General features: G+C 39.2%; 3 protein-coding genes and 1 non-coding gene across 7 annotated transcripts in view; 2 read left to right on the top strand and 2 right to left on the bottom strand.

Moving 5' to 3' along the window:
* Positions 1 to 1,287: 1,287 nt before the first annotated feature.
* HAL (histidine ammonia-lyase) lies at positions 1,288 to 30,861 on the bottom strand. Of its 2 annotated transcripts, none has more exons than XM_070755884.1 (20): positions 30,512 to 30,861; positions 28,407 to 28,467; positions 28,160 to 28,196; positions 26,590 to 26,664; positions 26,436 to 26,508; positions 25,341 to 25,407; positions 25,094 to 25,131; positions 24,890 to 25,015; positions 22,898 to 23,037; positions 20,022 to 20,069; positions 18,514 to 18,661; positions 16,989 to 17,084; positions 11,906 to 11,964; positions 10,829 to 10,909; positions 9,993 to 10,058; positions 9,227 to 9,392; positions 7,665 to 7,799; positions 3,204 to 3,312; positions 3,023 to 3,092; positions 1,288 to 2,070 (listed from the first exon to the last, which is right to left on the bottom strand). In XM_070755884.1, the coding sequence occupies exons 1-20, from the start codon at positions 30,756 to 30,758 to the stop codon at positions 1,897 to 1,899; spliced, it is 2,016 nt and encodes a 671-aa protein (XP_070611985.1). In that variant the 5' UTR covers positions 30,759 to 30,861; the 3' UTR covers positions 1,288 to 1,896. The 2 variants fall into 2 exon arrangements, with proteins under 2 accessions (XP_070611985.1, XP_070611986.1); XM_070755885.1 differs by having other exon boundaries at positions 28,160 to 28,190; positions 30,512 to 30,856.
* Positions 30,862 to 35,468: 4,607 nt separating this feature from the next.
* On the bottom strand, positions 35,469 to 65,263 carry LTA4H (leukotriene A4 hydrolase). Its single transcript, XM_070755859.1, has 19 exons — positions 65,022 to 65,263; positions 62,978 to 63,108; positions 59,575 to 59,695; positions 57,302 to 57,370; positions 52,693 to 52,797; positions 52,499 to 52,551; positions 51,914 to 51,986; positions 51,664 to 51,804; positions 51,075 to 51,098; positions 49,678 to 49,748; positions 49,483 to 49,594; positions 45,634 to 45,778; positions 45,449 to 45,552; positions 44,689 to 44,759; positions 44,107 to 44,161; positions 43,339 to 43,434; positions 40,687 to 40,769; positions 37,805 to 37,909; positions 35,469 to 35,991 (listed from the first exon to the last, which is right to left on the bottom strand). The coding sequence occupies exons 1-19, from the start codon at positions 65,172 to 65,174 to the stop codon at positions 35,871 to 35,873; spliced, it is 1,833 nt and encodes a 610-aa protein (XP_070611960.1). The 5' UTR covers positions 65,175 to 65,263; the 3' UTR covers positions 35,469 to 35,870.
* Positions 65,264 to 65,475: 212 nt separating this feature from the next.
* TRNAD-GUC (transfer RNA aspartic acid (anticodon GUC)) lies at positions 65,476 to 65,547 on the top strand. The gene has a single exon. It is a non-coding gene; the product is annotated as a tRNA-Asp (tRNA).
* A 28,417-nt stretch (positions 65,548 to 93,964) lies between these two features.
* Positions 93,965 to 144,179, top strand: part of ELK3 (ETS transcription factor ELK3) — a 54,826-nt gene continuing 4,611 nt past the window's right edge. The window contains exons 1-5 of one of the 3 annotated variants that reach the window (XM_070755862.1): positions 94,001 to 94,458; positions 116,607 to 116,846; positions 123,375 to 123,583; positions 126,230 to 127,027; positions 137,933 to 138,055. In XM_070755862.1, coding sequence (XP_070611963.1) covers positions 123,377 to 123,583; positions 126,230 to 127,027; positions 137,933 to 138,055 — 1,128 coding nt within the window. In that variant the 5' untranslated portion in view covers positions 94,001 to 94,458; positions 116,607 to 116,846; positions 123,375 to 123,376. Of the gene's footprint in view, positions 94,459 to 116,606; positions 116,847 to 123,374; positions 123,584 to 126,229; positions 127,028 to 137,932; positions 138,056 to 144,179 lie in introns of all 3 variants that reach the window. The other 2 variants (XM_070755863.1, XM_070755861.1) reach the window with 2 other exon arrangements.

A 144,179-nucleotide genomic window follows, 5' to 3' on the forward strand; every position in this document is an offset into this window, starting at 1 on the left:
ACTCAATTAGTGTTACTGCTGCTACTCCTCTCTTAAAGTCATGTCAGTCTATCATCCATGGAGGGAAAAACACAGTGACTGGATAGAAAGCAACATGTTTGCAGAATGTAGGCAAATTCTAAATCTTCCACAGCATTGTAAGAGTGATCACCAAAATATCACATTGAGACTTGTACAGTGGTACCTCGAGATACGAGTTTAATTTGTTCCGGACCTGGGCTCTTAAGTCGAGCAGCTCTTATCTCGAACGACTTTTCCCCATAGGAATTAATGTAAATAATTTTAATTGGTTCCAGCCCTCAAAAAACTCACAAAGTTAGTCTAAATTATGCAGAAAGACATGTTTTTAATGAAGAAATGTACATGTACATATAAATGAATAATGAAGTTTCTTTCACTTAACTTGTAAACTTTCTTAAACTTTTAAATTTACATATGTTCAACTTCTCTGCCACCCAATCCTGTAGGACAGAGGTCCCCAACCCTTTTTGCACCAGGGACCGGCTTTAAGCGATCAAGAGAGGAATGGGTGAATGAATGGACGGAGGGTGGGAAGGAAGGAAGGAAAGAGGGAAGGGACAGGAACAGAGGAAGGAAGCAAGGAAACTTATGAAAGGGGAGAGTAAGAGAGGAATGAGTGAAGGGAGGGAGGGAGGGAAGAAGGTGGGAAGGAGAAAGAAAAGAAGAAATAGAGGAAGGGAAGGTAAAAGAGAAAGAAAAAGAGCAAGAAAGAAAGAAAGAAAGAAAGAAAGAAAGGGGGAAGGGACAGGAACAGAGGAAGGAAGGAAGGAAACTTATGAAAGGGGAGAGTAAGAGAGGAATGAGTGAAAGGAGGGAGGGAGGGAAGAAGGTGGGAAGGAGAAAGAAAAGAAGAAATAGAGGAAGGGAAGGTAAAAGAGAGAAAGAAAAAGAGCAAGAAAGAAAGCTGCAAGCACCCCCCCGAGCCCCCCAGGCCGGCTGCAACCTTTTAAAACACGCGCGCCGCTTCGCAGCTGTCTCCTGAAGCCAAACGCGGAAGTTAGCGTTTGGCTTCAGGAGACAGCTCCTTGGCGCTTGTATCTCGAATTTGGGCTTGTAAGTAGAACAAAAATATCTCTCCCCTCCCAGCTCTTATCTCGAGTTGCTCTTAAGTAGAGCAGCTCTTATGTCGGGGTTCCACTGTATAAGAAAAGATGGAAAACAGTGCTTCTGGATTACATCAGTAAAATCCAAAGTCAGCTTGCTTTAGCTTTGTTAACTAGGGATGGGAGGAAAGCTATATCATGCAAAGAAGTCAATCAACAGCTATTTATTTATTTGTTTGTTTGTTTATTTGTTCATTTATTTATCAAACCTTTTTTTCAGAATGGAGGTAAAAGGATATGTACAAATACTTAGTCTTATAAAACTTTTAAGATGTGGCGCATAGCCTTCAAACTTGGCTTTACTACCAAATTACAGTACATTTTACTATACTTCTACAATCTCTCTCATTGTTTCTGCATGCTATGCACAGTTCTAGCGCTGAATTAATTAGGTATAAAATATGAATTTAGTTTTCATTTCTGAAAAGATTTAAAAATGAATTTCATTAAAAATTGTAACATTAAATGTTACATGAATATCTTAAAATACTGGAACAGTTCATTCATATCAATTTTCGCTTGACATTGATTTTATTAACTTTGCCATGAAATGTAATTTCTGCACAGGATTACATTCCAGTCCCAGTCCCATATCCATTTATTTTGTAATAAAGTAAATCTATATATTCTCTTTTTCAATTTGTGAAATAGTAAAATTATTTCATCAACTTTTCTATCGTGATTTTTGGTTTTGGAAATACCCCCCCCCCCAATACCGTTTAGAATAAACTACAGAAATTTTATGACACATACAACAATCATATGAAATACTTTAGGTCTGATAGCTGTCACTATCATCCTGTTCATCAGAATCACTGTGGTGATGGTGGTGACAAGAAGTACTTTTACTGGCTGATAGAGAAAATGCAGTTGGGGAAATGGGTCTGGATTCTGGAATATGTTCCCTTCTGTATTTCTCAATGTATGGTTCAGCTACTTCCCAAACCTAGATATAAAAAAATTAAAAAGGGAGTTAGAAGAAAAGGCAAATATAGGAACATATGTCAAAATAACTAATAAACAGGAGACATGCTAAAATTAGGAACAGGCAACTAATGCCCTATAAGTCTTTTGGCAAACAGATATTTGCTACTGGATATAAAGCTAAGGCTTATGAGGTCTGAAGTTCAGACTACAATATTTAGAAGGCAAGCTTTTGAAATCATTTGTTTGTTTGTTTTTTGTTCATTTGTTCTGATTTTATTAATGTAACTGATTGAAGCCAGTTTGCTGACATCACTAATACAAGATCCTCCCAATTTTTTTCTTTTAAAAAAAATCCTCCCAATATTTTTCTTTTTTTATTCTGAAATTCTGTATCTCTGCTTACTACCTTGTTTAGTAACTAGGGAAGAAATACTTCCTTTTCTGCCCACATTTTACAGATTCTATTTTTGCAGTACCAAGTTTGAATATTTGTTTTTATCGGCTTGCTAATTATTTTCTCCAATTATTTCTCATTTGGTTTTGCTTGTTTCTGACATTAGTTGACCTGGAAACTTCTGACAATGGAAAACCTAAGTATATTTGAAATAAATATGCAATTATCTTTTCACAGTAGTAGCTATAACCCTGATTCAACCTTGCTTCTACTGACTGGGAATTCTGAGAGTTATAGTCCTAACACATCTGAAGAGTATCATTAAGTATTGAACATTTCATTGTTAACTTTTAAAATATTTTTCATATTTATTTATTCATGTAATTTATTTGACTTCTATGCTGCCCAATCCCTCGGGACTTAGGGTGGCTTACAACAATAATAATACAATACAATATTAAAAAGTCAAAAATTAAATAGTAAAAAACAGTAAATACTAAATCTAGTAAGGAATGATGAGCAATTGCTAGGAATACAAAATTATATGCACTGGTGTATATGCATAGCAACTACTTACCTTCTGATCTACAAGCAATCGCTGAGTTGCTTCGATATCTGGGGACATAAAACGATCTTTCATCCAAGGCCTGAAAAAAGTCAAATAAATATCCTAAATTTAGTCCTGCTAGTAAGATTCTGTTAATATTTGGCCGATGTTCCCAAAAGCTATAACCCATGGGAATAATTGTTTGATATACCTGACAACAGACCGCACAAGGTCATAGACTTTCTCCAATGGGGTTGTAGTCCTGAGGGGGCGTAGAAACTCAATGCCCTGACAGGCTGCAAGCAGTTCTATAGCCAGCACTAGTGAATACAAGCAATAGAAAAATGCTTGGTTAGGTCAATATTTGGACTCACAGACTCCAGGATGTGACTGAGAGTGGAGTTCTGAAGGAAATATGCACATGTTTTGTCATTTGCCAATACGTGCAAGAGGTTGATCTGTAGGTCAAGGAGAAAGTAAAAGTCAAATTTGGACAGTATATTTATTAGGCCAATTCAAATTAACATGCATGAACAAACATTAGGTAAAACTATAAACAACAAAGGCAAGCGCCATAGTCGTAATATTGGTAAATGATGTGCTCATCTTTATGCTGATCATAAACCACATACAATGATTTAATAATATCCAATACCATTAAGAATGCATCTGTACCAAGCTATTCATAATATAGAAATGGCAAAAAAAGATACCTACAGATGATGATGATTATTATCATTATCATTAATATTAATGATGATGATGATGATGATGATAATAATAATAATAATAATAATAATAATAATAATAATCATCATCATCATCATCTGTAGGTATCTTTTTTTGCCATTTCTATATTATGAATAGCTTGGTACAGATGCATCCTTAATGGTATTGGATATTATTAAATCATTGTATGTGGTTTATGACCAGCATAAAGATAAGCACATCATTTACCAATATTATGACTATGGCGCTTGCCTTTGTTGTTTATAGTTTTACCTAATACCCAATTAATAATAATAATAATAATAATAATAATAATAATAATAATAATAATGAATTTTTTTTTAAAAGGGTAGGTCAACTTTTTCACTTGAGCTTAGCCTCTAATGAAGTATACTATGACAACCTATGCAAGATCAGTAAAAATAAAAACATATTTTTGATTTGATATATTTCTCAATCTTAAACCTTATACATTAGTGCTGGAGCACCAATTATAAAGATGAGACAAGGCCAGCTCCGCTGGTATGGACATGTCTTGAGAGCAGCATCTTTCACCATTGCCAAAACTGCTTACCAAATAGAAGTCAACCTTGCAGGTGTCCAAAATAGGGATGGCAAGACACCATCAACAAAGACATGCAAGCTTCAGGCCTACGCTCTGGAAAAGCAGCTGACTGAACAAAGTGGCGTTCAATGATCCGAAAAGCATACCCTGAACTTGTGGGAATAGGCTAGGAAGAAGAAGAAGAAGCTGTCTGAAGGAGCCTAAATATGCCTATCAGAATAGCTCTATATTTTAAAAAGTCTTGCTGTGTCACATACTGTAGCTGCTAAGTTCTCCCATCTCTCCTCAAGCTCATTAGAAATGTTAAAGAATTTAGCCACAGATGTTTCTGGAAACAAAGGCTAATTTTTAATTTCAGCAGATTCATGGCAAAATGGATGCCAGCGTGAACAAAGTCTCACTGATATTCATGCTTCCAAGCCTGACTCACTGTTGAAAATGTTTGAAGTTATCAGGAATCTTTGCTTTTCTTAGCTTTGTAGCACACAGTTCACAGTCATAGCAGCCATGGGTTCACCTGAGGGACTGAATCTCTTTGTAGTATTTCCTGAAGCAGCTGTAAAAAGAGCCTGCTGTAAATATGTGGGACTGTGATAGGCAGGTCTTGGACCTGTGTGTGTACATATATATCAGTAATGGGTTTAAAATCTTTTACTACTGGTGCACGTTTCTGTCCCAGGCAGGTAGGCAAAGCCTCCCACCGCCATCGCTATCAGTTCTTACAACCAGGCCGAACCGGAGCAACCCACCACTGATATACATGTTAGTTATACATTTAACAATTAATCAGAAAAAAGAATTAGAAGAGAAAAATTACAAACTACTGTACTAAGAAGATCAAATATTTAGGAATTTGGTGAACGCCAAGATGCTCCTCAATAAAAGATGATAATTATATAAAACTATTTCAACAAATAGAGAAAGATTTGGAAAATTGGAAGGCATAATTATCACTATTCAAAAGAATAGCAACTATCAAAATGAATATTTTACCTAAATTACTCTATTTATTCCAAGCAATTCCTATAAAATTAGATTAAAGGGTTTTAAAAAACAGATTTAAATAAAATAACTACATTTGTTTGGTAAGGTAAAAAGGTGCAGATAAAGCCATTTTCACTTCAGGAGAGCAGAAGTAGAGGTGGCTTTGGACTCCCGGCGAGGGAGTTCTATTATAAAGTAGCAATACTGGTATGAATTAGAGATTGGGTAAACTTAAAAAATAGAAGAATCCTAACACTAGAAGGACATGACCTGCAAAAGGATTGACATGTGTTCTTGTGGGATAAAGGGAAAAAACCACATTCACATTTCTATAGACACAAAATAAGATATTTGTTGATAGAAAATTTGGGAAAACTTTAGGAACAAACATTACATGAAGATTCCAGGATGGTTCTCCACCATGGAAGCAGTGATGGGCTCCTACGGGAACAGTCAGGAACACAGTTCCGGCAGCAAAATTTTGAGCTCCACCCAAGAGCACCCAATTTGCACTGAAAGATGTTGAAACAAACTGCATAAGCCACGCCCACAGTGTGGTAGTAAAAAGTTTAGCCCATCACTGCATGGAAGCAATGATTTACCCCAATACATTGGAAATTGCTAGAACATATAGATACAAGGAAATTCTGGATTCCCAGGGAAAACTTAAAGATAATCAAGAGCTAAAAGAACAAGGAATATATATTGATTGGTGGCCATATTTACAAGTACAATCCAGATACAATCCAGAACTTGAAACAATTATACAAACTTTTGGTAGGTCCAGAAGGAAAATTAATATCTAAAATAAACCCATGATTGCCTGGGCTAAGAATTTTGGATACAATATAGAACTGGAAGATTGGGGGAAAAATTGGAACAAAAATTACAGAATTACTAAATCCGTGGCCTATAGGTAAAATCACCCACTACATTGGCTAAGATGTACTCAAATTTAAACCCCAAATGCTGAAAATGCAAACAGGGACAAGATACCTTCTTTTATTCATGGTGGTTATGCCCTGAAGTTAAAAGGTATTGCAATAATTTACAAGATTGATTGCAAGACATAATCAAATGTCAAATAGAATTTAAACACAAACTTTTCTTCATAAAGATAGGGCAAAGTACAACAGAAAAGTAAAGTACTCGATGCTACATATAATAACGGCTGCAAGGATTGCCTTTGCGCAATACTGGAAAAAAGATGGTAGCCCACCAGAGGATCTAGTGATTCAAAAAACATTTGAATGTGCAGAGATGGATAAACTCACATTAGAATTAAAGGATAAAGATGATTCAGAATACTATGCAGTATGGGAGGTTTGGTACGAATGGATAGACAATAGACATAGGAATTAAAAATGAGTTAGATTGTAAATAGAAGGTATTTAATGTACTTATTATTGATTTCAATTGTGTTCTGCCGGGCTCAATGGCACGAGCCCCCAATTAAGTGCAAAGGTATGAATTCAGACATGCACACTTGAAAAGTCAAGAACACGGTTTATATCAGAAATAAAAGAAAAGCAAAACACCCTTTTTGCAGTCAAAGGGCACACTTTCAAAACAACAGACTTGAAGGCAGTGAAAAGCAATAAACAAACACAAAGCAATTAGCAAGCAGCTGTGAAAACGTCACAGCTACCCTTCTTCAACCATTGGCAACTCACACACTTGACTATGGTTTAGTTTCAAAGTCCTGGGGTCGATGCAAAGAGAGTCCTTGAGACGAAAGCCACTTCCTCTTTCTCCGAACAGATAATCTTCCACACTCAGAGGCCGGCACACTGCCCATTTAACAGCAGCCCTAATTAGTTGAACCACACCCAACCACAGGTGAACCCTCTTATCTCTTGTAATACCTATGTAGCTGCTCTTTTCTAGTGATTGCCCTGCGCCTGCATACCTCAATGAATGTCTCTTCATCCGATCCCAGTGAGGATAATGATGATGAACTACCCCGTAATGGGCTGTCTGCCAGGCCCCCCTCTGAGGATCCCAGTTCACATTCACTTCCTGTGTCAGACGCTTCGCTGTCAGCAGCAGACGGCAGTAACACTGGCCTCTGACACTGCGAAGATTCACCCACATCCACCCCCACAGTCCTTGGGGCAGGAGCTGACCCAGAGCCAACCACAACAAATTGTATCTACAATGTCACAGACTTGTTAATTATATGATAGAGCTGTGCAAAGAAAGATGGTGTAATAAAAATAAATTTTAAAAAATAGGAATCAAAGTGATTCACCCATTCCTATCTCTAATGATGCCACTGATTATCTCGGAATCCTGCTTTTGTTCAGCCTCATAGGAATCTAACACACAAATGTACCTCATTTAGCCTTTCTATGATGCCCTGTCCCTTCCTAAGAGGTTGCTACTTAGCTTTACCTTGTTCCACATGTTCAATGACTTTCAGCGCTTTTCTTGCAGCCCATCCTCCCATGGATACATGGTCCTCTGTGGCAGCACTGGTTGAAAGAGAGTCCACAGAAGAAGGGTGGCACAAAGCTTTGTTCTCTGAAACTAAAAAGCCAGAAGAAATAAAAAGCAAATAATAATGGAAATAACATCCCATTGTAAAGAACAGTCAGACATGAAAGATCTTTGTAATGATAGTACTCTTCCTGTCAACGACTACTTCAGCTTCAACCACAACAATAAACGAGCACGCAATACATACAAACTCAAAGTAAACCGCTCCAAACATGACTGTAGAAAATACTTTAGTATCCAAGTAGTTAATGCCTGGTACTCACTACCTAAACATAGAAAAATAGAAGATTGACGGCAGAAAAAGACCTCATGGTCCATCTAGTCTGCTCTGATACTATTTCTTGTATTTTATCTTAGGATGGATATATGTTTATCCCAGGCGTGTTTAAATTCACTGTGTTCACTTTAAATTCACTAAATTCACTTTAAACTAACTCTATAGTTTCGTCACCAAATCCCCAAAACCTTACCCTTAGACTGTTGACCTCTCCTGATTCCTAAAAGGCCAGTAAGGGGCGTGCATAAGTGCATCAGTGTGCCTACCATCCCTGTCCTAATGTTTCCCTCTTATTAGTACCCACATCATGCATATAAACAGTGTTATATCTTTGTATACTACCAATAGGTGCTTGAATGAATGAATGAATGAATAAATAAATAAATAAATATTGTCTCTGAAACTTTGGACACTGGTAAAATTCTACATTTTAATGTATCCTAAAGTGAACAGAAGCCAATACTAAGTAAAAATACTAAATGGTTTCTAAATGTTTCCCATAGCTACTTAAAATCTTTCTATTTCTGCTTTCAGAATGCTTTAATTCTTCTTCTCTCAGAACTCTTCTAGCTTAGAGATATTGCCAGATCTCCCTGCATGCACTATATACTTGAATTCTCCATACAGATTTCAATAATGTTCACTGAGTGTATTATTTCAACTACCTACTCAATATTTCCTATGCTCACAAAGGCTGAAATGAAGACACAGTGCTATAATATTCTGCATATATATCTAGGAATAAGAATAGAATAGAATAGAATAGAATAGAATAGAATTTTATTGCCCAAGTGTGATTGGACACACAAGGAATTTGTCTTGGTGCATATGCTCTCACCATACATAAAAGCAAAATATAGATTTGTCAAGAATCATGTGGTACAACATCTAATGATTGTTAGTGTGTTTTCATGGAGTGAATGGTAATGAATGTTTTTAATAATATTAGAACTTTTAGCATTTTAAATTATGTTAATTGGATCTAGATGTATTGTTCTGTTTTCTTTAATATGTTGTGAGCTGCCCCAAGTCCTCGGAGAGGAGCGGCATACAAATCGAATAAATAAATAAACCACCTATGATAAAACAGAGAGGATGCACTGTTACCAATACTCCCAATTTCAGGTGAGAAGTTCATATCTTCCCAAGTCCTCAAATGCCTGTGAACCTAAGTACTCACCCAAGGCAGCTGCTGTGCAATGTGCAATCATAAAGCCAGAATTTAGGCCTCCTTCTGTAACCAAAAATGGTGGTAATTCACTGAGTGATGGGTTACAGAGACGTTCAATTCTCCTTTCACTAATTGCAGCAAGTTCATGGACACCAATTGCAAGGTAGTCTAAAGCCTGCAAGTTAAATAGTTTTAGATAGGAATTGTATGCCTCTTCCCACCCACTCCAATTCCAATACAGTGGTACCTCTACTTAAGAATGCCTCTACTTAAGAACTTTTCTAGATAAGAACCGGGTGTTCAATTTTTTTTTTGCCTCCTCTTAAGAACCATATTCTACCTAAGAACCTGAGCCTGGAAAAATTTCCCAGGAAATTTGAGAATGGCACAAAGATCTGGCCAGTTTCCTGCCACTCCCCCTTTAATCCCGGCTATCTTGGGCTTTTCTGGGCTGCCAGAGGAGCCTTTCGGTGGTGCTTAAGGAGGCTTTGGCAGTCCAGAGTGAACAAAGCATTTTCCTTTCTCCCTTCGCTCTGGGCAGCGACTGTCCTCCTCCTCTTCCTCCTCCTCCTCCCACCCAAATTCCGAGCTTTTATTTCTTTCCTAATGGGTTTGCATGCATTATTTGCTTTTACATTGATTCCTGTGGGAAAAATTGCTTCTATTTACAAACTTTTCTACTTAAGAATCTGGTCACAGAATGAATTAAGTTCTTAAGTAGAGGTACCACTGTATTAATAAATACATGTTACAGAAAGAAATTTTAGACACCTACCTTGGCTGGATATTCACCATGGAAATTTCCTCCAGAAATTGTCTCCTTCCGGTCAGCAAAAACCATCTTTACCAAAAAAATTAAGAATTAACATGACAAATTTAAAAATAACTAACACCTTTGATCAGCTTAAACTCCACATTTTAATGTATTGATTTGTTTACTTATTTCATGATACAGGTGGGACTTAGCAAATCATTTTTAAAGTGATTTGAGTGGGAGACTAAGTGATGGGGTACCAAAATTTTTACTACCACACTGTGGGTGTGGCTTATGCAAGACCCTCTGCATTTTCTTTCAACATCTTTCAGTGCAAATTGGGTGCTCTGGGGTGGAGCTCCGAATTTTGCTGCTGGAACTGTGTTCCTGACTGTTCCCGTAGGAGTTGAAGATTGGTTGCTAAATATAGTAAGAGAGTTATAATAATGGAACTAAAAATGAAGGAGCATAAATGGAATATTTAGTAAATGGTTCAGTTCTGAGCAAGTCAGATCAGGATACATGATGTTACCTTAAATGTTTCGTGTATTACTATTAATGTAGGAAGACAGTGCATGCTATGTAGCTTCTTGTTAGGAATAACCTGTCTGTCTGTCTGTCTGTCTGTCTGTCTGTCTGTCTGTCTGTCTGTCTGTCTGTCTGTCTGTCTGTCTATCTATCTATCTATCTATCTATCTATCACCTATCACCTATCTAATCTCATCTCATCTCATCTCATCTCACCCAACCCAAACCAACCCAAACTTCTATCATTTTATCTGTCTCACAATCCAAGTTCACTTCTTGTAATAGAATTCTTAAAAGGGGGGAAATATTTTAAAAAGAAATAAGGATACAGGATTGTCTGTTGCACTATTGATCTCTGTGGTAATTATGTTCTTTACAAAGGCAATTGTGTCATTCACAACACCATGAACCTACAAGAAAAAGATAGATTTAGTTATTTTTTGGTAAACTCTTATGGTAAACCCTTTCCATCTTTATTGATCAAACACAACGTTAGTTTCATAATAATGCCTGAGATTGTTTAGACAATAGAAAGTATGCAACTTATATTTATAGCATACTTTACATGATTTAAGTCAGATTGATGTTTGGTTGGATCACAAGTGTGGGTGGAACATATGGAGTTAAGGAAAAGTATATATTGTATTAACTCAATAAATAATAAACAAAGCCTGCAAAATATACCTGTGCACATTTCCTATTCAATGTCCTACATGTGTTTAATAAATTTAACTATAATTATAGTGCATGCAGCAATGCTTAATTTGTTGTAAATGTAGTAAATGCACAGGTGACAAATTTACACTATTGTTAAATTATTGTCTAGAATTATTCACCAATCGTTGAATTTTTATTCTTTGAAATAGGAGTTCCATATAGATTCTTCTTCTGTAAGAAATATAATTTCTGATGGGAAAACAATATCCAATCAGAATCACCTTTGAAGTTTAGACTAGATACTGTAACTTGTTCAGACTGTGAATTTTTTTGAGGCTCACATGCTGAAGTAAATCTCTTTTGAGTAAAGATTGAGTGAAATTTTCCTGAGAACAATTTGAAAATGATCTCCTGCTGTCTTCTTCATCAAAGAAGTCATTTTCTGAAATTAGCCTGCAGCCCTGGGATTTCCTGTTGATTTCCAATCCACGTGTTTGCCTACTTACCATAATTTTTCTGACTTCAATCAAAATTGAGTGGATGCTGCCACTTAGCTAGATGCAGGTGGCACTACATATTTACAAGTGCCATTCTTAAGTACAATTTTCGAAGTTAATATTTTTTTTGTTAATGTCATCAGTTTTATTTGTGAATTGCACTTGCTTATAAAACTAACCTTGGTTAACTTGGAAAGTATAATAAGATCCTGACTACATACTGTATATAGGAAGTAATTTCTGAAGCTTTACCTGAGGGCAACAACGTAATGTGTATGCATCTTGCACTCTATCACAAAATCTATGTGATTCTATAAAAGAAACAAAGCAAATAATGTTTGTTTTAGAAGAACTGCATTCTTGTGAAATCTTCACAATGCTGTATTAAAATACAGGATTTTCATTGAAATATTTTGTAAATGAGTTATGTGGCAGCTGTTTTCATTTCTGTAGCCCTGGATTCACATAGCAATACTTACAAATATACTGCTCAAAAAAATAAAGGGAACACTCAACACATCCTAGATCTGAATCAATCAAATATTCTCACTGAATATTTCATTTGCACAACTATTCCATTTCCACAATAGCATGTGAAATTGATTGTCAATCAGTGTTGCTTCCTAAGTGGACAGTTTGATTTCACAGAAGTTTGAATTACTTGGAGTTACATTCTGTTGTTTAAGTGTTTCCTTTAATTTTTGAGCAGTGTATATTAAATTTTAGTGCCAGTAATATTTTATTATTTTACAATGAAATATGTATGTCATTTGTTTACAGGTACATTCTACATTCAAACTTATTTTATGCTGTAACATGTTTAATGAATTCTAAATACAGTAGTATCTCGTGATACGAACCCCTCGTCATACGAACTTTTCGAGATACGAACCCGGGGTTTAAGATTTCTTTGTCTCATCTTACAAACCCTTTCCATCTTACAAACCTGAGCCCAGGTCCATGGGCTCTCTTACTGTGTGTGCGCTTTCTCACTGCCGCAAGGATTCCCCTGCCTTGTTACTGCCAGCGCTGGGATATCTCATTCTCTTCCCACCCCTGCTGGGAATTCCCCACCGGGATTCCCCATCTCCCAACTGCCAGCTGAAGCACCTGGGATTTTCCCTTGGCTTTCCAGCGGCTAGTTGAAATACCCCCCTTCCTCCTCCTCCTTCCTGGCAAAGCACTTGGGGGGAATGTCAGGCTCCGGGTCCAGAGTCGCTGCTCCTGCCCCCCCCAAGCCAAATCAGCAACTCTTGGCTTCCAAAAGCCCGAAGCCAGGATGCCTCCCCCCACCCCTCCCACCCAGCACTGGCTTTCTAACCCGGCAAAGAGGAACCTGCCTCCTGGGGACACGAAAGGTTTGGGAGGGGGGGAGTGGCCCCTGGGTCCAGAGTCACTCCCCCTGCCCCCCCAAGCCAAATCTGCTCTGGGATCCCTTCTCCGTTCCTGGATATATGGGTGGATGGGTGTATGTGTGTGCGGATGGATGGATGGATGGATGATTGATTATCTATCTATCATCTACTGTATCTATCTATCCATCCACCCACCCACCCATCCATCCATCCATCCATCCATCCATCCATCATCCTTCTATCCGACCTTGGCTGTCCTAGAAACATAAAGCAAGGTGGGGGTGGGATAAGAAGTGCAAGTCGGCTGTCCCAGAAACATAAGGAATGGGTATGTGTGGAGGAAGGGATGTGAGTGGGGTGGGGAGGGGGGCAACTAGAGAGGGAAGTGACAGGGGAGTTTCTCCCCTCTGGAGGGCCAGGGTGTATGGGGTGCATGCTCCTCCTTACCATCTCAGAGTCCCTTTTTTTTCAAGCCTTAAAGTTTTGGATTTGTTTCATTCACCTCACTTCACCTCACCTTCTTCCGGCAGCGACTCTACTCATCCTCTTCTTCCACCTTCTCCTCCTCCTCCCACCAAAATTTCTGAGCTTTTATTTCTTCCCTAATGTGGAAGCAAGAGGGGCAGTGGTGGCAGGGGGACGAAGAAGTGGCGAGTGGGGAAAGTGGCAGAAGAGTCCCAGTAGAGATAAGAATGAAAAAATACAGTTCAGTTCAGTACACAACGTTAACAAAAACTTAATTTATTAACTTTTAAGTAACTAAGTTTAGTTAAGTCAGACCTGACAACTTGCTGGAGGACTAGGTGCTTGAGCTTGTTGGAGGACTAAGTGCTTGAGAGGTTGGATTATCCTCACTTTCATCAAGCCTACATCTTTTTTCTTGTAGGGAGCCTTTAACAAAAAACCTATCGAGAGTAGTTTGTTTACTTCTCCCCCTCAAAATCTTTCTAAAGTGCATAAGGCAGGTGTCATTGAAAAGGTCTGCTGCACGAACTGTTGCAATTTTTCCGGATATTTCATTTCAACAAAGCTGCGCAACTTCTCCCACATCGACAGCATTTCTTTAATATCCCTTGTGGGTATTTCCTCCTCCTCCTCAGCTGTTTCTTCCTCCAAAGCTTTCAAAACCTCCAACTGCTGCTGCTGCTGTAGCTCCTTCAATTCCTCTGTTGTCAGCTCCTCACTATGTCCCTCTGCGAGGACCTCGGTGTCATCTTCATTAACCTCCAGGCCCATGGATTTTCCCAGGGACACAATTTCTTCAATGATGATGGGTTCAGCCTCCTCCAACCTCTCGGACATTCTGTTGGACACTGATCCAGGCCACAGTTGTTTCCAGGCAGAGGTCAGGGTCCTCCTGGAAACCTCCTGCCAGGAGGTTTCAATGAGACTGATGCAGATGGCAATGTTGTAATGGTCCTTCCAGAACTCTCGAAGGGTGAGGTTGGTGCTTTCCGTCACCTTGAAGCACCTTTTGAATAGATGCTTCGTGTATATTTTTAAAAAAAACTTGCAATCACCTGCTGGTCCATGGGCTGGAGGAAAGGCGTGGTGTTGGGTGGCAAGAAAAGCACATGTACAAAATTGAATTCCTCGAGAATGTCCTCTACGAGGTTTGGTGGATGGGCGGGAGCGTTGTCCAAGAGAAGAAGGGCCTTGAGGGGCAAGTCATTGTCCTGCAGAAACGTCTTGACAGTGGGGCCAAACACCAGGTTGACCCACTGCACAAAAATATTCCTGGTGACCCAGGCCTTTGAGTTTGACCACCACAGCACCGGAAGGGTTTCCTTGGTCAACCTGTGTGCCTTAAATGCTCGAGGGGTTTCAGAGTGGTAGACAAGGAGAGGCTTCACCTTACAGTCCCCACTGGCATTGGCGCATAAGGCAAGGGTCAGCCTATCCTTCATAGGCTTGTGCCCAGGCATCTTCCTCTCCTCTGCTGTGATGAAGGTCCTCCTTGGCATTTTTTTCCAGAAGAAGCCTGTTTCATCACAGTTGAAAATTTGCTGCAAGACGTAGCCTTCTGCATAAATGAGTTCTGCAAATGTCACTACAAATTCTTTTGCAGCTTTAGCATCTGAACTCGCAGCCTCACCAGGCCTCACAACAGAGTGGATGCCAGTCCTCATCTTAAATCTTTCAAACCAGCCCCAACTTGCCTTGAAAGACCCTTCATCTTCTGATGTCCCAGGCATATCCTTCACCAAATCTTCATATATGACTAGAGCCTTTTCTCTAATCATTCCCTCACTCACCGAATCTCCTGCAAGCTGTTTATCTTGCAGCCATATCAGCAGGAGCTTCTCCATCTCATCGTTAACATCAGAACGAAGATGAGACATTACTGACACTCCGTTGGCTGGTTTTGAAGCCATCAGAACCTCCTTCTGCTTCAAAATGGTGGCAATTGTGCTTTTGTTCTGGCCATATTCCTTTGCCAGGTCCACCACACGCATGCCTTCCCCATACTTCTTGATTATTTCAAGCTTCATTTCTATACTCATTGCTTCCTTCTTCTGTTTACCCTCACTGCTTTTTACAGGAATCTTTTTAGGAGACATGGCTGAGATTGCTTTGGATGGTTTTTTTAAACAGTTCTAACACAAACAACAAACTCAGGGACCACAGGAAAATTCTGGACACAGAATGAGAAAATAAACTGACCAGCTCAGAGAAAGTCACCTGACCTACTCACAGAAGGTCACTGGGGGCCTGGTTGCTAGGAAGAAAATTGGGTGGGAGGAGGAGGAGGTGGAAAAATACTGTAGGAGGGCAATCAATGCTAAAACTTTAAGGCTTAAAAATAAAAGAGAGCGAATCAGAGGTGGGGAGGAGGAGCAGACCCCTCCCATACAGCCAGCTTTCAAGAGGGGAGAACCTCCCCCATGGCTTGGAACTGGATGGGTGGGCATTGGATTTGGTATTGTGTACTGTACTGTTTTTTATTAATGTTGTGAGCCGCCCCGAGTTTGCGGAGAGGGGTGGCATATAAATCCAATAAACCTAAACCTAAACCTTCCCTCTCTCTCTCTGCCTCCCTCCCCACCCCGCTGTCTTTTCTTCTTATACACCCCCCTTTCCTTCTGTTTCTAGGGCCGCCCACCCCCCAACCTTTCATTAGAAGAGACCCACATCTGCAATCACCTGCGAGTGGTGTTGGTGGTTTGTGAGGCATTTGTGATTATGTACTGTATAAGTTACGGGAGAGCAGGCGGGCTCCATTCAAGGCAGCTGGGAACGGAGAAGGGATCCCGGCTTTGGGCTTCCTGAGCAGAGGCTCAGAGAAGCCCAGAGCTGCTGATTCGGCTGGGGGGGGGGCAGGGGGAGCGACTCCGGACCCAGGGGCCGCCCCCCTCCCTCCCTCCAAGCCTTTCGTGTCCCCAGGAGGCAGGTTCCTCTTTGCCGGGATAGAAAGCCGGCGCTGGGTGAGAGGGGCGGGGGGAGGCGTCCTGGCTTCAGGCTTTAAGAAGCCCAGAGCTGCTGTTTCGACTTAGGGGGGGCAGGGGGAGCGGTTCCCGACCCAGAGGCCACCCCCCTTCCCTCCCAAGCCTTTCGTGTCCCTAGGAGGCAGGTTCCTCTTTGTCGGGATCGATTCAAGCTGGCGCTGGGTGGGAGGGGCGGGGAGAGGCGTCCTGGCTTTGGGCTTTAAGAAGCCCAGAGCTGCTGTTTCGGCTTGGGGGAGGCAGGGGGAGCGAATCTGGACCCAGGGGCCTGCCCCCCCTACGCTTTGTCGAGGAAAACTCAGATTCAAAACCGAAGACCCAGCGGTGTCCGAAGACGTCTCCATGGTCACATGGCCGGCATGACTAAGTGCCAAAGGTGCACAGAACACTGTTACCTTCCCACCAAAGGTGGTCCCTATTTTTTTACTTGCATTTTTACACACTTTTGAACTGCTAGGTTGGCAGAAGCTGGGATAAGTAATGGGAGCTCACTCCATTACGCGGCACTAGGGATTCAGACCGCCAATGATTACTCACCTGCTATTTCAGAAGGATGGTGATCAGAGTCTAAAAGGGACCTGAATCGAAAAGCTACCTCAATCTGCCCTGGATGTGGTCGCAGTGCATGAATATCTGATTTAAAGGAAGGATAAAGAGATAAAATATTTTCAGAAAATAAATGAAAGAGGATTGAAATTTGATCAAATTGACTTATGGGCACCTTGGAAAATTGAGAAAAACATGGAAATTATGGGGAAAACGTCGCTATTCTAGGTCTCACAGGGCTTTTCTCAGGATTCTGTGGCATTTCTTTCTTTGTTTAACAACCCATGGATTCATTTAATGACTGAATGGGGAGAGCAGGGATGGAGTGGTCATAAGGCAATCCCTTAATGACCGTCATGTCTTCTGGCCATAATGGGTAGCATCAGTATAGCAAGAATGTCAGTGGACTAAGTTATGACTTATATTAAAAAAAAGATATTTAGAATTTTTGGAGACATCATAAGTGTAATGCATCTTTAAAACACATGGTTTACAATGCCCCGTACTTACCATGTTTTAGGAGAAAGTAATGGGTTATATTAACATGATTGTATGACAAAAGCTAAACTCAGAGGATAATCAATGAGATCTAAAGCTGATAGTGCAAATGAATTCTCTCTGCCCTTAGATAAAACACAGAAAATAGTACAAGGGCAGACTAGATGGACCAATGATGTCTTTTTCTGCCATCAATCTTCTATGTTTCTTACTGCTGCAACATTGTAAATATAAATGTATGGCCTCTTCTACTCAATGGATTGAAGACTTCATTATATTTGCTACATATAAACTGACAAACATAAAGTTTAATTGGGCAAATAAATATCAGATTCCTTTATACACAATACAGTAGGTTAAGAAATAGTCATATAAATGTATCAGGAATATATATACAGTGATACCTTGTCTTACAAACTTAATTGGTTCTGGGACGAGGTTCTTAAGGTGAAAAGTTGGTAAGATGAAACAATGTTTCCCATAGGAACCAATGGAAAAGCGATTAATGCGTGCAAGCCCAAAATTCACCCCTTTTGCCAGCCGAAGCGCCCGTTTTTGTGCTGCTGGGATTCCCCTGAGGCTCCCCTCCATGGGAAACCCCACCTCCGGACTTCCGTGTTTTTGCAATGCTGCAGGGGAATCCCAGCAGGGGTATCCCAGCAGTGCAAAAACAGGTGCTTCGCTGGCAACGGAAGTCCGGAGGCGGGGCATCCCAGCGGCGGCAGTGGGTTTGTAAGGTGAAAATAGTTTGTAAGAAGAGGCAAAAAAATCTTAAACCCCGGGTTTGTATCTCTAAACTTTTGTATGACGAGGCGTTTGTAAGATGAGGTATCACTGTATATAAATATATATACATTTTGAATAATATTTGCATTATACATACACACACATACACACACACACACACTTATATATAGCGCGTATGTGATTTTTTTTGTCGAGTCATCCATACTAGTCTCCTTTTTCATTATCAGCAAAAATAGGTTACACACACACACACACGTAACATAATAGCAACCTGTATCAAAGGCTTTTGTGGTTCCCTTGAGAACCTCCAGTGTGAGGGCAGCCACAATGTCAGCTTGTCTAGCAATCGCATTGGCCCTTTCAACTGCTTCACATCCCAGAGAAGTTATCATTTGTGTTCCATTGATAAGAGCTAGACCCTTCAAAAACAAACAAACACTAAGGGTAATATTCAGTGAATCTTTCTGTTCAAAGACATGTGTATAGATAGATGGGGAATCTTGAGAGTAAAACGAGGGTTTGTGCATGCCCTTCCTATATTTTCCTGGCTCAAACAACACAAAATGTTTCCTCTTGTGCTTCAGCAAAAAGCAATCTCAGGAAACAGTCTGGGTGGGGAAAGAAGCTACTTCCTTCACTCCAACATTTGTTCAACTTGAAATTACTTTTCTGGCAGTCATATCTCATGGTTGGCTACAATTCTACAATCCTAGAAGTCCTGTCAGCTATAAAACTCCATGAAGACACGAAGCTTCAGTCTGAATCTTTTGAGTGTTTCACATATAATTAATTTAAGCTTTTCTGTGTCTATGCAGACAAGCAGTAAATATAAAGCACTCAAGTGTGTTCCATTCATCTATATAAGGAAAACTTTCACTATATAAAACAGAATTCAATTAATCCTGTGCTGAGTAGGGACCCGCATTCCAACCACAGCTTAATTAAGAATATGTAAAAGGAACTTATGTTGATCTTGGGCATAAGGAAGGTATGAATGAGCTATAAAGGGAGGAAAAGACTGTGTCCTAAAAAATAAGAAAAGTGGGAGAAAGAAACTGTTTCCCTATACGCAAGTCAATATTATCTATCTATCTATCTATCTATCTATCTATCTATCTATCTATCTATCTATCTATCTATCTATCTATCTATCTATCTATCTCCCTCCCTCCCTATCATCTACCAACCTACCTACCTACCTATCTATCCATCCATCCACATGCGTATACATATACATCCCCATAGCCACACCCACATATCCCACATCCTCTACTAATGTCATCAGAATATTAAAATCCCCATTGAAGATTAATACTCTGATGACGTTAGTAGAGGACTAATGAAAGCTTAGTAATTTTAGTAGTTTTTAATAAATTTTAAACATTCCAGAGATTGTAATGGCTGTTGCCTCTTCATTTATAAATACGTATACATACGTATGTATGTATGTATGTATGTATGTATGTGTGTGTGTGTGTATGCATGTATTTATAAATGAACAGGCAACAGCCATTACGATCTCTGGAACGTTTAAAATTATGATTTCTTAAAACTATTCAGTGCTGAATTTATGTATCTAAATCAGTGTTTCCCAACCTTGCCCACTTGAAGATATCCTTCAACTCCCAGAATTCCCCAGCCAGCGAATGCTGGCTTAGGAATTCTGGGAATTGAAGCCCAGATACCTTCAAGTGACCAAGGTTGAGAAACACTGATCTAAATAATAAATTATCTGCAATCGAAACTGTGGTATTGAGAAACAAACATGCATTTTATTACCTCCTTTGGCTTCAAAGTAATTGATTTGAGTCCATGAGCTTCCAGTACCTATAAAGCAGTACCAAGAATTCTTATTAAATGAGAAAAGCTTTTCAAATGAATTGAAGTTCTCTACTTCCAAATATTTTGAAGTACCTAGAAGCTGTACAGTCTAGAGCAAAAATGAGGAAATGGCCTTAACTTCACATTGAAGTTGAACTTTCAATTGAACTGTTGTTTTAAATTTCTAGATTTTTGTTTCCTTTTATTGGGCTTTTTTTTAACTGTATAACACTATTTAACACATTTGTACTGTACGAAATGGGAGGTTGCCCACACCAGGTTCAACATTTTTCTTCAAGCTGCCTTAATTTAGTGAACTGCTTCTCCTTAGGCCGTGGTTTTTAATTGTGTTCGCTTCAACACAAACACGCATGTTCCCAGGACCAGGAACCTTGAAATATTAATGTTTGCAGTTACACAGACACTTTTATTCATATTCAAGCAAGCTAGAGTACAGATAATCCTTGACGTAGGACATAATCAGAACCAGAATTTTGGTTTAATTGTTGTGCATATAAAGTAGTCATTCACCACATGGCTGGATCAATTTTGGACCATTTTATGGTAGTTAAGAGAATCATGCAGTTAAGTGAATTCATTCTGCTAAATGGACATTTTGTGCTGGAAACTGGCAGAAATCAGGAAAAAATGCAATTTGTTTGTTTGTTTTATTTGTATGCCGCCCAACTCCCTAAGAACTCATGGGATTACAGTCCCATGACTGTGCAATGGGTCAACCACTCATAAGTGTGAGCACATCCCCAAGTGCCTAAAATTCTATCATGTGACTACAGGGGGGGAAAAATATTTTACAACAGACCTTAAAGAATCCTTTCTGAACTTTGAATGGTTGTTAAAACACCAGTCATAAAGTGAGGACTACCTGTTAAATCCTTTATATTGTAGATATTACTCAGAACAGGCATTTTAATAATTTGGAAGAACCGGGCTGGCTTATGCAACGTCTCTTATATCTCACTTTATTAGACCCATAGTGGTGCAGTGGTTAGAGTGCATTACTGCAGGTTATCTGCTGATCACCAGCTGCCAGCAGTTTGGCAAGTTGAATCTCACCAGACTCAAGGTTGACTCATCCTTCCGAAATGGGTAAAATGCAGGGGTGGTTCCTCCCAGTTCGGACTGGTTTGCCTGAACCAGTAGCAACCTACTAGTGACATAACAATAACATCACCAAACCAGATTGATCAATTCCGATCTGTGGGCACTGCCATCTTTTTTTGAATTTTTTTTGAATATTTAAAAAAAAAATCTTCTCTGAGCATGCACAAAAACCGAGTTCTGGCACTGTGCATGCAATAACCATCTTTTTTCGGCTTTGTTCTTTTTTTCAAATTTTTTGTTATTGCACTTGCGTGCATTGGAACCCATCCCTGGTAAAATGAGGACTCAGGTTGTTGGGGGCAATATGCTGACTCTGTAAACCTCTTAAAGAGGGCTGTAAAAGCACTCTGAAGTGGTATATAAGTCTAAGTGTTATTGCTATGGCTATTGCTATTCAGGTTAGAGATCTAATTAGATTATCTGATGGAATAATACAAAACAGTATGGTTTTAAATATACAGTGATACCTTGTCTTACAAACTTAATTGGTTCCGAGAGGAGGTTCGTAAGGCAAAAAGTTCGTAAGATGAAACAATGTTTCCCGTAGGAAACAATGTAAAAGCGATTAATGCGTGCAAGCAAAAAAAAATAAATCGCAAAAACGGCACTCCGCTGGCCGCCGCCGCCTGGCTGTCACCTTTTGAAAAAGCCAGGAGGGAGGTTCGGGAGAACACCAAGAAGCCCCCTGACTGTTTCAAAAGGTGAAAAAAAATGATGTTACAAAGAAAATCAATGGGGGAAAAAATCTTAATATTGTTTTAAAGCAGGAGTCTCCAGCCCTGGATCAACACCAAACCACAGCATCCAGCAACTGGTCCATGGAAACAAGTGAAGTGAGAAAAAGCCAGCACACAAAGCCACACCCCCTCTGGCCCATGGCAAAACCTCTCTCCAGAGAACTGGTCCCTGGTGCCCAAAAGGTTGGAGGCCACTACTTTGAAGGCTACAAATATATTATGTTAGATATATATTATGAAGATGATCGTCAGTATGAAGTAATGATTAAAGGCACAAAGCTAAAAACCAGAAGACAGAATTCAAGGCCTGCCTTAGCCATGAAGCCAGCTTGATAATTTTGACCAATCATTTGCTCTCAAGCCACTTCTGAAAAACTAAGAAAACTATATTTCTCCAGGAGAGTGCTAGGAGTCAAAATGGAGGTACATATGAATTCAAGTACCGGTACTTAATCTATTTTCTGTCCTAGGAACAACCTTCCCACAGGCCATGGACAGTAATGGTTAATTAAAATCTATCACATATGGTGAAATGTCCAGGCTGAGAAAAGCTTTCTTAAAATCTTGGAGTCAAAATTGATTCATCTTCATGGCCATCCCTTAGGCATTCATGAATGCAACAGAAAAGGTAAGAAGCATTTAAAATGACCTTGCAGAGATGATGAATTTAATATCATTTATATATCTTTACTTCCAGCCTGCTTGTTTCAGTGTCATGCTTGATGGTGAGACCTGAGTTCATGGAGTCTTATCTGTGGTCTATAGGTGTAATAAAGATATTTCCCAAATATATCCTTTGGGTTTTTCCTTAGAAGCAACATATTTGCCTTTGGTTTTTTTTTTAAAGAAGATATAGAACCAGGATATTTTACATTTTAAGACATTGCTGCAAAAGTTTGAAAATAACCTCCTTCCCTTTTAAGGGACCTTCCCATCCCCATGGGTACCATTTATATTAGAAAGTATCTCTCTTACATATTTTGCATCAGCCCATCCACTCTTTGGGGACCACATCTTTCCTTCACCAATGAGTCCCAGGGCAAGATGGGAAAGAGGCGCTAAGTCTCCACTGGCCCCAACAGTCCCTTGCTCTGGAATGTAAGGCAGGCAGGATGCTATGGAGGAAAATTATTTTCATTAGAGCTTCTCTTTGTAATACAGCATTTTGTCTCATCATCTTTAGCAGAGTACTTTAATGATAGTTCCCACTGAGCAGGAAGGCAAACCAAAATCACCCGGTTTTCTTTCACTATTCACTACCACCATCCTAGGTTACCAGGGTGTCCACCATACAGGGGTCATAAATAAGTCAAGGTGGCAACATATATATATATATTAAAAAAACAAGTGGAACTTAGCCATCTCAACTTATTTATTTATTTTTATTTATTTTGTCCAATACAAAATACATATTGAAGAGGATAGACATGAAGTATTATATAAGAAAAGATATAAAAGTAGAGGAGAAGATATATGAAAGGAAGAAAAGATATATGATATATGAGATAAGGAGAGACAATTGGACAGGGGACGAAAGGCAGGCTAGTGCACTTATGTACGGCCCTTACTGACCTCTTAGGAACCTGGAGAGGTCAATCGTGGATAGTCTAAGGGAGAAATGTTGGGGGTTAGGGGTTGACACTACTGAGTCCGGACCGGTAATGAGTTCCACGCTTCGACAACTTGATTGCTAAAGTCATATTTTTTACAGTCAAGCTTGGAGCGATTAACATTAAGTTTGAATTTGTTGCGTGCTCTTGTGTTGTTGTGGTTGAAGCTGAAGTAGTCATTGACAGGCAGGACGTTGCAGCATATGATTTGATTTGCAGCATATGATATGATTTGCAGCCTATGATTTGAATCATATGACGTTGCAGCATATGATTACACAGCAAGATTTTAAATCTTGCTGTGTAATCAACCCCACCTAAGTCTCCCAAAGCACCTCAAGTGCCACTATTTCCTGTCTTCCCCACAATTCATCAGTAAACCCAATAAAAAGTTAATTGTTATTTTGGTGAGAGGAACATGTTTACATGCATTTTTCTGGTGGAAGATGGAAGGGGGGGGGGCTGTTTGTGTTTTTAAAGTGCTGAAAAGGAGAGCCATAAAGGAGAGCCATAATGACCGAATATATAATAATAGCTATTATTATATTTCCTTTTAGCAAAAGATACTAAATGCCACTACATCGTGGTGATCTTGGCTGGCTGGCTGGCTGGCTGGGAAATGAAACTTCTGCTAGAAAACAGCCAAGCTTCAAGAAACAAACAATTGAAGCCTGTGCTCCATGTATTCTCTACTAGAAATATGTGGTTATCATTATGTTAGAGCATTATAAGATATAAGTAATATTGATGTTGGCAAACATGGCTCAACTCAAGCATTCTATTGTTTTATTCAAAGTGCAATCCATTGCTTTAAAGACAAAGAAAAGAAAGATTGTGTTCTCTTTTTCATAGGAGATTCTTTGCTCATTAGTAGGAACTTTACTTTCTTCCAAAGGATAACCATTGTACAGTGTTCCCTCGATTTTCGCGGGGGATGCGTTCCGAGACCGCCCGCGAAAGTCAAATTTCCGCGAAGTAGAGATGCGGAAGTAAATACACCATTTTTGGCTATAAACAGTATCCCAAGCCTTCCCTTAACACTTTAAACCCCTAAATTACAATTTCCCATTCCCTTAGCAACCATTTAGATTATTACTCACCATGTTTATTTATTAAAGTTTATTTAAAAAATGTTTTTTAAAGGCAGACAAAAGTTTGGCAATGACATATGACGTCATCGGGCGGGAAAAACCGTGGTATGGGGGGAAAAACCACGAACTATTTTTTAATTAATATTTTTGAAAAACCGTGGTATAGACGTTCCGCGAAGTTTGAACCCGCGAAAATAGAGGGAACACTGTATTTGAAATACTGAAGCCTGGGGATAAAAAAATTAGGAAAATACTTATCATGTTACCATTAAATGCTTCAATGACTTGCTGTAGAGTTTCTAATGAAAGTCCACTGTATCCTTTGGCTAGGACATTTATCCTCAGAGCTAAGAGCATACGGCATCTCTCTGGAATCAAAGGCTTCCCAACCCCTGAAATGAAAAAGTTCATTTTAAGATTATCAGGATGAAAAGAGGTCATGAAATAATTAGAAATGAATCCTCCATTACCTGCAGAATGTGACCGGACCAAGTTCACTTGCAGCTCCCTCAGAGAGAAAAGAGAAGAAAATAGTCAGTTCAAACTATATTATGAAATTAGATTTAATGCAAAAAAGTTTTTAAAAAACAAATAAAACAATGGAAATTATTTCACTACATTAAAAATAGCTTTGGCTCAGGCTGACCATTAGAAATTGTCTATATTTTCTACAGTTTTTTTTTTTACAGAGTTTAGAATGAAATAAAAGTGACATACTGTAGCTTACTGTTTGGAATAACAGTCCGTGCAAACTTCCCAAAACCTGTTGTGATTCCATAGACAACTGAAAGAAACAAATACTTTATATTTTTTATTATTATTATTACCAGTATTTCATTTCAAGAAAGAGGCTTAGATTGTCATATTTACTGTGATCACTTTTCAAGTAGGGTTGTATAGGGCCCTGCAATCCAGGGCCATCTCAATCTACCATTTATAAAATTGTATGTGATAGTGACAGCAATAAATGAAGAAAAAAGTGTGAATGCTGGGGTCACTACTATCACTATTGTTCATTGCAGCTACCTGCTTTCTTCCTCTCAAAATGCTTTATAACCAGAACAATTCCCTTAGGCCTGTGCATATTTATCCTTTGGCTGAATCATGCAGCACACATATTAGACCATCTGAAAAGATGAAATCACGGATGAAACACTATCTTCATGCTACTTATCATACCAGTGAGTTATTGTATTGATGGTCATGGCAGCTGCATTCCCATTTTCTAACTTTCATTCTACGCCAATGACTGCAACATAATTCATTGATTATAATACATTTTTATTGTTTTATATTAAGGATATGTTTTCTCTTTTTCTACAGAAAGTGGCATTTATTCCCAATTGAATGTATTTCGCATCAGGGCACCAGATCATAGGTGGTATTCAGCAGGTTCTGACCAGTTCTGGAGAACCGGAAGTGGAAATTTTGAGTAGTTCGTAGAACCAGTAAATACCACTTCTGACTGGCCCTGCCCCCATCTATTCTCTGCCTCCCGAGTCAAAGCTGATTGGGAGGAAATGGGGATTTTGCAGTATCCTTCCCCTGCTACACCTACCAACCCATGTCATGTCCACCAACCCACACCCACAGAACCGGTAGTAAAATTTTTGAATCCCACCACTGCAGCAGATGCAAATTCAGTTCTATTTCTATTACTATATTGCTATGATTTTGCTTGTTTTAGAACAAGATTGGTTAGGGGATTTTGTTTGCTCTCAAGTTCTAGGAACACAAAGTAAGAAACAGAAAAAGAAAAATATTGGCCTGAGCTCCCAGAAAATCATTTTATAAAATGAAAGCAATGGTTACCTCTTTGTTCACTTATAATACTTTCAATAACATCTCTGGATTTTTTGACTCTAATTTCAGCTTCAGGAGTAAGCTGGAAAAAAAAGTTATTACTTATTTTGCGTTTTAAATGTGGGTAAAGGACAAAAATATCAAAATCTCTCCAGATATTTACCTTGATTTTATACAGCCCCTTTCCTAAATTGACCAAATCTTCTGTTGTCAAACTATTTCCATCTAAATAAAGATACTGAACGAAAGAACTGTGTTAGAGAGAATAACATGGCATCCATAATGAGAACCAACTGTAATCTGTGGGGTTATTGCTAATTCTTGTACACACTCAAAGGCATTGAAGTGAAACAAGCAGAGTTTCTCTTTCATTTTTATTTCTTTAATTTTGATATTTTCTTCTTCCTGGAGGATGACACCACATTTTGTAAGAAAAGAATAAAAACAATCTGAAACTGAGCCATTGTACTAGTAGAAACTATTTTCATGTCATTAAAAAAATGTTACATTCAAAAGGCAGGGTTTTAGACTATTAAACTCTTAGATTGCAATGCTTTTTCCCAGCATCATTTTTAGAACTGTACAATCAACCAATTTACTAGACTTGATAATATTAGGAATGTAGCTTCTTCTGTTCATTCAGAAATACCAGTAATTCCCACTGTTTTTGGTTGACCAGAACCTAGATGTGCACACAGAAGTGTGTCATACTGTTGTGGTGGTAATTTATTACTGGAACACCAACGTTTTTAGAACAGTATTGGAAAATTAAGAAAACAAGGAAGGCTGCATATTTATAGCTTATAGTTTATTAGATTTGTAAGCTGCCTCTCTCCAAAGACTCATCATCTAAATCATCTAAAAGAAGAAAAAACAAGCATTGGGAGAGAACAGGGAAGCAAACACATTTGGATTTATATTCCAAATTACTGTAACATATATTATGAAGCAGACTTTAATTTCAGGTCCCCTTAGTGCAGTAATGGCGAACCTTTCTTCGTTCTTGTGCCAAAAGGGGAGAGCCTTTGGAATTATGCCCACACCCATAATTCCATGCATGGGCCCCCAGCATGTGCGTGTAATCCCCCTGTTCCCAACATGCAATGACACACATATTTTTCACTCTCCCAGTCCCTAGGCTTTATAGCCTTTCTAGGAGCCTGAAGAGAGCAAAAATGACCTTCCCCATCACTGAGAGGCCCTCCAGAGGCCAGAAATGGCCCATCTCAAGTTGGGAAATGGGCCATTTCTAGCCTCTGGAAAGCCTCCGGGTGTGTGTGTGTTGGAGAAGGGTGTTTTCACTCTCCCCAGGCTCCTAGAAAGTCTCTGAAGCTTGAGGAGAGAAAAAAAAGGAACTTCCGGTTCAACCGGAAGTCGGCAAATGGAATGTTTCTGGCCTCTGCATGACCTCTGGGATGGTGGGGAAGGCTCTTTTCATCCTCCCCAGGCTCCTTAAAAGGGTCTGGTATTGAGGAGAGCAAAAATGGGCCTTCCCCACTTCATCCAGAGGCTGGAAACAGCCTGAAAATCAGCCTCCCAAAAGGCCCAAAAATCAGCTCTTGAGCTTGCGTGCCCACCAATACTGCTCTGTGTGCCACTTGTGGCATGCATGCCATAGGTTCACGGCACTAAAATATGGCCATTCTGGCTGTGATGCTGTTAATTTGATCACATGTGGACATTAAATTGCTGAAGGCTATGCTAACTTTTCATAAGCCACTATTCCTCCATACCTGTTCCGGTTCTCTATATCTGTTTTTGTATCTATATCTGAAAGAACATATAAGGAAAACAAACATGGCAAGCTGGTGGTTCACATTTAAGTAAATTTCAGAGCATTTATTTTACTTTTGTTCATTTAAACTTCTTTTAGGCTACTGTTATCAGCAACAGAAAGAGTACAATTATGCACTGAACTAAATCTTTTCAACCTTGGAATCTTTTAAAAAATATAAATCTGAGAGATTTTTCAAAGGATACAAGTAAACAGCTTCTGGTTGAGACGGAATAAAATCTGGGGACATTACATCTCCTTGTATCACTGGAGGAAAAAGTTTATTAATCATAAATACACAATTTTCTGCATTTCTATGTCCAGGTAAGTTATACCTTAGTTATCTTTCTTTGCTAAGAAATATATTCTGCATATTCAGAATCAGGCACACTAAGTTCACTGGGAATTGTGTGGCATGTAATCTTCAATGTAAATTTTCATCTTCATCATCATCATCCATTTGAATAATCCAAACCTTATTACGCCATTTCCCCTTATCTCTTTATATTTTCTTTTTTCTTGATCCCCTTATTTATTTAAAAGATTTGTATGGCCATCCATTTTAGAACATCACTTTGAGCAGGTTGCAACAACTAAATAAAAAAACAGTAAAAAAAGCCCAGCCAATTCACAATTTCCCATATCTACCCCAGAAGAACCTGGGGGGAAAACAGCTCTCTATGCTATTTTTATAGCAAACAGACATATACAACAATTGTATCAGATATATTTCTTATTGCACATACCTTTCTCATAGAGGTGAGGATGGGCATTATGGAAAAAGCAGTCTAATTTATATTGTTAACAATAAATACAGAAGGCCAATGTGAAAGCATAAGCCTCAAAACCAAACCCCTGTATCAAAAACTGATTATCAAAAGCTTGATACGGTAGCTAAAATAGTGAGGAATGATAAAGGACAAACAGCACAGGGACAAAATCTGGGATGTTATGTTGAATGTGACATCAAAACCCCCAGTTTAGTTCAAATATATTTTCCTTCAGATCATGAATAAGGAAAATACATGGTTTGCATACCCCTTCTAAAAATGCTTTAAAGATACAGTGATCCCTCGTTTTTCGCGGTGGATGCGTTCCAAGACCGCCAGCGAAAAATGATTTTCTGCAAAGTAGAGGAAAGATATTTTTGTATGTACTTAACGAGTAATTCAGCTGCGAGAGCTATTGTGGGATTACCTAGGTTTTCCCATGTCTCTCCAACACTCCGTGGCCTGCACTGGCTGCCGATCAGTTTCCGGTCACAATTCAAAGTGTTGATAATGACCTATAAAGCCCTACATGGCATCAGACCAGAATACCTCCGAGACTGTCTTTTGCCGCACGAATCCCAGCGGCCCATAAGGTCCCACAGAGTTGGCTTTCTCCGGGTCCTGTCGACTAAACCAGTGTTTCCCAACCTTGGCAACTTGAAGATATTTGGACTTCAACTCCCAGAATTCCCCAGCCAGTGAATGCTGGCTGGGGAATTCTGGGAGTTGAAGTCCAAATATCTTCAAGTTGCCAAGGTTGGGAAACACTGGACTAAACAATATCGTCTGGTGGGCCCCAGAGGAAGAGCCTTCTCTGTTGCGGCCCCGGCCCTCTGGAATCAACTCTCTCCAGAGATCAGAACTGCCCCCACCCTCCTTGTCTTTTGTAAATTGCTTAAGACCCACCTATATCGCCAGGTATGGGGGAATTGAGACATCTCCCCCAGGCTTATATAGTTTTATGTATGGTATGCTTGTGCTGTATGTTTTTCAAATAATGGGATTTTAGATACTGTATTTTCTTTTAAATATTAGATTTGTTCATTGTACACTGTTTTATTATTGTTGTGAGCCGCCCCGAGTCTGAGGAGAGGGGCAGCATACAAATCTAATAAATAAATAAATAAAACCCTCCTTGTATTATTAACAACCCACCGCTACTGACCACTGAAAGAGACCGGCTTCTCTCAGCTACCGCGCGGGCTGAAGAAAGCCACCACCGCAGTTCTCTCTCTCTCTCTCACACACACACAAACCATCCCTGCCCCGGCGTTCTTTTCCTTTTGAAAAAACCCGTGAAGCAGTGAATCCGCGAAAGATCAACCGCGAAGTAGCGAGGGATTACTGTATTTGAAAGTAATTCAGACTAAAATACCATACATTTAAAGATAAACATGCTCCTGATGCTGCCTTCTCAGGAGACCAGACTATATTACTTCCTGACATCTTTTCCCTTTTTGACCATTTCAATTTATGAAATATATCATTTCTCTTTGATGCACACAAGATATTTTCAGACCTGTAATGTGTAGTTTGCTTACCAACTTCCACAAATTCATTGTCCTCTAGGACATCCTCCAAGGCATCGTCGTGGTCCAGCAATCCAAGTCCTTTGCAGCATCGTACATAGAATGCTACTTCTTCCACTGAAGCAAACCCTCCATTGTCAGGCTTGTTTTTGACATAACGCCTCAGAGCTTCTTTTCCCAGCCATTGCACTGTGTTTGTCCCAGTTTGACAAGGGACAGTGAGCCATTCGCCTCGGACATGCACCGTGTACCTTGGCATGCCTGACTTCAATTCAGGGTTGTCCTGCTACTAGAGAGCTTCAGTTTAAGGCTAAGCACCTCTCTGATCTACATTCTGCAGCACAAACCACCTGACTGGCTTCTACTGTCCCAATCAGGAGACTAAAAAGCCACCCACCCACCCGGAGGTTCCTGGGTTCTGCAAACAAATCAACATATGTACATAACCAAGTAACTGATAAAAGAAAAAAGAGAAAGTCTTTGTAAATTAAATTAGCTGTACTGTTTCATTTTTGTTCTTGTAAGAACTACTTCCTAAACTCAAGTGGTTCCAAACATTTGACTCAGATAATGATCTGAATTCAAACTTTTTCCTGGTGAATTTGATTTTCTATTAATTAAAACATCCCATGTGAATTTAAAAATATTACCCACGCATCCACTTTCAAAGTTTTACCTACTTGAATAGCTAACGTTGCTAATGTCTTCAGATGTATTCAATCTCAAAAAGCTCTGAGATAATACTTATTACAAAAATATACTCAATGAAGGGCTAACAAATTTTTTACTACCACACTGTGAACGTGGCTTATGCAGGACGCCCTGCATTTTCTTTCAACATCTTTCACTGCAAATTGGATACTCTGGGGTGGAGAGCTCCATTTTCGCTATCCCGCTGCATTCCCCCTATGCGGGCAGCAGCCCACCCCTGAATACACTGCTCAAAAAAAATAATTTCCCTTTTAATTGTATTCATTTATATTACTATAAACAACTTAACTATTTTTAAACAATGATATACACTGCTCAAAAAAAAATAAAGGGAACACTTAAACAACAGTCTCAAAATGGGTGAACAGTGCAGTCAGGCAGTGGGGAAAGCAAGTAGGATGCTTGGCTGCATAGCTAGAGGTATAACAAGCAGGAAGAGGGACATTGTGATCCCGCTATATAGAGTGCTGGTGAGACCACATTTGGAATACTGTGTTCAGTTCTGGAGACCTCACCTACAAAAAGATATTGACAAAATTGAACGGGTCCAAAGATGGGCTACAAGAATGGTGGAAGGTCTTAAGCATAAAACGTATCAGGAAAGACTTAATGAACTCAATCTGTATAGTCTGGAGGACAGAAGGAAAAGGGGGGACATGATTGAAACATTTAAATATGTTCAAGGGTTAAATAAGGTCTAGGAGGGAAGTGTTTTTAATAGGAAAGTGAACACAAGAACAACGGGACACAATCTGAAGTTAGTTGGGGGAAAGATCAAATGCAACATGAGAAAATATTATTTTACTGAAAGAGTAGTAGATCCTTGGAACAAACTACCAGCAGACATGGTAGATAAATCCACAGTAACTGAATTTAAACATGCCTGGGATAAACATATATCCATCCTAAGATAAAATACAGAAAATAGTATAAGTGCAGACTAGATCAGCGTTTCCCAACCGGTGTGCCGCGGCACACTAGTGTGCCACGAGACATGGCCAGGTGTGCCGCCAAGCTCCAGCTGGGCGGGGCGCTGCCGGTACTTCCGTCCTGGGGCTCCCGCTCGCAGCTGTCCCCCGGCTCCTGCTCGATGCCGCGGTTTTCGGCGCTCTCCTGCTGGGCCCCAAAGAAGGAAGGCAGGAAGAAGGAGAGCTCCATTCTTCGTGCCTTTTTCCCGCCTTCCTTCTTTGGGGCCCAGCAGGAGAGCGCCGAAAACCGCGACATCGAGCAGGAGCCGGTTGACAGCTGCGAGCGGGAGCCCCAGGACGGAAGTACCGGCAGCGCCCCGCCCAGCTGGAGCTCCTCTGGCGTCGACGGCAAGTGTCCTTTGTGGCCCGGCGGGAGGGCACTGGCGATGGGAGCGGGGTGGTGGTGGCCGCAGCGGCCGCAGGCAGTCGCGGGGAGATGGCGGCGGCGAGAGGGAGCGCTCTCTCTCTCTCTCAGCTGACTGCAAGCGGGAGCCCTGACGGTGGTGGTTGGACGTGCTGCTAGACGTCGTACATGCTGGCGCTGCGGGCCTGGCATATACGGTGTCCAGCAGCACGTCCAGCTGCCGCCGTCAGGGCTCCCGCTTGCAGTCAGCTGAGAGAGAGAGAGAGAAAGAAAGAGAGACATATAAGAGAGGCAGAGAGAGAAAGAGAGACATAGCAAGAGAGGCAGAGAAAGAGAGACAGAGCAAGAAAGAGAGGCAGAGAAAGAGAGATAGAGAAAGAGAGAAAGAGAGACATAGCAAGAGAGGCAGAGAGAGAGAAAAAGAAAGAGAGACATAGCAAGAGAAAAAGAGACTTAGCAAGAGAGGCACAGAGAGAGAGAGAAAGACAAAGAAAGAGAGACATAGCAAGAGAGACAGAGAGAGAGAAAGAAAGAGAGAGAGATAGCAAGAGAGGCAAAGAGAAAGAGACATATAGCAAGAAAGTGAAAGAGAGAGAGCAAGAGAGAGAGAAAAAAGCAAGAGATAGCAAGAGAGACAGAGAGAGAGAGAGAGCAAGGGAGAGAGAAAGACATAGAGGAAGGGAAGGAGGGAGAGAGAAAGAGAGCAAAAAAGAGAGGAAGAAAGAAAGAGGGATGGAGAGAGAGAAAGAAGGGAAGGAAGGAAAAGAGAGAAAGAGGGAGAAATAGAGCGAAAGGAAGAGAGGGTTTTTTTGTCCAAACTTTTCTTTAGCCTGCCCCCCCCCCTTTCAGTGTTCCCCAGGATTTTGAAAATATGAATAATGTGCCGCGGCTCAAAAAAGGTTGGGAAACACTGGACTAGATGGACCATGAGGTATTTTTCTTCCGTCAGACTTCTATGTTTCTAACAGAATATAACTCCAAGTAAATCAAACTTCTGTGAAATGAAACTGTCCACTTAGAAAGCATCACTGATTGGCAATCAATTTCACATGCTGTTGTGCACATTCAACTTTGTACAGAACAAAGTATGCAATGAGAATATTTTATTCAGTCAGATCTAGGATGTTATTTGAGTGTTCCCTTTATTTATATGTCTGATATTAAGTATATTCAAGTAAAGCACATATACAAAACCCAAGTTATTTAGATGACGGACCTCTTCCTTTTTTGTTATGCAAAGAACCCTAAGTTTTAGTCTCTAGCATGTACCATTAAAAACAAATTGGGTTCAGAGTTGCTTGGAATTCCGATTGCACCAAGCAGAACAAACATTACTCAACTCAGCCATATTTTTGTGTACAGTACTACAAAATGACATTCTTTTGGGGTGTTGATAAAAGGAAGCAATAATGCGAACTTCTGGCTTGATCTTCATCTCTTCTGTTCTTCTGCCAGGAATATACAAACCTTTAAGGCACTTAAATATATGACTATGCCTTCTGCTAGGTATATACAAACCTTTAAGACACTTAACCCATCTAGGCACTTTATTCCCCCTTCTTTGTGTTGATCATCAAATGCAACAGCAAAATCTCATGTTATGTTGGTAATAAAAAATGTATGCATGCACAATCACAAGCCAATAGTTTTGTATAAATAAATTAGTCCACCTTCCCAAATTCACTACCATTCTATAGATGAAGTCATTCTGAAATGAGCTTAGAATTAGGAGTTAGAGTTAACTACAATTAAGTTGTAGTTTTCTGTATGGGTACATTTTGAAATAATATAAAAGATTACCCTAATGACAAAATCAGTATCGATCATAAAATAACTAGGGTAAAGCAACAACCTTTAGACTTCAGCCCAAACAGAAGTCATATGTATAGTAGGCCTATTAGTATTAATCATTAATCCAAATGTGAATATACAATCTTTAACTAATATCTGTTACAGATTTCTCTGGTGTATTATTTCACATTGAAATGCAGCTCGGATTAGAAAAAAAACCCCATAAAAGAATAAATATGGCTATGGGGAAACAGATTGAAATTTCACTATAGTACATGGAAACTACAATTCTTTATACATGCAATACAGTCTTATGGATTTATTTGGAAATGGCACAGGAGGGATCACTATTAATTTCCTGTTAGCTCTGTTTTATCTTTCTTCCATCACTGCAGGAAATAACACACTTTTTTGTCTAGGCAAAATTCAGCATGTTTCTAAAAAAAAACAACTCATCACCTTCCATAAGCAATAGGGAGAAACAACAAAGGATGACAGCTATAAATCTTCGAAAATTAAAATATGGTTGAAAAAATATTTTAAAACATTAGAGAATTGTGGCTGCATCTCAAGTGTCACAAAAGACCAATATATATCTGTACTCTCTCTCTCTCTCTCTGTGTGTGTATACGTGCATGAGTGTATCTAGCCCTCTGCTAATCTGCTTAGGTTGAATAGAAATAGGAAGCACATACAAACAATCTGTCTCCTATCATTTCAACCTAAAAAGAACTAGAAGAGGGCATGCTCTGAGACTCTTGTCAAAACCATGATATTTTGTTAGACCCTGCAATTATGGCTTTCCAGCAGTACAGGTAGTCCTCAACTTACGACCACAATTGAGCCCAAATTTTTTGTTATTGAGTGAGACATTTGTTGAGTGAGTTTTGCCTCATTTTATGAGCTCTCTTGACACAGTTGTCAAGTGAATCAATGCAGTTGTTAAATTAGTAACAAGGCTGTTAATTTAATCTGGCTTCCCCATTTACTTTGCTTGTCAGGAGGTGGCAAAGGTGATGACAGGACCTCAGGATACTACAACTGTAAAAAAATATAAAACTAGTTGTCAAGCATCTGAATTGTGATCACGTGAAAGCTAGACCGACATTGTTAAAGAAAGAATATAAATCAGAGATTGTTTTATATGTTCATTGTTTATTTCACTCTTCTGATTAAATCAATGATTATGTTATTAAGTATACCAACATAAAGGATACAAGGACTCAAAAAGCTAATGTTAATACAGTTTCAATAAAGTCCACGAGTACTTATATTTGTTGTGGTAAAAGTACAATTGGTGTAGCAAACTAGAAAAATATAAGGATTTTTTCCCCCTTGGTTTTGCAGAAAGTGTATGGAGCAGAAGTGCAAAGCTTTAGAAAATGTAGAAAGGGATTCTTTGTTCCAGGTTCAGAACACAATGTAAAGTAAGAAAGCAAATGAGATCTACCATGATTTTATTTGTATTTTTTTGTCAAAAGGGTGGAAAATAGCAAAATTTTCTTATACAAGGTCAGCACCATGAACTCTGCAGAAGTTAGGCTGTTAGGCCCAGGTCTTTGGATACCAACATTGCAGTCACTGGATGCATAGATATTTTGTGCTGCTGGAAGGCACTGGTGGCTTGGTCGCGTGATTTTTCAAATTTATAGAGATCCCTATAAAAAATTCCACATAACAAAAAAAAAAATGTTTTAGCACTTTTGCTTTCATTATCAGTACAGTGTTCCATATAATTAAAACTAGAGTGCAAACTAAGTAGGATCATATAGTTTATCTACTCCATTTGGAGTATATTCAGAGTTTTGAGAAACATGCTACATGATAAATAGGAGCAGATTTGCATGGAATCTGTTTGGAACTTACTTAGTTACATCCTTGTCTAATGTGGAGAATTTATATTATTTATGTAAAATATGTATATACATCTGCTATTGTAAAAATCCCAAAGTGGAGTGATAGGTAAAACAAAACAAGGTCTCAGCTAGTCTAATCATGTAATTAAATCAAAATCATATTTTCAAAATGTCTCATTATATATATAAATTGCTCTGACTGTTAAGAGTGCTTGCTTCAATCAAATGTGATCATCAATATGTTTAATCTCCAGTTACAGAATTATTTTAAAAAGTCAAAATTTCACAGCCAAATTTAAGAATATTTAAGTTCTCCTATATCAGTAATGGCGAACTTATGGCATGGGTGCCACAGGTGGCACACAGAGCCATATCTGCTAGCTCATGAGCTGTTGCCCCAGCCCAGCTTCAACATACATGTGTGTGCCATCCAGCTGATTTTTGGCTCACATAGAGGTTCTGGGAGGGCATTTTAGGCTTCCAGAGAGCCTCCGGGGGAATGGAGAGGGCGTTTTTACCTCCTTCCGCTTCATGGAAGCCTTTGGAGCGTGGGGAGGGTGAAACATGAGCCTACTGGGCCCACCAGAAGTTGGGAAACAGGATATTTCTGGCCTCCAGAGGGCCTCGGGAGGGGGGGGAAGGTGTCTTCACCCTCCCATGGTATTGAATTATGGGTGTGGGCACTCACGCATGCGCGATAGTGCACATGCACGCTCTTTCGGCACCTGAGGAAAAAAAGGTTCGCCATCACTGTCCTTTATAATGGGCGTCAAACTTGCAGGGTCACATTGGCATTCCGTAATATTTTGTGACATTTTCCCCATTTGTGGAGTTGGGGTGGGCGTGGTCTGCATGTGTTGCATCTGGCCCATTGGCCGCCAATTTGACACCCCTGTCCATTTGATCTTATAAAATCTGCTATTCTTTAGAATGTATTAATGATTTTAGTTTTAAAATGACATTATAAAACAGCAATGTCAGCTTTATAAAAAAGGTTGCTAACTCTTGCTCCATCAACATCCAGGTTGTGAAATTTGTATTGCTTGGCATATGAAAAGAAATAGACTAAACAGCAGCTATTAAAAATTGCATATTAAGATAGTTCATAAGGGATATATATATATATTCGCATTATAATTCTGATACAGTGTTCCCTCGATTTCCGCGGGGGATGCGTTCCGAGACCGCCCGCGAAAGTTGAATTTCCGTGAAGTAGAGATGCGGAAGTAAATACACTATTTTTGGCTATGAACAGTATCACAAGCCTTCCCTTAACACTTTAAACCCCTAAATTGCAATTTCCCATTCCCTTAGCAACAATTTAGATTACAGTATTACCCACCATGTTTCTTTATTAAAGTTTATTTTAAAAAAATTATTAAAGGTGGACGAAAGTTTGGTGATGACATATGACGTCATCGTGCAGGAAAAACCATTATATGGGGGGGGAAATGCAAAGTATTTTTTTAATTAATATTTTTGAAAAACCGTGGTATAGACATTTCGCGAAGTTCGAACCCGCGAAAATCGAGGGAACACTGTACTGGTGATTTTGAAAAAGTCAAAAATGTCATTTAAGTCAATGATCATGAAAACATTTTGACATTTGTCTTACTTGAATAATGGGCGAGTAAATTTCATGCGGCCTTGTTCAGTAGCCATCTTTAGAGCTAGAGGGATGGCATCTTCCCACTTTGCTTGAATGCAGAGGCGGAGCCATCTGAAAGGTAGCAAGATGAAGTTCATTTCCCTTTTTATTGTATTCATTTATATTACTATAAACAACTTAACCATTTTTAAACACTTATATATAAATCCTTTTTATATATAATTAATAATAATGCAGATTCTACAATATGCTATTCCTAAACAATATGCTATTCTTGAGCCTAAGGAGAAGGGCGGTATAAAAAAATTGAATTAAATAAACAAACAAACAAATAAATTGAACCACTACGCAAACTTAGCGCCGCCGCCCGGCTGTCACCTTCGCAGAAGAGCCGCGGAGCTGTCAGCCGGTCGGGAGGCTCAAACGGAGGTGGGGAATCCCAATAGGGAATTCCAGGGGCAGAGCTTTGACGTCACGAAGACGTCCTTCCTGGAGTCCACGTTTCGGCCAGCCAGGGTGATCCAACAGAAAAAACATATTATATATATTGGGTTTCTTCCTGTGTAGGATTTAGAGATTTCTGGCAACATTTCGACGAGGTCCCACTCGTCATCTTCAGGCTAGTGCTTCTGTCCTTGTTCTAGGGCGAACAGAACAAGGACAGAAGCACCAGCCTGAAGATGACGAGTGAGACCTCGTCGAAACGTTGCCAGAAATCACTGAATCCTACACGGGAAGAAACCCGAATATGCCAAGACCTTCATACCTGTACCTGTGAAAATCTATGAAAACATATTATATATACATATATATATACACACACACACAGATATTCAGTTACAAAAATTTAATTGGCACACAAGAAAAGCTTTAAAAATGATAATTTGCTCCTAGCGGTAAGGTTTAAGCAAGATGCATAAGCAATCTTGGCAAGATATTCCTTACACAGACATATTTTTAAATGTTTTATCCCCTAAAGTTTTATAACACACTAGACATATGCTTTTAACTTCTCCCTGGGCTTTCTTAAACACACACACACCGTCAATTTGCTTTATTCTACAACAGGGGTATCAAACTCATGTCATGGCAGCATCACATAACGTATCGGACTTTCCCCACCTTTGCTAAACCAGGCATGGGCATGGCTAGCAGGCAACACATCTGGCCTGTGGGCCAGGATTTTGACAGCCCTGTTCTACAACATCCATCAAATCAACATATTGATAGTGTTTTTCAGTGCTTCATGAACAACTAAACTAATATGTAAGACTCTTGCACATAACATATAGACCAGTGATGGCAAACCTTTTTTCCTCAGGTGCTGAAAGAGCATGGGCCTGCGCTACGCACATGTGCGAGTGCCCCTAATTCAATGCTTGAGGAGGGCGAAAAGCTTCCCCGCCCCCTGGAGGTCCTCTGGAGGCTGGAAATAGCCTGTTTCCCAACTTCTGGTAGCCCCAGTAGCCTCATGTTTTGCCCTGCCCAGGCTCCAAAGGCTTCCTGGGTGCCAGGGAAGGGTAAAAACGCCCTCCCCATCCCCCTGGAGGCTCTCTGGAAGCCGAAAACGCCCTCCAAGGGCCTCTGTGCGAGCCAAAAATCAGCTGGTCAGCACACACAAGCTGGAGCTGAGCTAGGGCAATGGCTCGCGTTTGAGAAGATATGGCTCCATGTACCACCTGTGCCACCCGTGCCATAGGTTCGCCATCACTGATATAGATAATGAATAATCAAACTGACAAATCAAAATTTAGAATTTTAAAAACTTGCAGCACCCTCTACAGCAGTGTTTTTCAACCAGTGTGCCGTGGCACACTAGTGTGCCGCGAGACATGGTCAGGTGTGCTGCGAAGCTCAGCAAGAGAGAGAGAGAAAGAAAGCAAGACAGAGAGAAAGAAAGCAAGAGAGAGAGAAAGAGAGAGAAAGAAAGCAAGAGAGAGAGAAAGAAAGCAAGAGAGAGAGAAAGAAAGCAAGAGAGAGAGAAAGAGAGAGAGAAAGAAAGCAAGAGAGAAAGAGAGAGAAAGAAAGCAGGAGAGAGAAAGAGAGGCAGGGAAGGAGGGAGAGATAGAAAGAGAGCAAAAAGAGAGGAAGGAAGGAAGAAAGAGGGATGGACAGAGAGGGGAAGGAAGGGAGAGAAAGAGGGAGAGAAATAGAGCGAAAGGGAGGGAGAGAGATAATTTTTTTGTCCAAACGTATTTTATCCCCCCCACTCCCCCCCCCCCCGCTCAATGTGCCCCATAATTTTGCATATGTAAAAAATGTGCCGCAGCTCAAAAACGGTTGAAAATCACTGCTCTACAGATTAGACAATTTTCATTCTAGGCTTAACAAATTTAGGTGAGTGACTGTCAAGCCCATAGATCATTGCCCTTCCCTTTCCTCCCATTTGGAATGTTCATTCTTATCTCTTTAAACCCCATGTTGCTTGCTGAAGACCAAAATAGGAAATTGTGGTTGAATTGTGGCCAATTTATAAATAACTTTTAAATTTGAAAACAAGAGACTGGAAACAAAGCACTGAAGTCAGTACATGAGGATGAAACAAAGAAAAAATATATTAATCCTGATGTAATGATGACTTATTTAACTATAAGCTTAATAGTCTAGTTAACAATGTTTGTTGGGATCAAAGTAAGCATATTAAATCTGCAAAACATTTCTAACTAAGCAGATATAATTCATCATTTAAAGGAGCCTAAGTACAAAACAAAACAAAAGTATCATTTTCCAACTTCCCAGATGTGATGCTCTCATTCTTGAACAGCTACTTACTTTTAGATATTTGTTTCCATGTCTAATTTGATCTCCATCATGAGAGATTTAGGTCTACGTGCAATGGGACTAAGTAGAAAAAATGATTTGCAACTATTTCTATATTTGCAACGAACCTGAATCTGATTTCGGAATTGTTTGTTGCATTGAAGTCATAGATTTCCTGCATTCGACTCACATGGCTCACTGGAAGAGGATTCTATGAATTTTGAAATGGGATGTACGCATGAGAAAGGGAAGGACAGACAAGGAGGAAAAGGAAATGGAGAAAAAACCCACAATAATATATATTTAGTTCTAAGTAACAATGACAGTTTCTAAGCCGTTCTAAGCAGAATTTTTAAGGAAATTCACTCATTCTGTTGTAGAAAAGTGCAGTTCACAGCAGATAATGATATTATTACACAACTTTTGCCTTTGGTCTATATTCATTAAATAGAAATAATAAAGTTAAGTTACCAATTTCTAGCATTGTTTCTTTTGGCGTCCAATCTATTTTCCTCAGTCTTGCTTGTTCTGATAGTTACCAACATACCCAGAGCCCTTTCTAAACTAACATCTATATTAAAAAAACGTTGGTTAATTTGTAATGTAAGTCCTTGCCTTATGCTTACACAAATAAGGAAGAAGGAAACAAATGAAACAATTTAACGAAAAGCTTCCCTGAGCTGATCATTCCCCATGTTTGTGAATGAAAAGAATAATACTTTTCTCACTATTTATACATTGGCATAATGCAAAAAATAACATTATGCAACTGCATCTTATATGCCAGTTGCACCTGTTCCTGAACCAGGGGCTCTACTTATATATCACAATACATTAAGCCATTAAAGCGATGACAAATGTATGAGTACGGTATACATTTGTCATCGCTTTAATGGCTTAATGTATTGTGATATATAAGGAATTGCCCTTGAAGAGCATCCAGGAGTTGCAGCTGGTGTAGAATGTATTGGCATGGGTTGTCATCAAACAGAACACTTTACTCCTCAGCCCCACGAACAGCATTGGTTCCATGTCAGTGATGAAATCTAAAAGTTTTCTATGGGTGTGGCTTGGTGGTCATGTGACTGGGTGGTCATGGCTTGGTGGTCATGGTCATGTGACCAGGTGAACTCAAAAACCAATGTTCACACTTAAAAAACACAAAAGCAACACAACTGAGTCTCACACACACAATGCAAAAGCAGCTGACTTCACACAAAGTGGCTCCTGCAACAAGCAGAAAGCTCACTGACTGAGAACTCAAAAATGAACTCACACTTTGCACACAAAAAAAATAGAAAAACTAGACAAATGACTCACACACAATACTAAAGCACACAAAATTATCCCTGCAACAAGCAGGAACCTCACAGAGCCACAAAGAGCTCGAAAAACAACTTTCACACTCTACGTAAAGCGTAAATGCAGAAGCGGGTGGAATTCACACGAAACAGCCCTTTCAACAAAGCAGAAACCTCACAGTCACAGTTCCAGAGAATAGGTAGTTTTTAAAAAATGCTTTAAAAAGTATTTTTTTTTTTTAAAAAAGGTTCCTTCTCTACCGTTTGCCAAACAGCTGAGAATTGGGACTTTAAAAAAAAAAACTTTTAAAAGCATTTTTTTACTATCAGATCTGTGGAATAGGTAGTAAAATGCTTTTTTAAAAGGTTTAAAAAGGTTTTAAAAAGCTGTGACAACCAGTTGTGCCACTGGATCATATCCTTCAGGATTGGGTGGCATAGAAGTCGAATAAATAATAATAAACATGTAAAACTTTTTTCTTTTTACTTTTTAAAAGCATTTTTACTACCGGTTCGGATAACTGGAAGTATTTGTTACTAATGGTTTGGGCAAACTGACCAGAACTGGTAGCATTTCATCCCTGTTCAGGACCCAATTTAAGGTACTGGTTATGACTCTTAAAGGCCTAAATTGGCCCTGACCCTCCCAGCCTTTAGGAAGACCTGAAGACATGAACTGAAGTAGAATGAATTCTGCTGATCATGATTTTCTGTTGTTTTTTTTTAATTGATTGTGCATAAATTATGTTTGTATACAGGTAATCCTCAACTTATGACCACAATTGAGCCTCAATTTTTTGTTGTTCAGTGAGAAATTTGTTAAATCTATTTTACGACTTTTCTTGTCTTATTTGTTAAGTGAATCGCTGCAGTTCTTAAATTAGTAATACAGTTGTTAAGTGAATTTGGCTTCCCTCATTGACTTTGTTTGTCAGAAAGTTGCAAAAGGGAACTCTGGGACACTGCAACCATCATAAATGTGAGTCATTGGTCAAGCATCTGAATGTAAATCATGTGACCATGAGGATGCTGCAACAGCCATAAGTATGATGAAAAATTGTCACAAGTTCCTTTTGTTGGTGCCATTGTAACTTCAAACGATCCCTAAATGAATATGTTGTAAGTCAAGGACTACCTGTATGAGTTTTTATCTTTTTGCCTAGTTGTGACTTTTCCCAGAATCATTTAGACGAGATGGGTAGCCGAACAATTTGAATAAACATTCAATTTTCCAAATTAATGAAACCAGAGGTCTCCAACATTGGCAACTTTATGACTTGTGAACTTCAACTCCCAGAATTCCTCATGCTGGCTGAAGAATTATGGGAGTTGAAGTCCACGAGTTGTAAAGTTGCCAAGATTGGAGACCCTTTGTCTAAACCACTAGGTTCATGCCATATTCCTTGGAAAAAAACCTTCTTTTCAATGTCTCGCTGAACACACATACGTTTAAATGACAAATGACTGGCAACCACTTACCTCCAACAGCAGGAGTACAAGGAACTCAATTAGTTGGTGAGAAGATAGATCTTTTATATCAGCTGAGCTGAAAGAACCAAGATCACTTTCAGTGGCCTAAAGGAAGCCAAATTGAGAAGAAATGTGAAACACACAAAAGCAGGGATATACAAAGGAGCTCATAGTTTCTAAAATACCAGAATCTACATTCAGAAGGATTTCATTTATCAAACCTCACTTTGGTAAATAAGGATCAGACACCAAGGACTTCAGTTTTCTTTAAAGACAAGAAATGTTTTTCTCTGACATACTTACAGAGTTATAAAGATAACAAACATTTTAAAAAAACATATGCAAAGGCAAGATTAGAACATACTTCCTACTGAATGTGTAACATATTCCAATTGCCATAAGGAAAATTAAAGCCTTACTTCCACATAATTATGAACAACTTTAAATCATAGCATTATGGCAAGCACTTATTTCTATTAAGTGAATTCATGCAATATCTCTCACACTCATACTATCCCCCCCAAAAAATACAGAAAGAAATAATGTTCAAAACAATCTAAAACAGCAGTTAATGAAACAATATTTCAATATAAATTTATTTGTTTATTATTAATTAGATTTCTATGCTGCCCTTCTCGAGGTGACTCAGGGTAGGTTGTCAACAATCTTGTATTAAATTCTGCACTATGCTATGTGGAAGTCAATGCAAAATGGAACACTAAGATAACACTGGACCAACATATAAAACCTTTTTTGTATAAGAAGTCATTAACTCACTTTGATCCATCTTTGGCTCAAGGCGACACAAGCATTTGATAATGTAGTGTCATATCTAATGATGGGGAAAAAAGAACAGGATTTGTTTACAAATGTAAAAGTATGTATGTGCATGTTCATCCGCCTGAAATTACATGTTTATTTTTGACATATGCCTAATGCTACACATGCATTGAGCAGTGTATGTAATATAAAGAACTTCACTTATAATATGTAGAATTTTAAAAAAATAATTCCAAAATATTTTATAGCTATTTAGATATAGATACTTGATTTTTGAATAATATTGGCAATATTGATTTTTAATACATTTTTTATTTTTCTACAAAACTATTCTATATGTACCATATGTACCAACTATTCTATGTGTACCATTGGATCATGTAAAAAATAATGTGTCCTATATTCTTCTAGTAATCAACTAAATGCTCATGTTAGCATAACAAACAAAAGATCCAAAGCAGATAATGTGGGTTTTTAAAAAAATCAAACATCTTTATTAAGCAATAGCTTTAAAAATAAAACTAAAAGCTCTGACTATAAATAAGAAAATGGGGAGAACCTCTAGAGGAAAACTCTTACTCAGGTTTTACTGGTGGCATACCAGGAGTATGCATCCATGCATTCCAGTCAACTTTGTTAAGAACATTAACCTAGGAAAAAAATGACATCACGTTAGCCAAAATGTTGGCAGTGAACCAAAATTGCTTTTAAACTCATATCAATTTCTTACAATGTAACATACCCCACTTTTTTTAAAAAAAGTCACCAAAGCAAATTAAATGTAGTTGAATATGTAAGAAATCATCAAGTCTCCAGATTCCAAGATATAGATTTTACTCATAATGAATAGAATACAATTTAGTCATTAGCAATTAAAGCATGGGTTGACTTTGCTGGATGCAGGCCGGGATAAATATTTAAATAATGTGTTTTATACCTATTTCTTCAAAAGTAATACTATTCTGATCCCAAGCCATATAATCCTGAATAGTATGTGAATTAAAATTATTGTGCCGCTTTTCTTTATCATTTTACATTCCCATGATAGAATCCTCATAATGGCATATTTTGCTTCAACATATTTGTCGGGTAGTTTGAGCCCCTTTGAAGAAATTAGCCTTTGTTTTAATCAATTCATGACCTATATTTATATTACTAAAATTCTCATGTCTGTAACTTTTAAGTGGGGGAAATGGGGCATCTTACAAATTGGATAAATAAATAAAAAGCAAAGTGGTTTATTGAAAGGATTGTGTATAAAAAAGTTTGATTTCATTCCATTCCATTCTTTTAGTTTGAATTGTAAGTAAAATCTTGAATTATAAGAATAGCACCTAACCTTATCCTTGAAATAGGAGTAGAGGAAATTCTTCCAGTCTTCAGTCACTATACTCTTGTATGCAAACTGTTGGACGTATGCTCTCAAAAACCCAATGAAGACATCTGTGACAATATGACATATATCAATCAATAGTAGAATGTCTAGGTTAAAGAAAGTAATGCAGTTTTAAAATAAATTAATACCTGGTCCACCAAGCAGCTGCTCCAGATGAAGCAATAAAGCAAAGCCTTTCTCATATGGAACAGAAGAATAGGCAACATCGGGGTCTACTTCCTTCAAATTAGGGATCAAATTAGTCACTTCATTTGTGCTTCCAAGGTTATTAATCTAGAAAACAGTTATGAAAATCAAGATTTTCTTAGCAGCACACTTTACACAACTACTCTGCAAGCTGCTTCGACTACCTGTATGGTTTTGGGTGGGATTCTTCTTTTTCAAAAGTATATTTATTTTGTTTTATCATAGAAGATAAAATACAAAACAGAAAAACAAAATAAATGCCTATGTCCAGCATTAACAACAAAAAAACAATACCAGTGTACCAAAAAGGAGAAAAGGAGATCCAAATACAGTAATACCTCATGATACGAACTTAATTGGTGCAAGGAGGAGGTTCGTAAGACGAAAGGTTCGTAAGACGAAACATTGTTTCCCATAGGAAACAATGTAAACTCAATTAATCCGTGCAACCAAAAAACCCCCGCAAAAAACCGGCTTTCGGCGACTGCTGGGAAGCCGCGCAGCTGTTTTAAAAGGTGACAGCCGGCCTGGGGGGCTTCCCAGCACCCCCCCGAACCTGGGTTCGGGGTTCGGGGGGTGCTGGCAAGCCCCCCAGGCCAGCTGCGACCTTTTAAAACACCCGCGCCGCTTCCCAACTGTCTCCTGAAGCTGAACGCTAAAGCCGAACTTCCGCGTTCGGCTTCGGGAGACAGCTGGGAAGCGGCGCGGGTGTTTTAAAAGGTCGCAGCCGGCCTGGGGGGCTTGCCAGCACCCCCCTGAACCCCGGTTCGGGGGGGGGGGTGCTGGCAAGCTCCCCAGGCCGGCTGCGACTTTTAAAACACCCGTGCCGCTTCCCAGCTGTCTCCCGAAGCCGAACACGGAAGTTCGGCTTTAGCAACCACATGAAATCAGCATAGCACACAAGACAACTCAAGGTCTTCAAAATATCCTAAGCAACCCAAATGACCCAACAACCCAGAAGAAAAAAACAGGAATCATGAACATACATTGTAAGGACTGCAACACTATGTAGGACAAATAGCCAGAAGACTGGCAGAACGCATCCATGATCACTAACTAGCTGTCAGAAGACTTAATGAAGATTCTTTAATTTCACAACATAGAGAGATTTAACCATAGTTTCAATTAGGAAAATGGGACCATCCTAAGACCTAGCCAGGTCCAAAAACATCAGAAGCACTCTGACAAATCAGCCATCAATAGATACAAACATTCACAACATCTATGGACTATGCAAGAGAGACTGTCACCCAAGCACCTCTTCTACCCCAGCAATCAGCACCCAGAACAGTATAGATCACAGGTGTCAAACTTGTGGCATTACATTGCCGTCGCATGACATTTTTGCCCTTTGTGGAACTAGGGTGGGCATGGCCGGTGCGGGACTCATCCGGTACATGGACCGCCAGTTTGACACCCCTGGCATATATTAACTCCAAGGTTAACATCAGACCAATAGTCAAGCAAACAATACCCCAATCAAGAAATTGCCAAAGAAGCCAACAGCAACCAGTCCAACAAAAGAATCCCTAAGACTACCCCCACCAACACTGATAGGCAATCCACCAGAATATAAACCAACAGCAAACTGCATTGATGAGGTTACCTAGCTTTGTTATTGAAATTTCTGCAAGAAAACAAGCAAACTCAGCACCAAGGACCTTGTTTTTTCAACCCTGAGCTGCAAATATTCTCCTTTATTAAGGAGTACTGTGTTATATTTGGTTGCCCTGGGTTATTTATAAAGCACTAAAGACAGGATAAAAATATAATAAACAAACAAATAAAATAAAACAAAACAAAAATTTCTCTTCTGGCATCTGCAAAGTCCCTGAAGACATGGCTGTGCCACCACACTTAAGGATCAAGTAGAAGTGATAAGACTCTTCAATGGTTTTACTGAATCAAATGTATTGCTTGGATATACCTACTGATTGTGACTGTTTTGTGTCTGAATTTCTGCCAATAGTTTTTAATATAGTTGTATGCTGTTTTTATTTGCATTTTTATTGTTCTTGCTATCGTTTTAACTGTTGTGAGCTGCCTGGGGTGGCATATGTGAAATGAGCAACTATAATAATTGAATAAGGTCTATCAATCAATCAGGTTCTTTCCTGGGTCATGAAGCTTTGGGCACTGTAATGTCTATCCTGCCCATATCTAGATCAGACATAGAGCAATTTTTAAAGAGAGAGAAAACTTGTACAAGCTCAAAATGTCCTAACTAAAATAATTTTAGATTTTGTTCCTCAAAATACACTTCCTTTTTATTGCATTGACATCTGGTTCTTTTCCCCAATTCAAGTTAAAATGGTCCTGTGGTTAGCAATAAAACCTCAAATAATGCAAGAAAATCTTGAAAGCTTTCCTGCCTAACGTAAGGAAGTTTTCTGAATTACTCCACACATCTTTGTCTTGTTTAAAAATTCTGTTTGATAAAGAATTCTTTAACTTCTTTTATATTCTTCTTATGCTATTGCTTAATGGATTTAATTTAATTTATGTCTTTCTTTCTCATTTTCAATATACTGAAAATGGCAAGGAGGGGGCAATATAGCAAACATTTCCAAAAATTAAAAGTCAGTTTAGGTAGAGACTATGGTTTTGTTTATTGAAGTCAGATGTACTTGGTTTAAAAAATATATATTTAACACTTAAAATCATTCTTTAATACAGTAGTCCTTAACTTATGACCACAACTGAGCCCAAATTTATGCTGCTAAGTGAGATGTTTGTTAAATGAGTTCTGCCCCATTTTACGACCTTTCTTGCCACAGCTTTAAAAGTGAATCTCTGCAGTTGTTAAGTTAGGGTTAACTTAATAACTGGATCAACATTTGGAATACTGTGTTCAGTTCTGGAGACCTCACCAAAAAAAGATATTGATAAAGCTGAACGGGTCCAAAGACGGGCTACAAAAATGGGGGAAGGTCTTAAGCATAAAACTTATCAGGAAAGACTTAATGAACTTAATCTGTATAGTCTGGAGGACAGAAGGGAAAGCAGGGACATGATCGAAACATTTAAATACGTTAAAGGGTTAAATAAGGTTCAGGAGGGAAGTGTTTTTAATAGGAAAGTGAACACAAGAACAAGGGGACACAATCTGAAGTTAGTTGGGGGAAAGATCAAAAGCAACATGAGAAAATATTATTTTACTGAAAGAGTAGTAGATCCTTGGAACAAACTTCCAGCAGACGTGGTTGATAAATCCACAGTAACTGAATTTAAACATGCCTGGGATAAACATATATCCATCCTAAGATAAAATACAGAAAATAGTATAAGAGTAGATTAAATGGATCATGAGGTCTTTTTCTGCCGTCAGACTTCTATGTTTCTATGATATTTAATATCATTGCACATTACCTTCAGGTTACCTGGAAGATTCATATGAGGCAGTATTGCAGGCCTTTTATAAGGTGCTAAAGACTTATTTTTTCCCACAGACACCAGGTTAGGTGTTCCTGCTGTTGTATTGATAGATGTACTCGGGGTGGGCTGCTGCCCGGATGGGGTAGCGAAAATGAAGCTCTACCCTAGAGTATCCAATTTGCACTGAAAGATGTTGAAAGAAAATGCAGGGCATCTTGCATAAGCCACGCCCACAGTGGTAGTAAAAATTTTGGTAGTCTTTCACTGCATGTACTGAATTCCCCCTAGATGCTTAGGGAGTTTAAACTGGTTTTAAATGGATTTGCATTATTTATTCGATTATTTGTCAGCTGTTTCACATGTCAAGGGAATAATGTTGTACATTTAAATATTCCATAAACAAATAATTCACTTACTGTGTTTTGTAACTCTCGCCAGCCTCCTAGAGCCTGAAAGTGCCTGAATTGTTCTCCAAAGAGCCGACCACCAATTCTGCGTTCTAGATAAACTGTATGCCCCTCGTTTAGCCTAGAATATGAAGCAGATAAATGAGTATTTCTCTTGATAGATCCTTAAAACAAAAATTCTTCAAGCATTTGAATTTCACCTACCAAAAGTGTTCCCAAGTCTTGTTTGTTACCAAATTCCCTGTCCAGCTATGAGAAATTTCATGGGCAATAACCTGAAATGTATAAAAATGTATTGTGGCTTCTTTAACTCATATAGGAGCAAAATCACGTTTTGTTTTACTGGTTGACGTCTACAGCACTGAGTACATGAAGGAGAATGCCATCAAACGGATGCAGCCAGAAGATGGAGGACTTATGTTTTTCCAATGCCCATACAATCTCCTAAATCAGTGATTTTCAACCTTTTTTGAGCCGCGGCACATTTTTTACATTTACGAAACCCTGGGGCACATTGAGCGGGGTGAGGGTGGGGGGCTAAAAAAAGTTTGGAAAAATTCTCTCTCTCTCTCTTCCTCCCTTTTGCTATATTTCTCTCTCCCTCTTTCTCTCCCTTCCTCTTTCTTTCTCTCTCTCCATCCCTTTCTTTCTCTTTCTTCCTTCCTCTCTTTTTTGCTCTTTTTCTCTCTCCCTCCCTCCCTCCCTCCCTCTATGTCTTTCTCTCTCTCTCCTTCCCTCCCTCCCTCTCTCTCTCTCTCTTGCTTTCTTTCTCTTGCTCTCTCTTGCTTTCTCTTGTTCTCTTTCTCTCTTTCTTTCTCTCTCTCTTGTTCTCTTTCTCTCTCTCTCGCTCTTTCACTCTCTTGCTTTCTTTTTCTTTCTCTCTCTCTTGCTTTCCTTCTCTCTCTGAGCTTCACGGCACACCTGGCCATGTCTCACGGCACACTAGTGTGCCACGGCACACTGGTTGAAAAACACTGTCCTAAATGTACTTCAGTTTTAAATTTCTATATGAAATTCTACAGAATACAAACTTTTACTATTTTTCTTATTAATATGTATTGAATCTTTTAAAACTAAATAGGAAATAATGTCTATTAACTGAAGCCATTTACCATATTTTTCAGACTATAAGACGTACCAGAGCATAAGACGCACCTTAGTTTTGGAGGAAGAAAATAAGAGAAAAGCTGATTGGTAGGTGATCAGCCTCCTGGAATACTGTACTTCCAAAAGCTGTTCCCAGAGGTGAACTTTAGCAACAGGTTCGTTGATTGTGAGCTCTCCGCCTTGATTTTTCCATCCTCTGAAACCTCCATTTCAGATATTTTTTTCAGTTTCTGAATCCTCCATTTTGGAGACTTTTTTTTCAGTTCTGAAACATCCGTTTCAGAGGATTTTTTAGCCCCTGAAACCTCTGTTTGAGAGGCTGGGCACAGCTACATTCGGTGTATAAGACGCACCTAAATTTTCACCCTCTTTCATGGAGGGAAAAAGGTGCATCTTATACTCCAAAAAATATGGTATGTAAGATTTGAGTAATTCATTTACATTTCATAGTGTAATGTATCTTCATAAATGAGTAAATTTAGATTTATACTTACACTGGATAATGATCTGTCACCAGCCTGCACAAAATAAGAACAAAAAAAAGGCTAATAAAGTCTCTAAATTAATATTAGACAATGTCTTACAATATTATGGTCTAATTTGGACAGAAAATAGTTTACAGGTAGTCCCCGACTTTCATCAGTTCATTTAGTGACTGTTCAAAGTGGTAACAGCACAGAAAAAAGTGAGACGACCATTTTGCACATTTGCAATCATCGCAGAATCCCCATGGTCACATGATCAAAATCCAGATTCTTGGCAACTGATTCATATTTATGATGATTGCAGTGTCCTATAATCATGTGACACCACCCTTCCTTGTGATCAGAGTCAATGGAGAAGCCAATTGCAGTGATTTATTTAACACCCATGGCAACAAAGGCTGCAAAATTGGGCAAAGCTCACTTAACAAATGTCTCAGTTAGCAACATAAATTTGGGGTTAATTGTGGTTGTAAGTAGCTACCTGTATAAGGACATATCAAAAGACAAAATACTATGAAAATGTCACAAATGAAATGGGGCCAAACTGATTCAGCATTTTTCTTCTAGGAGATAAAATCCATAATAAAGTCAAACTTACCAATAAAGTAGGAGTTACAAAAGTGAGGCAGGGATTCTCCATACCACCATATGGAAATGATGGGGGCAACACCAGCAAGTCATATTGACCCCAGACATAAGGACCTGCCAGATCTTCTGCTATTTTCAGCATGGCTTCAGCCTGAAACAAGAATGAGCAAACTTCAGTGTTTAACGTTTGAACATGTTTATACAGAAGACAAATAAATACAGAAGCATATATAGCTGTTATCATTATGCAAGTGACTCACCTCACCAAATTCGTAAGCTGCTTTGTCCACCAGTTCCTTTTCAGCCCACACCAAAGTTCTAGGACCAATGACTCTGTAGAACAAAATTCAATTAGATACATGAAGACTACTGTTTAGATTTCATTACCATGCAAGGCAGTATAAGTTAAATTGTATTAACTAGAGGAAATTAGTTGCAGTGAATAGCACTGAAATGCAACAGTTGCTAGGTAATTGTTTCAGTTATTTTTGTTCTTAGTACAGTTTCTTGACTAATCTTCCACTTATACACTGATCACCATGGAAAGAACCAGCATATGCCTCGCTTTCTCCGTCACCTCCTGCCTTTGGGCATTTAGATGCCTCTTACCAGCCGACAGCATTGACAGTTCCCTGCTACTATTTGCAATGAGAAAATGAAATCTGATTTTTCCCATTCCCCTGACCAGGTGGCTGGTAGGTACGGGTTCATTGCCTGAGGTGTGTCCAGCTGAGCAATCAGGCAGCCCTTTCCCAGTGATCAAGAGCCATAAACAGCAATTGAGGATGAGGATGTTTAAATCGCCTCCATCCCATTTAACCAGAATTCAACTATATTGCCCTCACCTGCTTTCCAAGGCGCCAACTACTAACGCAACCAGATAACTGGGTATTGGAACCTAACAGAAAGGAAGGAAGGAAGGAAGGAAGTTCTTAGAAAATAAAAACATAATTACAAACAAAATTATATGTTTGACAGCTTAAATTTTGCTGAAGAAAAGTCATCCTTGTGATACAATATATCATGTGAATGCTCTTACATTTTGAATGAAACGGAATATCTTCCTACTTTGGTCTTCTGGATCAAGCAAGTCTCCATCTCTCTTGGCACTCATAAGAGCCACCAGCTCACTTGGAACAGATAACTAGTTAAACACAAAACATATCTGTAATTTCTGTCCAATATGATACTTTTCCTTTTAATTAAAATGCTAATTCTGCAACAATGCAAGTCAGAAATGTCTGTTATGTGTTATGTATACGCTCCCCTCTCCTTTTATATACTTCCCTCTATGTCTTGCTATGTTTTCAGCTTTGATTCTACTGTGCTACATCCTCCAGCAAAATTAGATATAAATATGTACAGTACCTCAATTATATAAGCTTATAGTAAATTTTTCATTACCTAGCATTTAACAAGAAAAATAAGTGCACAACTTTAACTCAAATAAATTAAGTGTAACCATTACAAAAAACAAAGAGGTGTTCAAGCAGACACATCCTAAAAATGTATATTTCATGCACTTAGAATGTACAAATAAAGGCTTGACATATGAACAGCTCCTTTATACAAGGGTAAGTCGTGGCCAATCGTGGTTCCCTCATACAATAAAACCTATACCAGGGGTCAGCAGCCTTAAACACTCAACAAGCCATTTGGACCCATTTCCCACAGAAAAGAAAACCCCAGGAGCCACAAAACTCTTTTGACATATAAAATTGAAAATAAGACTGCGTATATCATTTTTTGCCTTTATGCTATTATTAAAAAAACTATGGTGTGTTTGTATTTCTGAAATCAATGAACTGCTACAGATAAATCAAATTTTATTTCTGCATGCAACAAAAACATTTTGAACTCTAAAAAAAAGATGGGTTGAAAAGCTCTATAAATCACATGTAGAAGGCATCGCACATTGGCACTTGTGACACGGGTTACAGACCCCAGACCTATACTATATATATACATATTTAGGGGTAGAATATTTTGCCAAATGGGTAGAAATATGTCCATTGTAGCAAAAGTAGCAAGAAAACAGTGGTATGTATGTATATATGTATGTATGTATGTATGTATGTATGTATGTATGTATGTATGTATGTATGTATTGGATGTATACCTTCTCTGAGGACAATTTGCAATTACAGAGAGTGCTGAGGAAAACAAATTTTCTGTATTTATAGTAGCCTGGTTTCAGACTTGGTCATCTGCTGGGATTATCTGCCTGTCTGTCATCTATTTTCATTTTTAGTAATTGTCCATTTCCTTCACACCCTTTGTGGATGTTCTCAGAAAGGATTCAGAGAAAGAAACCCAATGACTCTCGTCTTTCAGGATTTCTTAATGGCTTTCAATAATGTTAACCATGGTATTCTGAAAAGTTTGCATGGTCTGAGAGTTGGATTATGCAATAGCAGTTCTGCTTTCTGTTTAAAAGATGTTTCAGTCAATGGTGGTAAAAGGAGAAGGTTGGGTCCTTCATCCATCTGTTATAGAGGGCTCCAGGGCCTGTTTCACCTATACCATTTAACAACTACACCAATAAGCTAGATTTGAGATGCAGTATCATTCATATGCTGAGGATATCCGGCTGTACTCTCCTCATTGAACTAGAGGCAAATGTAGTAGATGTCCTTATGCATGAAGGCTGCTAGGGTCAGGATAGAGAAAAACAGTCTCAAATTCAAGTCAATTAAACAGAGTGATGACTAATTGAGAAATCTGCTGATTATAGCACTACCATTTATAATTCCCAGGCGTACAATCTGAGGATCCTTTCTGACCAGAACTAGGAGAGACCTTTGATCAGCTTTGGCTGATACTTCAGACATTACAATATATGGAACAGGACACTCTGATAGTTATCACCTATGTATCATATCTAAGGTAGTTCAAACTCCCCCAGTTTCTAGTCTGATAACCACTATACCAAACAGGCTTTTAGCTCCTTATTACATTACTGTAATCTGCTCTGCATAGGTTGCCTTTGAAGACCACCTGGAAACTTCAGTTGTTTCAGCAGTTTGTGTGCTTACTGGCCAATCCCAGTACTTTGCTCTATTGTTGAGTTGTACTGGTTGTGAAACTCAAGTGCTAATTGCCATCTATAAACCCTGGGGTCTGATGAATGTTAATACATTATTACATATATTTCAAAAAAAACTTTAATCAGAAGGTGCAAACATGACAATGTGTAACACTGGGCTTTCAACTGTTAGAGAGCTGAATAACTTAAGTGATTTTTAAGTTGTCTTGTTGATATAAAGATTTGTTAACTGTTTGGCATATTTATGTGTGAATTTTGTTACTTGTCAAATAAATAAGAAATTACTTTTCTTCTTTTGTCCCTACACATACGCTCAACAAACATTCATGCAAAATGAAAGCAATACTGCATCTAATTATGTTTTAATTTTCTTTAAAACTCACTTTTCAGACTTAGGTAAATTATCTAAAAAGTAGTTTTTCTTCATATGAACCAATTAGCTATCAGTAATTACAACAGGGAAATTTAAATCAGGATTTTCTGACATGCAGTTTTGATGAGAAAATGTTTGGTATGTGCCACTTTAAAGCTTAACTCTTTAAAGCTATAGAACACTGGAAATTTCTAACTCCAATAACGTACAGGGCCAAAATATGTGATATTTTCATAAAAGTAATTATTTACATATTTTGCAATGCAGCCAACAGGATAATTTAAAGAACATATATATGTTGTAAATTATTATTATTATTATTATTATTATTATTATTATTATTGTTGTTGTTGTTGTTGTTGTTGTTATTATTTATCAGATGTGTATTTCGCCCCTCTCCGTAGACTCGGGGTGGCTAACAACAATAAGACAATATAAAGAAATCTAATATTTAAGTGAATTTAAAAACTCTAATTTAAGAAACCAATCATACATACAGACATACCATGCATAAATTTTATAAGCCTAGGGGGAAGGAAAAATCTCAATTCCCCCATGCCTGATGACAGAGGTGGGTTTTAAGGAGCTTACGAAAGGCAAGGAGGGTGGGGGCAACTCTGATATCTGGGGGGAGTTGGTTCCAGAGGTTCGGGGCCGCCACAGAGAAGGCTCTTCCCCTGGGTCCTGCCAAACGACATTGTTTAGTCGACGGGACCTGGAGAAGGCCAACTCTGTGAGACCTAACTGGTCGCTGGGATTTGTGCGGGAGAAGGCGGTTCCGGAGATATTATGTGCTAGTCTCCGTTTTTTATGTGGAAATATAATAACAGCATTACATTACATTATACCATTTAATGCCCCTGCACTTTTTAGTTCCTTCCTCTTCTAAGCAATTTTAGTTCCTTCCTCTTCTAAGCTCTTATCATAACTTTTTTTTTAATGTTTGTGGTTGATTTGTTCATTCCGTATACCAAAATACTGTCTTCTAGCACAGTGTTTCCCAACCTTGGCAACTTGAAGATATTTGGTCTTCAACTCCCAGAATTCCCCACCCAGCAAATGCTGGCTGGGGAATTCTGGGAGTTGGAGTCCAGATATCTCCAAGTTACCAAGATTGGGAAACACTGTTCTAGCAAACGTGGGTCTAAACCATTTCTCAATCTCAGCATCTTTAAGACTTTAGCTCCCAGAACCTTCCCAGCCAGCCCTTTAACATGGGTGAAATGGGTCCTTAAGATCTTAAATTTGCCAAGAATGAGAAACATTGGGCTTAACGATATAAATAATGTACACCAAAGTAACTATCTAGACCTTACAAACAGATGGTCAACATTTGGTACCTGCCAAAACTAACAGAGACCATTTGAATATTTTCACTGTTTAACTATTTCTTTCCTCAAAGAAGTCTGGCAGAATCTATGCAATTTCGAAGCATACCTTATACCACTTCTGTTGGGCCAACCTAGCACAAAAGGAAGGCATTACTGCAATTATTCCCCAAGACTAGAGTCTTGGGGAATAATTTAATAAAAGATGTTTCGGGGTATGCAGGAATATGAATGTAGCATCCATTTGCAAGTTTAAAACGTTTAAAGCGATGTCTTTATTTGGGACCATACAGCTGATCTCTGCAGCTGCCATGTAATCCAGGAAAAAGATCTGGATGCTTCAAAGAGCTACTGTTTCACAACTGTTTCTCCAAGGCAGTGTTTCCCAACCTTGGCAAATTGATGATATCTGGACTTCAACTCCCAGAATTCCTCAGCCAGCATTTGCTGGCTGGGGAATTCTGGGAATTGAAGTCCAAATCAAGTTGAAGTCCAAATCAAGTTGCCAAGGTTGGGAAACACTGCTCTCCAAGGTACCCTTTTAGCACTAACCCCGAAGCACTGAACAGCCTAGTTCCAAGATGGCAAACCTATGGTACGCGTGTCAGTGGCAGCACACTGCACCATCTCTGATGGCACATGAGCCATCGCCCCAATTCAGCTCCTCTGCACATGTGTGTGCCTCCCATCAGGCAGCTGGCCTTTGGGGCTCTGCCGCGCATCCACAAGGTCTGTGAGTGGGTGCCATGCGTACATGCAGGGCAAAGTGTGTGTGTGTGCATGCACATGCACATGCGTGGGATGCATGAGCATGCCACACATGCATGGGGTATAGGGCGCACGGAGGAAGTGAATGCACACTTGTTCCGGAAAAGGTAGCCATCACTAACCCAGTACTTACCTCCGCATAATATGTTAACTTCACAGCGGGGGTATCTTGGCAGGGAAGAAGAGCTCTGCAATGAGTAGCCTAATGAAGGGAAAAGGTCATTTATTAGTTCTTGTATAGATAGTGCAGCAAACCACTAAGGGTATGGCTAATAGTACAGGCAGTCTTTGGGTTACAACTATTCAGCAACTTACGACAGTGCCAAATGAATGATATTTGCAATAAGTCCTTGCAGTTCCAGTGGGCGTGGCATCCTTACTGTCACATGACAATTTACAAAATTCCCTGCTGACTTCTCATAAGCAAAGTGAATGGAGAAGCTGGCATACTTTATTCTTTATAGCCCATTTTTCTGTATTTTTTGATAGTAGGTATATTTGAGTTTTTGTTCCTTTTGGTTTATTTTTCTTATTTTAAAAAATTATACCTACATATAACTTTATATTTAAAATACCGTGTTTCCCCGATAGTAAGGCAGTGTCTTACTATCTTTTTACCCCCAAAAGCCCCACTGTGTCTTACTTTGGGGGTATGTCTTATATTGTCCTGGGCACCGGGGCCGGCTCGTCTTCGGCCCGGGCGAGGCCTCTTCTCCTCCGGGCGGGCGGCGTTAGGCGTCCACCCACCCCCAGCCCCGTACCGCTTTACGGGCTGGACGATTGGGGGGGCGGTGGGGACGCGAGGCAAAGGAAGTGAAGGGAACTACGGGCGCCGGGAAGGCACGGAGCCAGGTGCGAGCGTCGCGGTGCGCGTGTCCTTTCAGACCCCCCCCCCCGCCGTTTCCCGCCTCCACTCACCAAATTGACAGGGTGAAGGTAGCCGTTCCCGGAGGGCTCTTCTTGCCCGGGGTTTTTTTACGCGCCTTGCCCGCCGCCGCGCCCCGGCCTTTGCCCGGGGAGCCCCGCTAAGCCTTCTGCGCCTGACTCGGCGAGGCGAGAGAGAAGAAGGAGAAGCGCAAGTGGATGCGGAGCGCCCGGGAGGCATTTATCCGCCCGGGAGGCATTTATCCGTCCTTCGCTTTGACAGTGCTGGTCCGAAGCGAGCCGAGCGGGTGGACCAGCGCCGTCAAAGCGAAGGACGGATAAATGCCTCCCGGGCGGATAAATGCCTCCCGGGCGCTCCGCATCCACTTGCGCTTCTCCTTCTTCCCTCTCGCCTCGACGAGTCAGGCGCAGAAGGCTTAGCGGGGACCAGCGCCGTCCTTCGCTTTGCCAAGCCGGGGAAGAGGCGGTGGCGCCGCGGCAAGGCGAAGGACGGCGCTGGTCCGAAGTGAGCCGAGCGGAGGGGAGCACCGTCCTTCGCCTCGCCGCCACCGCCTCTTCCCCGGCTTGGCAAAGCGAAGGATGGCGCTGGTCCGAAACGCCACAACCCCTTCAGCGGAAGATGGAGAATTCTTCTATGTTTCTAATCCAGGCTCGCCAACCCGGAAATGCGAGGCGAAGGACGGCGCTGGTCATCGCCCCCCCCCCCCCCGCAATACCCCTGTGTTTCCCCGAAAGTAAAACATATGTCTTACTTTCGGGGTATGGCTTATATTAGCCAACCCCCCTGAAACCCCCCATATGTCTTACAATCGGGGGGGTCTTACTATCGGGGAAACACGGTATGTCTATTAGAAAAAGGACTACTGGAACTTCTGTGGTATGGTCACATGGATTTGCACTTTACAATTGCATAACTTAGCAATGGAAAATCTGGTTTTACTTGCCACTGTAACCTGAGGACTACCTGTAAAATGTTTATTCTATACTACAATGCAGAATAGAATCCAATTCTGGCATAATCATATCCAGTCACCGTTCATTCAGACTCACATCCTTAACTCAATTACACTTCTACATTTTATTGCATCTCATTCAGTAGACTCCTTTCTAAACTTTATGTTCTTAGGCAATCTGAAATTTGGCAGGCACATATGAAGTAGCCCAGTAAGATTACAAAAATGCATGCCATACATTTGTAAGTATCTGAGTTATAAGCAGAGTCTCAAAAATGACTATGCTGTGAAGTGTCAAATCCGAAGTTGTACAGTATATATACAAATCAGACTGTGTAAACTTATAATTTAAGATGTGTGTAAAGCCATATAAATCATCTAAGTATGTTAAACCAAGCACTAAACTCCGTATTACAACCAAGTATGTCTTTACCCTCAACGGCACATCTTCTGTATATGAGGATGTATTAACAACATACTATCTGAACGTTTAGGAAGTAAGGCTTTATCAGACAATAAGACCAGTAGTACTTACTTATCAGACATACCACTAAAACAACCTACTCACCTGGCACTGACTAAAAAGAAATGGATGTCTTTTCCCTGATGTCTGTTCTGGACTAAACCACTGAAGTGCTGAAGACCTTGGAGAAGTTTCAAAAGAGATTTCCACAACCACATCTTGGCCCCTGCAAATATTCAAATATTGAGACTTGGAATATTACTTAGACATTCCTAAACCATCATTCAAACCTCAATTGTAACAAAGATGAAAACCTATTGAAAGACCTTAGTAGTTAGTGGTCCACCAACAAAGTAAGAGTATAAGAAAACTTCATATGCACAATAGAGCATGGGAAAAAATTAAGTTACGAATTGGAAGAATAAAAAATAACAGAACTATGCAGTATCTGAATGGAAGCAGGTGTCTATTACATTTTTAAAGCAAATCAATTTTATAATGGGCTACTTAATAATTATAGTTACTGAGCCCCATTTGCCTGAAAAGAAGTTTTAAAAAATGAGCCTATTAAATACCAAGTTTAATCTTGTATCATCAGATCTCTAAGAAATTCTCAGAACAAATATAAAAATATATTTAAATGGTTATTGACAAACAAGAGAATGTGAGCACTGTTTCTTCTGAATATATGGACAAAGAGCCACAATGTGGTCCTTGGAAGAAGCCGATTATCTAGGTCCCCAGCAGTCGGGTTTCAGGCCCGGTCACAGCACGGAAACCGCTTTGGTCGCGTTGATGGATGATCTCTGGCGGGCCCGGGACAGGGGTTTATCCTCTGTCCTGGTGCTCCTCGATCTCTCAGCGGCTTTCGATACCATCGACCATGGTATCCTTCTGCACCGGTTGGAGGGGTTGGGGGTGGGAGGCACTGTGCTTCAGTGGTTCTCCTCCTACCTCTCTGGCCGGTCGCAGTCGGTGTTAGTGGGGGGTCAGAGGTCGACTCCGAGGTATCTCCCTTGTGGGGTGCCTCAGGGGTCGGTCCTCTCCCCCTTGCTATTTAACATCTACATGAAACCGCTGGGTGAGATCATCCAAGGACATGGGGTGAGGTATCATCAATATGCCGATGATACCCAGCTTTACATCTCCACCCCATGCCCAGTCAACGAAGCGGTAGAAGTGATGTGCCGGTGCCTGGAGGCTGTTGGGGCCTGGATGGGTGTCAACAGACTCAAGCTCAACCCGGATAAGACGGAGTGGCTGTGGGTTTTGCCTCCCAAGGACAATCCCATCTGTCCGTCCATTACCCTGGTGGGGGGAATTATTGACCCCCTCAGAGAGGGTCTGCAACTTGGGCGTCCTCCTCGATCCACAACTCACATTAGAGAACCACCTTTCAGCTGTGGCGAGGGGGGCGTTTGCCCAGGTTCACCTGGTGCACCAGTTGCGGCCCTATCTGGACCGGGACTCATTGCTCACAGTCACTCATGCCCTCATCACCTCGAGGTTCGACTACTGTAATGCTCTCTACATGGGGCTACCTTTGAAAAGTGTTCGGAAACTTCAGATCGTGCAGAATGCAGCTGCGAGAGCAGTCATGGGCTTACCTAGGTATGCCCATGTTTCACCATCACTCCGCAGTCTGCATTGGCTGCCGATCAATTTCCGGTCACAATTCAAAGTGTTGGTTATGACCTTTAAAGCCCTTCATGGCATCGGACCAGAATATCTCCGAGACCGCCTTCTGCCGCACGAATCCCAGCGACCGATTAGGTCCCACAGAGTGGGCCTCCTCCGGGTCCCGTCAACTAAACAATGTCGGTTGGCGGGCCCCAGGGGGAGAGCCTTCTCTGTGGCGGCACCGACTCTCTGGAACCAACTCCCCCCGGAGATCAGAACTGCCCCTACTCTTCCTGCCTTCCGCAAACTCCTCAAAACCCACCTTTGCCGTCAGGCATGGGGAAACTAAACATCTCCCCCTGGGCACGTTGAATTTATATATGGTATGCTTGTATGTATGTATTTTAGTATATGGGGTTTTTTAACTTTTTCAATATTTTAATTAATTGGATTATGTATTGGATTGCTTTTCACTTGTTGTGAGCCGCCCCGAGTCTTCGGAGAGGGGCGGCATACAAATCCAAATAATAAATAAATAAATAAATAAATAAATGTACTTGTGCGAGTTGACTAGACTTTAACATACTCTTCTATATTATTCTTATAATGCACACCTGCAATGTTGCTTTTTAAATTCATAGTAATTTTTGGATTAAAGAAGAAAACATGCTCCAGAAATCACCAGATTGAGAGATATTTTCTGAGGACTATAATCTTTCTATATTATATTATGTTTTAATTAAGTACAATACACTTTCTGTATTGGTGTTTTTGATTTCCAAAACCTCTTAAATTAATATGAGTTACCATAACAAATAATGTGTAATGAAATAATACAATAATGAAAAGGTTCTTAAAGTGAAAATAACCACCATGTCTCTAATGGCACAAATTAATTCTGGCATGATGTGTCAAGTTTCTTTAAAGGGTGAGGCTGAAAACTTTTTACCAAGATTACCAAGAAGGACAAACAGGAATAATTAGCAAATGGGTGGTGATGAGAAAACACACATCCCCAATTTTAAAATTGGAAGATAAACTTGCGGAAATGAATTTGTCCAGCAGTACATTCTTCTAATATTACTCATCCTGCAATTGATTTTGGAGGTTTTTCCTCCTACTTTCTATCTTAGAAGTAGGGAACCACAGCCCAATTTTCAGAAAGCAGTCTTCAAGTCTATTCTTTTGCCTCCCAGTCTACAATTTTCAAGTGGATTGCTTTACCAACATTTTTATAAATTTGTCTTTTTGTTTTCTACTTTTCAATTTTTTTAAAAAAACTTTATTTCTGGTTTTTATTTATTTGCTGCCCACTGTAAGGCTACCCAAAACTGCTTTCTTTGAATGAAGAAAAAATTACTCCTAATAAAAGATTAAAGGTCAAGTCTTTGGAAAGAGGTGCTAGACTGCAAAACAAAAAGAGAGGATTTGTGGAACAGAAAGCCAGGAATGCCTTGAAGGTTTTAATAATTATAAGACTGTTAAAGATAACATACAATATTGTGCCTCACCTAACAATATTTACAGTACTAGAATTATTTTACTCATTTTTGCCCCACCTTTATTATTTTTGTAAATAACTCAAGGCAGCAAACTTATGTAATTCACCCTCCTCCAATTTTCCCCACAGCAACTATGCTGGGAGGTTAGTTTGGCTGAAAGTACTTTGAAAGTTCATAGTCAACCAGCAGGCTTTTATGCCTCAGACATGACTAGACCTCAGAGATTTCTGGTTTCTAGCCTGCTGTCTTAACCACCAAACTGGCTCTCAGCAATTATAATGCTGCAGTATCATTTATTCAATAAGGGCAGGGTCCTATATAACGACATAGGTCCTAAGATCAAGCTAATAGCAAGATAACCACAGTATGAAGATAAAAATGCATACTTCCTCAAGTGGAATGGTAATGTGATTTCAAGTGGTGCTCCTTTGAAGCTGTGTTGTTGTCCAAGAACAAACTGAGCCACTTGATTGTTAACAACCACTTTCTGTATTGTTAGGTCTTTGGTGTCCAAAACCTGTTAAATAAATCTGAGTTAACATAATAAATAAATGCTCTAACAATAATGAAAAGATTCTGGAAGTGATAACTTAATGTTTTACTTATTATTAAAGATTTATTAAACTATTTTAGCATAGAAGATAGTTCAAAATACTTCATTACTGTATATTTCTCCACTCAATTTTTATTAAAAAAATATATATTTCATGTTAGGACAGCTCAACTCTTAAAACAAGTACTGTATAAGCTTTTGTTATAAGGCTGCAAAACCATTCCTACTCTCTGTCCCATTTTCTCCTTTTTACATAAAAAGAGGATAAAACAGTTAACTAGTAAAGTTTCAACATGTTTAATGTAAGAGAGAAACTGCAAAGAGAGACATAATTTCACAATACTAACAAAGAATTCTTTGGGAAATTTATTTTGGCCAGGACAATACATTTTTGCGGGACGAGTGTCACATTTTGGAAGAAAAGGTCAGAATTTTATATATACAGTCCAGCAACATGAGTAAAATGTGTAATTTGTGCTGTGCTTCTTTGAGAAGCAGTCATGAAACAGCTCAATCTGTTCCAAGAAAAATTGAGAGGAATTTTTAGCTTAAAAACAGGATTGGACAAAGACCCACCCTGAAGATTTATTGCCCTTAAGAGGAGGAGGAGCTTTCCCCTATTCCTCCATTAAGAACTATACTTTGACCTAGCAGAAAGTCCTGGAAAGATTATGTTTTTGCAACATCGGCTATCAGGGAGATAAAAATGCAACTTCCAAGAAGGCTTAATATTTTATTAGTGCTAGCTCAGCACATTCACAGCATTATTTTTTTATATATGGTACTTGAGCATGAGCCACAGTGCATTGTCATTCTACATCCCCCTCCTTTACTAAACGTACTCCTCTACGTTTACACAGTAAGTAGCAGGGACACCTCGACCACCCCCTACAGCAGTGATTTTCAACCTTTTTTGAGCCGCGGCACATTTTTTACATTTACAAAACCATGGGGCACATTGAGGGGGGGGCGCTAAAAAAGTTTGGACAAAAAAATTCTCTATTCCTCCCTTTTGCTCTACAGTATTTCTCTCTCCCTCTTTCTCTCCCTCTTTTTTTTCTCTCTCTCTCCATCCCTCTTTCTCTCTTGCTTCTTTCCTCTTTTTTGCTCTCTTTCTCTCTCCCTCCCTACTTCCCTCTGTCTTTCTCTCTCCCACCTTCCCTCCCTCTCTTTCTCTCTCTCTCTCTCTTGCTTTCTTTCTCTCTCTCTCTTGCTCTCTCTCTTGCTTTCTTTCTCTCTTGTTCTCTTTCTGTCTTTCTTTCTTTCTCTCTCTCGCTTTCTTTCTCTCTCTTGCTTGCTTTCTCTCTTGTTTTCTTTTTCTCTCTTGCTCTTTCTTTCTCTCTTTCTCTTGTTTTCTTTATCTCTCTGAGCTTCGCGGCACACCTGACCATGTCTCGCGGCACACTAGTGTGCCACGGCACACTGGTTGAAAAACACTGCCCTACAGCCCCATGTAAGGAAATCCTTATTTTAATTCAACTGCTTAAAATAGAAGCCAAAGAAAGCTCTAACAATAATGAAAAGATTCTGGAAGTGATAACTTAATGTTTTACTTAATTATTAAAATATTATTAATCTATTTTAGCTTAGAAGATAGTTCTAATGGCTCCAATGGAGGTTTACTTGAGGTGCAAAATCTTTTATCAAGCAGTCACTTGAAGGAAACTGACAGACGTCCTGTGCACATCAAGAAGAGAATTAGTACCAGAGAGGTTTGGGATGGTCCTTTATTTCGTCTTCATTCGACTTCGGAATCCGAATTCCCGGGCAATTCTCAACGCTAAAGGCAGCCTATCACAACCTTCCCTGTCCTGCCCCCCCCCCCCATTCGATACCCGCCCGCCCCTCAGCGCCCCCCATGGAAGGAGCGGCATTACCAGGGAACTCAGGTTGTCCCTTTCGGACCGCACGGTGAGGGCCGCCGTGCCCCGCAGCGACCGGCTCTCGAAGTCCACGCGGCCCCGCAAGTAGAGATGGTGAGTGCGGCAGGCATCTGGAGCAGCGAAGGAACTCGGGTCTACCTCAGCCATGGCTCCGGCAACACAGCTACACGCCGGGCGCCTCGGGGCGACGCTCCGCTATTTAATGAACTCCCAGGACCGCCTCGTGGGCTCCTCATTGTGGGTGGGAGCAAGGAGGACTCTGGGAGTTAGAGTTCTTCAGGAGGGCCAGCGCTCGGGCAACGAATGGGAAGCGGACTGCTACTCCCATGATGCAACGACAACCAAGTAGCCTCTAAATATCGATTGAGCAACCTATTAACCTATTACGAATCCGAAACTTCAAGGAAAGCAATTTAAGTGGGTAGAAAGCGACGCCTTTATCAGTTCTTCCTCGTTAGTATAGTGGTAAGTATCCCCGCCTGTCACGCGGGAGACCGGGGTTCGATTCCCCGACGGGGAGGCACAATTTTTTCCCCCCTTGTGTACTGTATTTCTTCAAAATTTTTAATAGAAACCGAGAGAGATTTCCAGATGAAAATGTTGTGTATTTTACACGTTCACGGCAACAGCCAGTAGGCTACCTAGTTTGCTATCTTTCACAGTATTGATCTCAATAAAACTACAAATCGTATCGGATTCTATTCTTGCAAGGACCAGCACATCTTTAAGCCAGCCAATTAAAAGTTTGAGGAGTATCTTCTAATTATTTTAATTATTGCTTAAAGAATAATGTAAGGAACAGGGACTGTTTTAACTGGGGAACACATTCATAAAACTGACGGTGGACCAGATTTCTTTGCTAAAAGTTCTCCCCTTGGGCTGCTATGTTTGTTTGGCTTGCTTTCCAGTGTATTTTTTAACCCCATTTAAGTCAAAAAGCCCCTGCCAAAGATTAGCAATTTGCTAAAGCTGCTGCTTACTATAGGTACTTAGAGCAGTGTTTCCCAACCTTGGCCATTTGAAGATATCTGGACTTCAACTCCCAGAATTCCCCAGCCAGCATTCGCTGGCTGGGGAATTCTGGGAGTTGAAGTCCAGATATCTTCAAGTGGTCAAGGTTGGGAAACACTGACTTAGAGTATATAGACCGGTGTTTCTCAATCTTGGCAGCTGGAAGGTGTTGTGATTCAGTCTGAGGCTCCTCAGGGAACGGCTGGAACTCTGCCGGCTCCATGCTCAGAGGGGGAGGACGAGGAACAGGAGGAGGACCAGGCAGACGGGGAAGAGGAATGTCAGGACGAGGAGGAGGGAGAACAGCCTGAGACACCCGGGGGGGGAGCTCTCCCCAGCGAGTAGCCTGGAGTGATTAGATGAGAACGCACAAGCCATCATAGATATGAGGCAGAGAAGGGCAGCACAAAGAAGGGGACAATTAGCCAGGTATTTCCATCCCTAATAGGCAACAGCTGGGTTTGGGTGTGGTTCTCCTCAGAAAGGTTGAAAAGGCAGGCCCGCCCTTCCTGTATTGTGGAGAGCTATCTTTTGGGAGTCCTGTGACCTTACTTCGATCTTTGGCGTCTCTGATTCTGGCTTGTGACCTCGAAGGCTGAAAACTTGGGAGAGGCGTGGGTTTTATTATCTACAGTGGTGTGTGTGCCAGCAAGAAGCCTGTTGTATTGTCTGGCCGTCGTGACTTTTCTGTGAAGCTTCATAGCATTCCAGTTTGTAAGAACAGTTTTTGTTATCTGTGTTTGTTTTCAAAGATATAAAATGACTTTGCTTTTTACCAGCGTGTCTGATACTCTTTTTAGTTGGTGTTGACGTCTGGGGGAACCCAGACAGAACAGAAGGTAGGATGCAATACTTTATTGTGGCCAAGTGTGATCAGAGGGGGGGGGGGTTAGGGTTATTTACTTACTTACTTACTTACTTACTTACTTACTTACTTACTTACTTACTTGCTTGCTTGCTTGCTTGCTTGTTTATTTATTTATTAGATTTGTATGCCGCCCCTCTCCATAGACTCGGGGCAACTAACAACAATAATAAAAACAGCATATAACAAATCTAATATTTAAAATAACTAAAAAAAAACCTTATTAAAAACCAAACAAGCACACACACAAACATACCATGTATAAAGTGTATAGACCTAGGGGGAAAGGATATGTCAGTTCCCCCATGCTTGACATCAGAGGTGGATTTTAAGGAGCTTACGAAAGGCGAGGAGGGTGGGGGCAATTCTGATCTCTGAGGGAAGCTAGTTCCAGAGGGCCGGGGCCACCACAGAGAAGGCTTTTCCCCTGGGTCCCACCAATCGACATTGTTTTGTCGACGGGACCCAGAGAAGGCCAACTCTGTGGGACCTAAGTGGTTGCTGGGATTCGTGCGGCAGAATATTTAAAAACAATTTAAAATAATTAATTAAAAACCCTAATAAATAATACCTAATGGTCACTTTCACTCATGGTTTCTCAAGATGAGAAGGATGAAATGATGACAAGGACCGGTGGAAAAGCTTGCCTTCAGAAGTTGTGGGTCCTTCTTCACTAGAGGATTTTAGGAAGAGATTGGACAGCCACCTGTCCAAAATGGTATAGGGCAGCGATGGCGAACCTATGACACTGGTGCCACAGGTGGCACATGGAGCCATATCTGCTGGCACGTGAGCCATTGCCCTAGCTCACCTCCAAAGTGCATGTGTGTGCTGGCCAGTTAATTTTTGGCTCCCACAGAGGCTCTGGGTGGGCGTTTATGGCTTCTAGAGAGCCTCCTGGGGATGCGGGATGTTTTTTTTAATCATTCCCTGACTCCAAGGAAGCCTTTGGAGCCTGGGGAGGGCAAAACACGAGCCTACTGGGCCCAGCAGAAGTTGGGGGAAAGACTGTTTCTGGCCTCCAGAGGGCCTCCGGGGGGGCAGGGGAAGCTGTTTTTGCCCTCCCCAGGCATTGAATTACGGGTGTGGGCACTCGCACATGCACGATAGCATGCCCGCTCTCTCTTTTGGCACCCGAGGGAAAAAAGGTTCGCCATCACTGGTATAGGGTCATCTACTTGAGCAGGGGGCTTGGACTAGTAGAAGATTCCCAAGGTCCCTTCCAGATCATTTCTGAATTAGTCATTTGGTGAGACTATTAATATTTTATTAAAAAATAGAAACGCGGTGATAAATGACACTTTTGCTTTGTGCTAGTGTTTGTTTAATCATGGACAGAAAACATTAAAATGCAGTGTTCATTGCTTTGGGACTTATTTGTTTAACTTATAGCCACATCTCTTCCCTAGAGGCAACACTAGGTGGCTGCAGCAAATAAAACCAGCAGAATAAAACATTAAAAGAAAAAGAAAAAATAAAACTTTTCAGGAAAGACAATAATAATAATAATAATAATAATAATAATAATAATAATAATAATAATAATAAAAATAAAAATAAAAATATTATTACTGAAATTAACTTAAGAATCAACCAAGTTGACAAGGAAGGGAGCAAGATACAGGTGGGGACTTATCTCATCCCATTAACCATTTCTAGTATGCTACCTCCATCTGGGCACCAGAGCTATATGTTAATCTTATATTTTTATAAAATCCTCAGGGTATCTATCCATTCCATTAGATTTGTTAGGTGGAACTCAGGAATTATTCTTCGATAGTGTGGCCCTTATCTTACAGAATGATCATTCTCTTGGCCTCAATTCTGCTTGCCGGAGAGGGGCGGCATACAAATCCAATCAAGAAAGAAAGAAAGAAAGAAAGAAAGAAAGAAAGAAAGAAAGAAAGAAAGAAAGAAAGAAAGAAAGAAAGAAAGACTGTCAAGACCTGAATTTCCCCCCAGTCTTTAGGTCTGATGGACTAAATCTGGGGTTTCCAAACTTCTGGAACCCATGGACCACCAAATTCATAATTTTAAATTCCACCTACCACTTGGGGAGAGGCTTAGCTGCCGTTTGGGCCTATCTATCTGCTTCTGCGATAACCGAGGGGAAGTGCCTGGTTCCAGGCACAAAGGCTGGAAACCTATTTTGTGTTCCTTCTCTCTAGAAGCTTGGTCAGGAGAGGGAGTGTGGCCAATATCTCAGCAATAAGGGCTTCTTCTGTGCTCTGCAGGGAACCCCGAACCCCAGCTGTTAGGACAACTGGAACTGAACCGGAATCAGGTCAGATGTGTCCTAGAGGGGCAATGGAAAAGAAAGGCACCAGTTGGGGGTCCAGTGTAGGTTTTCAAATGTCCCTACCGAGAGCTGACACCAGCCTCTTAGCCAACAGATCAAGGAACAACTCTGTTGCCATAGCTGGGTTGGCTACGATTGGATTGATTGAGTGGAGAGGTTGTGGATTGCCTGAGTGACAAGATTTATGCGTTTGTGCTGGGGAGAGGTGAAGAAGAACTGAGATGGTGAGTGTCCGGCTGATTTAATGATAAAGAAGAAAACTTAAAACTTAAAAGGAACTAAAAGAATCTTCAAAATGGAGTGAGTGGCTATTTAGCAATTGAAAATACCATAGAGAGATTTAAAGGAAGAAGTCCTTTTAGGAAGGAACAAACCCGAACTTGAGGATAATTTTATAACTAGATTTGATGGGAGTTAAATAGACTGAAAAAGACTAAGAATTTGGAAAAAATATTTTATAAGTCACAAGTGAATTTAAAATAGTTTCTTTTTTTTTAGGAGATGTTTTGGGAAGCGACATTGCCATCTGTTGGATAAAAGAAAATATTGCAACAGATTGTGGAAAGTTTTGCATTTGAACAGCTGGAAATTAACATTGCTCATGAGATAACTAGAAACTTGAAAAAACTTTATATGTACCGTTTGGGTGAAAAAAGATAAGAGAATTTTGGATTTGATTGGGCTGAAATATAAAGGGATTATATGGATTTAAACTTTGTGAATTGTGAACTTAACAACATGGAGGCGTCTACCTATGAAGAATTGATTGAGATGTTTAAAACCTTTTATGAAAATATAAAAAATTGTCTTTTAGAAACCAGAGGTGAAAAGCAAGTAGAAATGAAATTGTACTATTAAAATATAGTATTATATACTATATTGTATATAGAATATACAATGATAAAAAATGAAAATGAAGAAAATGAAAACCAAGGAGACCCTACAGTTGAAAGAGAACAAAAAAGACAAAACAGATTGATGACTACACTAGGATCTACAGTGAAAAAAGAATGAAAAAAAAATTGAAAATGACAAACAGATTGATGATTACATTGGGATTTATAGTGATGTGAAAAGTGAATTTAAAAAAATAAGCAAATTGACAATTTAACTAGGATTCACAGTGACAATGTATCCAATCACACTTGGCCAATAAAGAATTCCTGTTCTATTCTATTCTATTCTATTCTATTCTACTCTACTCTACTCTACTCTACTCTACTCTACTCTACTCTACTCTACTCTACTCTACTCTACTCTATTCATCAGCCAAGACATACATCATAGACAAACTCTTGGTAAGAATGCAATGAAGTCCTTAAAAGGTGAATATTATCAGGAAATGTTCAGATTGATAACACTGCCTCTTCTGCCTTTATTATGAAATTCAACTAGACTGCCTTTGAATTTCTACTTACCTTCCCCACTGGTTTGCATCGCAACAGAAGTGCATGTTTTAGAGCGGTATTAGGACAATGTTTTTTTTTTAAATAGAGTATACAGTGTAGTTGTTGTTGCTGCTGCTATTGCCAAAAAAAAAATCTGGATGTGAAATTCTCCTGCTTTCCTGTAAGTGGGTAGCAGGCTTTATCATATCAAAACAAGACAGCAGGAGTAGCAATTCTCTAGCCATTCCTTTTGTTTTCCCTATTCTTTTGTTTGAGAAGACAATGCTCTATCTTATGGCCAGTTGCTTTTAAACTACCTTACAGTCCATTGGAATGGTGGATTTCATGTTCTGTCATTAGTGTTAAAATTATATGTAAGTAAAATATAGGACCAGTTTTTTCAGAATAACTAGTTCTTCCTTTCAGGAAGCAAAATCTTTTGAATGGATCCCAACTGCAAACTCATCCAAATATTAAGTCAAGAGATTTATTTATTGATTGATTGATTGATTGATTGATTGATTGATTGCTAGAGTTGAAAGGGACCATGCAGGTAATCAAGTCCAACCCCCTGCCTGAGCAGGAATCCTAAAGTACTCCAGCCAAGTGGCAGTCCAATCTCCTCTTGAAAGTGTCCAGAGTTGGGGAGTTCACAACCTCTGCAGGCACGTTGTTCCAATGGTTGATCGCTCTGACCGTCAGGAAGTTCTTCCTTACTTCTAGGTTGAATCTCTCCTTGGTCAGCTTCCAGCCGTTGTTCCTCGTTCGGCCCTCTGGTGCTCTGGAGAATAGAGTGACCCCCTCCTCTCTGTGGCAACCCCTCATATACCTGTATACAGCTATCATGTTCCCTTTGGCCCTCCTTTTCTCAAGGCTATCCATGCCCAGTTCCCGCAATCTCTCTTCGTAAGCCTTGGTTTCAAGTCCCCTAATCATTTTGGTTGCTCTTTTCTGCACCTTCTCCAGAGTTTCAATGTCTCTTTTGAAGTGATGCTAATCTAGCTCCTGTGCACATGTGTCTTATGTTTTAAAGTTGTTTATCTTTGTTCTAAGAGATACTATTTGATGCACAGTTACTGTATTAACATTAAAAGTGCTATTGATGTCTTGGTCTTGAAAATCAGCCCCCAGGTGAATCACAAAGATACTATTTGCATAGGGCGGTCAGATCTGAACTGCAAAATTTTTGATAATCTTAATGATGGGCAGTCAAGAGATATTTGTTAAATCTAACTCTTTGCTGCCATCCAAAGGGCCTCCTAATTGTTGCTCCCAACTGATTTTATAGATTTTTATGTGTGGCAGCAAATTGAGCTGAGCTAGTTCAGAATAAGATCTACATGAATAAGATCTATATGTTGAACATAGATTCAAATCTGAAGCTCTATCACTAATCTGAGGTCTTTTTAAAGTCACGCTTTTAAATATCAGAGAACAAAATGTAAATTAATGATTATAATGTATTGGAGGTAATCCACGTGAAGGATTGGAAATCAGACAAATATTAATAAGGTTATGATTGTTTATGTTCTTTTGTAAATCTATAATTGGAACTTCACGTATATGCTTGTTTAGAGAGGTATCTGTGTGCATGGAGAGGCGCCCCTCCCTAAGGAAACTGTTACAGAAGGTCTGTGCAAATGTGCTTCCTTTTCCTTTTACTCCCTAACTTTAAGGTCAGAGGATCTGGAAAATCGTCCTCTGCCCACTGATTTGAACTGATGATTGCAATTGTGGCAGCTGTTCCTGTTGCCCCCACCTCCTCTACTCCACTTCCTTTCTCCACCTTTTCCTTTCCTATTCAGCTATTAACTCCTTACATACTGAAGACTGATTCTACTATCTAATTGTATAGAAGGAAAGAGGGAGCATGCAGAAAGAAGGAAACTGTATTAATGAAATCATTTTTCCCCCTGTGCTGAATATCTTACAAATAAAGTTACATTTGATCCCACTTCCATAATTTCAAAATACATGTTGTTTGGCACTGTGGAAGCTGATGTCCAATGCATTTAATGGCATATTTGTAACTTTGTTAACTTGAACAGAGATTATTCTACTGAGCCCCCACATTTTCTGATCTACATGGCAGATTTTTAGTACTGTATACCTATGAAATGGAGAAAGTTTTATTTTATTTATGCATTGTGAACTGCAAATGTGATTAAAGTGAACTGAAGGCTACTCCCAGCACACTCACTTTTTCATGTTCAAGTTTATCTTGGGGAGGTAGAGTCCTTGATACAACATAGCATTACAGTAAATTACTTGATAGGAATAAAAAACAATCAAACCATAAAATGCTCACAATTAGAACTGCTTTCTGATGGGTACTTTTGCTTAGATGGAAATCACAATTTCTCCCCAACTGAAAGTTGCCAATGCACATGTAAAAGTCTCCAGAGTTGTGCAAACCAAGGCCATTTGCAAGGCTCTTAGATACTTCACCAGAAGAGCCCTTCACTCCTCCACTTGAAACAGAATGCCCTACGAGACTGGACTTACAATCCTGGATCTAGAAAGCTTAGAACTACGATGCCTTAAACATGATCTAAGTATTGCCCTCAAGATTATATGCTGCAACGTCCTGCCTGTTGGCGACCACTTCAGCTTCAACCACAACAACACAAGAGCACACAACAGATTTAAACTTAATATTAACTGCTCCAAACTTGACTGTAAAAAATACGATTTCAGTAACCGAGTTGTCAAAGCTTGGAACTCATTACCAGGCTCCGTAGTGTCATCCTCAAACCCCCAATACTTTACCTTTAGACTATCCACGGTTGATCTCTCCAGATTCCTAAGAGGTCAGTAAGAGCGTGCCTAAGTGCACTAGAGTGCCTTCCATCCCCTGTCCTATTGCTCTCCTATATCTCCTATACCTTTCTTCTATTCCTATATCTTTTCTTCTATTCTTTCATTGATATATTTTATTCCTATATCTTCTCTTCTACTCTTTCTTAGATATATTTTACTATGAGTATATCCACTACTGTATAACCTTCATTGTGTAATGGACAAAGTCAATCAACTAATCAATAAATAAAATAAAGTTGCAATGTGAAGGATGAGGCAGCAGTGGACCGGTGGAGCATAAGAACCAGTGTTGTACAAGACCATCAGCTAAATCAGAGATAAACAGAAGAGGGAGCTATGACCACATCTGTCTAACAGGAAGAGAGGCCCAGGGTTGATATGCATATGAAGCCAAGACAACACAGTTCAAACTAACCCTCCATGTTCTAATTTCAGGAATTTTCTTTTTCAAAACCAGAATTAAATAAATCTTTGATGCTGCTCTGCTTCTGGGTTTTTTTGTATACTGGAAATATGAAATATGTGGGAATTGTACTGTATTGCTAAAACACTCAAGGTATTAAGTTAGATATTTTCCCCATTTTGCTGTCAGGATTTTTGTCTAAATTAGATATTTATCATATTTTGTGTGGAATATGTGCCACACCAACATCCTGTAATGTTTTTGTTATACTTAGAGCTACTCCACAGGACCCACAAACTTTGTTGTGAGCACAAAGAGCACATCAAATAAAAATAAATAAATAAATAATAATAATAAATAAATAAAATCTGTTGGGTTATGAGAACTGAAGTTATTAATCAGAACAAAGGGCAAATGACCAGCAATAGCAATGGAACCAATGAAGCTACAGAAAAGCAAACAATTTATTAGATACCTTTGCCCTTACCTTACTCTGAAGAATCGGTATCTTAAGAACTTTACTTAATTTGATTGATGGATATGATTGTGTACCAATCTCACACAAGTGACTGCACAGCTTGCAAGTATTAAAGCACAGAAAACTCAGTACATCAGTACAATGCTCAAAAGTAAAGAATAACCTCACTCATTGAGGAAACACATCGGTATCAACAGAAGTTGTTTAATCACCTGACCCAAATGCCTGAGGAAACAGCTAGGTCTATACAGTGTTCCTTCGATTTTCGCGGGGGATGCGTTCCGAGACCGCCCGCGAAAGTCGAATTTCCGCGAAGTAGAGATGTGGAAGTAAATACACTATTTTGGGCTATGAACAGTATCACAAGCCTTCCCTTAACACTTTAAACCCCTAAATTACAATTTCCCATTCCCTTAGCAACCATTTAGATTATTACTCACCATGTTTATTTATTAAAGTTTATTAAAAAAATGTTTTTTAAAGGCAGACGAAAGTTTGGCAATGACATATGATGTCATTGGGCGGGAAAAAATGTATAGGGGAAAAAATCGTGAAGTATTTTTTAATTAATATTTTTGAAAAACCGTGGTGTAGACGTTTCGCGAAGTTCGAACCCGTGAAAATCGAGGGAACACTGTATTACCTTATAAAAGCTAAAGCAGAGTATATACTGTATATTTAAACATAACAGATAGTGGAAGTTGTAGTATGAGCATCTGTGGATTTTTTTGGAGGGGGGCTGTAGATGATGAAAAGCATGTTGATATCAAATGACCTAAGTGCCAAAGCCCACTGCAATAACATTGCCAAAAAGCCTTCAAGAGTTGTTAACCTAATCTTACATAGCTTTTTCTCCGGTAATATCACACTACTAACCAGAGCATACAAAACATTTGCCAGACCAATCCTTGAATACACCTCATCTGTGTGGAACCCACATCACATATCAGACATAAATACATTAGAAAGTGTCTACAGATACTTTACTAGAAGAGCCCTCTCCTCCTCTACTCGCAATAGAATATCTTCCGCAACCAGACTTAAAATCCTGGGCTTAGAAAGTTTAGAACTATGTCGCCTTTGGCACAACCTAAGCATAGCTCAATGTTCTACCTGTCAATGACTACTTCAGTTTCAACAACAACAATACACAAGCACACAACAGTAACAAACTCAAAGTGAACCACCCCAAACTTGATTGTAGAAAATATGACTTTAGCAACTGAGTGGTTAATGCCTAGAACTCACTACCTGACTCTCTGGTTTCATCACCAAATCCCCAAAACTTTACCCTTTAGACTGTCCCCTGTTGACCTCACCCACTTCCTAAGAGGTCAGTAAGGACCGTGCATAAGCACACAAACATGCCTACCATCCCTGTCCAATTGTTCCCTCTTATCAGTACCCATATTATGTACAGTATATAAACAATGTTATATCTATGTATATTACAAATACGTACTTGACAAATACAATAAAATAAAATGTATAGTGGGAAACGGAGAGGTTGCCCTCAGGAAATGCAATCTTGGTGTTTTAGATGGTGTTGAATTTCAACTCTCTGGATTCAGCCCCATTTTCTGATCAGCCAACTTAAAAGTTATTTTTGTTACTTTTAAAAAAAGTTAGTAAGCCACTCTATGAAAGAAACACTGCTTCTTTCAAAAAAAAATTGAAATTGTGCCTTCGTTCCATCTAGACCAAAAGCAACTTACTGTCTATCAGTGATTGTGGTTTACAGATTCTTTTTTTAAAAAACCTTAAATATTCATCTTGTTTGTCTGCCTAGTGCTTCTAGGCAGTAGATGTTGCTCCTGTCCTACCCACAGAATAAGTGTTTCTAACATTAGCAAAGACCAATGTGAGCCAAACAAAGATGTCTGTATAATTATATCTTTACATTCAGTACCATTTATTCCAGGAACAAAGTCCCATTGGGCTTGTTTTAAGGAAACTAAAACTCACGGATTCCTGCAACAAATATTTTAAAAGTGCTCCTCTTGACATGAAAGTTATGCATGAAAATCTTGCTGTGTTTCAGTTCACAGATAGGAGAATTTAAGTACCATTTAGACATAACAAAACTGTTATCACACTTAGATAAAAGATTTCTGGTGGGAAATCAGTTTTAATAGGGTAAAAACTACCAGCTTGCTTGGTTAAAAATATGCAAGTATTTATATGATTATTTATGTGAATACTTTTATATAATATATAAATACTATTTACTGTACATAAGCGTATAAATATTGTTTGGTTAGAAAATGTATAAGCATTTATATAAATCATACTTACACTTTTATAACAAATACTATTTATACTTATATAAATAAGTATTTGCAAGTATTTACAGTTTCAGCATTGATTTATCCAGCATGGGCAGTTTCACTTCCTTTTAAAAGCTTATATTTTAATCAATAACTTCAAAATTTTATTTCAAAATTTACTTTTGTTATTAATCTCATGTGGCTCTTTGTATTCAAATGCAGCATTGTGACAAGTAAAACTTTGTCTCAGCCAGATGTTCAGGCTTGATTTGGCATTTTTATCCGCCTATTGAGTCCTCCCCAAGAACCTGGGATAAGCAGATATGGATGTTGGATGGTGTTAGAAATATCGCTGCAGGATATAAGCTGTTCTGAGTAAAGCTGCCTTTTGCAATTGACTGGCAGTGAATTTGTCAATGCCAATGGTGTTCATTATTATAATTCATAAAATTTATTTATTTTTAAAAAATATATATTTATTAATTTTTTCCTCTTTTTTTAAAAAAAAGGTACATAGTCATATTTACAGATGAATCTACATCGCATATACATTCCTATCAACATTGTCTTCTAATTACTTTTAGATTTCTTGATGTTTTATTCCAATGCTTCTTTTAAGTTTCTTTTTTTTGTCCATTGGTACCATTTTGTCCAGGTTTCATAATAGTCCGATTCTTTTCGATTATTAAGTTCCATTGTCAATCTGTCCATCTCTACACAGTCGTATATTTTCTTGATAATCTCATTGTCTTCAGGTATTTGCGGATTTTTCCAGTTCTGTGCAAATACAATCCTTGCAGCTGTTGTAATATGCAAGCTTAAATATTTTATATTTTTAGAATAGTTACCTCTCATAATACCCAATAGAAAAAATTCTGGCGTATATTCTATTTTTGTACTTGTTATTTGACACAACCAATTATTTATTTTTTTCCAGTATTTTCTTGTCTCTGGACATAACCACCATAGGTGAAAGAAGGTGCCTTGAGTGTTTTTACATTTCCAACACATTGGGCTGTAATTTTTGTGCATTTTAGCTAGTCTTTTGGGTGGAAGATGCCAACGGTATAGCATTTTATATTGGTTTTCTTTATATATTGTGGATTTTGTTAATTTAATATTTCTCTTCCAAATCTGTTCCCATTCCTCTATATATATATTATGGCCTACGTTTTTCGCCCAGGCAATCATTGTACCTTTAACTATCTCCTCTGGTCTTTCATATTCCATCAGATATTTATATATTTTAGATATTGCTTTTACTTCTGGGCCTGTCAATAGTTTATCTAGTGGTTGGGTAATTCTTTCTACACCTGATTGTTCCATATCCTTTTTTTATCTAGATTGAATTTGTAGGTATGTCCACCAATCTATATTTATATTTTGTATTATTAATTCTTCCCTTCTTTTGAGTTTACAGTTTGTATCTAATATTTCTTTATATTTAATTTTTTTTGTCAGTTCTATTGTATTTGGGTATATTAGAGCTTCCATTGTGGATAGCCAATTTGGTATTTTTATATAATGTTTATGTCTTATCTCTTTCCATGTTTTGAGTAAAGACTGTCTGATTAGATGCCTATTAAAATATTTTGGTATTTTATCTCCTATGTCCCATAAGTAGGCATGCCAACCTTTATCCAAATCATGACCTTCCAATTGTAAAATTCGTTTATTATCAAGATTGATCCATTATTTTATCCACATCAATGAAGCTGCTCTATACAGTGATCTCTCGGTTAGCGCGGGGGTTACGTTCCAAGACCTCCCGCGCTAACCGATTTCCGCGTTATACTGGATGCGGAAGTAAAAACCACCATCTGCGCATGTGCGCCATTTTTTTCATGGCCGCACATGCGCAGATGGTGGAGTTTGCGTGTGGGTGGCGGGGAAGACCAAGGGAAAGTTCCTTCAGCCGCCCAACAGCTGATCTGATCCACAGCGCGGAAGCAGCAAGGAGCCAAAGATGGGGTAAAGGCAAAGGGGAAACCCCATCTTCGGCTCCTCGCTGCTGCCGCGCTGCGGAGTGGATCAGGTGTTGGGCGGCTGAAGGAACCTTCCCTTGGTCTTCCCGCCGCCCAGGCAAAGGGGAATCCCCAAGATCGCTTGCCGCTTGCCGCTTTGCAGCTTGGAGCCTTGCTTCGCCTCCTTCGCTGCAATAGGCAAGCGGCAAGCGATCTTGAGAAAGAGAGAGAAAGGAGGGCGACTTGCCAGTCCACGCCCCCCTGGATGAACAGCCTCGCATGGCCCCAGCGCCGGGCTCCGCTGTTGCCTCCGCCCCCATTCGGCTCTGCAGCTGAGAGGCCTTCCCGGCAGAGCCCTCCCCAACAGCTCCCGCCACCAGCGCAAAAAAGAAAAGAAAAAAAAATCCCCAAAAGAGGCAGGCACAAAGCGGGGGCACAAGGGGAGCTGCCCGGCAGAGGTTGCTTTTTTTCTTCTCGTGGGCAAGTGGAGGGGGGGAGAGAGAAGGGAGGAAGAGAGTGTGAGAGAGGAAGAAAGAGAGAGAGAAATGATAGAAAAAAGGGGAGAAAAAAGAGAAATGAGAAAATGATTGAAGCATAGTGACAGGAAAGAAAGAGAAAGAGACAGAGAAGTGACTCTTGGTGATGACGTATGACGTCATCGGGTGGGAAAAACCGTGGTATAGCAAAAAACCCGCGGACTTATTTTTTAATTAATATTTTTTGAAAAACCGCGTTGCAGCGTTTCGCACTAATCGAGACCGTGCTAATCGAGGGATCACTGTAATACATTTTCCAATCTGGCATTCCAAATCCCCCTCTATTTTTAATATCTTGTAAATCTGCTATCTTTACCTTTGATTTTTTAACTTGCCATATGAATTTCAATATTATTTTATTTAATTCTGTAAAAAATTTAGAGTTCAATTTTATTGGTATGGTTTGAAATAGGTATAGAAATTTCGGAAGTATACTCATTTTAATTGATGCTATTCTTCCCATCAGTGATAATTGTAGAATTAGAAAAATGGAGTAAGCTACAATTATAATTCATAAAATTTATATGCTGCCCATGTCCCCTATAATGTGACTGGGTAGCGATGTATTTAGACATGAGATAAAGATCATGTCTTTCCTTGCTCCTCTTTAACATCTAAATGAAACTAAAGGAAACTGAGGGGAGGCAACCCATCAGCTTGGGATGAACTATCACCAGTATGCAGATGGTACTTAATTGCACATTTCTGCCCCGGGCTACCAGAATCCAAAAATCTTTGCACAATTGTAAATGATTGGCATCATTCATTAACAATACATTTCACTTTCAATGCTGCACTCTTTCTCCCCCCTCTTTCTCTTTTTCTGTGTAGAAGTAGTGATGAGACTATAGTTGGCTCCAAGTTCTCATTCTCCTCCTAACTCATATATTTCCTTACCTGCCTGTGGTTTCCTCTTGCTATCACTGGAGGTTTTCAAGAAGAGATTGCACAGCCATTTGTCAAAATAAGAGAGGGTCTCTTCTATATTTTATTGTATTTTTTGTTCAACTAAATGGCAGAGCCTAACTATTTTTGAAGGATTTTAGAAAAGGTAAGTAAAACTAGGATGGTGGTGGCTCGGAACAGCAACCGTGCAGCGGTGCTGAACAGGCAACAACCAACAACCAACCCCAGGTCTGCTCACCTCCTGAGTCTCGGTGTAGTAACTGTTCTACTTGCTTGCTTCCTGACTGAAGTAGACCCAGAGACAGGGTTCAAGCAAATCGGTACTTTTATTCAGCTCAGAGAACAAGTGACAGCTCAGCAAGGCAAAGTGACAATTCAGCGAGTACCGACTGACTCTGCTTGGAAAAGCCGCTTCTTTTATACATTTGCGGCTCCCGCCAAAGCAAGAGCCAGCCGCGTCTGAGCCAATCAGGAGCGACTTCCTGCTTCGGCTCAGACAGCGCTGGAAGACGGAACAAACTATTCACAGGAAATACAAGGTAGCCATTTCAGGATACAACACTGACCTTCCATTTTCACAGTCCCTAACTGTTCTGGTTTCTGGTAGGAATTTAGCAATTACAAATAACTCTTATTAAATGCATTATATCATGAATAAAGAAACTCCATTTATTTCTCTGCTCTTCTGGAATTCAAACACATTTCATACATGCACTTATCTGTTGGTCCGTTATCTCCCTTGACCGCATTCCTCACATTCCTTCTCCTTCTCCTCTTAACAAGATTTATTTTCCTAAATGCATGATCTCTAAAAACAGCAGCCCTGACTGTTAATAAACAAAAAAACTTTTGCTTACTTGAAAGTGACAAGAAAAAACATCAATTTTTCTCATTGGCAACATTGAAACTCCACCCTTCTTCCCCACTGACACCCTGACGTGCCAAATACATCACTACAGTATTTAACCCATTCCTCTCCTTAATATCTTCTTCCAGACCTCTGTTCTCTACATTTTTTGGCCCTTCTGAATTTAGAGTTAACCCAGTGAGCGTCTGATTTTCCCTCGCTAGATCCTGAACTCATAGCCCCATCCTGTGGCTGGCCTCCCACCTGTTCTACTACCTGTAACCCCAGGCTGCCCACTAATTCATATACACTATCTGAATCAGAGTCCTCAATATCTTCATCATCCTCCAACTGACCAGGAGTATGTACAACACTAACATCCTGGAGTCAGTGTGCATGGTGTAACCATTCAGTTCCCTCTTGGTGAGCGCAAGGGAGCCTCACTGCCACTTCATTTTCTTCTGCACCTCGTGGCCATGCGCAGTGTAAAAACCCCAAAACATTTTAAAAAAATATTAAAATGCCAAAACGAGGTGGCGGCTGCATGCACAATGCTAGAAAATCTGCTTCTGCCCATGCACAGAACAACAAAAAAGATGGTGTCTCTCACTGACTGACACTGACCAAACAGGGTCAGTGACATCATTGTGACATCATCAGTGGATTGCTACCGGTTTGTGTGAACCAGTCCGAACCAGGAGAAATCCACCGCTGATGTCACAAAACCGTATTGATCAGTGCCGGTCTCTGGAGGCTGTCAGCTTTCTATTGATTTTTTTCCTGATTTGGGTTTATTTTTCTTCTGCGCATGCGCAGATGCCGAGTTTACATTTATTTATTTATTTATTTATTTATTTATTTATTTATTTATTTATTTATTTATAATTGGATTTCTATGCTGCCCCTCTCTGAAGAGGGGGGGTTGCCATCTTGTTTAAGGCTGTTTGGGGGTGTGTGTTATTTTTTGTCATTGTGATGCGTGAGCGTGCAAAGCAGTCACATGGTGCACCCATGTGGCGTGCCCATGCAGCATGGGAGGAAGTAAACCAGCAATGAGGTAAGTTAGAACCTAGCCCTGCTCTAGTCCTTCTTTTCATCAAACTAGGTATACCCAGTTCCAGCAACCGTTCTTTATGTGTTTTAGCCTCCAGACTGCAAATAATCTTTGTTGCTCTTCTCTGCATTATTTCTAGAGTCTCAACATATTTTTTTTATATCGTGGTGACCTAAACTAGATGCAGTATTCCAAGTGTGGCCTTACCAAGGCCTTATAAAGTGGTATTAACACTTCACGGGATCTTGATTCTATCCCTCTGTTTATGCAGCCTACAACCGTGTTAGCTTTTTTGGAAGCTGCAGCACACTCTTGGCTCATATTTAAATGATTGTCCACTAGGATTTCAAGATCCCACTCATTACTATCCCACTCATTACTCTTATTGAGCAAGATATCACACATACAGTAATTATGCATTTTGTTTTTCTTGCTTTAAATTTGGGCCTTACTTTTTTCACTACCGAATTTCATTTTGTTAGATAGCGCCCAATATTCAAGTAAGTCAAGATCCTTCTGTATCTTAAGTCTATCTTCTGGAGTGTTGGGTATTCTACATGTTTACATTTAACATCATTTAAAAAACCATGCTAGTTGCACATAAATGTCTTTGTACATCTCTTCTATGTAGTTTCATACATGTATAGAAATAATTATAATATTTCATTGCTCAATCTAGCAAGGAAACAGCCTATCTGTTTCATTTAAAAAGTAGTTTTACATACTACCATTATCAAAAATTATCTCTAGGAAATTTGATTAGCAGAAACTATTTCATGCAGGGTCACTACTTATTACTGAAATCAGTATAAATCTTATAATACATAAATAAGTTCAAGATAGTTGGGATATTTCTGCTGTTGTAAAATAATGTACTCCCTTTCATATTATTTCATATAGCAATACAATTTTCATCAAAATAGAAATAGTCATAGTATGGCAAGATACCAAATAAATGCACCATTATGTCATCATTAGGAACTGAATACCGGCTGTATGGGAAAAGGATCTATGGGAAATGGTTGGGAGTGACATTGGTAGTCTTGAAATTCCATGTGTTTTTCCTGGTATAATTTATGTTTTAGATTTAGACTGCAGAATATGGATCAGTGTTACATTCCAGGTTCTTTAGTGTGGCTGAATGTAATTATGGGTAGCCTATTATACTAAAATACAATAGGTATTGTGCTTTTGCACCTAGACATCCTACCTTCAAGCAAAAACTCTGAACTGATTTTTCATGTACTGTATTAGTAGTAACTGTCATTGTGGATTTAAGACAGTAAAATTGCTAATTCATAATCTGCTTCATTGTGATTTCTATTGACATAGGTTGCTGTTAGTTCCCCTGATAAATTCATTCCCTAATTAACAGATTACCGTATTTTTTTGGAGTATAAAACGCACCTTTTTCCTCCCTAAAAGAGGCTGAAAATTCAGGTGTGTCTTATACTTTGAATGCAACTTTAAAAATGCATCCCTAACTAGGTGCTAACAATCTTCCCAGCTCTTATCTTGCAGGCTATTTCATTGTTACTGTCTTCAAGGAATGTTTTCCAAGCTTTAATTCCTTGCAGAGTTTTTTCATTACACTAACTTGCTCCAAGTAGTAGTAGTAGTAGTAGTAGTAGTAGTAGTAGTAGTAATAATAATAATAATAATTATTATTATTATTATTTATTAGATTTGTATGCTGATCCTCTCCGAAGAATCGGGGCGGCTCACAACAATAATAAAAACAATATTATAGTAGAACAAATCTAATATTAAAAACATATAAAACCCTATCACTATTTCAAAAACCAAACAACACATTCATACCAAACATAAAACTAAGTATAAAAGAGCCTGGGGGAAAGGTGTCTCAACTCCCCCATGCCTGGCGGTATAAGTGAGTCTTGAGTAGTTTACGAAAGACAGGGAGGGTGGAGGCAATTCTAATCTCCGGGGGGAGTTGATTCCAGAGGGGCAGAGAAGGCTCTTCCCCTGGGGCCCGCCAAATGACATTGTTTAGTCAAAGGGACCCAGAGAAGGCCAACTCTGCGGGACCTTATCGGTTGCTGGGATTCGTGCGGTAGCAGGCGGTTCCGGAGGTACTCTGGTCCAATGCCAAGTAAGTTTCTTTCCAGCACTAACCAGGTGCCAACAATGTTCCCAGCTCTTATCACTTGCAAGGTCTCATTGTTACTCTCTGAGAAATTTTTCCAAGGTCTATCTTTGCAGGGGGTTTTCATTGCTCTAACTTGCTCCAAAAGTTTCTTTCCAGTCCTAACCAGGTGCTGATGATGTTCCTAGCTCTTACCTACTTTCAAGCTCTTTCACTCTTACTCCCGGTGAATAATGTTTTCCAAACCTTGTCTTTATAGGGTTTTTTATTGTTCTACTTGTGCCGAATGTTTCTTTCCAGCCCTAACCAGGTGCTAACAATGTTCCCAGCTGTTACCATCTTCAATTCAATTCAATTTATTAGATTTGTATGCCACCCCTCTCCGAAGAGGGGCAAGCTCTTTAATTGTTACTCTCATTTGTTTTCTGTTTTCTCTCCTTTCTTCCTGATTTCACAAACTGCTGTATTTTGTCCTTTCTTACATATTATTTGCTGTGGAATAGAATAACTATTTATTGCTTTAGGTAACTTTAAGTTGTTCTGTTTTCTTGGACAGATAATACTAATCAAAAGAAAATAAGATAAAATCACATTTAATCAACTACATTCTCACTATCTGTTTGTGTTTTCAAGCTGGAAAGTTTCAAAGAACTGGGACATCAACTGGAATTATACAGTGCTCCAAGCCAAAAAGTGGTTTGTTTTGTTACTTTTTGTATGCAGTGAAAATTCAGATTACTTATGGTTTTTAAATCATGATTCATGATTTGAGTCTAAAAAAAGTCAATCTTTTCTGGCTTATTGAATAGATTATGGTTAAAGATTCATGGCTTAGTATATTTTTGTTAAGTGTGAACCATAAAAAATGTTCTGGTCTTTTTCAATTGACTCCAAATAAGCTTCCATTTGAAATATTGGTGAATCAGTGTGAAATTTACTATGTAAACACATTGTGCAGGACATCCAGGAGCTCCGGGAGTTGAAATGCCAGAAGAGACGTCTAGAGAAGCGATGGAGGAAGAGTAAGTCCGAATCCGATCGAACACTTGTAAGAGCTCATATTATGACTTACAAAGTGGCACTCAAGGCGGCAAGATGCGCGTATCATGCCACCTTAATTGCATCAGCGGAATCCCACCCGGCCGCTCTGTTCAGGGTAACCCGCTCCCTTCTTAACCAGGGGGGAGTTGGGGAGCCCTTGCAGAGTAGTGCCGAGGATTTTAACACATTTTTCGCTGATAAAATTGCTCGGACTCGAGCGGACCTCGACTCCAATTGTAAAACAGAGTCAACTGACAACGAGTCAGTCGAGGTGACTGGGGCTAAACGTCTTTGTCCATCTGTCTGGGAGAGGTTTGACTTGGTGACACCTAAGGAAGTGGACAAGGCCATTGGAGCTGTGTGTTCCGCCACCTGTCTACTGGATCCGTGTCCCTCTTGGTTGGTTTCGGCCAGTCGAGAGGTGACGCGGAGCTGGGTCCGGGAGATTGTCAACGCCTCCTTGGGGAGTGGGTCCTTTCCTGCTCCTTATAAGGAGGCACTTGTGCGCCCCCTCCTCAAGAAGCCTTCCCTGAACCCAGCCATACTCAATAACTACCATCCAGTCTCCAACCTTCCCTTTATGGGGAAGGTTGTTGAGAAGGTGGTGGCACTTCAGCTCCAGCGGTCCTTGGAAGAAGCCGATTATCTAGGTCCTCAGCAGTCTGGATTCAGGCCCGGCTACAGCATGGAATCTGCTTTGGACGTGTTGATGGATGATCTCTGGCGGGCCCAGGACAGGGGCTTATCCTCTGTCCTGGTGCTTCTTGACCTCTCAGCGGCTTTCGATACCATTGACCATGGTATCCTTCTGCACCGACTAGAGGGGTTGGGAGTGGGAGGCACTGTTCTTCAGTGGTTCTCCTCATACCTCTCTGGTCGGTCGCAGTCGGTGTTAGTAGGGGATCAGAGGTCGACTTCTAGGTCTCTCCCTTGTGGGGTGCCTCAGGGGTCGGTCCTTTCCCCCCTGCTATTTAATATCTACATGAAACTGCTAGGTGAGATCATCCAAGGGCATGGGGTGAGGTATCATCAATACGCCGATGATACCCAGTTATACATCTCCACCCCATGTCCAGCCAACGAAGCAGTGGAAGTGATGGGCTGGTGCCTGGAGGATGTTAGGGCCTGGATGAGTGTCAACAAGCTCAAACTCAACCCAGACAAGACGGAGTGGCTGTGGATCTTACCTTCCAAGGACAACTCCATCTGTCCGTCCATTACCCTGGGGGGAGAATCACTGGCCCCCTCAGAGAAGGCTCGCAACTTGGGTGTCCTCCTCGATCCACAGCTCACATTAGAGAAACATCTTTCAGCTGTGGCGAGGGGGACGTTTGCCCAGGTTCGCCTTGTGCACCAGTTGCGACCCTACTTGGACCGGGAGTCACTGCTCAGGGTCACTCATGCCCTCATCACCTCGAGGCTTGACTACTGTAACACTCTCTACATGGGGCTACCTTTGAAAAATGTTCGTAAACCTCAGATCGTGCAGAATGCAGCTGCGAGAGCAATCATGGGCTTTCCCAAATATGCTTATGTTACACCAACATTCCGCAGTCTGCATTGGTTGCCGATCAGTTTCCGGTCACAATTCAAAGTGTTGGTTATGACCTATAAAGCCCTTCATGGCACCGGACCAGATTACCTCAGGGACCGCCTTCTGCTGCACGAATCCCAGCGACCATTTAGGTCCCACAGAGTGGATCTTCTCCGGGTCTCGTCAACTAAGCAATGTTGCCTGGCGGGACCCAGGGGAAGAGCCTTCTCTGTGGTGGCCCCGGCCCTCTGGAACCAACTCCCCCGAGATTAGAACTGCCCCCACCCTCCTTGCCTTTCATAAACAACTTAAAATCCACCTCTGCCGCCAGGCATGGGGGAATTGAGATCCTCTTTCCCCCTAGGCCTTTACAATTCTATGCATGGTATGTATGTATGTATGTTTGGTTTTTATATTAATTGATTTTTAATCATCAATACCAAATTACTATTGTACACTGTTTTATTGTCGCTGTTAGCCGCCCCGAGTCTCTGGAGAGGGGTGGCATACAAATCCAATAAATAAATAAATAAATAAATCTGAATATCACTGTGATCTCTAGTACTACTATTAGATTCCATTTCTTTTCATTGTCAGCCCTTCTGCTTAATACCCAGTCCACATAAGAGTTTTGAAGATTTTTTTTCACTATTTTTTCCCACTATTAAGCTGGTTAGTTAACTCTAAGCAATAAATTACCTTGTTGTCACTTATGTAATAGACTAAGACAATTGCTCTTTACAGTCTGTTACATATGTTAAGTAACAATTTGACAAAAATGAGGTTCAGCTTCTCCTGTGAGTCCTTTGGATAGCTTGCTGATATGATGTTTATGCTGATCTTTCACCATAATAAAGGTTTATTTGATTTGATGTTCAAAATTTGAAACTTATTTATGATTCTTTGATTTGTGGGCCATTGCTAAAATTATTATTTTATTTTGTCAGAAAGACTCCGATGATATGATATATCTTCTAACTGTGAGCTTCTTTTGTATTAAGATAAAAGAAAAATCTTTCTCGGTGATCAGTGTATCACTTGAAATCGTTGTTTTGTCATATGTTTATATTGTTCTGCATTTATTTTTGATTTTGATATAATTTAAGCTCTATTTCTGATTTCTTAATGTTCTGCAAATTGAAAGCAATTGTAAAAAAAAAATTTTTAAATTAAAGAGAGAGAAAGTCCTACTATGTGAAATTCTAAGTAAATGTGCATAGAATGAATCTGCATCAGCTAGGCACTTAATTATGTGTCTTTTTCTACTTTAGAAATCACTTTATGGATTTTGTACTGTGCAGAATTGTGCTATTTTGAGTCATAAGATGAAAAAGAAAACAATTTGGAAACTGAGCCAACAGTTATCATAAGTACTGGTTGCAGTTAGGAGGAATACTATATCTGTTTTGTATGTTAAGTGTAGCATTCAAACTGTAATTGTATTGTTATGATTCCTAATTCTGGCTGCTCTTTACCACGTGCAGAAGGTACAAGTTATATTTGGAAACACTTGATGAATATTACTGAATTTGGAGAGAAAAGGGAGACATGACAGTCAAAATTTTCAACATGTAACTGATAAATCTATGCAGTATTGCTCTGCTGTTGGCTAGATAAATCCCATTCTTTCCTATTAATTCACCTAACCAATGAAAAATATCTTTCATTATTTTTCTTGGTCTTTTTCATGATAAAACCTTAGAATGCTAATAACTTTGAAACAGATTTAGACTATGTTTCTCTGAGAAAATTTTATTATGTACTAATGAATACTTTGCGTGCAAATACATTTAAGTGCACAGATTTATAAATTCAGAAATGTACAGGGGAAAACTAATGAACGAATATTTTGATAGGAACATTCCTAACAATTCTACAAGGAAAAGGATATCCTTGCAGGAAGGAGAAAGGTGGAGTTCTGCCTATGCTGCATTTTTTCAAGAATTGTACAGCCTTTTGTAGGACACAGGAAGAGGATACGGAAGTTTCTACAGGAAGAAAGAGAAAAGTTCAAACATAAACAGCAGCCAAAAATTACCAGCAGGTCATTAGATTACCTCTTGCTTGATAAGTGCTAAAATGCATTTGTTAAAATGCATGTATTAAATAAAAACATCTGTAAATAATGTTTATATGACATATGCCAGATTGTAGTGCCACTGTAGATTCCACTGTTGGCTGCAAAAAAAAAGAGAGGAGATTTTAAAAAATGAAGCCTGTATTTGGGGAGACAAAGCTTGAAATAAACCTGCAGAAATTATGCTTGCACATGTGGTAGAAGGATTACTATTTGTGACTATTTGTCTCTCTTTTTGTAAGTGATATGGTAGGATTGCAGTATATTCCTGTGCTCAATGCTTGTGTGTTCCAGCTAGGAGTACACAGATAGCAATAATCAATATATTTATTAATAATTGTCAGCGTTCCTAAATGGTATGTCACTAAAACCTTTTGTTTGTCACTGCTAAATCTTGGGCTTTTCAAATTATTAAATTCTAGATGATACTTAAAAACTTGCAGCAATGAAATGAAGTACATATCTTAACTGCCATGAATCTCCTGGAACCATGTTTTTCAAAGTGTGGTTCTCAACAAAATGTTTCCCCAGAAGAATCTGGTCACAAAAGAGCTCAAATCATCATAATAAAAAAGAACTATTTGAATTGTTTCATTCTGGTTTTCCCCAGGTCAATATATTTTATTTTATTTCATTTTCTCTCTGTCAAAAGCAGGATAAAGAATCCACAGACCCCCAAATATCCTAGGATCCTGCTATTGCAAAAATAATGGCTGGATTTTTCCAATTCAATTTTGAACTGTTTTGAAGTTTTGATGAAATTTTAACAGTTGGAATGATAGCAACTGGCCCACGAGAGGCTTCCTGAACTGGTTCCCTTCATTATTAACACTTCTGCAACAAACCCTCCTCCCCCAAAGACCTTTCTATTGTATCAATGTAGACCTTTGCAGTGCTGTTGAAACCGGGAGCCCTTCAGAAGCTGCATTTCTCCAATTTTTTGCTATTTCTATGGACCAGGCACACATGCACAGAAATACACAGCAAACAGTGTATATCATCTGTGCTCTTTGCTGTTTGGCAAGTTGCTGGGAGGCAGAGGCCTTTTTTCCTTGTTTTCCTCCCCCAAAACTAAGGTGCATCTTATACTCCAGTGAATCTTATCCTCCAAAAAGTATGGTATGTCCCTCCTGTTTTTTAGAAACATGGTCTTTTTGCAACCACTTTGGGGTGGTGGCGGGCAAGTGAAGTCAATAGTGGTAAATTAAGGATACAAATTTTTGCCTTCTACAACTTACAACTGACTATGTCCTATATATACTGTATATCCAGGAACTAGGAATTCATTGTTTGTTGGCCACTAGTAAACAAAACCAAGAAATCTATGAGTGAGCTTGACAATATTTTGTACAAATTTCAAGATGGGACAGAAATTACTGTCTTTTCCTGTTATTTATGTAGTGTAAGGCAAAGGTCAGAAAGCAAAGAATAGGAACAGAAAGAAGGCTTTTCTTCTTTCAGAAAGTACTTTGAATCTGCAAATGTAGTGACACATATCTGATTTATTTATTTATTTATTATTTTTATTTACTTATAACATTTATAGTATATAGCTACCCATTTTAAAATACAGGCAGCTCCCAATTAAAAAGTAAAGCAGCATAAAAGCCATATTAACAATATTTAAAAAAACATATTAAAAAGAACAAAAAGCTGGTGCCTAGTCACTTCATCTTCTTATCCCAGTGCTTGGAAGAATGTTGGGTCTTCAAAGATTTATGGAAGGGTAGGAGGAGAGGAGCCTACCAAACTTCAAACTCCTGCTCCGTAGGGCAGGAGCTGCCACTGAAAAAAGCAAGCTTCCTAGCTCCCATCAGATGGCAATATTTAAGGGAAGGGTCTCTATTGGCTTTGCAGGGAAAGGTGATCCCACAAATAATCTAGCCCTGTGACATATAGGAATTTAAAGGTGATGACCAGAACCTTAATTTGCATCTGGAAAAAAACCTGGAAGCCAGTGCAGCTTTCACAACAGAGATGTTACATGGGCAGATCTAGGATCTTCTGTTACTGTGTACAACAGCAAATAGCACTGGACAATTTGTAGTTTGCTGATTTTTTATAGAAAACTGCAGGCCTATAACCTTGGACTGGAAACAAGCATAATTGAAGACCAATTGAATAAATTAATTAATGAGTGAAGACATTGTGGTATTGGAATAACATTGCTAAACACTAGTTAACACTAATTAAATAAACCTTAGATAACACAAAAACACAAATCTTTAAGATGATGTTGTGATAACTCCATAGTTTAAATTTAAATTTTGCAAATGAATATATTATTTTATCTGTCCTTAATCTCCTGCCATTCAGTTTCATTAGATAACTCCTAGCATTATGAAATAAATAGAAATAATCTTAAACTCAATTTTTAATGTATTCTGTAATTATATGAACCAGTATTATATTTTCCCATTGCTTACCTTTTCTAAACTAGAAATCTCCTACTGCTGTATCAGAAAGGAAGTGGATTGAATGGATGCATATATTCATGTTTATTTCTACACACACACACTTTTTTTTTAACTGTAGCCCTACCTAATGCTAGTATGTGGCTTTGGCCACATCTCCCTGGAGGAAACACATTCACCCAAGGAGAAAACAACAGCAACAATTGCTGTTTTATTCCATGACTCCTGAGTTTATTTAGATTGTTTACTGAAAGACTTGAAAAAAATAGTTTGAATGTTGGTATTAATGGCTACCTTTGGATGACATGACAAGTTAGAGCTTAGCTGCAAATACTCTACTTCCTAGTTCCTTCACCCTGGAATGGATAATGAGCTGTCCGTTGTGCTGTAAAAATTGGCTTGTCATGTTGTAAAAAGGAGAAGTAGGGGTTTCTTCCAGATGGACCTAAAACAAATACAAGTTTCTTTACTTGGCTTCATTTTCACATCCAGAAAATTCAGTTTCAGATTATGAAGAAACAGGCAGGTACAATAGTCATATGATGTTAAGGAAGAAACCAATGGCACAAGTTATTTGTAGTTAAATTATTAATTTGTCTTATCAATTCTCTATATGTAATGTTCCCTATACTTTTTCTGTCTGTTGGTTGCTGATAATGAATGAAGGCATGCTGATTCTTCTTCAGTACGTCTTACTTTTCTGTCTGTCCATTAATGTAGCATTTAATATTTTCTACTAATTTACCAAAAGCTATTAAACTAATTTGTTGTTTCCCAATTTTGTCTCAATTTTTTTAAAAATCAAATGTTAACACTGGCTATTTCCCACTTATACCCTGCAGTATATTATAAAGTACAGTATATTAAGGTCTTTAATTTGTAGTTTTTTCTGTTTATTCTATTATCACAGTCTGAGAAAATATATATTGCATATCTTCTAAGATATATATAAAATGCACAATTTCTGCAATCTTCAGTTCACTTTTAGTACTGCTTTAACACTCTCATTAGCATGTAGTCTATCTTCCCTGCTGTTATTTGGCTTTTAGTTCTTTTAAAAGTATTGTCAGACTAAATATTTTTAATACTTATGGAATACTCTCTACATCCTACTTTGCCTAGAAATGCATTTGGTTTCATTCTAATTTGTAGAATATTTCCATTTTTTTAATTAAAGAAATTCATGCTGGTGCCTTATAGGTCTTAAAAATAAATTGTTGATTGAATGAATGTTAACTGAATCTTTTAATTTTTAGGATTTTAAAAGTTTTTAAATTATTATTAATTGGATCAAATTGTTTTATTGTGTATTCCTTGTTTGTTGTGAGCCGCCCGGAGTCCACGGAGAGGGGCAGCATTCAAATCAAATCAAATCAAATCAAATCAAATCAAATCAAGTCAAGTCAAGTCAAGTCAAGTCAAGTCAAGGCAAGGCAAGGCAAGGCAAGGCAAGGCAAGGCAAGGCAAGGCAAGGCAAGGCAAGGCAAGGCAAGCCAAGCCAAGCCAAGCCAAATCAAATCAAATCAAATCAAATCAAGTCTTCCCTAATCTGTGATGTGGATTCAAGCTGAACTTCAATTGTAGCGCAAGTCACATTCTTTAAAATATTTTGTAGAATTTTGGCCCTCTGAACTTTTCTATTTAACTTCTTTTTATCATCCTCCTCATTTTTGAGGCAATGTTTGACTCTCCTGCCAAATACAATACTTATATATGCAGTATTCTCTTTGCCAGCTTTGTTGTTAATGTTTCTAGCTAGTAGTTTTCTGCTCATTTGATTACTGTGTTCTGGCTGAATGAAATGTTTTATCTCTTCCTATCATTGTTTTCTTTTCTTATGAACAATTTTCATGTTTTGTGAACAGAGTCTGAGAGCAGAGACTATGCTTTATTTATTGAGCAATAAACCTGTTTAGAATTTTTTTTGGATGAGAAGTGCAGTACAGATTATTTAAATCAAGAAATGAGCTTTAAATTCTGTACACAACTAAGCTGTTCAAATCCCAGCAAAACCTTTATGTTGGACTGCCACTTCCACACTGGAATAGTAGAAGGCTTGTGATCATAGTTCCCTCTAAGCTGAGCAGTGAGCAATCGCTCACTTAAAAATCATCATCAACTCAGAGTTTTCCAAACCTGCCCAGAAGCCGAGAGGGAAAGAGTGAGAGGGAAGGAGAGAGAGAGAGGAAGAGAGGAAGAGAGGAAGAGAGAGAAACAGATAGAAAAAAGAGAGGAAGGAAAAGAGAAAGAAAAAGAATGGGAGTAAGGAAGAGAGAAAGAAAATCAAAATCTAGTTTGAAAGTAGCTCAACTATTTAAGTGACATTTTGATATTGATAGAGTTGCCCTATTATGAGCTCACTGTTATAGACACACAGTACAGTATTTTATTTTGAAATTCTCTGAGGCAAAACAGGGTGGGTTTTTTGTTTGTTTGTTTGTTTGTTTATTTATTATTTCTGTGCTGCCCAGTCCCAAAGGGACTGCCGCTCAGACACTATACTTTTCCGCCCACCCCAAAAAAAATTAGAGGGAACACTGCTTGTGATAGTGATTATTGCAAATGAAATGTCTTTGGATTTTTCTAAAATTGCATTTTAGAAATACTTTAGCCAAGTACATTACTTCTAAATCTGTCAGTAGAATTCTGAGAACAGTGAGCACGGGTGGATATAATTTGAAGAATAGAATTTCTTTCTTTCTTAGCTCCATCGGTCGGAATATTGATGCATTCTATGGACTTTCATTGTTTTAGTCTATCATGCAACCAAGTCAAGCAACTTTTAACCAGTTGTATACGAAAGATGTTTGCAGTTTCCTTCTGTCAATGCCAGAAAAACAGTCGAATCGCTTAGAGCTGGATGTCGCCTGTATTTATTTTGTTTTTGTTTCAAAGCTACCTTCTGCTTCAAGTAGCTCAGGCTGATGAGCCAAATTGTAGGTCTGGTATGAAGCTCCTCCCCGGGGGTACAGAACAGGAAGAGGTGGAGGTCAGAGGGAACTGCTGGAGTTCCTTGGTTTGTGTGTGAGGCCGAGTCCCGTTACCGCTTTACTCTGCGTGTGTCTTATATTACAGCAATGCTGCCTGCACATCAGTGGCCAGAGAGAGAAGGGAGGAAAAGCCTGTTTACACAGACTACAAACCGCCTGGGGAATAATGCAGGAAAGGAAGTGAGCCGGCTCTCTGTCTGACTGCTCTAACTTCCTGCTCGCTCTCTCTCTCTCTCTCACACACACACACGAGCAAGGGGGGGGGCGGGTGGAAGGGAGAAAGAAACAAGGGGGGAAAATCAGGATCTCATTACAAGAGCAACAGAGCGTTTTAGAGGACTGTCAAGCATGGAAAACCGGAGGATTCTACGCAGCTCTCTTTAAAACGGCCAGAAGAGACTGGAGAGAAGCCCACCGGACCAGGCACCGGGTACGTAACTCTAAAGTTGGGAGAGAATCTGGAGGCGAGGAAAAGAGCTTGGGGGGGGGAGACAGGTGGGAGCCGAATGCCAACGCAACGCTTCTGGGTTGTTCTCGGGTCCAAAATTACTTTACTTTCCCCAATGAAACGCCAGGAGGGTCGTGTGCCCAGGAGGAGGGCAAGGGGGAGAGGAGGAGAGGAAGGGACCCGAGCCGTGCGTGCGTGAGGTTTTTGAGGCCAGCGCACGGGCCCCCCGAAAGTTTTGGGGTGACTTCATGCAACTGGCGAAGTGCCATCTGGCGCTGAATGTGTGCATGCGGCGGGGAAGGGGGAGAGATGGGGGGGGGGGGGGAGAAAAAATTCCGAAACGTTAATCCTCCGTTGCCGGAATGAGGGCGACTTAAAACACCCCCCACCCTCACGGGAAGGGACTCTGGAGACGACAGAATGGGATGAGGTGAGGGAACTGTGAGGAACCTCCACCTGCCGTTGGCCGACAGGGAAAGCAAATCTTTCTTTGGAGGCGGGGAGGCTTGTCTTAACGGGGCTAGCGGGATGGGAGGGGGTCGAAGTCCTGCGCCTGCAAGGCGCTTCTAAGGGAGCGCGGCGGCCGCGGAGGGCCCTGTGGTCGTTCTGTTTGGAGAAAGGAGCTTTGGGGTCAGCGGCGCTTGTGGAAAAACGTGGGAGGGGGGAAGAGAGAAAGCGCGCCTGACAGTTTGGTGGAGGAGCTGCCTTTACACCGAAGGAGCGCCGACGGCCGTCGCGAGCCGACTCCGTCCGGCGTGGGAGGGGAGCGCGTTTGCGTGTGTTCCGGACCTAACCGAGGCTCGTGGCGATAATAGCTCGCTTGTAGGAGCCCCGGGGTGGTGTGCCTGTGTGTTTGGTAATTTATGAGGCGACGGGTTTGGATTGGCGGGGAGGGGAGGGCAGTACCCCCGGTCTGGAAATGAGGGAAATTTCTTCAAATTAAGTTTCGGGCTGCAAAGAGTGGAATGAGGCCGTCCAACCAAGGGGCTCTGAGGGGAGGGGAGGAAGTGGGGGGAGGGAGCGTTGGGAGAGTTTCTGGCTCGTCTGGAAACAGCAAAGACTAATTGCCATGCGCTTCCGGTTTGAAACTGGCAGCAGACAACATCTTGAAAATGAGTCACTGGGAGCTCACAAAGAAAACTCTGTGGTTTTTCTCCTCCTCAGGTTTATGCCGTCGCTCTTTTACGGTTGTCTTTGTGGTCTGGAGAGCCAAGGGAGCGAGCCAGGCTCCTTCCCCGTTCATCCGCTGCTTCCACTGAGCGGCCCCCATCGTCCATTTTAAACTTTTTTTTACGGTTCCACGAGAGGGAAGGGAGGGTGGGTGGGATGGGAGGTCGCGGAAGGGTTGTTTTCGGATCTGGCTTTTTGCTGAAGGTTGAGGGACCGTGATGCTTGCAGGAGGGGGGGGGGGAGTTCCCTGAATTTTCCACTGGTTGCAGGAAGGGAGCCCGTTTAGTCATGGCTAAGTAAGGTCTGCACACACCAACTAATCTCATTAGGCGTTTCCGTTCCCTAACACAGGAGGGTTTTGTGAAGCCCTCTCGGCCTTTTCTGCACTACTGTTGAAAGCGAGACAAGTTACATCTTTATTTAACAGGGATGGGGGTGGGTTGGACCAAGCTAATTTAACGCTCGGTTGGTCATGAGATCTTGAAGGGCTTTTTAAAGAGAAGTGAACGGCAGAAACAATTTCATTTTCCTAATCTTTGGTTTTGTAAATGTGGTTTGTTTAGTTTTAAAGCCTCAGCGTGCAGTTATGACATTTTGTATATCAGGATGAACTACTGTATGTGAAAGGATAATCTCAGTACAGATAAATAAAATGCTTATGTTAATAATAGATATGTTCATTTGGATCTCACTTTTTAAAACTGCCCTAAAATAGCAATCTGGTTACAAACTATTAATCTAAATGATATAATTTTACAGTAATTGCAATTTTACCATTTTGATGAATTTTCCATTTTAATATGTACATTATCATTTAAAACTTTTTTTTCTGTTCTAAATGAGCATTCTGGCACCAGATATTTTTCCAGCTCTGCTGCACAAAACCCCCCTTTTAAAAAAAATCCAGAACTTGAAACACATTAAATACATATGGAGATTATCATCAAACTGTTTTCTGAGAGTGTTTTAAGAAGTTTGTGTTTTTGCTTTAGATATCTGATGTGCAACCAATGAAACAGGCTATACTTCCCAGAAGTGTACTTGCTTGTAGAATCCCAAGGGGCTATATGGCATCTCAGAATGCTTTCATCCATAGAGTCTGTAATACTTTGCATTAGGGTTTCAGTGAGCTATTCAAGATATGATCTTACCAGGAATGGGCATCCCTTTTTTCCTCTGAGTTTAAGGATTGCATTCCTGCAGAAGCAATCAATTGGAGGCTGCACTGTATGCTAATAGTGGATTGATTGAAGCAAGCAGTGGGTAGCAACAAAGCCAAAGGCAATATGCAGTGATATGCTCTCTTTTTGGTATCCTTTTGCTGACTACTCTTTTTTCTTGTTCTCCTCACACAGCAAGCTGCCAGGGAAGCAATAAATTGCTTTTGACAAAGACAAAACAGCCAACAATTGGTACATGAGCTCATTTGGCAGTGGGGAACTCTTAAAACAGAACAGAAATGAAGTTTGCAGATCAATTCCACTTTGGTGCATGAAAATAGATGGGTGCCAAACTATACCTGTCTTAAAAGTAGAGTCTGAATCTTTGGTATAAGAGAGCAACATTGCTAAATGTTAAAAGTACTATAAAGTCCTAAGAGACCATACTGCATGTTCCATCTATATTGATTAATAGATTAATTTGCTACATTGATCTCTGACTAGCTACCTGAACAGAAAAGTGAAGGATCATTGCTGTTTTCTTCTTGCTTAAAAAACTTATTCAAACTTCAGATTTATCTTTTTAAATTGAAATTTTATCCTGAAAGTCATTATAAATCATATACTTGTGCTCCAGGATTCTAAGTGGAATTATCTGTAAAGTAGCCTTGTGAGATTTTGCTACTATTTCAATTTATATGTAACAAAAATGAAAGAGAAAGTGGAAGATACAATGTTCTTTTTAAAAAATATATCAGTTTCACATTTGTAAAATGAGTGGCTATATAATTTTGATAACAAATGAATTGCTAAATAAATATAATTTCCAGACTCCTAGAAATTAATACAATTTACAGGTTAATTATATGCAGTTTGATTTCTATGTTTTTCAGTTTCTCTTTCATTTAACTATTTGCATAATATAGCTAGCTTCTCTTGTAAGAGTACTGTATTTATTCTGTATAGAAGATGCATTTCCTTCTGTTTCCTTTTCTGGGTGCTTACTGTTTTCTCAATTAAATATCTTTACATGAAGTTACTGATTTCAGAGCTTTTCAGTCTTTGTTCCAAATTCTGAATACGTTTTATATACATTTGATTAGCCTGATTAGAGTTATTCTGTGAGGAGATACAATGGGCCACAAATTTAATAACTAAATAAAAATGATCTGATCATTCATAGATAGGCTATAGCCTTGCCTTCTGTTCACACATTCACATGATTCCAGAATAGAATGGTGAACTGATGGCTTGTTGACCTACATGTGAACACGCCTACTGGTGTATATTATTAATTTAGGCTGCAAAAAATATGAAGCAAGCTCTTTTGTATACATTCTACAGTACTTTAGTTTTCTTTTCTGATTACAGTTCTTATTATATATAAATTTAGAAATCATGTTGCAAGATTTTTAAATATTTTTAAATTGAGGCTTTGGGTTATAATTGGATGTTTCTATTTGTACAGTGCCTTCTATTAAGCTGTATAGCTCTAATCTATTGCTGAGAATCAGCTGGTTAGATAATACAATTTCTATTTTTATGTATTTTCCATGGGCTGCCTGCAAGAAATAAACTATTAGCTATGGTGGTCTTTGTTTTAATTTGTAGTAGAACTGCTGCAGGATATATTTTAACTGAATCATATACAATTTAATACGTGGCTTTATAATATAATACCTTTCACTTCCATAGCTGACTCATGCTCAAAATGTGGAAATTTATCTAAAATTTGAAGACTAAATATTGATTTTATGAGCCACATTTAGCACAGGTATTGTTTGGTTTCCAGAAAGAGATTGGCTGCTCCTCTGTGTCAATTGTAGTCCTGTAAAAAGCTGTAATGACATATTTGTCATACCTTTTTGTAGCAATGCTGCTTTGTTTTCCACAATCATTCTGTAGTCTTGAATGATGCACCAAGACAAATTCCTTGTGTGTCCAATCACACTTGGCCAATAAAGAATTCTATTCTATTCTATTTTATTCTATTCTATGTGAGTTCATTCTGTTTGAAGGTTCTGATTCAGCGAAATCCAACTAGTATATTTGAATCTTCTCAGGAACACTTAAAAGACAAGAACATATTTGTTATTAGGAATTTTGTTGACTTTAAAAAATAGTGTGTGACTATAGATTGGTCATAACATAGAGTAAAACATCAGAATACAAAAAAGGACATTGATTTTACTAAGCATCAAAATAAATTGCAATAATGCAGTTGCTAAAATTTATGTAGCTATATAAATGGGACAAACAAAAAGAAAGAAAGAAAGAAAGAAAGAAAGAAAGAAAGAAAGAAAGAGAAAGTATGCTTTTTAAAAAAATGTTCTTGCAGGATCAATCTTTAGGAACAGACTCTAAAAATACTCCAAAGAATTCAAAAATCTCAAATGAAGTACAGTATCTTAAGTCAGGTTGCAGTCCAGGTTTAAAATTTTCCACTGTTTAATTACTGTTTAGGGGAAAGCATTTACAGTTTACATTTAACTCTAAATTTTAGAAATTGAAATACATAATAAACTTTCAAACTTCACAGAATTTCCTTTCTAACAGGGAAGAAAACTGAATATGTCAGAGTGGGATTATTTAAATGAAAGCAAAAATTTGGTAATACAGGCAAAATATTGTAATGATTTATTTTACTAAATAACCTTTCTTGACATAGGTTAATTATTTGAACATGCATTCTGTATAAAAGCATAAACTGTTTTATTTGTTATATTAAATAACAATAATGCATTTTGTAAAATTTAAGAAAATTCACAAGAGCTTTTTATGCATTAAGGAGTCATAAATATCTTTATTAAATCTACTATTTTATATATTAATAACAAAAGGCTTTTTTGCTAGTGGTTTTAGGCTACGGTATATTGTATCTTAGGACATCTGCAAAACAGATTTTTATTGTAGTATAAATTTGTCTTAAGTGAAGTGAAAATATCATGCAACAATTCCTATGCAAACTTTTTTATCTTAGTCTATCAAACAACGGATTGTGTGCCAACCCTTTAAACATTTTATTATTGGTTTTTATTTATTATTGCTCTTCACTATGCACAAAGGCACATATTGCAGTAGAAGGTAACTTTCAGCTTTCCCATATCATGTATAGAAATATGTTTAGTGGAAGTGTTTTTCCCTTTAAGAATGTTTTAGTAATAAATTTATACACATTAACTTACATAAGTAAAATATATATAAGTTGAATATATTCATGGATTTATAATTTGCCTTTTTACAATGTTCTATAGTGCCCTAAATGTCAAGTACAATAAAAATATAATAAAATACCAGTAATTAAATGGTATAACTAAAAGAAAGCACACAACAGATTACAAATGTATGTGAAAATTAAGGGCAGAGTTTGACATTAAATGTTTGAATATGCCATATGCAAATTTATTTACAGACAATAAATGTATAGATGGACTGAGCAATAATTTGAGTCTGGCAATTTGATGCTGAGTTGAGAATTTTAAATAGCAAGAGCATTAGCAATAGCATTTGGACTTATATACCACTTCACATTGCTTCTACCACCCTCTCTAAGCACGGAAGGCTGAGTAAACCTTGACATACAGTGCATTCAGAGTATTCAGACCCTCTTCATTTTTGTCAATTTTCTTATGCTGAAGCCTGATCTACAGTTGTTGAAAATCATTTTTCCCCACGCAGTATCTCATTATGAGAAAGTGAAAACTAAATTTTTGAAATGTTTAAATTTATTAAAAATTAAAAAATCTGAAATATCACATTGGCATTCAGACCCTTTGCAACAACACTTGAAATTTAGCTCTGGTGCCCCCATTTCTCTTGACATGTTTCTATGCCTTGATTGGAGTTGACCTGTGGTAAATTAAATTGATTGAACGTAATTTGGAAAGGCACACACCACTCTAGAAGATTTCACAGCTGACAGTGCATATTGTAGCAGAGCAAAAGACATGAAGACAAAGGAATTGCCTGCAGAGCTCAGAGACAGGATTATTGCAAGGCACAGATCTGGTGAAGGCTACAATTAAATTTATGCTGCACTGAAGGTTCCTAAGGGCACAGTGGCCAAGAATCACTGACTGGACTCCAGAGATCCTGTGTGGGAGATGGGTCAGAGTTCCAGAAGGACAACCATCACTGCAGCCCTCTACCAATCTGAACTTTATGGCATAGGGGCTGTTCTGCCAGCATGTTTCAACCACCCATAATTACAGGGTAATTAGTTCAGGAAGACACACACCACACGATAAAAGGAAAACCCAAAAGTTTTTATAAACAGAAAAACAGAAACAGCTCCCTTTTTAAATGTCAAAGGGATTTTCTGGTACACACAAGGCACAGGTTAAATGCAATCCAATTGCTCATCAACTAACTGGGAAATTGAGTCCAATTTTAAAGTCCAGAGAGTCCACACACAATCTTGAACAGCACAAAAACCATGATCTTGACGAAACAATGAATCAGATAAACTGCCATGAGGTTAAAACACCAGGTTGCACTTTTATCTGTAGCACTAATTACAGCAGCCCCACGCAACCACAGGTGGCCTCATTTTCTCTTGTAATAATCCTTCAGTTGTTGTCTCCTATGCATCACTCTACGTATGCGTGGATGTGTCATTAATTCTTGTTCAGAATCCAAGGATGATACAGATGATTGATCTCCTGGGCTGTCTGCCAAACTCCCCTCTTCCCTGTCACTCACGCTTCCTTGGTCAGTGGAGGTTTCATTGGCAGATTCCATTGGGAGTAAAACAGGCCTGCGGCATGTGGATGTTTCCCCCACATCCACCTGCACATTCCTTGGGGCAGGAGCTGGGCCAGAGCTAACCACAACAGGGGCTAGATGGAAGCTTCTCCTCAGTGTAAAACACATGAAAGACTGCTTGGAATTTGAAAAAAAGCAACTGGAGAACTCTCTGATTGTCAGGAACAAGAGAATTGAACTGTTTTGCCTCAATTCTAAACATGTCTGGAGAAAACTAGGTACCACTCATCACCTGCCCAATATCATCCCAATAGGAAACATGAGAATGGCAGCATCATGCTGTGGGGGTGTTTTTCAGCAACAGGGACTTGGAGACTGGTGAGGTTTGAGGGAAAGCTGAATAGGGCAAAGTACAAGGATATCCTCAATGAGAACCTGTTCCACAGTACTCAGGATCTCAGATTAGGCCAAAGGTTAACTTTCTAACACAGGGGTCCCCAAACTTGGCCACTTGAAGACTTGTGGACTTCAACTCCCAGAATTCTCCAGCCAGCATAGCTGGCTGGAGAATTCTGGGAGTTGAAGTCCACAAGTCTTAAACTGGCCAAGTTTGAAGACCTCTGTTCTAACATGACAAAGAGCCTAAGCACACAACCAAGGCAACACAGGAGTGGCTTAGGGACAACTCTCTGAATGTCCTAAAGTGGCCTAGCCAGAGCCCTGACACTGGTTGAACATCTCTGGAGGGACCTCAAAATGGCTGTTCACTGATGATCACAACCTGACAGAGCTTGAAAGCATTAGCAAGGAAGAATGGCAGAAGATCTCCCAATCCAGGTGTGCAAAGTTTGTCACATACCCAAAAGACTCCTTGTAATTGCTGCCAAAGGCGCTTTACAAAGTACTGAGTGGAGGGACTGAATATGTATGTCAATATAATATTACAGTTTTTTCTTTTTAATAAATTTACAGACATTTCTAAAATTCCGTTTTTGTTTTGTCGTTATGGGGTATGAATATAGATTAATGAGGGGAAAAATGAATTTCAAGAACTGTAGAATCGGGCTGCAACATAACAAAATTGACAAAAGCGAAGGGGCTCAGTACTTTCCGAATTCACTTTATGTTTACAGTTTACTCTAACAATAAACAAATTATCTTTTAGTATAATTATAATGATGCAATGTTTAAAATTTTGTTAAACAAAATACATTCATCTAAAAGCTTGCATAATTAATATTTGCATATGTTACAGGAAATAGTTATTTCAATTTATTGTTTTAATTAAGTAATTTTGGTGTATGCTTATATGTACATACATGGAGTACACACGTATTTTTTAAAAAGTCAAAGTTGCATTACATGAAATTCAGTTCAACCAAGCATTACCACAGTTACATTTCAGTTTAATATCAGTAGAGGTGATGAGCAACTCCAAATTGCATGAAGTACACACACATTTTAAAAAAAATCAAAGTTATACCTTTGATTTTAACACGGAGAGGGACGGCATACAAATCTAATAAATTATTATTATTATTATTATTATTATTATTATTATTATTATTATTGTTGTTGTTATTATTATTAATAATAATATAATTAATATCAATATCACAACCATAGTCCAAACAATTCGGAGGTTCAGTTACGGCTGAGAGTCCATAATATCTGTTTTGAAATAATCTTATTAATAATCTGAACAAACAGCCAATAGCAACATCCACACATCCACAGTGTAGTTATACACTGTGTAAATAAATATTTTCTCTCAAAATCTTTAATATTCTACAGTTTCAGTAAACATGGATGAATCATGTAATTTATAATCCCAAAAAATCACAGTTGCAAATTTTATAATTGCCAATCTCTGTGAAAATAGTTCCCCCTTTGGAAGAACTAATATGAAGCCAAAGTGTTGGTCCAATTTCAATATTAACTACACTAAAATATTATACCTGTCTATCAGTTCTTTCAGTCTTCCCTGAAAGACTGAATCCAGATTTTTGTATGCAAATAATTTGTTCTATAGCTGAACCAAAAATGCACTGTAGGACATTTATTGCTTCTTTTATAGCCTTTGTTCCTTCATTCATTTACCTACCAAATCTCAGGTCCAAAATGAAGCCAGGACTGCTGCTATATTGTAGAGTCATTAGATATGTGAACATAAGTTCATTGACTGGGTATGTATAAATTTAATTTAGGAAGTGTTTTCTGGCTTTTACCTAACCATGCTTGACTGGAATAAAATAACTTACATTTGCTTTTTCAGCCAAGCTCCGCAGAAGAGAATCATAGGATTCTACAGTCCTGCACTGATATTATACAGGTAGTCCTCAACTTACAACCACAATTGGGAACATAATTTCCATTGCTAAGCAAGGAAGTTAAGAAAGCCACATCTAATTTTCATAACCTTTTTTTGCTACAGTTATTAAATTACCGGTAATCACTGCAATTATTAAGCAAATCATGAAGTTGTGAAGCAAATCTGACTCCCCCCCCCCCCCTTGACTTTTCTTGTTGGAAGCCAGCTGGAGTGTTGTAAATAATGATTGCATGATCTGGGCATAGTGCAACCATCATAAATACATGCCAACCATCCCAATTGTGATTACGTGACCATGTGGATACTGAAATTGTAGTAGAATACAGTCTGGATTCCCAGGAGGGACAGAGTGCATTTTAGAGAACCACGAGACAGCAAACTTTAGAAGTAAAAGAGTTAAGAAGCTTAGAAGTTAAACTCTTCCCTAGGCGCTCCATAAGCACTTTCAGAATACTGTATATGTTTAATGGTGTACGTAGCCTGCTTCAGTTTTCTCAAGCATTTTTGTCTATCAGTGAGGAACAATAAACTACAGAAATTTCAATGGGTCTTGGTTTTTGGAACCTGACATCAGTTGTGCCTAACGCATTATTTAATACTTATTTTATCCATATTGGTCCACAGTTTTTCACTTTGTCCATACATGTACATACCCCCACGCACTTACTGATTTGTACTTATGTTGTTCAGTAAAATGTACAATAAGATTAAAGAAAGACTATATATTAAAAGAATTTCAAAATAAGAAGTGACTTCTTTGTTTTCTAAAGTAAGTGAAAAATAGAATGTCTACTGTAGAAACTGCTTCCATTGTGACTGCTGACTCTAAACATTTTATAGAGTTCCAAACACAAATGGGGTTAAAAATAAAATATGGCAATAATACCATATTTTAAGATAAAAATACCAAGAAACAATTAAAGTATATCTAAAATATACTCTTCAAGTGAAAACAAAACTTTTCTGACCCTGAAGGTTGCTGAGATTCCTGCAGATGACATTTCTGAGGGTTGGGACTCAGAGGAAGCCCTCTATCACATATATTAATGAACAGACAGGCATCATTGGGAAAAAGCAATCATCCATATATATGAATCAATTGGGTTAAGAATAGGCAAGGAAACCAGTTGGTTTACCATATATAATATGCAGGTGTCCTATGGCAAACCAATTGGTGCCTATGTCTATTTTGACCCCCCAAGTAGAACACATTACCACAACCCAACTGGGAGGTGGTCAAAGCAAAGGCTGTAACAAAAGGTGGAATTATGCAAAGGTCTCCTAGATACAGTTGCTTCAAATAGGAGCTGTTCAAACAGGAAGTCCTTCTGTTTGAACAAGCTAAACGGGGAAGCACAGTCCCATCCAGAGCCATATCTCTGGAATGTGTTCACAGCCATTTTGTTTTGCTGGAATTGAGTCTAAGCCTTTTCCTACCTCGCCAAACCCTGAAAGCCTTAGTGCATTGAGACAGAACTTCAATGACATAGTGATAGTTATAGTTTATTAGATTTGTATGCTGCCTCTCTCCGAAGACTCGGGGCGGCTCACTTTTTGGGTTGGAATTCAAATATACAGCTGAATACAATCCACTTACTGATGATATTTTTATGCAAGTGACCTCTCTTAGCAACCTCATGGAGAAGTTGAAGTGTCCACTCTGAAAAGAGTACCACTGCAATTAGTATATTTTACTCCGAAGCCTTACAGATAATAGAGAAAAATATAATCGTGAAGGCTTCCAAGAAGTCAAGAAAAGATGGGGTTACATTTCTCCTATCCTAGTTCTACCACAGGTTATCCAGAAGCAAAATTAATATGAATTATATTTCCTACCTAGACCTAAACCCTTGAAAATCCAGAAAATTATTTCCTCTTGAGATATTTACAACTATAGCCTCCTCCAGGGCCAATAATATCCTTTCTCGTAACTTAAACTAGCTTACTGTTACCACCCCCCTGGGAAAGACAGTGATTAGGCTGCATGTGACAGAACTGCATGTGGAGAATCCTTTTAATTTTCTCAAGGTAATGGGTTCATACTTCGAAATAACCTTTAAAGATACAGCTTCTGCTATTTCATTAGAACTTGCCTAGCAAGCATCCATCTCCATGTGAACCCTCTAAATTCCTTATAATACCTTTTGCAGTTACTAAGAATTACAGTGTTCCCTCGATTTTCGCGGGTTCGAACTTCGCGAAATGGCTATACCACGGTTTTTCAAAAATATTAATTAAAAAATAATTTGTGGTTTTCCCCCCTATACCATGGTTTTTCCTGCCCGATGACATCATATATCATCGCCAAACTTTCGTCCGCCTTTAATAAATATTTTTTTAAATAAATTTTAATAAATAAACATGGTGAGTAATAATCTACATGGTTGCTAGGGGAATGGGAAATTGTAATTTAGGGGTTTAAAGTGTTAAGGGAATGTTTGTGACACTATTCATAGCCAAAAATAGTGTATTTACTTCTGCATCTCTACTTCGCGGAAATTCGATTTTCACGGGTGGTCCTGGAACGCATCCCCCACGAAAATCGAGGGAACACTGTATCTTCTAAATGCCCACAATATCTCTTTGAGCAGCCTAACAAATGTTCTTCCAGTTCATTCTTCCCAAAGGAGTTTGGGTCATGTTAAATAAGCCTCTCCAGCAGAAATCTTGTTGATGTAATAGCAGCATGCAAATAGTATTGCTGTTTCTCTGCCTCTATTACCATGATGCCTTCTCAAACCTGAGCTCCGTCTTCTATTTGGTTGGATTCACTCTTTCGTCTTTCACCACTGGGGAAATTAATATGAATTACACACATACCTGAGGTGTTTCCTCTGATGTTGCTCCTACCAGAGCTCCTCAGATAACTTCTTGGTTGCAAAGCAAAGAAAAGTTGTGCAATCCCATCCAATGCTGCTGCCATCTCCATATTCTAGGATGGGACTCAGGAATTCTTTGGAAGCCAAGAAAATCCATTAGGTATATGGGGAGTCTGGTTGAATTAATTGGCTTTTCCTTGGGAAGTTGGCAACATTGATTAATTCTATGACAATCACAGAGTGATTTGACTATAAAAAAACCTAGGTATTTCATCACATTATATCTGCTCATGACCTCCTAAATGAATTGGGACTCTGATTACCTGGGATTTCAAGCAAAAATTATGGATATCTATGAAGAACTACCTCTAGTAATCTGCAGATCAAGGCATTTTGGCTTTCCTCTATAAATCCAAATTCATTTCACTAGTTTTCCAGACTGTTTTTTTTTCTTCAAAAATGGTCTAGTGAACTGAAATAGGAATATGAATTCTGACCAATGTATGTCTGGAAAACTCTATAATAATTTACATCTCTGCCCTTATGGCAAATAATCCATTTATTTTAAATATAAATTCCAGGAGTAGATGAAGATATTCAAAAAGGCTGTTTCTTGAACCACTTTATATCATGGAATCAACTATATCTTTAAAATTTCATTATTAAAAAATACTGTTTTGCACCTTCAACTAATTTATTATGTCATGAACTTGGGCAAGCATTAACATATCAACGGAGAGAGCACTGTCTGCAAGAGGGAGAGGTAGTAGAAACTAGGAAAAAAAATCTGAAAATATATGCATATTTTTCTTTCAACATATTCCAACAATCCTTGTATTTGGGATTTCCAGTGATAATAGATATTCCAAAGTTTCAAAGAACTTCCCCACTATTCAGTATCTTTGGCTCTCAGCAGGATTAAAGTTGTGTTCCTTTTCTATTCCATTTAATATTTGTATAATTTGCTGTGAGTCATTCCGAGTCTCGGAGAGGGGCGGCATACAAATCTAATAAATAATAATAACAATAACAACAACAACAACAATAATAATAATTTACCTTCTGATGAGATAAATGAAATGGCTCAAGAAAATCAAAGCAATAAATATGATTAAAAGCTTAAATAAAATACAGATTTGCTAGATAAAAGGAGTAAAATAATTATTTTTCATTGAACCTATAAATATTTCACTGTAGTAAGATTACAGTGCAATAATTATAACTTTGTATTTTTGATCCTGCTCACATCTATGGTATTTTAAATTTGAAGAAAATGGCTGTATGTTAAGTCAGCAAAACAGTTATCACTGCCACATTGCCATGAGAAGACAATAATAGAGATACATATGGAAAATATAAAGATATGGTCTGGCTTTGAACCTGGAAGTTCTTTTGTATGCAAAGGAACGTTGTGCCAGTATATTACAAATGCAGACCATATGAGTGGGGCAGGATGAGAATTCTGTATGCATTTTATTTTATTATCATAAATTTTTCAAATCAGTAGATTTATGTGCTTTACCAACTGCTTATTTTTTTAAAAAATATTGAACAAGTAGGATTTAAAAAATTTTAGCAAGCAGGAAACATCTTCATTTCCTTCCTGTTCCCAATCCAGGAAATAGAATCCATGCACTGCATCAAACTTCCTGGTTTCGACTGTCTTATTGCAGATAATCTTAATGTACACATGGATGTGTACATCAGCTGAGTTCTATTTTAATCCTAATGACTTTATAGACAAATGCTCACCATTTTGCTCTTTGTCTTCAAAAAAACCCATAACTCTTCCAAGGACACTCCGATCATTTTTTTGACCTCAGACATTCCCTTGCCTTTCCTTGTATTCCCTGTTTTTTCTTAAATTTAGTTTTCTAATCTAGGTTGGTTGTATAAGAGAGATCCAGGCAAATCTGACACTCAAAGTGATATACTGTAGTTATGTATACATAATAATATTTTCTGTACACTTCTATATTCTTTCTTGTTACTCAGGGATTTTGTGAAGCTTTGACATTTTATGATTAAGTAGGCAACCCTATATAACGTGTGTGTGTGTTTGTGTGTGTGTGTGTCAGTGGTGACTCCTGGTGACTGCCTGAAAAAAGTCTGCCCTTTTCTTGGCAATGTTGTTGGAAGTGGCTTGCCATTACTTCCTTCCTAGGGCTGAAAGAGAGTGATTGGCCCAAGGTCACCCTGCTGGGCTTTGTGTTGAAAGTAAGAGTAGAACATATGGTCTCTTTATTGTAGCCTGGTGCCTTAATCATTGCACCAAACGGGCTGGCTATGTAATCCTACTCTAAAGTAATTTTCTCATAGGGTAATTTGCTCCCATATAAATGAAAGATTCTATGCACTTTAATGGATTATTTGGCTATCTTGGGTTCGTTTTTTCTCTCCCTCTCCCTCTCTCTCTTTGTCTCTCCCTCCCTCCCTAACCACACACACATTTATTAGCCTGCCTATGTCACAAAAAGTATATTAAGTTTTCAAGTGAAAAGTAATAATGTTTTTAAAATAGAAGGGGAAAATTACAGAAATTGAGATAAACATTAATGCTGCTAGCAAATATCAGGCTCTTCTGGATCAAATATACTAATATGCTATTAAAAGTTTGCCTGAATCTTCAAATTAAATAAAAATACCTTCTAAAAGCAAAATAAATCTTTTTAGAGTTTGGTGTTCTTGTGAAATTTCAGGTTTTAAAAAATGTTTTTCTGGATATCTTATGAGGCAAATCAGACAGTGACACTGAATGGAAAAGGAGAATGGTAAAAGTTGTCCTCTTTCCTCTTTGTTCTCACCCAGATATTTTGTTTTGTTGTGTCTTAAGTTATAATTGATGATAGGACTTGTAAATGAATTTGGCTGAACTGCTATGCTGCAATGTGGAATAAAAATAGCTGTCTTAAATAATGAGAAGTTTATCGCTAGGAGAAAAGCTTTTTTTAAAAAAGCAAAGAAGCATAAAAGCTGGAAGAATTTAGAAAATTAATAAATCTTATGATTTATCCCTTTAAAATGAAAGAGATGGATGGATGGATGGATGGATGGATGGATGGATGGATGGATGGATGGACGGATGGATGGATGGACGGAAGGACAGGCAGACAGACAGATTATATATATATATATATATATATATGGATTTGGAAACCAGCCTTAAACAAAATAAACACTTCATAATAATCAGCATGTCAATCCTTCTAATAATTATGATTTTAGAATTTTATATTTGGAAATCAGCCTTAAACAAAACACTTCATAAAAATCTCCATGTCATTCCTTCTAATAACTATGATTACACCAACCAATCAGATCACTGAAACATAATCACCCAATCTATTTGCTACATTCAAAACAAATCTCCACCCCCACACTATATACTAGGAAGAAATGACAGTTGCTAACATTCCATTTACAACAACACAAAGATTGGAACTTCAGCCTGATGATGGTGAATGTGATTTCGCCGCAACGTCGCATAGACATGCAAAACATTACACAGGGCAAAACCCGAACTCAGAACAATCTACATATATATATATATATATATATATATATATATATATATATATATATATATATATATATATATAGTTATATATAGTTATATATAGTTATATATAGTTATAGTTATAGTTATAGTTATAGTTATAGTTATAGTTATAGTTATAGTTATAGTTATAGTTATAGTTATAGTTATAGTTATAGTTATAGTTATAGTTATAGAAAGATATGGAGATAGGTTGATAGATAAATCCTACTTTTCTCATGCCAATTATGGCTTTTGCTCAGAGGGGAGCATCACATACTGCAACCTCATCCCAGAACCAATTAACAACTGGTTCACCCAGACCCGAAAATGTGAGAGTGCATGCAAAACCTTCCGTGCATGTATGCGGCATTGAAAAAATTGTGATTATATAGGGTGGCATAGTGCCAGGGAGGGTGGTCCATCTAAATCGGCAGCAGCCCACCTCTGCTTTTGCTTCTGTCTTGAGCAAAAGCTTCTGCCTTGATTAATTTACCAATCTACCCAACTAATTTTGTTTTTTATTATTTGCAGAAGCCATCTTGGAAAATGCAAGATAACTACAATTTCCAAAATATTTCCAATGTGTAGTACTGCAGGAGTTTCTATCTCTTAGCTATTATCTGTTTTTTTCAGAAAGAAAGCTCTGAAATATACTGCAATAGGCAGAAGTCCTGATTTAGATTTTATCTTGCTTTTTTATATTATTCTTTTTATTAGTTTATAATATAAAATACAAAAAATACAAAAGCAAATAATAGGGAATAATAGGGGATGGAAAATGGAAGGGAAAAGTGTAGAAAAGAAGACAAAAAGAAAGACAAGGAGTTGACTTCTGACTCCCTTTGGTGCAGTAAAATAAGAAGGCAACATCAAACCTCAATTTTTTACTTTTACATAATACTATAAACTAGCCATTTCTATAATAGCAAATCTATGTAATCAGTAAAACCCAAAATCAAAGTATCATTTTTTCCACCTTGAGCACAAAGTTCAGAAGTGGTTTCCAAGTAGAAATAAAAGTACAGTGATACCTCATCTTACAAACGACTTGTCATACAAACTTTTCGAGATACAAACCCGGGGTTTAAGATTTTTTTGCCTCTTCTTACAAATTATTTTCACCTTACAAACCCACTGCCACTGCCATAGTTCCCTCTAAGCTGAGCAGTGAGCAATGGCTCACTTAAAAATCATCATCAACTCAGAGTTTTTCAAACCTGCCCAGAAGCCGAGAGGGAACGAGTGAGAGGGAAAGAGTGCCGCCCAGTCCCGAAGGGACTGCCGCTCAGACACTATACTTTTCCGCCCCCCCAAAAAAAAATTAGAGGGAACACTGGCCACTGCTGGGATGCCCCGCCTCCGGACTTCTGTTGCCAGCGAAGCACCCATTTTTGCGCTGCTGGGATTCCCCTGCTGGGATTTCCCTGCAGCATCATAAAAACACGGAAGTCCGGAGGTGGGGTTTCCCAGCAAGGGGAGCCTCAGTGAAATCGCAGCATCGCAAAAACACAGAGGTCCGGAGGTGGGATTTCGAGGACTTCAGTGTTTTTGCGATGCTGCAATTTCACTGATGCTCCCTTCACTGGGAAACCCCACCTCCGGACTTTCGTTGCCAGCGAAGCGCTCGTTTTTGCGATGCTTGGATTCCCCTGCAGCATCACAAAAACACAGAAGTCTGGAGGTGGGGTTTCCCATGGAGGGGAGGCTCAGGGGAATCCCAGCAGCACAAAAACGGGGGCTTCGGCTGGCAAAAGGGGTGAATTTTGGGCTTGCATGCATTAATCGCTTTTCCATTGATTCCTATGGGAAACGTTTCGTCTTACAAACTTTTCACCTTAAGAACCTCATCCCAGAACCAATTAAGTTTGTAAGACAAGGTATCACTGTACTTGTGTTTTTTCTTTTATCAAAACCGTCAATTTAGCCATCTCTGCTAACTCCATTAACTTTTGCAGCCATTCATCCATTCTGGGAATCAAAGTGTCATTTCATTTTTGTGCATAAAGAAGTCTTACAGCCTTCATCATATATAATATCAAAGTTCCCCCCACCCAATTTTTTTTTTCCAAGTCTTTTTCCATTAAATCCCCCCTCCCATGTCTGGTTTTATCTTTATATTCACTTTAAGAATATTCTGAATATGAATCCTATTCAGGGGTGAAATTCAAAATTTGACCCTACCGGTTCTACCGTTGGGCATGGCTTGGTGGGAATACTGCAAAATCTCCATTCCCACCACATTCCAGGGGAAGGATACTGCAAAATCTCCATTTCCACTCAAACTACTCAAAATTTCCACTACCAATTCTCCAGAATCTGTTGAATTTCACCCCTGACACAATTCCAATATTTACATTTGCATTTCTAACATTCATTTGAAATATCTTTATACATTTGTGATAACTTGTTTGGTGTTAAATATCAACCATCTGCATAGTCCTACAGGACTTTCTCCCTTTTAGCTATTATCTGGCTTTTCCAGAAAGACAACTCTGAAATATAATAGGCGGAAGTCCTAATGTAGATTTTTACAATGTCAACATATTGGAGGCTTGGTGGGAGCAAGTATAATGATGCTGCTGAAGATTTGAAAATATCACTAAATCTCAGTTTCAGAGAAAAATATTTCTAAGGTTCAGCAGGATTTTGCTTTAAAAAACCCCATCACTGTTTAAAAATCTAACTATGGGGAAAACTGCATCAAGATAATATTTTAAGAGGTGCAGTTGTAAAAAATGGAGAAATGAGAAATCCACAGAGAAGGGATATTATTATATAACTATATACAGTATTACATAGTTGAATGTTTCTGGGTTATAAAGTACTAGATGTAGCTTAACAGACAAAACTCAATTTTGACAAGATGGAATGGTTACTGAGTCTTGGAGCTGAACTTCAGAATTCAGGAGAAATACTGTGGGACACTTTGGAATGTGAGTGCATTTCTGTTTTATCAATAAGACAGAATCATGCACAATTTAAAAAAACATACAACATAACTACTGACAGAGGTTCAACGCTCTAAGAGACTGGCTAAATCTTGAAGGATGTTGTAATGTCATCAATGTAGAATCCATTCTGATTTTTAAGGATTCGTTTTGGCTCCTTCTGGATCTAGTGCTCATGCTGGACAACCTTGTAATACCTTTAATAAGTAGTCTCTTACAAATCAACTACCTGATATTGATTAGGATTATTAGAATGTACCATACTGGTCATTTGAAGATGGTCTAGAAATTGCTGTTTGCCCAAAATGTGGTAGAATAATAATGTGTGGTGTTTCTTGATGCTGCCACAAAACTTCCCTATTAAAACAACTTCATTGGTGGAAGTGATGTGCCGGTGCCTGGAGGCTGTTGGGGCCTGGATGGGTGTCAACAGACTCAGGCTCAACCCGGATAAGACGGAGTGGCTGTGGGTTTTGCTTCCCAAGGACAATTCCATCTGTCCGTCCATTACCCTGGGGGGGGGAATTATTGACCCCCTCAGAGAGGGTCCACAACTTGGGTGTCCTCCTCAATCCACAGCTCACATTAGAACAACACCTTTCAGCTGTGGCGAGGGGGGCGTTTGCCCAGGTTCGCCTGGTGCACCAGTTGCGGCCCTATCTGGACCGGGACTCATTGCTCACAATCACTCATGCCCTCATCACCTCGAGGTTCGACTACTGTAATGCTCTCTACATGGGGCTACCTTTGAAAAGTGTTCGGAAACTTCAGATCGTGCAAAATGCAGCTGCGAGAGCAGTCATGGGCCTACCTAGGTATGCCCATGTTTCACCATCACTCCGCAGTCTGCATTGGCTGCCGATCAATTTCCGGTCACAATTCAAAGTGTTGGTTATGACCTTTAAAGCCCTTCATGGCATCGGACCAGAATATCTCCGAGACCGCCTCCTGCCGCACGAATCCCAGCGACCGATTAGATCCCACAGAGTGGGCCTTCTCCGGGTCCCGTCAACTAAACAATGTCGGTTGGCGGGCCCCAGGGGAAGAGCCTTCTCTGTGGCGGCACCGGCCCTCTGGAACCAACTCCCCCCGGAGATTAGAACTGCCCCTACTCTTCCTGCCTTCCGTAAACTCCTTAAAACCCACCTTTGCCGTCAGGCATGGGGGAACTGAAACATCTCCCCCTGGGCACATTTAATTTATGCATGGTATGTCTGTGTGTGTGTCTGTTAGCATACGGGGTTTTTAAATAGTTAAATATTTTAAATTTGTCTGATTGCTTATGATTTGTTTCTACATGTTGTGAGCCGCCCCGAGTCTTCGGAGAGGGGCGGCATACAAATCTAAGTAATAAATAAATAAATAAAATAAATTGGGTTGGCAAATTGCCTTCCAAACGTTTATATTCTATTGCTTACATGGAATATAAAATATTACATATTATAGAACCCAGCAACTACTCTTTTGCAAACTAACACATACACTGCTGTCTTCATGCAAGGATCATGTTGTGGAACAAACTGCCATTAGAATTGAAACAAGCCGCCGCCTTTACATTTGTTTATGCAAGACTTTCCATTCTTTCAAAATGTATCATTTTATTAATATTTAGGCTTAAATTTATTTCTTTTAATTCTATTTCTGTCCATTATCTTGAGTTGTTAAGGGACTGGATTATATACGCAACCTATAAATAAATAAACAAATATAAAATATTATTTAAAAAGCTTTACATGAAATGTTCATAGAAATGTTCAAGCAGTTTTTGATCTTTAGATCTATAAGACTATTGATGGTTTAGTATTTGCTTTGTTAAAAGCTTATGAAATTCCTATGGATATAGAACATACTGTGTCTTTGCATATGTCCATTGCCCTATTTGTACACAGTTTCCATGGATCACAATAAAGATATATCTAGCTCACTCCTTATGCTTTTCCATATTATCATATAACAGAATAATCCTAGAAAAAGCTACTTCTTTCCTGTATAGCAGTAGAAAACAGACTTATATACTGCTCTGCAGTGCTTTATAGTACTCTTTGAGCAATTTACAGAGTCAGCATATTACTGTACCTCTAGCAATCTGGCTCCTCATTTGATTGACCTCAGAAGGATGAAAGGCTGAGTCAACCTTAAGACGGTTACGATCGAACTGCTGGCTATGGACAGAGTTAGCCTGCAATACTGCATTCTAACCACTGTGCCACCATGGCCCCTATTAAATAGTCATGGCAATTTGAGATATTGGCAAATATCTCTGTAATATGCCATGCAAAACACAATTTTCCAACATTTTAAATTTTACTGTATTGTGAACATTAGTATATCAAGAACAAAAGTCATGCATTTTATGATTCAGTGATGTTTCTAATTTTTGGTGGTTCAATTACAGGAATACTCAAACTACCTTTTCTAGTTCACAGGGATGTTTACTTCACGAATGTGATAGCCTACCCATTCAGGGTTCAATGTACAATTCAACTTTATGCATTTTTTCAGATATATTTTTACCAGACTTCATTACATTCAAACATCCTATGCTAGTACCATAATTTATTATCCACATCTTTCTATAGTTCCAGAAACCAAATTTCTCTCATGAAATAGTTTCATTCAGTTTAATTATTCTTTCCCTTTCCAATTTTATTCTGTGAATGAGAATGCATTTGAGCTTCTTGGATATTTAGAGTTTTTAGTGATATAGTTTTAGGTGCCCTTGGCAGCATTATTTTTTCTGATATGTATTATCTAGAATTGATAATTGACCGTGGACTTTATAAATCTTGAAGTGTTTTGTCACATCTCTGATTGTTGTTCCAGGCAGGTAGGAAATTTCACAAGCCAAGTGTATCTAATTAGCATAGAATAGTTTTATTTACATACTGTATTTCTGTAATCTGCATGGATTCCCATTGGTTTACATCAATAAACAATGATACAGGATGTAAAATAAATAATAAATATTGTTTGGAAAGCCTCTATTTTTGCTAACCTCTGGAAAGCCATATAGCTCTATGCTAGCTTGGCTCAAGGGGGAGACTACTCATAAGGTCCACAATGTAGTAACACTACCTATTGGGCCATGCCCCTGACTTTTCAATAACGGCAGGCTTCCAGAAGACTTTTTTCAAGGAGTACAAACCAGAGGGCTTGAATATCTACAAACAAGGTTGTTCTGAAGGTACATAGAAGTCAAGCTGCATAACACTTTATTGTTAAAACCAACACATTAAATTGTACTTCAAAGCCTGCTAGTAGACAGTGAGTCTATAGCCTAGATTTGTAGAGTGACTCTTGAAAGCCAGTCAGTCAGCGAGCTAGTTGCCCACTGCAATTTGTACCTACTGCAATTTCTGAGTAGTCTTCAAGGATACCTTTTTGCAGTATTGTTTTTGTTTCAGTTCCTTGTTCTATCTAGGATGTTATCAACTGTCATGTCTCTTTGTCTACTTTCAGGGCGCTGCTGTATCCTGTTTGTTCTTCAGGGATCTAATGTCATGTCTCCTATTCCACAGTGTTGAGTTTTCTTCTGAAGAAGAATCAGAGATTATTTATTCTGTGAGGGCCTCAAAGTTATGCAGCATATCTTCTATGACACTTGCTTTTGGTAGTGATTCTCATCCACTGGGCTTGTTCCTTTGCATATCTTCCTTATGGAAAATTGTTTCTGTTGAAGCATCTTCTTTGTTTCATTTGGTAAGTTTTCATCGCCTGCTGTCTCTGTATGTCCATTCCTGAAATAAGCAGATTAAAGGTCATTTATTCTTACCAAATGATTAGTGATGGGCGAACCGAACCCGCACAATTCGGGTCTGTACCAAATTTTGCGTTGTTCGGTATGCCGAACACGAACCCAATTTTTTTTTAAAGTTCGGGCAAAGTTCGGGGTCGCATTCGGCGTTCAGAGCTTTGACGTCACCGGCAGGTTGCTAAGGACGCCAAGGTGATCACTTCCAGGATTCCTTAGAATCCAGGAAGTGATCACTTTGGCATCCTTAGCAACCTGTCGATGATGTCAAAGCTCCACCCCCGGAATCTCTTCAAAGGGAAGTCTTCACGTAAAAATAAACATTGTTATTTTTATGAAAAAGGACGCTGCAGCAGCACTGCAAGCAAAGGGCGGTCCTTTCACATAAAAATAAACATGTTTATTTTTACGAGAAAGGACCGCCCTTTGCTTGCAGCGCCACTGCGGCATCCTTTTTTGTAAAAGTAACAATGTTTATTTTTATGTGAAGACCTCCCTTTGAAGGAACTGGGGGCGGAGCCTTGACATCACCGGCAGGTTGCTAAGGACGCCAAGGTGATCACTTCCTGGATTCCATGGAATCTCTTGGTGGGATTCCCCGTTCGGGTTCGGCCGAATTTTGCGTAAAGTTTGTCCGAACTTGCTGAACCCAAACATCAATTTAAGAGAGAGAACTTTATGAAGTATTGAAAACCTATGCAACTGTGACTGGGACATTGAACTAAATCACAATGTGTATTTTTATTTGGTTTCTTTTTTTTAACTTAACATATTGGATCACCCTTGTAATTCACAGAAAACTATATATTTGTGATATAAACTCTTATGGTTCATGGTTTAAATTTGTAACTTAGCTTTAGGCATGAATGCTGCCAATGTAGCCTATTCACAAACTTTGTTTAAATCGAAAAAATAGCTTAGATAATGTGAGGTTAGGAATAATTGGGTCAGGAATTTCTTAGATACCAAGTTTGAGGAACTCCTTTCATCATCATTAATTATGGCTACTTTATGCAGCATGATCAAGGTATACATGATTACAGAAAAAAGTGCAGCGTAGAAATGTAAGATTAAGTATATAATACGTATTGAACTGGCAAGTTGGGGGTTAAGAGATGATTTTTAGCAAAATAAAACTAGAGCTGAGATTGCAAATACTGACAGATGTAGATGGCCAGGTTTCCTCTGGTCTTTTTTCTCATTTCCTGCCTGCAGCCCACAGAAATAGCGGAAGCTGTGAGTGTTAATGAGAATGGGAAACTAACAATGCCCTACGTCACCCAGCTCAGGAAAAAAAAAGAGTTTTGCTGGACATCATTTATTTTTGGTGATAAATGAAGATTTAACATTAGTGTCAGAAAGACTTTAAAAACAATAAAAAGTGCATGCTTTTGCTTGTATCAGTATTGAATGGAAGAGAAAGTGATGAAATTAGAGTAGAACTTCTCATCTCTTTGCTTTGGTCTTCTCCTCCAAAGGGAACTTGTTCAAATAGGCCTAAATAAAATATCTGATGCAAGGATGGAGTGGCAACTCATGATAAATAAAAATATAGGAAATATTCAGCTATCATGAATGAATTTGAAACTGGAGGACCAGATATTTTACCTTTACAATCCACAAAGAAGCTTATGGATCAGGGGTGGGTTCCACTTACCTTCACTACCGATGTGCATCGTGACATTTTGCGTGCATATGCTTTCTGTGCTTGTGTGTGTGTGTCCCCTTGTGCGATTTCACTTCTGTGCATGCTCAGAAAGTGGATTCAGCCTGAAACACAGCTGAGGAGCTGATTAGCTGCGTTTTGGGTGAAGAAATAAAGGTCAGTTTTAACCCGCGGTCAGGCAGGAGAGCTTTTTTCAAACCACAGAACAAGAACAAGCCATCCAAACACATAAAAATTGGCTGAAAATTCAGAAAAAAAAGATGGTAGCAAGCATGGACTGATATATGTTTGTTTGTTTGTTTGTTAGTTAGTTAGTTTGTTTGTTTGTTTGATTTCTATGCCGTCCAATCCCGAAGGACTCGGCAGTTTACAACAGTGGTACAAGTACAATAAGAATAAATACAAAACAGTAAAAGAAGTCGAACAGTTAACTGAAGTTAAAACATAACAAACTAAAAAAAAAACCCATAAAAAGTTATTATAAAAAGAAAATTACACTTTATATATACATACCTTTTGGCCATCAAGCTGTGAATTTATGGCCCCCAGGCCTGTCGGCAAAGCCAGATCTTCGTATCTTTGTGAAAGGCCAGCAGGGTGGGAGCAGTATGGATATTGGGGGGAAGTTGGCTCCATAGAGGTTCCATAGATACAGACAGAACCTGATCTGTGATGCCAAAATTACATCACGGTGGGTCGCTAACTGTTTGGGCAATCTCATCCGAAATGGGAGAAAACCAACCGTTATGGATGTATTCTCCAGTGATCTATGAGCGATCACAGAATATAAAGAAAGATTTTGGGCTTCCCTCAGGATATTCCTGCTACTTTTATCTTGGCACAGAAGTGGCATTGCCCTTAATCTCTGTTAATTCTAACAGAACACTTAAGCAATACCTTGAATTGCTAAAGTATCATGAGAAATTAGACTACCTTTAAAATTGTGAGAAAATAGAACACCTTTAACCCTGCTCCTACGCTTGGGTCTATATGAGCCAAAATGAAATTTGAGATCCTGTAGATCAGTGTTTCCCAACCTTGGCAGCTTGAAGATATTTGCTGGCTGGGGAATTCTGGGAGTTGAAGTCCAAATATCTTCAAGTTGCCAAGGTTGGGAAACACGGCTGTAGATTATTTGTCATGCGGATCTGAAACTTGCGATTAATTGACTTTTCCTCATTTGAGGGGTTCTTACTATGAGTGTGGGGTTTTTTCCGTTTTGTTTACTTTTTGCTACACGCTGATTGTTACATTTCGTTGCACCCAAAACGGTACAAGTGTATAGTAAATGCGAACACAACAGCAGGGTGAAATTCCCACTTAACCTCTATTGTTTTGTATTATATGGATGACAATAAATGGAACAAATTCCTGTCCTTGCCCCCTGTAGAGGAATTTAAGATTTCAGGGCAGTGAAAAGAAAAATCAGAGAGGCCTACAAAATGCTGAAAGTGGAATTTGATATTCTTGCACATTCAGAATTTTCCTCAGTAAATTGCCTTGGGAAGTTAATAAAACATTTTTGATTGCTTGATTATTTGCCATAAATATGGATATGTGTTATACACAGACAGTCACACATATATACATATATGTAATATATATATACATATATATACATACACAAGCAATTTAAAATTCTGTCTGTGCTGCACTAAGTCCTGATACATTCGTAAATCATATGAAGTGGTTCTTTGTGTAGTTTATCTAAGATCTTGCAGAAGAAATATGACATTTTTACTGCCTAAGAAGTACAAAAGAATGGGTAACATATAGAGATAGAAATCGTGTGCCATCTAGTGGCAGACATGTTCAATAAACTTCATTTTAAAAAGGGGTCCTTAGTGCAGTGCCAGTAAGCATTAGTAGCTGGTAGCACTAATGATGTTACTTAGTTTGGGTAATGAAACATCTGCAAGACAACAAGTGAGCTCAGAGAGCACCAAGGACCCCTCATTTCAACCCTGAGCTACGGATATTCTCCTTTATTGGTTTGTTGAAAAGCTCAGGCGATGAGTTGGATTCTGGGTGACATCATGGACAAGTCTGTGCAGTCACTTTGGCATCAAGAGAAAACAAGTTTGCCAAGAGTATTTTTTAACTTTGCCATGTGAGTCTGTAATTCTGAGATTTCCTAGGAGATCCAAATATTCAGCAAGAGTACTTTAGATCCAAACTCTAACCAAGCCTGATTCTGGGCTTAAAACATATTCAAAAATATAAGGATAATTTTCAAAAATGTATAGTTTTTAAAAAATCACTAATAAAAAAGCAGCAAAAATAAAGAACCAAAATACAGTATAAAGTAATTATATAATAATAATAATTACAGTATATGACATTTGTAATTTTAAGATGACATAAAATACTTTTAATATCTATTCAATATTTCTGTGAAAAAAGACATTTATGTATTACTTTAAGCAAAAATGTTAACTAAATATAAATAAAGTTAATTATTAACTAGGAATTCATTAAGACTTTGCATTCAATTTTTTGGGTCAATGTTATTTTCTATACTTTTAAGCACCACTCCCAAAACAAAATAATAAACGATTTTAAAAATTGCAAGAATTAATATGCCTCCTTTGGATGATTATTTTTTAAATACATAATTAATTTTAATGTATTACTGATGAAAGAATAGTTTATTTAAATTGGACATTATTTTGGACTAAATGAAAACACATTTCAGGGTTTTTACTTTTGCACTAACACATATTTCTTAAATAATTTTTATTTTTTCTGTGTATATTGAAGTGTACTTGAGAGGTTCTGACTGGAACTACTACAAATAGTAAAATATAAAGTCAGATACTGCAACTAATTACAACAGTTAAAAACTCAAAGGAGGGCAATGTTCACTGAAATAAACATGGTTTCAGCTTGCTAAAAGGTACTAGGGGTTCAGGTCAGTCTCCACAGGCAAGCTATAGGACATACAAGTAGACCGCCTTCTGCCGCATGAATCCCAGCGACCGATTAGGTCCCACAGAGTGGGCCTTCTCTGGGTCCCGTCAACTAAACAATGTTGGTTGGCGGGCCCCAGGGGAAGAGCCTTCTCTGTGGCGGCCCCGACTCTCTGGAACCAACTCCCCCCAGAGATTAGAACTGCCCCTACTCTCCTTGCCTTTCGTAAGCTCCTTAAAACCCACCTTTGTCGTCAGGCATGGGGGAACTGAGACATCTCCCCCGGGCTTATACAATTTATGCATGGTATGTTTGTATGTATGTTTGTTTAATAAATGGGGTTTTTAAAATCAAACCGGGTTTTTTTTAATATCTTAAATTATATTTGGATTTGTTATAAATTGTTTTTATTCTGTTGTGAGTCTGCAGAGAGGGGCGGCATACAAATCTAAATAAATGAATGAATGAATGAATGAATGAATGAATGAATGAATAAATAAATTTAAGTTTTAATAAAAGTGTTGTTGCTCAGTCACACAATGCATCTTAGTGTACGGAGAGGGGCGGCATACAAATCAAATCAAATCAAATCAAATCAATCAATAAATAAAACCATAAACAAACAATAACAACATGTGTAATTCCATTTGCACTCTGCCCATACTTTCTAATTAATTTCAATGTCATTTTTCTATAGGAAGACATTAAGAGATACAACAGTGGCATACTCTAAAACAATGTGATATTGTTATCTGGCTCAAGGCACTTTGATCTATGGTGATTGCCACGAATAACAAAGTCCATTGTAACACTTCAATTTATAAATTAAAGTTTAGAAAAATGGCTCTAGTTCATTTGTGGTAATAAGCAACTTTAAGTATATTCCATATTGTGTACTGTTTTATGTGAACTCATGTTTCCCAGATTGGAAAACATAGTTTTCTAGTACCATTTGTATAATATTTTACCTTGGTTAAATAAATGATAGATGAATGCAATGTTGGAAGTAGTTGTTGGGATTATTAGCAAGCAATCCACCCCTGGCCATGTCAGGTATCTCAGCTTCATGGCCAGTAATGGCATTCTACAGTCATGTGACTGCAATTCGTGGGTTTCTTTGGATTCATTTAATGACTGCTACAATTGCTTAACAGTGGTTTGCTTACAACCACCGCAAAAAAGATCAGACTTATAACCCTAACAAGTTGTAATGAATTTCTGGTTCAGAATAGAATAGAATAGAATAGAACAGAATAGAATTCTTTATTGACCAAGTTTGTGATTGGACACACAAGAAATTTGTCTTTGGTGCATATGCTCTCAGTGTACATACAAGAAAAGTTACATTTGTCAAGAATCATGAGGTATAATATTTAATGATTGTCACAGGGTACAAATAATTGATGTAAGTCAAGGACTACTACAGACTTTCATATGGAATCCTACTTATACGTTATATTTGAAACTAATTTGAGTTTGAGGCAGATGTATATCTCTTTTGTAATTGGGTTACACTTTCTAGAGTTATCCCCCTTTAGTAAAAAAAAACCCACGTGCTGGCTAGTGATTGTTGTGATGTGATAATACTAATAGTGGGTGAGAACTAACATGGTTTTATCTCTGTTTTCTCATTTTCTTTTTTTAAAACAGAGAAAATTGAATTACATTAAATCATTGCATACATTTTACAGTGAAATTAGTGGGAAAGCATTGTACTGTTTTGTGTGTGTGTTTGTGAGATTATGATTTTTCTTTCCAGTGTCAATCCAGGCAACAAGATGAACGAGTTCTCAAAAATAGGTCCTACAAATTGTAGGCTAAGTTTCAAGTGGCTTGCCCATTTCTGAGTGCAGCAATAATCACATTCTCTTTATTCTCCTCTTTTTTTGGTTTATTGTAGGCATGGAGAGTGCAATCACACTGTGGCAATTCCTGTTGCAGTTGCTTCTTGATCAGAAACATGAACACCTGATTTGCTGGACATCCAATGATGGTGAATTTAAGTTACTTAAGGCAGAAGAGGTGGCTAAGCTGTGGGGACTCAGAAAAAACAAAACTAACATGAATTATGATAAACTGAGCAGAGCTCTGAGATACTATTATGACAAGGTATTTAAAATTGTTTTAATTTTAGGTAAACGAAAATAGACACACACACACACAGAGTACCTGGTTTGTGCACTTATGTAAATTTTTAAATGTTATTTTTTATTATTTTAAATTTTCTAATTCTTTGCTGCATATTTTGGTGTTTATCCTGAAAACTATAAGATTACATGAGAAAATATTATTTTACTGAAAGAGTAGTAGATCCTTGGAACAAACTTCCAGCAGACGTGGTAGATAAATCCACAGTAACTGAATTTAAACATGCCTGGGATAAACATATATCCATCCTAAGATAAAATACAGAAAATAGTATAAGGGCAGACTAGATGGACCATGGGGTCTTTTTCTGCCGTCAGACTTCTATGTTTCTATGTTTCTATGTTTTTTTGCAGAAGAACAAAACAAAAAGCCTTCCTTCTAATGTAATTTACGTGACTGAATTTTTTTAAAATTGTAAAATGAAAGATTAATTTCAATATTGGAACAGCACTATATAGTAACGCAGTGTTATAGCAGTTATAAAATATAGTAGTTATGTAGTTATACACACACACACAAACACACTGTACCTGGTTTTTCCGGCACAGAGACAAGGATGCTTTCCTTTCAGGGCACTCTGTAAATTTTTAAATGTTTTTTTCCTAATTCTTTGCTGCATATTTTGGTGTTTATCCTAAAACCTGTACATTTTTTTGCAGAAGAACAAACAAAAAAAACCCTTTCTTCTAATGTAATTTACATGACTTTACATTTTTTTAAAATTGTAAAATGAAAGATTACTTTCAGTGTTGGAATAGCACTACAGTAATCCCTCATTACTTCGCGGTTCATCTTTCACGGATTCGCTATTTCACGGGTTTTCAAAGGGGGCTTAAACCCATTAAATCCATTAAAATTCATAAAATTCTTCTATACTGCTACTGTACTCTATTAAAGAAACGGGTAGGATATCACATGTAATTCCAGCTGAGAAACATTATAGAATGGCTGTTTAATGCAAAGGGTGGGTTTTAAAAGTCCAAATACTCGTTAAATACATAAAAAAAATATCTTTACTTCACGGAAATTCATTTTTCACGGGTGGTCTTGGAACGCATCCCCTGTGAAAAACGAGGGATTACTGTATATAGCAGCACGGTGTTATAAGAAAGCTTACATGGCTGCTTTGGAAACAGTTCCCAGCTGGCTCTGCCTGATCTGCACGCAAGGCCTCTTGGCTCTGCCTGGTGCCTGAATGCAGAGACAGCCAGGAGCACTTGGGAAGCAGCTGTGCGGACATGAAAAAGTGGCAGCTGCTTAAGGATGTGCAAAAGGGGTACTTTGTATGCCCTTCTATGCTTTCTGAAGCACTTCTTTAAAAGGGTTTCACGGCCCTTTCATGATATGGTGGTATAGCACTAAAAGACTCTAGTACAGAAATTAGAATTATACAGACAGTCTCCAACTTATAACAGTTCATTTAGAGTTACAATGGCACTGAAAAGGGTGACTGGGGACAGTTTTTTACACTTATGACCGTTGCAGCATCCCCACGGACACATGATCAAAATGCAGATACTTGGCAGCTGGTTCATATTTATGATTGTTGCAATGTCCGGGGGGGTCATGTGATCGCCTTTTGCCGCATTCTGACAAGCAAAGTCAATGGGGAAGCCAGTTTCACTCAACAGCTGTGTTACTAACTTTGCAACTGTAAAGATTCCCTTAGTAACTATGGAAACAAAGCTATAAAAAGAGGCAAAACTGTTTTGCTTATCAACAGAAATGTAGGGATCAATTGCAGTCATAAGTTGAGGAACTACCTGCAGGGGTGAAATCCAGCCGGTTCTGGAGAACAGGTAGTGGAAATTCTGAGTAGTTCAGAGAACCAATAGCGAAAAGTTGGAGTAGTTCAGAGAACCGGAAAATACCACCTGTGGCTGGCCCCAGAGTGGGGTGGAAATGGAGATTTTTTAGTATCCTTCCCCTGCCATGCCCACTAAGCCACACCCACCAAGCCACAGCATGTCCATCAAACCACGCCCACAGAACCATTAGTAAAAAAAATGGATTTCACCACTGACTACCTGTAGTTTATTTATTTACTTACTTACTTACTTACTTACTTACTTACTTACTTACTTACTTACTTACTTACTTATTTATTTAGAAGATTTTAGGGGTAATTAGAATGGTGCCTGAGGACTTAACAATGCCCATCCAATATATCACGGTTAGGCAAATTGATAAGGTTGGAATATAAAGTGAATACATTTTTTAAAAAGTACAATGTAGCTTAAAAAGAAAGTACTGAGTTTTGGGTAGTATTAAAAATTATGTTTTGGAAGATTAGAAAAGAAAGAGGAAAGTACAGGAGAAAGAGAGAGCGACAAGAAAATACAGAATCCTAAATTTTCTGTCAAGAGCTGTTAACAAAATTTATTCTATCTCGTATTAAAATGATTTTGGCCCTAAAGCCCAATGCCGGAGATTGAATTAACAATAGCTTTTTGAAGTCTGTGACAATTTCATTCTTCCAATATTTTATCCAGAGTTGCTAGTATTGAACTTGGGGCCTTTTCTTTAGTCAGTCACTTGTACTACTTTGAGCTATTTTGTCAAGTCACTTACATATTTCTTTCATACCTGCTTTGATATTTTGTGCAGAACATTATCAAGAAGGTGATTGGTCAGAAGTTTGTGTACAAGTTTGTTTCCTTCCCGGAAATCTTAAAGATGGATCCTCATGCTGTGGAAATCAGCAGAGAAAGCCTTTTGCTGCAGGACAGCGAGTGCAAGATGCCCCTCGAGAGCAGAGAACAGCATAAGCATGGTCTCCCAGTCTTGAAAGGCACAAGCCGCAACGAATACATTCATTCGGGGCTGTACTCATCTTTCACCATCAATTCCTTACAAAACCAGCCAGAAACTGTCAAGCAAATTAAAACAGAAAAGCTGGAGGAGAAATTGGAAGACGCCACACCTCTGGAAGAAGTCCGGACTGTCATTAGATTTGTGACAAACAAAACAGACAAACAAGTCATGAGGCCTGTGGTGTCATTGCCATCTACATCCGAAGCAGCAAAAAACGCTTCTACATTTTTAGCATCTTCTGTCTCTGCGAAAATATCATCCTTAATGTTTCCCAACACAACCTGCATATCCTCAGCTTCATCGACTTCCTCTCGATCACCATCTCTGTCACCTAACTCGCCCCTTCCCTCAGAACACAGAAACATCTATCTGGAGTCTACTTGCCAGGATTCAGATTCCCTTGAGCCATTGAATCTTTCTTCAGGATCCAAAGTAAAATCTCCTTCTCTTCCTCCAAAGGCTAAGAAACCCAAAGGCTTAGAGATCTCCGCACCTCCAATGGTTCTTTCAAGTACTGACCTCGGCTCTATTGCCCTCAATAGCCCTGCGCTTCCCTCAGGATCCTTGACCCCTGCTTTCTTCACTGCACAGGTAAGAGGGGTGTCTTTGAATCCCTAGGTGTAATTCTAAAAAAAATTCTGTCGCAAGACATGCTTCATGGTTATTGTAAAACAATATTTTAGGCAGAATTTAAAGAAATATACCATCACAAATGTTAGATAGATGGATTACATTATTTTTCCCCTTTTTAATGTAAATATTCAATAAAGATTTCAATTTTTAAAAAAAAGATAGACAGACAGACAACTTAACGGTAAAAGAAATAATGGACATCCACCATGTAATTTAATATATAAGTTTCCTCGTGTTAGAAGTCTTAAATACTGAATAATCAGAAACAATGGGAGGAGGATCAATTTAGCAAGGAAGGTGAATTCCAAGATTTTGTTTAAGGGCAGAATTAAGTCTTCCTCTCCGAGCTGTAGATAAATGATTTTTCTTACCTGGAGAAAACAGGTGACTTAGGAAATAAGCTGGCAGATAGTATATAAATCCATGCAACCTGTTCCTGGTCAGAAGATGAGAAATCCCATGTATTTGGGCTTATCAGTAACAATTAACTATAGTTATTATGAATAAAAGCATTAAAAATAGGATAAAAAGTCAGAGCAGCAGCAAATGTGTACTATTTGTAAAATTAATACTTTAGGCACTACAGGAATGCTTTTGGGGAGAATGTTCAAAAGAGAAGCACTATTACAACCAGGGGTGGGGTCTAACTTACCTCGTTGCTGGTTTGCTTTCTCCCATGCTATGTGGGTGTGTGATCATTGCACGCTGCATGGCCCTGCCACATGGCTACGCACACACGCACAGTGCTGAAAAATCAAGATGTCAGAGCCTATGATGCCACCAAGAGAGCCGGTTTGTGTGCGTGGCCATTGGCCATTGCTCCAGGTTCGGCGAGCGGGGGTAAATTCCTGCTATTGGTTCTAAAGAACCAATCCAAACCAGCAGGAACTTATGTCCTGTTGCAACCAGAGGTGGGCTACTGCCTGGATGGGGGGGAACGCAGTAGAGTAGCGAAAATGAAACTCTACCCCAGAGCAACCAATTTGTACTGAAAGATGTCGAAAAAAAATGCAGGGCATCCTGCATAAGCCACGCCCACAATGTGGTAGTAAAAATTTTGGTAGCCTTTCACTAGTTACAACCACGTTGTTGTGGCAGTATTTTGGCAATATTCTGTTCCCCAGCCAAACAGAATAAATTCACTTCCCCAGCTTAGTAATTCCAAATGTGTTCCACCATAGTGCCAGGCAGCATGGCCAAAAGTAAGGATTGTTTTTCTGCATGTGAAAGATACCAGGTCAATGAAAACAGGAATAAATTATTCACAGTTTTGAGAGGGATTTGAAAGATAATAAAAACAAGCATTGGAATTAATCCAAATAATTGAATTGGTTTAACTATATGTGAAATATGAACTCAAAAGAAATACAGTGGTACCTCAAGATACGAACCCCTCGTCTTACGAACAACTCATGATACGAACCCGGGGTTCAGAAAAATTTTGCCTCTTCTTACGAACTTTTTTCGAGTTACTGCTGGGAAGCCGCGCGGCTGTTTTAAAAGGTGACAGCCGGGCAGTGGGGCTTCCCAGAAGCCTCTCGAACGCCGGTTCGTAACTCGAACAAAGTTCGTAAAAAGAAGCAAAATTTTTCTGAACCCCGGGTTCCGTTCGGGAGGTTGCTGGGAAGCCCCCCAGCCCGGCTGTCACCTTTTAAAACAGCTGCGCCGCTTCCCAGCTGTCTCCTGAAGCCGAACGCGGAAGTTCGGCTTTGGCGTTCGGCTTCAGGAGACAGCTGGGAAGCGGCGCGGCTGTTTTAAAAGGTCACAGCCGGCCTGGGGGGCTTCCCAGCACCCCCCAAACCCGGGTTCGGGGGGTGCTGGGAAGCCCCCCAGGCCGGCTGTCACCTTTTAAAACAGCCGTGCAGCTTCCCAGCAGTCGCCGAAAGCTGTTTTTTTGCGGGGGTTTTTTGGTTGCACAGATTAATTGACTTTACATTGTTTCCTATGGGAAACAATGTTTCGTCTTACGAACCTTTCGTCATACGAAGCTCCTCCTTGCACCAATTAAGTTCGTATCATGAGGTATTACTGTATAATGAAATATTACACCCATCCATATGCCAAAGGATATCTGATTTATTTTTCTTATACCATGCATTACATGTATGTACTCTCTGCTTATTAAGCAGGTATTATGTCTTTCAGAGAGGGACTATTAAGCTTCTTTCAACTTCAAAATACAGATTTAGAAAATTAAATTGCTATTTTCAACTATTTGATTGTACAAAGAGGCTTTCCCTATATTGCATTCATTGCCCATATACTGTACTTGTTTTTTAATGGCAGATTAAATATATCTAGAAATTACTGAATTGCTGCCGTCTAATTCATTTGTTTACAGACCAGCAACAGCAATTCAGGAGTTCAGATAGGATTGTCTAGACCAGTGTTTCCCAACCTTGGCAACTTGAAGATATCTGGACTTCAACTCCCACAATTCCCCAGCCAGAATTTGCTGGCTGGGGAATTGTGGGAGTTGAAGTCCAAATATCTTCAAGTTGCCAAGGTTGGGAAACACTGGTCTAGAGCAGGGGTGTCAAATTCATGGCCTGTGGGCCGGATGCATCATGCGCTGGCCAGGCCCATGCCTGGTTTAGCAAAGGGGGAAAAAGTCACGATATATCACATGACGCTGACATGACAATGTGAGTTTGACACCCCTGGTCTAGAGATTCTGTTTTGCCTGGAGATGTGCAGTTTTCTTTTAGGACACGTAGTCATTATAAAATGAACCTTTTTGGATGATAAGAAATCTGGTAAAGTTTCTTATTGGGGTTGCGTATTTGAAAATTATTTGGAAGAATTTCTTCACACTTGGTATGAGTTCAGCATCTTTCTGCTCTTCGTGAAAACAGCCCAGCCCACTTACCGGTAATAATAATAATTTATAATTTATTAGATTTGTATGCTACCCCTCTCTGAAGACTCACAACAACAATAATAATAACAGTACAGTGATCCCTCGATTATCGCGAGGCTTCCGTTCCAAGACCCCTCACGATAATCGATTTTTCGCGATGTAGGGTTGCGGAAGTAAAAACACCATCTGCGCATGCGCGCCCTTTTTTTTCATGGCCGCGCATGCGCAGATGGTGGAGTTTGCGTGGGCGGCGGGGAAGACCCAGGGAAGGTTCCTTCGGCCGCCCAGCAGCTGATCTGCTCGGTAGTGCAGCAGCAGCGAGCAGACGAAGATCGGGGTTTCCCCGCCGCCCACGCAAAGGGGAAACCCCGATTCGGCTCCTCACTGCTACCGCGCTGCCGAGCAGATCAGCTGCTGGGCGGCCAAAGGAACCTTCCCTGGGTCTTCCTCGCTGATGCCCCCGCTCGCCCGCCCGCCCGCCCGCCGCCCGCCAGCAAGAGGGGGAGAGATAGAGAAAGAGAGAGAAGGAAAGAAAGAGATGAGAGAGGGAGGAAGAGAGTGTGAGAGAGGAAGAAGCAAGATAGAGAAAGAGAGAGAGAAAGAAAGATGAGAAAGGAAGGAAGAGAGTGACGTCATCGGGTGGGAAAAATCGCGATATAGTGTTTCGCAAACAACGAGATCGCGAAAATCGAGGGATCTATACAATGTAACAAATCTAACATTAAAAATTATCTAAAACCCATCATTTAAAAATCATCCAACACAAGCATACCATACATAAACTATATAAGCCTGGGGGAGATGTCTCAATTCCCCCATGCCTGGCGATATAGGTGGGTCTTGAACAATTTACGAAAGGCAAGGATATAGGTGGGTCTTGAGCAATTTATGAAAGGCAAGGAGGGTGGGGGCAGTTCTGATCTCTGGGGGGAGGGCCGGGGCTGCCACAGAGAAGGCTCTTCCCTTGGGGTCCGCCAGATGACATTGTTTAGTCGACGGGACCCGGAGAAGGCCAACTCTGTGGGACCTTATCGGGCGCTGGGATTCGTGTGGCAGAAGACGATCCTGGAGGATATTCTGGTCCAATGCCATGTAGGGCTTTATAGGTCATTACCAACACTTTGAATTGTGACCAGAAACTGATCAGCAGCCAATGCAAGCCAGGTAAATCATGTTTCCATTTTAAAGTAGTGCTTTCCTCATCGTCCAACTCAATTTTTGCCATGGATACATTTTAGTATCCTTCATTTATAGTGTAATTAGAGGCTGGGATATGACCAGCTTCATCTGATCAGTTTAGGCTACTGAAGGCATACTGTACTTCCTTGATATGGGCTGCAAAAGAGACTGGAGCTTGTTACCATTATGCCTGCCTTGCACTTTTTTCCCCAACATCTAATGCTGCTCCTTATATACAGTGGTACCACTCCTTATGAACTTAATTCGTTCCGTGACCAGGTTCTTAAGTAGAAAAGTTTGTAAGAAGAAGGAATTTTTCCCATAGGAATCAATGTAAAAGCTAATAATGCATATGATTGGGGAAACCACAGGGAGGGTTGATGCCCTGTTTCCTCCCAGGAGTTTCCTAGAGAAGCCCCACAGAGGCTTCTCCCTGCTTTTTTCGGTTATAGTTTCGGAGGCTCGGGTTTGTAAGTGGAGAATGGTTCTTGAGAAGAGGCAAAAAATCTTGAACACCCGGTTCTTATCTAGAAAAGTTTGTAAGTAGAGGCATTTGTAGGTAGAGGTACCACTGTATCTTGGTTTAGCAGACTTTGGGATGAGCATTATCTTCATGCTTAAAGAAACGGACTGTGCATTGTTACTAAAGAGCATAGTGAAGTTTTTTTCCACTATTTCTGCTGATTTGTATGATTGCACTTTTTTACTTATTCTATTTTTTGTTTCATTTGTTTTGGTTTCTGAGGGAGGAACGTGTATCATTACCTTGTGTACTTCGTGGGCGGCTTCTTGGTGTGGCCGTTTGCCACAGGCACTTCCATTTCCTTTCACTTGAGGATCGATCTCATTCATTTGAGACAATCTCCCACCATATATCCCTATCAGACAGATTATCTCCTACTAATCTGTAACCCTTTTGAAATGCTAAACACAGGTGACACTTGTGACATCTTTTCTGTTGTGGTTAGCTCTGGCCCAGCTCCTGCCCCAAGGAATGTGGAGGTGGATGTGGGGGAAACATCCACATGCCACAGGCCTGTTTTGCTCCTGATAGAATCTGCCGATGAAGTCTCCTCTGACCAAAGAAGCGTGAGTGACAGGGAAGAGGGGAGTTTGGCAGACAACCCAGGAGGATATCAATCTTCCTTATCATCCCTGGAGTCTGAACAAGAACTTATGACATACCCACGCATGCAGAGAGTGATGCATAGGAGAGAACAACTGAAGGATTATTACAGGAGATAAGTGAGGCCACCTGTGGTTGGGTGGGTCTGCTGTAATTAGTGCTACAGATAAAAAGAGCAGTGTGCTGATTTAGCATTGTGGAAGTTTATCTGATTCATAGTTTCGTCAAGATCGTGGTTTTGCTGTTTCCCTGTTCAAGATTGTGTGTGGACTTTCTGGACTTTGGAATTGGACTCAATTTCCCAGTTACTGGGTGAGAAATTGGATTGCATTTAACCTGTGCCTTGTGTGTACCAGAAAATCCCTTTGACATTTAAAAGGGGAGTTTGTTCTGCTTTTCTGTTGATAAAGACTTTTGGTTTTCCTTATATCGTGTGGCGTGTGTCTTTCTGGACCAATTACCCTGTAATTACGGGCGGTTGGGACACACCGGCAGAACATTTTCTGTGCCTTCAGTTGGGTTGCTCAACAAATCGATGGGTGGTTAAACAAATTATTCCAATCCCTTTTCTACACTTGTCTGACCCCACCCCACATTGGGGAGAGTGACTGGTAACTGTTTTCCTACTGGCAGGCAGCACATGGTGAGAGAGGGAATAAATAGCAGTAGCATTTAGACTTATATACCGCTTCACATTGCTTTACAACCATCTCTAAGCAGTTTACAGAGAGTAAGCATATTGCCCCCAACAATCTGGGTCCTCATTTTACCGACCTTGGAAGGATGAAAGGCTGAGTCAACCGTGAGCCTACTGAGATTAGAACTGCCAAACTGCTGGCAGCTGGTGATCAGCAGAAGTAGTCATTGCATCATGGAGGAAGGATGGGGGCATTTGTAATCCTGCAGTCTCAATATTAGACAAGTCTTCCTTAACTTGTCTAATGTTAAAATCGTAAAGATAGCACAAATTACCAGCCTTCCTGCGGAGAGGGGCGGCATACAAATCCAATAAGTAAGTAAGTAAGTAAGTAAGTAAGTAAGTAAGTAAGTAAGTAAGTAAGTAAGTAAGTAAGTAAGTAAGTAAGTAAATAAGTACATAAGTACATAAGTACATAAGTACATAAGTACATAAGTACATAAGTAAACAAACAAACAAACAAACAAATAAATTTCAGTAGAATAAGGCTTGGGTAAGTGTGGTCGGACAGCATATTTTAGTAACAGTACAAAAACTGAACAGCACTTTATTGCAGCCATCTGACTTTTCCCTTAGATGCTTCTAGGTGGTAATGTGGGCCCTGCCCCATAGTTATTTTTATTGAATAAGAGGAAGTGAATGAATGAAACAATGAATAATTTCCACTATCCATGACCAATTTGCACCATCTTCATGCACACACAGATATTATCACACGTTTCTATCTATGTCTACATCTGACTATAGAGAACTGGTTGGATGTAGTGATTAAGGCACCATACTAGAAAGAGATCATGAGTTCCAGTTCTGCCTTAGGCATAAGCCCAGCTGAGTAATCTGGACTATTCACTTTCTGTTAGCCCTATGAAAGAGGCAATGGCAAACCACTTCTGAAATCTTGACAAGAAAACTACAGGGACTTGCCCAAGCAATCACCAGAACTCAATGGTGACTTTGTGGCACACACAAAAATATACTGGACTGTAGCTTCATTTGTTATTTTCTGACATAGTTAAGAGTTCTTTGACAATCCTAAGCATATTACATTTGCTGACTGATATTATTAATTAATTAATTAATTAATTGAATGATTGGTTGAATGATTGATTGATTGATTGATTGATTGATTGATTGATTAATTAACCTTGTATGCCACCCAACTCCTGGAGGACTTTGGGCAGCTCACAACAAAATTAAAAACATCGTAATTACAGGAACCATCAAAAACATTGATTAAAAACAATTAAGAAACATATACATCATTCATTTCTGGCTGGATCTTATAAGGCAGTGATGGTGAACCAATGGCACTGGTGCCACAGGTGGCACGCGGAGCCATATTTGCTGGCATGCGAGCTGTTGTCCTAGCTCAGCTCCAACGTGCATGTGTGTGCTGGTCAGCAGACTTTGGCTCGCACAGATGCTCTCAGAGGGCATTTCTGGCTTCCAGATAACCTCTGGGGGAATGGGAGAGGGTGTTTTTACCTTCCCCGGGCTCCAGGGAAACCTTTGGAACCTGGAGAGGGCAAAACACAAGCCTACTGGGCTCACCAGAAGTTTGGAATCAGGCCATTTCCGGCCACCAGAGGGCCTCCAGAGAGGTGTGGGAAGCTGTTTTCACCCTCCCAAGGCATTGAATTATGGATGTGGGCACTAGCGCACGCCCATGCTTTTTCGGCACCCGAGGAAAAAAAGGTTCACCATCAGGATATAATGGTGAGATCAACGGCCCCAGGCTGCCAGGAAGTCAAGTCTTCACTGCTTTGCGGACGGCCAATAGGATAGGGGTAGTCTGGATCTCAGGGGGCAATGAATTCCGGAGGGTCAGGGCAGCGACAGAGAAGGCCCACCCATGTGGACCACCGGTCAACATTGCTTAGTCAACGGAACCTGAAGGAACCCGACTCTGTGGGATATTGCTGGTCACTGGGAGCTATGTAGTAGGAGGCAGTCCCGAAGATAAGCCATATAGCGCTTTAAATGTAAATTTAACTTAAACTTAAATATTAGATTTGTTTATATTGTCTTATTATTGTTGTTAGCCGCCCCGAGTCTACGGAGAGGGGCGGCATACAAATCTAATAAATAAAATAAATAAATAAAATAAATAAATAAATAAAATAACCAACATCTTGAAATACGTATGGAGATTAACCGGAAGCCAGTGCAACTCGCAGAGGATTGGTGTAATGTGGATGTACCTAGGGGCTCCCACGACAGCTTGCATGGCTGCATTTTGGACCAATTGCAGTCTCCGAGGGTAGTCCCATATAGAGCGCATTGTAATAGTCTAGCCATGAGGTGACAAAGGCACAAGTGACTGTGAGGAGAGCCTCACGATCCAAATAGGGTCGCAATTAGTGTATCAAGCGAACCTGTACAAAGGCCCTCCTGGCTGCAGGTGTTAGATGTTGTTCTAATTTAAACTTAAGTCCAGGAGGAAACCCAAATTGCGAACCCATTCTGAAAGGAATAATTTCTCACACACACACACCCATAACCAAAGGTGGAAACTCGGTATAATCTTTCGGAGGCAAACCCGCAGCCACTCAGAAGTGATCAATAATAGGATGTAAATGCTATTTGCTTTCTCCCCTTTTGTTACCAACATATCTTCAGAACAGAAGAAAGAAAGCAGCACAAACATTCTATTTTTGATCAGTTCTGCCTGGATAAATATTAGTCAGCAAGTGTACCACATGAGGGCAGTTTTAAAACACTCTATACAAAACTGATGTAAAGTCATTTCAGAGATTCTGCATCATGTCAAATATAATTTGGGGCTTATGCAAGAAAGACATTGATATCAAAGGCACACAGAAAACTGAAGGATCAGTGCAAAAATCAAGGAAAGATTATAAAAAATGTAAGCACCTCCAGCCTATCAAAAATATCAGGGCAAGTCTCAAGATAGGCAGTCTTTACAATACTTTCAGTGCTATTTGTCTTTTTTATTTTTTCCAGAACCTCAAAATACAGTGGTACCTCTACCTATGAACTTAATTCGTTCTGTGACCAGGTTCTTAAGTAGAAAAGTTTGTAAGAAGAAGCCATTTTTCCCATAGGAATCAATGTAAAAGCAAATAATGAGTGTGATTGGGGAAAACACAGGGAGGGTGGAGGCCCTGTTTCCTCCCAGGAGATTCTTAGAGATGCCCCATGGAGGCTTCTCCCCGCCTTTTCCGGCCCTTTTTCTTTCCAGGAGATTCCTAGAGAGGCCCCATGGAGGCTTCTCCCCACCTTTTCTGACCCTGTTTCCTCCCGGGATATTCCTAGAGGCCCCATGAAGGTTTCTCCCTGCCTTTTCCGGAGGCTTGGGTTTGTAAGTGGAAAATCGTTCTTGAGAAGAGGCAAAAAAATCTTGAACACCTGGTTCTTATCTAGAAAAGTTTGTAAGTAGAGGCGTTCGTAGGCAGAAGTACCATTGTATATATAAACGCAAGTTTATAACTTTCACTGTTTACATACAGGATTAGAACCTCATGTGTAATTATAAGAGTCAACTCAAATTCTATATGGTCAACTCAAATTCTAACTATACAGTTAAGGATAGTATTCCATAAGCATCAAGGCAAGGTAACTATTTTGTACGAAGGATCAAAGTGCTACAGATCCCATCCAGCTTTATAATTCCCAATGAAGCTTGCTGATCTTAGCTTGGTAGTCTTTCTGTACTTCCTTATACTTTTATTGATGTGATAGCCTCAACCAATTCACATAGGAACCAAATCTTGTTCTGACAACCACTTCATATTTTTTGACACCTGAGAACTATCCCTTGAAATGGCTGTTAATATTATATAGAAGGTTTTCTAACTTTACCAAATATTAATACAAAAACTGACTTCTCATAGAAAATGTGCAAAAGTCAAAGAATACTGTTGCAATCCCTCTTTCAGCATTAACCTGCTTATTGATTAGACTGGAATTCTGATATTCAGTATTGGCCTTTGGCTTAAAGGCTCTTCAAGTGTTATGTACAACATAGGGAATTAGACATTTTGCTAATTAGCCACTTGAGAACTAAGTTCTGACAATGCTAAAAGCTGCAGTAGAAGAGTTTAACACGGAGCAATGATCAATTCGCCCTATGGTACTAAAAAAAGGAACATGGTTATTTTAGGTACAAAAGCCTGAGAGTTTGCAGTTCTTGTAAAAATAAATGACCTGACAGTTGTTTTTAAAGCTGTGGGCTGTTTGCGAGAGAAATCTCAGCTTTTTTTGTGAGTCATTCTGTTGAAAATAGCAATTCATGAACAGAATATCCACACAAGCTGAGTGGGACTGAAGCTCCAACCTCTGTCCAATTATGTGAGATGAGCCATATTGAATTTAATAAGATATATTTTGGATAGTTTGAATTTCAGACTCCAAATTAATGGATGCATGTATTTGCTTGATTACATTCTAACTTTCACTTGCCAGGTTCCAACAATAATAGAAACAAAAAATAACTCAGAAAGCCTGGCTATTTGTTTACATTCAAATAGTCACCATCTTAAATTTCTTGGAATATATTGTATCTCTTTCAGTTGTTAGAGAAGAATATAAGGAAAAAAATGGTCTCCGGGGAGGGGATGCACTGCAATATTTGTATTTTTTCCTTTTTTTGTATTTAGATTTATATGTATTATTTGTATTAAAAAACAAGGAAAATTAAAAAAAAGTAGAATGGTAGCTAGGTTTGGCTCTCCAACAATCTTTTGGGGGGTATAAAATAGCTGTTTTCTGATTAAAAGAGTGCTGATTTGAATCCAGCTACTCCTTCATCAATCATGTTCCAGGAAAACAACTAGAAAGTGCCCCATTAGAACTGATGCAGGGATATGAAGAAAACAACAGTATATTAGAATATGACACTATGTAGTCTATTTAAAATGTGTATTAGAAAATAGGACGTAAGCAATGCGGAAGAAGTTATGATAAAAGCGAGAAAGTTAATGGCATACTAGCCTCCTATGGCAATGTTTATTGACTAAGTTAATGTGTTTTGTCTTGTAGACTCCAAATGGGTTACTGTTGACCCCGAGTCCACTGCTTTCTAGCATTCACTTTTGGAGCAGCCTCAGTCCTATTGCTCCCTTGAGTCCTGCCAGACTGCAAGGACCAAACACCTTGTTCCAGGTAAGTTTGTACATGTTATCTCAGACCAATCTTTGCCATTGGGAACAAAAAACAGATATAGGAAATCTGTAAGAGTTACATCCTTTGCTCAAGAAACAAGATCTTCAGAATGGGGCCGAGACAATATTATAAACCGATTATTCAATGCTTAGAAAACATATGAAAGCCAGAAGACAGGGACATCAGTGTTGCAGTAAAAATGGCTCTGTCCCAAAATTGTTCATTATATTGCTTGTAAATGAATTAGGAGCTAATCTGCTGATAGTATAGTGTACACATCAGAGTACTTTCCTGATAAAACAACAGTGGCAATATTTCATTGTAAATGAGATTAAAAAATTGTTTGACAATTTTTAGTACATAATGAAATCTATGGAATTTTTAAATACATAATGAAATCTATGAAAACGGTTAGTATAATGCCTTATCTGAAACTGAAATCTTTCAGTAATGGATATTGAACCTTGTATTAGAAAAGCTACTATCAATCTCATGGGTGACAGCTATATATACTGTATATAGTATACAGCTATATATACTATCTATCATGGGTGACAGCTACATAGGTCCAAGGCACCTCTCTTAATCTCTTATCAAAAAAGAGAGAAGTGTCAATGTAAAACTATAGCTGCATATGAATTTGCCCTCTTGGGTGCACTTGACTGACAGGAGGACAAATGAAATTGATGTCCATGTGCCGCCTCTATGTTGGTTGAAGTAGGCAGGATTCCCTTGGGGACCATTTGTTGGGGGTCAAGGGAAAGGGAGAGTTTTGCCTTCTCTTTCTGCTCAAGATCCCCATGTACAATTGGTGGACCACTGTGTGACACAGAATGCTGGACTCGATGGGCTTTGGCCTGATTCAGAATGATTCTTCTTATGTTCTTATGTTCTTAATGGGATGTGTGAATCAGTCCATAGGGATTTAACTGGCCTCGATTAAAATGTGATTGACTCATCCCCATGCAAGCATACAGTCAGAGACGGGCTGCTAAGGTGGAATGGTGATGTGTGCTCGCCCCCGTGGCTCCAAGTGCTAGCAGAGTCCAGTGCAATTATGCTACTGCACCTGGGCAGGTAGCGAAATCGTGCGCCTCTGTCTCTGCCTCTCAGCATCCATCAGGTATTCATCTGGTCCATTTGCTCAGCAAGATCGCCATTGACCCGTCCTCCACTGCCACTGCCTGTGGCCCATTTGCTACCATTGTAGCCCATTCTAGAAATGCTGACTGGCACCGCACCAAATCCCCCCTCCCCCTGCAATATTTGCTGTATAAGACACACAGACATTTCCCCCCACTTTTTTTGGCGGGAGGGAAGTATGTCTTATACTCCTTAAAATACAGTAACTATTATGGCAACCAAGGCCCTAACATTCATTAGATTAAAATTTTAAAAATCAGTGGGTCACAACTTTGTTTCCTATAACAATTGAGAAGAAGCGGTTTTGGATTGAGATACCAAAGCTTTACCAGGAGTAGCCTTGTTTCTTTTGTGGTGTTTTATCTCTGTAGAGAGTCGCAGGGAAAGAACCAGAGGGAAAATCAGGGCTCTCCCTTTTATATTAATATTTTCCAAAATGAAATATGACTAAAGGAGAGGATTAAGTTTTCACCAACTCACCTTCGTACCATGCCTGAAGAATTTAAATAATAGTGTAATCTACCAAAATTTAATTAGCAGTGGGTAAGAGCTCTGAAATGGGAATTCATTAATCCTGCAGAAGAAGGAAAAGGAGATCCAAGTTTCGCCCACCCTTAGAACTTGCTTTGCTCACTCTACAGGTAGTCCTTGATTTACAACCACAATTGAGCCCAACATTTCTGCTGCTAAGTGGGACATTTATTAAGTGAGTTTTGCTCCATTTTGCGACCTTTCTGGCCATGGTTGTTAAGTAAACCACCGCAGGTGTTTAAGTTAGTAACACGGCTGTTAAGAGAATCTAGCTTCCCCATTGATTTTGCTTTGTCAGAAGTTTGCAAAAGGGGATCATGTGACTCCAGGACCCTGCAGTTGTCATAAATATGAGTCAGTTGCCAAATGTCTGGATTTTGATCACATGACCATGGGTGCAGTGTTACGTTGAACCACTACGGGCTGCTTTAGGAGCGCAGCTGTTGCTAAACTTTGATTGGCTAATGCAATTATGCCAGTTATATTTTAAGGAGCTGCTAGAGCAGACCTGGGCAAGATGTGGCCTGAGGGCTGGATGCAGCCCACCCGCTGTCTGTGACTGGCCCGCGGAGGTCAGTCCAACTTTTCTAGATAAGAACTAGATGTTCAAGATATAACATATAATATATAATTATATATATAATATAATATAATATAATATAATATAATATAATATAATATAATATAATATAATATAATATAATATAATATAATATAATATAATATAATATAATATAATATAATATAATATAATATAATATAAATTATATTATAATATTAATTATTATATTATATTATATTATGTTATATTATGTTATATTATATTATATTATATTATATTATATTATATTATATTATATTATATTATATTATATTATATTATATTATTATAATAATTATAATTTATAATTATAATATAATTAACTCAGTTCTACCCAATAATGTACACTATTGAATAGAACTGAGTTAATTATATTAGTCCGCCCTCTAAAACCATCACAATTTCTCATGCGTCCCTATGGCAAAATTAATTGCCCACCCCTGCGCTAGAGAATCGTTGCCTCAGAACTGTTTAAATTGTGTTACTGACACAACAAAGGTTAGTTGAATTACAGTCTTTAGTTACTACCCCATCAGCTATTAAACATAATAATGTGATGCTGCAATGGCCATAAATGTGAAAAACAGTCACAAGTCATTTTTTACAGTGGTTGCAGCTTTGAAGTGTCACTAAATGAACTGTTGTAAGTTGTTGACTGCCTGTACATACTTGGCTTTCCAAGGGGAAGTGACCAGTGGTATCCCTTCCCATCATCTGCTCCTTCAGCTTTATCCCTGAACTCTGCTCAAAAAATGGTTTAGTGGTGTTTCCAAAAACAAAGACATGTTATTTTGTCACAGACACTACCTGCTTGAATCCATTTATTTTGCGTTGACGTACAGGTAAAACTACTTTTGTTTCCCAGCATAGCGAGTAGAGGTGATTCTGCCGCAGGCAACTGACGTCAGTGGCTCAGGCTAATTGGCAGAGCCTCCGCAGATTGTAATTAACTCATTCTGGATCTAAAAGTTTGCTGTGTCATTAGGATAATGAGAGACTTGTTCATAGCTGCCATTTACTAAGCAACAAAGGTAGAAATAATAGCAAGGAAATGCAGTTGAAATTCATCGACACCTTACACGCACTTCTCAATTTGAATCCATGCAGTTAATTGTTTGCTTAGTACTTACAGTTGCTGCATTGAATGACTTAAGGGAAACCCCCTAAAATCCTTCCTATCCAGGCACAAAAGCAAAAGGAACTCGTTTAAAGAGCCAACTCTCTGACATAGCATGTCAAATACGAAGTTTGGATAGACAAATTGTGGCTATTTACAAAATTGTTAGTTGGCTCAGCAAGTAAGCTCCATCTTACTGGGCAGATCTCTGCAATGAATCACAGCCCTTTATTTTGTTTGTAAAGGAATTTGGGAGTGTCCTTTATTTATTTATTTAATAGATTTTTTAAAAAAACAAATACAGTGGTACCTCTACTTGAGAAGTAAATTCGTTCCCTGACCAGGTTCTTAAGTAGAAAAGTTCTTAAGTAGAAGCAATTTTTCCCATAGGAATCAATGTAAAAGCAAATAATGTGTGCAAACCCATTAGGAAAGAAATAAAAGCTCGGAATTTGGGTGGGAGGAGGAGGAAGAAGAGGAGGAGGTCAGTCACTGCTGAAGGAAGAAGGTAATGTGAGGGGAATCAAAAAAATCCAAAACTTTAAGGCTTAAGTGCGAGGCAGCCTCCCATACACTGTACCAGAGAGAGAAACCCAGGCTGGCAAGAGGGAGGAACCTCCTGCTCCTTTGACCGAAAGGCAGCTGCTGCTGCTACCGGCTGCCTCTTCCTGAAGGACTCCTGTTCTGTCGAGCTCTCTGGTAGAATCCTCCCGAAAATTCACAGATACAAATGTCAGACACACACACATTTGAAAATTCAAAACAATGTTCTTTATACCGAAAATTCAAATAAACTAAGCACTCTTTTTGTATAGTAAAGAGCACTCATCTCCAAACAAACTGGTAATTTGTACAAGTCCCTTATCAGTTCTGAGATACTTAGCTTGCAGCTGTGAGGCAATTCACAGTCCTTCTTCTTTCACAAAGTGAAACACACTTTGCTCTGGTTTAGTTTCAAAGCGGGGGAAAATCAGCACACAAAGGTCAAAGTCAGCAAGGCAGTCACGAAACACAACGATCAGATAATCCTCCACAATGGCCAAACCCACAGGCTGCTATTTATAGCAGCCTCACTAATTACCACAGCCCCACCCAACCACAGGTGGCCTCATTTTCTTTGATAATAATCTCTCAGTTGTTGCTGCCTATGCATCGCTCTCCGCATGCGTGGCTGTATCATTAACTCTTGTTCTGAATCCGAGGAGGAGCTAGATAATTGATCTCCTTCCGAGCTGTCTGCCACACTTTCCTCCTCCCTGTCACTCATGTCTTCTTGGTCAGAGGAGCCTTCATCAGCAGATTCCAGTGGGAGCAAAACAGGCCTGCGGCATTTGGATGTCTTCCCCACATCTACAGTCCTTGGGGCAGGAGCTGGGCCAGAGCTAACCACAACAGCTCCCCTTTCCTCTCGCTTGCTAGCTTTGTAGCCAGCGCCTTTCCTTCACTGTGGTGACTCCTTGGTTTGGCTGAAGCCAAGTTGATCTGGCCAGGGCAAAGCACTCCCTTCTGCCTTTCTGCACCCAGACGCTACGGGAGGCAACATTGTGCCAGGTGTATGGGAGGCAGCTGGGTGTATGGGAAACAGCAAAGTGGTTTATTCCCTCTCCAAGTGCCCAGAGAAAGGAAAACGCTGTGTTTGGTTTGGGCTGCCAAAGCTTCCTTAAGCGCCACCGAAAGGCTCCTCTGGCAGCCCAGAAAAGCCCGAGATGGCCAGGATTAAAAGGGGAATGGCAGGAAACTGGCCGGGCCTTCGTGCCACTCTCAAATTTCCTGGGAAATTTTTCCGGGCTCGGGTTCTTAAGTAGAGGCAAAAAAATATTGAACACTCGGTTCTTATCTAGAAAAGTTCTTACGTAGAGGTACCACTGTGCTCCTAATTTATACATGACTGTGCTCATTTACATATTATTTACTTATTGCTATATATTACTTATCATTGCGTTTACAAATTATTCCGGTCTTTACATTTAAATCTAAATATATTCCATACATTTCAGTTACATATTTTACTTCCCCTTGAAATTTGTCTCTTTTTTAGTTTTTTCCTATCTTCAATCCACTTGTACCATTTCTTCCATATGGCATGAAATTCCAAATCCATTTGTCCTTTCAATTCAATTGTTAGTTTGTCCATTTTGTCAGAGGGTGTATTCTTTTGTCTCCAATATTGCGTAAATACAATTCTTGCTGCTGTTATAATATGTAATATAATATATATAGTTGTTTTGTTATATTCCCCTTTTGTGATTCCTAACAAAAATAGCTCTGGAGTGAATTCTACTTGGAAGCCTGTTATTTCCTGTATCCATCTATGAATTTTGGCACAATATTTTTTTGTTTCTTTGCATAACCACAATGTACAATAGAAGGTACCTTACTTTTGACCATATTTCCAACAGTTTGGTCCCAGATTTGGATAAATCTTTGATAATCTATCGGGTGCCATATACCATCGATAAAACATTTTGCCAACTTAGTTATTTGCAGTTCCTATTCCAGATTTCCCCCCAATCATCTAATTCTATATTAGGCCAATATTTTTTTGCCCATGCTATCATGACTCCTTTCACTATATTTTCTGCTCGGGCAAATTCTAATACAAATGTATACATTTTTGTAATTAATCTTTCATCTGGGCCATTCAATATTTTATCTAATTGTTGCAGGACAGTTTCAAATCCATATTCTTCTTTTAATAGCCAAATTCAAGTTACATTTTAGAGTTGGTTTGT

The sequence above is a fragment of the Erythrolamprus reginae genome, chromosome 6, assembly GCF_031021105.1.
Source record: "Erythrolamprus reginae isolate rEryReg1 chromosome 6, rEryReg1.hap1, whole genome shotgun sequence".
NCBI lineage: Eukaryota > Metazoa > Chordata > Lepidosauria > Squamata > Dipsadidae > Erythrolamprus > Erythrolamprus reginae.

Bases quoted from the DNA above. Each gene is read 5' to 3' on its own strand.
- HAL (XM_070755884.1), bottom strand. From the start codon at position 30,758: ATGCCAAGGTACACGGTGCATGTCCGAGGCGAATGGCTCACTGTCCCT. The intron at 26,665-28,159 runs GTATGGAGGAAT...TCTTTCGTTCAG, and splicing joins GATATAGAGAACCGGAACAG to TATCTTTATTTAGATGGAAA. The intron at 20,070-22,897 runs GTAAGAGAGATA...ACTGCTTTATAG, and splicing joins GATGGGCTGATGCAAAATAT to GTACTGGAAGCTCATGGACT.
- LTA4H (XM_070755859.1), bottom strand. From the start codon at position 65,174: ATGGCTGAGGTAGACCCGAGTTCCTTCGCTGCTCCAGATGCCTGCCGC. The intron at 49,749-51,074 runs GTAAGTATAAAT...TATACATTTCAG, and splicing joins GTGACAGATCATTATCCAGT to GTTATTGCCCATGAAATTTC. The intron at 40,770-43,338 runs GTAAGTGGTTGC...CAAAATTCATAG, and splicing joins TTGTACTCCTGCTGTTGGAG to AATCCTCTTCCAGTGAGCCA.